This window comes from Alligator mississippiensis, chromosome 1 (assembly GCF_030867095.1).
Source record: "Alligator mississippiensis isolate rAllMis1 chromosome 1, rAllMis1, whole genome shotgun sequence".
NCBI classification, from domain to species: domain Eukaryota; kingdom Metazoa; phylum Chordata; order Crocodylia; family Alligatoridae; genus Alligator; species Alligator mississippiensis.
Genome location: NC_081824.1, coordinates 479,946,476 through 480,086,414, shown reverse-complemented (window position 1 = coordinate 480,086,414; position 139,939 = coordinate 479,946,476). Strand labels below are relative to the sequence as shown.

At 52.6% G+C, this 139,939-nt stretch overlaps 6 protein-coding genes, 1 long non-coding RNA gene and 1 other non-coding gene across 8 annotated transcripts in view; 6 read left to right on the top strand and 2 right to left on the bottom strand.

Moving 5' to 3' along the window:
• LOC132248835 (uncharacterized) overlaps positions 1-5,669 on the top strand; it is a 6,379-nt gene extending 710 nt beyond the window's left edge. Inside the window, exons 1-4 of the long non-coding RNA XR_009460287.1 lie at positions 1-718; positions 1,039-1,241; positions 3,327-3,474; positions 4,910-5,669. The exon at positions 1-718 is cut by the window's left edge and continues 710 nt beyond it. This is a non-coding gene — a long non-coding RNA (uncharacterized LOC132248835). The remainder of the gene's footprint in view (positions 719-1,038; positions 1,242-3,326; positions 3,475-4,909) is intronic.
• Positions 5,670-11,791: 6,122 nt separating this feature from the next.
• On the top strand, positions 11,792-12,760 carry LOC132249524 (olfactory receptor 2AT4-like). The gene has a single exon (XM_059724834.1). The coding sequence runs from the start codon at positions 11,792-11,794 to the stop codon at positions 12,758-12,760; it is 969 nt and encodes a 322-aa protein (XP_059580817.1).
• Positions 12,761-21,051: 8,291 nt separating this feature from the next.
• On the top strand, positions 21,052-22,011 carry LOC132249523 (olfactory receptor 2AT4-like). The gene has a single exon (XM_059724832.1). It carries the CDS (start codon positions 21,052-21,054, stop codon positions 22,009-22,011), a length of 960 nt encoding a protein of 319 aa, XP_059580815.1.
• A 20,992-nt stretch (positions 22,012-43,003) lies between these two features.
• Positions 43,004-72,794, top strand: LOC132248843 (disintegrin and metalloproteinase domain-containing protein 9-like). Its single transcript, XM_059723257.1, has 11 exons — positions 43,004-43,108; positions 44,668-44,744; positions 45,658-45,844; positions 49,332-49,406; positions 51,639-51,710; positions 56,077-56,246; positions 60,036-60,117; positions 63,832-63,986; positions 69,437-69,605; positions 71,481-71,570; positions 72,314-72,794. Exons 5-11 carry the CDS (start codon positions 51,681-51,683, stop codon positions 72,518-72,520), a joined length of 903 nt encoding a protein of 300 aa, XP_059579240.1. The 5' UTR covers positions 43,004-43,108; positions 44,668-44,744; positions 45,658-45,844; positions 49,332-49,406; positions 51,639-51,680; the 3' UTR covers positions 72,521-72,794.
• Positions 72,795-73,729: 935 nt separating this feature from the next.
• Positions 73,730-85,118, top strand: LOC132248846 (disintegrin and metalloproteinase domain-containing protein 30-like). Its single transcript, XM_059723274.1, has 6 exons — positions 73,730-75,023; positions 76,137-76,214; positions 78,568-78,682; positions 80,720-80,819; positions 82,279-82,339; positions 84,889-85,118. The coding sequence occupies exons 2-6, from the start codon at positions 76,137-76,139 to the stop codon at positions 84,901-84,903; spliced, it is 369 nt and encodes a 122-aa protein (XP_059579257.1). The 5' UTR covers positions 73,730-75,023; the 3' UTR covers positions 84,904-85,118.
• A 5,164-nt stretch (positions 85,119-90,282) lies between these two features.
• Positions 90,283-101,494, bottom strand: LOC132248842 (E3 ubiquitin-protein ligase TRIM11-like). Its single transcript, XM_059723252.1, has 6 exons — positions 101,347-101,494; positions 99,693-99,785; positions 95,433-95,663; positions 94,642-94,664; positions 94,431-94,531; positions 90,283-91,667 (listed from the first exon to the last, which is right to left on the bottom strand). The coding sequence occupies exons 2-6, from the start codon at positions 99,747-99,749 to the stop codon at positions 91,126-91,128; spliced, it is 954 nt and encodes a 317-aa protein (XP_059579235.1). The 5' UTR covers positions 99,750-99,785; positions 101,347-101,494; the 3' UTR covers positions 90,283-91,125.
• Positions 101,495-126,442: 24,948 nt separating this feature from the next.
• On the top strand, positions 126,443-127,034 carry LOC132249522 (E3 ubiquitin-protein ligase TRIM39-like). Its single transcript, XM_059724828.1, has one exon. The coding sequence runs from the start codon at positions 126,443-126,445 to the stop codon at positions 126,998-127,000; it is 558 nt and encodes a 185-aa protein (XP_059580811.1). The 3' UTR covers positions 127,001-127,034.
• Positions 127,035-135,281: 8,247 nt separating this feature from the next.
• Positions 135,282-135,352, bottom strand: TRNAS-GCU (transfer RNA serine (anticodon GCU)). Its single transcript has one exon. It is a non-coding gene; the product is annotated as a tRNA-Ser (tRNA).
• Positions 135,353-139,939: the final 4,587 nt, after the last annotated feature.

Below are 139,939 nucleotides of genomic sequence, written 5' to 3'. Positions count from 1 at the left end.
ACGGCGCAGTGCGAGGGGCCCCGGGGCGATACGTGCTGCGCTGGGCTGTGGGGTGCACGTGCAGAGCTTGCACTGCAATCCCGGCACAGCGCGGTGCTGCACCACGCACACATCCCCTCGCAGCGCACTGCCAGTGGGGGTGGTGTTGGTCCATTGGTAGCTGCGGGGTGAGGGAGCAGGCGCAGGAGTCCCGAGGGCACAGCGGGACACGGCTGGACACAGACAAGGGGCCTGGCTCCCCGGCCGGCGTTGGCTCGGTGCCTGCAGGGGACAGCGCTGCGGGCCGCACTGACCGCACTCGTCCGACACCGGCCTATCGCTAAGCCTCTGACCGGCAGTGACAGCTGACAGCAAGCGCGCCAAATCCGCTGGCTTGGAAGTACAACGCCAGCATCCACGTCACAAGCCAAGTGTGCAACACAGGCACCGACCTGGAGGTTCTTATAGCGCCCCTGGCAGACCCCGGCGGAGTTTATAGCCAAGACTCCCGAGTGCTACTGGCCAGCCGTCACGCACACCGACCACGCGCGAGCGAGGAGCACGTCTGTGCGCGCCCCGCGCCGCCCCGCGCCGCGCTGCACCGCTCCAACACGCCGCACGAACCCCTGCGGCCGCCGCCGCTCCCCCGCGGTGCCGGCCGGGGGTGGGGGGCACCGCTCAGCGCAGCCCGCAGCCACACGGAGCCGGGCACTGCCCTGCCTCCGCCCCAGGCAGCAAGGTGGGTGCGGGGGCAGAGTTTGGTGGAGTCGCCCTTTACAGTGAGACCCCTTTGGCCCAGGGAGGTGAATCGGGGCGACCCCGTTCCCGGGAAGCTCGTGGGCGCGTGCAGCCGTGGCTGGCGCTGCTCTTGTTCCCCTCGCCCGCGCTGCCTGCCCCGCTGTGCACGGCCCAGGTGCACGAGTGAAGGCTGGTTCAACACTTCGGTTTCTGCAGGACCCTTAGCAGTGGTGCTGGGTGTGGTACGCACCACGTAGACTCACTGATCAGAGATGCGTCCGCTTTTGTAAGCATCTGGCAAAAATGCACTTTTTTTTCCAGCAACATCGCAGATAAAGAGACCTGATAAGATGGTCTGGGCACGTGGAATAAGTAAGTCTCAGCCGGGCTCCTGTGTGATATTAGCTCTGTGAGGCATGTGAACACCTGCATGCCATTCACACGGCAGACCTCGAGGTTTCAGGCAGGAAGCCGTAGCATCAGAAGCCGTCCGTGTCTGCTGTGGGCTGAGCTCTCTGCGAGAGGTAGGGGTGGGGGCCAGTCTACTATTTTTCATGATGAAAAAATGACTGAAATGAGTTTTTGAAAAGCAGGTGCCACGAAATTCAGGCAAGTTGCAGAAGGGCGCCTGGAGCCAAAAAAGGCTGAGAAACCACTCTACTAGGTACAGGAAGCCACGATGATCGCTTTCTCTACGGCACCTTCAATAGCAACTGGGTATATTTTTCATGCCTGTTAATGGGGACTGATTTCAGACATGCTCCAGTGAAGACATTGAGTAGGACTGGAATTGTCTCCTTGTTTTATTCAGCGTAGGCCTGAAGGCCTCAAGTTGCAGTTAGTTCGTTACTGAACAAACTGCCAGTTTTCAGGGAGTCTCCAGCGCTCGACGCTCCTCACCTCCCGCTCCAGCGCTCGGCGCTGTCTCCCCGGGCACTGACGCTCCTGGTTCTGCCTCTGGCTTTGCTTACACAAAAAGTGGAACCAGTTTAACTCTGGTTTACTCAATCTGGTCAATTTAAGCTAGTGCACACCAATTCACAGGTGGTTTTCTCGGTGTAGCTGGTATTGATAACTTTTTTAAACTAATTTTAATTAAGTAGGCACAATATCTGGCTAGGTGAGGCCTGAAACATCATTTCCCACACCCTTTGCATAGCCATGCATGCACATAGGAACAGAAAGGAGAAAGTGCTTGATGAAGTTATGGAACCACTTTGATTCCGGTTAAGTTACTACATATCTGCTCCCTGACACAGGAAGTTGCTTGGCTTACCTTTCTAGTAGGATCTATTCATTTAGCAATAGCAGTTATAATTATACTTTAAAAATACTTACAGTAAAATGTGATTTCACATGCTCCTGCATTTCGGGGGGAGGGGAAAATCTTGAAATTCATTTCTTGAATGAAACTTTCCATGCTTCAAAGCTCTCAAAGCTAAACAGAATTATTGAAAATTAGGGTTGGAAGGGACCTCAGGAGGTCACCTAGTCTAAAGCCCTGCTTGAAGCAGGACTACCTCCAACTATATCACCCCACCAAGGCTTTTAAAATTTCAAAGTGAACATAAGTAGTAGGTTTAGATGCCAAAAATGAGTCCAGTAATGCAGTTACTTTAGTACTGTAGTGTATATGAATCATTCTGTTCCTGTTAACTTGAACGTGTAGGAAGAATTATATTTATCAATCTTCTTTTGTTAAATAGAAACCAAAAGACTTATCTAGGCAGAATTGTGGTGGGGGGTATTTATTCTAGTTTTTGCTATAATTTTAAATCTTCCAATTTGAATGTTGTATTACTGGGATTTTTACCTTTAAATGGGTAAAGTATTGTCATGAAATACTGTATGATGCACACCCAAAGAGAAGGTGCACTGTATTTTAAGGTTGGGAAATTAGAGCAAAGAGAAGCAAAAGTGTCTAGCCAAACCAATAATTACCCTTCCATTAAGTTTCTCACCTCTCTAAACACTTTCCTCTGGTGAGATAGTATCATCTTTTTACATTAATCTTAGGATTTAGTATGGGATATTTCTCTTGTGGAGTGGGGGGTGGGGTTCCAAAGAGGAAATCATCCACTATGAATGCTTTGGGCTTGATTCAGTACTCTGTAGAGTCAGTGAAAAGACTCCCATTCATCTCAGTGTCAATTGGATTGGATCCTTAAAATGGCTTTTCTTGGGGAAACAAGAAAGATTAAAAATAGATTAAAAAATGCAAAAAACCAAGGCGGATTAAAAATAGAATGACAAGTTTTGACTTTTAAGCTGCTAGTTCAGGTCTAGTAAAGGCTGGTAGGGAATAAAAGTCGTAACTGTTTGGGAACCTTTTGGCCTTTTTGAAGATAGGCTAGTATGATTTGTGGTGGAAAAGCATCAGACCCTACTTGCCAGCTTTTCTTGTGCTGTTTTCAAGGTTGCTTTGAAGACCGTTGGCTCTGTTAATATCTTTGCAAGTGGTGATTTGTATTGAACATGGGACTTTGGTAACTCTTGGAAAGGATTTCTAAATGTATTGTCTACAGAACTAACCATGGGTATTATTAGCGCCCAAAATGTTAAATAATTCACTTACTGAGAAATTAACTTTTTTTTCCTTCTTCTTTCAGTGCTACAACTTGTTGTGAAGCATTTACAGCTGCTCCACTTGTCCATATTTTCAAACAGGCAGGATCTTTTGAAAACGATACCTAATGTTATATTATTAAAATGGCTATCCATACAAGGCAGAGAGTGTAAAAATGAAAATGCTGACAGGTATTTTTTAATCTTTTGAGATTATAACTAACATTTCATTGATATCTATGTTTTATTAATTATCTCTGTAAGCAAATATAAATTGCTGTATTATACATCTACTAGACAAGGGTTGCTCAATTTGCATCCCCTGGGCCAAATGCAGCCCCATGGAGCCATCACATCTGGCTTGTGGGGCTCCCCATGGGTCTGGGGAATTGGCAGCAAGCGAGTGGTGGCCATGAACACAGCCTCCCCCCACTTTCCCCTGCCAAATCCCCAAGCCCCAGTACCTGCGTGGCTGGTCTGAGCCAAGCTATGCCTCTTTCCCCCGTGGGCCTGGGCCACGTTCCCCCATCAGGATCAGGGTTGGACCGTGTCCCCTTCCTTTCCTGCAGGGCCGGGTTGGGCCAGGCCACGCACTCTTTCCCTCCCTACAGGGTCACTTGGCTAGCCTTCTTTCCCTCTTCACAAGGATGGGTCAAGCTCCTTTCCCCATCAGGGCTGTGTTGAAGCCGGTTTGTCCCCCACCTGGCCAGATGGTGCCCACCCACGTGCCAGAGCAGGAACACCTGGATCCAGCCCATGAATGTACTGGCCACTGGCAGCCTGGCCTGCCGTGTAAAACTGTTGGGGCTGCACTCTACTATCGGTGGTCCATTAAACCAATTTTAAATAAGTCATTAAATCGCAAATTATGCGATCATAATTTTATCACTACTTTATATTTTCCTTTCAAAGGAAAAAATAGAAGTACGCTGTGACAGGCTCACAGCCACAGGGGCTGCCATGACACCCCTAGCAGCCTTGCTGCTCCTGCCTGGCTCCAGCTCTAATGTCACTCTCTCTTCATTGTTCACCAGCCGTGCCTTGCTCTTAATATTACAGGTTGATTCAAGGGGGCTGCTAGCAGGCCTTAGAGTGAGCGCCAATCCAGTAAGTTTCCCCTGGGTCTGAGGCCCCATGGGCCGCTATCCAGACATCCAACCTTGGTAGGTTCCTCTCGGCCTGACTGCAGGTGCCCTACAGGGACCTAGCCTTAAGGGCAAACGGTGTGGTTCCTTTTCCTCCCCTACACCACGCCCTAAGCCTCAGAGGTGTTCTCCCTTTGATTTACCTTCTTACACACTCTGCCCCTTTGAGCTCTCAGACCCCTCCACCGCCCAGCCCTGGACACAGGTGGCTCTGGGCCTCTTGGACCTCGTCATCTGGGTCTCAGCCTTTTTTCAGTTCTGGGACCCCTCCCTGGGTCCCACCCTCAGTGGGAGGGCTCCTGGGATACTGGCTCTCTAAGCAAGCCTTGAGTCTGCACCCCCAGGGTTCAAGGCTAAGCATAAATCAATAAGAAACATCACCGCCGTCTGGCAGACACCTCAGTCTTTAGAGGTGTAACATAAAGACCACTTGCCTGTAAACCCAGTCTTCCTCAGTCCAAGGAACTTGCCTCTGTTTCCAGACCTGTAGAGTTGTTCAGCCAAAATCCAGTTCCCTTCAGGGACCCGGAGCCAGGAGTTGTGCACTGTGTAGTAGCTGGGGAGAAACGAACAGACTGGTGCAGACGCTGGGCTCATGTAGCTCCAGCCTGAGCCCTCTTCCAGCCTCTCAGACTGCTTGCTCTCCTAAAGGATCAGGTACATCCCAGTGCCCTGCTACATACTTATTCTGTATACTAGATAACCATGATAGTTGATTACCGTGTTAATTATTTGTATGTCCTTCGATGAGGAGAGGTGACAATCCTGACGATAGTTCTGATGTAGCTCCTTTTAACTCCATGGTCATCAGATGAAGTTCATCACATTTCTGAGTGAGCTCCAATCCCACTACCAGAAATTAGCGGGAGAGGATGGAGAAGAGACAGTCAACTCCACGTGGAAGAGAGATGCTTGGTACAGGCTGCTCCAGAGCCCAACGGGAGGGGAACTGGACAGTGAGAATGAAGAGGACAGCAACATAACCGGACCCGATGACAGCGAGGAGGTTGGCGACAGGATCAGCAGCAGTGGGAGTGACAGCGACATCAACAGCAAAAAGGACAGGGAATCAACTGAGATTTTAAACCCTAAAGAGTTTCTTTGGACCAAAGGTCTATGGCAGCAGGTGGATGTGTGGAGCCCCAGGGGAATGGGTGTGTTTTTTGTAACACGTGCGCAGTTCTTCTTGTGCGATGAAAGGTTTATGATGGAGGATGAATATATTTAACTTTATATATTAAATCAGATCAAGTGTAGTCCTTTGCTTACCTGGCAGGGGAAACATCATGACCACCGAGGCAGTTTTCCTAGTCGCACCGGGGGACAACCGCTTTCCTGGCACGGGGGTAGTACCCACAAAGGTAATGCATAATTCATCTCCAATGTAGCTGCTGGAGTGGGGAGATCTTGGCTTTATGTCACTTTATGGACATGGGAGACTCCTCCCAAGCTTGCTTCTGTGGCCATATGGCTGAGGGCAAGCAAAACTCGGGGGCATCCAAACCCCTGCATGTAGGATGCCCCTCAAAGGAGTTGGGGACATCTGAAGTCCCAGATGGGGCTGGAGGATGTTTGCTGGTAGTCAGGCCACTTATGGTTCTGCACAGACTCACGGATTTGGAGTTGATTTGGCTCATTTGGTTTGCAACATGGGGAATTTTTTTTTTAAATCTCCCCCCTCTTGCCCTGGGACCAGTGAAGGATGACTGCAAACATCAATCCAGAAAAAGTGAAAGGAACAGCCAAATGCCCAGTCTGTAGCACAGACACCACACATGCGGGCGTCTGCTATGTCCATCCAGCCTCTCTTGGGCGCCCACATTCTCGGATGATTTTAATCACTGCAGGTCAGGATCCCCCCAGCACCCAGCCCAGCAAAGGAGGGAGTTGCATGGAAAGCAGGAGCTCAAAAAGGGATTTGAGGTCCTTGTGCAAGCAAAGACAAAGAAACAAACACACCAAAGGTGGCTCAATCACTTCCCCAGGGTGACATTTCCCCTCTTTTCCAATGCAGGCTGTTTCTTTCAGTTCTGGCCAGGGCTTATTGATCAGCTTTGGGCCATGGCATTGCAGAGCTCCCAAAACCTCTGGCTTGTTTCTCCTTGGAGTGAACTGGAATGGAGGGAAGAGTCACCATCACCTTTTCTTTCCAGGGGTTTCATCAGGAGCTTTGCTACCTCAAGCATTGGTGGTTCATGGTAGATTTCCTGCTTGCCATGTAGGAGACCTGGGTTCAATTCCCAGCCAGTGCAAGTGAATACAGTGCACATACTAGTAGACTGAGCTAATCCTTGACAAGTATGGTTGTTTGTTGTAACTTTCTATTATTCTTTGAATTAAAAAAATAAAAAAAAATCCAACAGATATTTCAAAGCAAACATGGCAGAGTAAATCTGCAATTTATTTACGTTATTGATTCCTTTCTGAAACTTCTGCATTTTATTCATGATTCATATGCAGATCTAGACACAACTAGCAGCACTAATATTGTGTGGCACCATTAAAAAAAATCTGATGGCACCCCAGAGTGCCCACTCACCCTGGCTGAGATTTACTCCTCCAGATTATTTGAACAGCACGGAGAGCATGCTACAAATAGAAAACAGGAGAACAAAAGTGCACCCTTCACCCAATGCCTTGTCCAGCAGGGAAAGTGAAAGGTCTGAGAAAGAGAAACCCCACATATTTAATACCTTAATTTTATTTCAGTCTTCACAAAAAAGGTTTGCTGTCCATTGAGAAATACATTTGGCAGAAAGAGAAGGGGAGGAGAGAATGAGAGGGAAGTTCAAAGCTGGATGCAGCACCCTGGACATTAAATCCTACATTTCATTTCAAAATGGAGTGTCTCCACAGCGCAGCTCTTTCCATCCTGAATGACCTCTCCTTTGCATCACTGCCCTTTTCTATTTTCTTGCCCCCTTGCCTCCCTTTGCTTTTTTTTTTTTTTGTCTTCAGCAAAACTCTGGGGATTATTACAGAAAGGGTGTTGACTCTTACCACTCCCCATGGAGGGATTTTTCAATGGAGTCGGGCATAAAATACCACAAAAGTCCTTTTATACAGAAAGTAAAGTTACACCTTGGCAAAGGAGAAGTACTGCCTCCTCCCCTCCTCCCCACCTCAACCACAGAGCAGTCTTCATTTCCCAGGATAAATGAGAAACCCCAGGGAGACCCTGCTGTGTGGACACGGGCAGAGATCACTGCAAGGTCTCAAATTAAACCCCGCTGTGCAGCAAAGGACTTGTCAGCGCTGCCGCAGGGCTGCCGACAGGAGCAGGTCCCCTCCACCCACTCCTGTCCTGCGCTCACTTCAAATCAAGGCACCACGGTCACCGGACGGAGGAACTTGAGTCCATGCCCCCAAAGCAAAGAGACTGAAAACAGGCCACGGCCACCCCAAGGGGATGGTGGCATCTTGCCTACAGGCTTGGTGCAGAGAAGGGGTGTTGGGGACCTGAGTGGACCTAATCCACCTCCAGCTGTGTGTGCTTTGGGGACAGCGAGCTGGAGAAGTGTTGGTCTTAAAGCTGAGTGTGCTGCTGGAGGGGCTGGGCTCTGTCGCGGGGGTGGGGGGGCAGTACACAGTTCTGCCCAGGCTCACCCAAGCCAAGAGGCCTGTGTTAGAAAGGCAAGGCTCTTTGAGAAGATGCAGTATATTTTATTAGACCAACTGAGTAGTTGGAAGAAAGTTCTTGGCAAGCTTTTGGGCGCAGTCACCCTTCTTCAAGCATAGGAAGTCTCTGCTGGTCTGAGACTCCAAGGAGTGAGAGAAGCTGTAAGTGTGGCAGGATGTCAGTGAACGTGTAAATAGGAGAAATTAGAAAGACAAAAAATAAAACAAGGTAAAGGTGTTTGCAGCCTGCTCTGGGCAGCCCCGGACACCCCCCACAGCCGCCCTGGGCAGCCCCCGGACATCCCCTGCAGCCCGGTGGTGCAGCCCAGCACCAGTCGATGGGAGGGAGCATCCAGTCCCCCGGCTCAGCCCCGGGTCTGCCCCCTCCCCATCTCCCCAGCATTGGTTGGGAGCGGGCCGGAGCTAAGCCCATGGGCCCCACACTGCTGCCGGATGCCACCTAAAAGAAGACGTGGCGGGGGCTGTTCTCCAAGGGGCAGACACCGGAGCTGAAGGGCGGGCCCACCAGCAGTGGTACCTGTCCCTGTGTGACCGACTTGGGACCAAGTCCCAGCTCCAGGCCCCTCAGGGGCCGCTCGTGTAAGCAGGTCCGAGGCAGGGGGTGCGGTGCGGGCTGAGCCATGAGGTGCAGCCACATCTGGGCAAAGGCTGCAGCCAGCGGGGGCTGCTCCAGTCGGTGCCACCGCTCCGCGCCCTGCTCTGCTCCCGTGCCACTCCCACTGCTGCGGCTGCTGCCCCACGGGCAGGCACCAGATGTGGCTCCTGCCAGGTGGGACCTGCCCCCAGCCTGGCGCAGGGCGAAGTGACTGAGTTGGCAGTGCAGGATGAGTGTGGCTGCTGCCTGGATCATACACCCGGCATCAGTTCATAGGCCCAGCTCTGAAAAGTGGTTTGCATTGCAATTTGTTCCTTCTCAGGGTCAGGCCTGAGAGACTGGAGGCAGAGTGTTGTTCTGGCGAGGAGTGTGCCCCACGGGGAGTCGGGGTTTAATGTCTTTGCTAGATTCTGGTGGGCAGGTTGCGGGGTACAGGACAGAGTTGGCAGGTTTTGTGTTTTGAGCTGTAGGAAGGTGGCTTCAGTTCTGGTGATGAGGTCAGGTGCGTGTTTGACTGTACAAACCACCTTTCAGAGCTGGACCACGGACTGCACTTCATCAGCCTCCTGGGCAGTCGGTACAGAAACTCCTGGACTCAGTGCACACAGTGGAGTCTGGCACACTGCGCCCGGCCGGACACCTGACAGCCCAGGCACCTCTGCACTTTTACCGGTGCTCCTACACCCCCTTCTCCCCCTACCCCCCACCCAGCCTGTCCCTCCCCCCCGACACCTCCATTTCCATTTTCACTGACTGGCTTTCTCCCCTGCATTGTGGGCCAGGCCAGCCGCTGGCTTCTTTACTATTCCTTCCACCCACGACCCGCTGCAGGTACTTCCTCAGCCTGACGAAGGGGTTTGCAACACTAAAGCGTCCAAAGATACATTTTTTTAAGTACTCCTTTTTTTTTCATAATACATGTATAGACATAAAAACACAAGATAAGCCATCACACACCGTGAATAACATCATATGTCCAACACAACACAACACAACAGCTTTACTTCTCGCTGTCAATTCCTGTATGAAACGACAGGCTGTGTGACACTTCTGTGTGGGTACCTTTGATGCCGATGCTGATGCTACTGGCATTGAGCCAGCTGAGTTATTGTACCTGCTGTCAGGTAGAGCGGAGGAGCGGGCGTGAGGCTGTAGGGGAGGAGGAGGCCTCAGTGGGGCACAGTGCCGTGTTGTGCAGAGGCCCCAGCACCAGGAAGGGCACACCTTAACACACACACAGTGTCACCCACCCACATCACGAGTTTTGCCTGTCAGCAGCTTGGGGTGCAGGGCCCCAAACGACCGAGTCCCCCCGCGAGACACACACGGCTGGCCCAGCACGCACTCAGGCCTGGTCTAGGACACACACAGCTGCCAGGCTTTGTGGCCTCAGTACGAGCCACCACCCCTGCAGGTTTGTCCCCCCTGTGTTGTAACACACGGCCATGACATGCGTTTGGCTTTCAAGAATTTGGGGTGCAGTTCCCCCAAGCCCCTACACCAATCGTCTTAAAACATGGCACACTTAGTGCTCTCCACAGAGGTTACCATCCCTACCAATTTCATCCAAATTGAAAAAACACAACCAAGTTATAGATCTTCCATTGATTCCCCATTATACCCTGTGGCCAGATCGCCGAGGTGGCTCTGAAGCTTCGGAGCCACTTCAGCCGGATCGAGGCAGAAACCCGGTCTGGAGCTCCAGACTGGATCACTGCCATCCTAAGTGGCCGGATCCAAAGCCGGATCGGATCACTGCCGACTCGCACAGCCCTACTGCCGGAAGCAGCGCAGGGGACCCCGCGGTCGGAGGTGTGTTGGAGGGGGCATCTCCTCCCCCCGGTGCAGGGAGTGACCCCGGGTGGAGCTGAGTGCCAGGTCAGTGTCTGCCCACTGCTGCCGTCCCTCCGGCTGCTACGTCTCCTGTGTCTCGTTTCCAGTTTAACGGATCCAGGTGGAGCCTGCGCTGCCTCCGGAGGGGCCCAGGGAGGAGGAGTGGGAACAGCAAAAAACATGGAGCTCCAGCCCATTCACACCTTTCAAACACCTTCATTTCAACCTTGATTTAGCCCATAAACCTGCACTTATTTCACCCTTGCCCAGGCCTTATCTTGCCAGAGCAGAGATCCTTGCTGTGGGGTTGCAAACAGCTGGCATATGAAATGAGAGCAGCTTGGCTGCAGGCGGCCAGGGGAAGGGCTGGGATGTGGGTGCTGCTCGTTGCAGGTTGGGACCCAAGTCCTGCCCACTCTGAGCACCACAGCACTGGAAAGAGACCTCGGAGTCCTGCCTCATGCCAAAATGAACACGAGTCGCCATGTGACGAGGTCATAACCAAGGCTAACCGCACTCTTTCTTGCATGGGCAGGTGCACCACGAGCAGGTCTAGGGGTAACAGCGGACTTTAGCCGAGCCCCTGTTACCAAGGGTGCAACTAGGCAAAACGCAGTGACAGGTGAAGAAGGCCCGCGCCCCGGGAGCGGGAAGGGCTGACCGCCCCGCCGCACACAGGATCGGGGAGCGGTGGCAGAGGTTGCCCCCGGGCGCGGGAAGCGCGGAGCGCGGAGGCACGGCTGTCGGCGGCGCACCAGCGCGCAGCGACGCACGCGGCGAGTCTGTGCCGGGAGACGGGACAAGGGGGGAGACGCTCACCTCCGGGACAGGCCGCAGCGGGCGGGCTCGGGCCGGGCGGGAGCGCTGACCTGCGGGCTCCCGGCCGGGGTCGGCGCGGGACGGCTGAAGGGCGGCGCATTATTAGTACTCCGGGGGGTCATCACACTTCCCTCGGGGCAGGAGGAGTCACCGATCCGGCCGTACGGATCCGGGAGGGAAGGCAGGAGAGCTCGTGCCCGAGGAGGTGCCTGGCATGGCCAGAGGGGCAGCGTCTCCGGGCGAGGCTGCAGGGTAATACAGACAGTATTGTTAGTGGAAAATGCAGCACATAAATCACCTCTTCTTCTGCCCTATGGGCTTAACATATCATCTGAAGGGAAGGGCACTGGAAAGTAAGTGAAATTGTACCATAATCATTAGCAAAGGGCACAGTGTGAACAGCCGTGCTGATTTTCTTGTCCAGAGAAGCATTTGCTGACTGCGTGTTTTCCATTCTAGATGTTTCAGGACGCGGGCCATGGACAGCTGCAACAGCAATGCTTCTGCCAAAAGCTTTTTTCTGGTTGGGTTTCCTGCTCTTCAGGACTACCAGTTCCTGCTCTTTAGTGTGCTTCTCTTATTCTACCTGCTCATACTAGTCGGCAACATCGCCATCATCACGGTTGTGGTGGTCGACCCAAAGCTTCACAAGCCCATGTACTTTTTCCTAACGAATCTCTCCGTGTTAGATATCCTGTTCACAACCACGACCATTCCCAAAGTGCTGGCTGTGTTTCTGGTCAATGCCAAAATGATTTCTTTCCAGGCCTGTTTCCTGCAGATGTACAGTTTCCACGGGCTAGGGGTGACAGAAGCACTGATTCTGGTGGTCATGTCTTACGATCGCTATGAAGCCATTTGCAATCCTTTGCATTACGCGGTTAAAATGACCAAGAGGATGAACATCCAGCTGGCAGCAAGTGCCTGGATAACTGCCCTGATCATCCCGGCACCTGTCATGATCCAGACCTCTCAGTTAGCGTTTGGTGAAACCACCAAAGTTTATCACTGCTTCTGTGATCACCTGGCCGTGGTCCAAGCAGCCTGCCCGGATTTTGGTGCCACTTTTCAGACCTTCTTGGGGTTTTGCATTGCCATGACGGTCTCCCTTGTGCCTCTTACCCTTGTCATCCTGTCATATGTGCTGATCATAATCTCCATATTAAAGATCGATTCCAGGGAAGGTCGCAGGAAAGCCTTTTCCACATGCACTTCCCATCTGATTGTGGTTGGCAGTTATTATTTTTCCTTGGCTGTGTCTTACATGTCTTACAGAGCAGACATGCCTACTGATATCCACAACATGAGCAATGTGGTCTTTGCTATTTTGACTCCTTTGTTAAATCCCCTCATTTATACTTTACGCAACAGGGAAGTGAAAGAGGCAATAAGACAGTTTATTGTACTCAAGATCTTTCCTCCTTTTAAAAACATTTTAGTGCTTTAGGGCACATTTGCTTCAGCACTATGTAAACCTCTGCACTATTTCTGTTCTTTTGAAAGGGGATTAATTAAGACTAAAGTGGTTTGCAAAGCCTTCATTGTGGTCCTTGCAGTGGGATGAATTTCATGCAATCCGGTAGTGCTAACTATCCTCCTTGGGCTTGAAAAAGGGTAATTATATTGGGAATTTTGCTACTTGGATTGCTTTCTTCTCTGGACAACCACCTTCAATCATCATGTGATACCCTGATTATTGCAAAATCAGTTTAAGTGTGTGCAAGTGCCTTAAAATGTGTCATGGAATCATAGAAGGAGAAGGGACCTGTATGATCATCAAGTCCGGTCCTCTGCCCTGAGCAGGAAGTATTGGGCTCAAGTGAGCTCAACAAGGTGCTTGTCCAGCCTCATCTTGAACACCTCCAATGAGGGCGATGGCACCACCTGTGCTGGGACCATGTTCCAGATTGTGGTGACACCTACAGAGAAAAAGTTCTTTCTTATGACCAGCCTGAATCTACCCGCTATTAGTTTATGCCCATTGTTCCTCATCCTCCCTTGAGGTGCCCTCCTGAATAGTTGCTGTCCTGGTTCTTGATGCTTCCCCCTGAGGTACTCGTAGGCAGCTATCAAGTCACCTCTCAGCTTTCTCTTCCTCAGGCTGCACCGGCCTAGTTCCGGGAGTCTCTCCTCATAGGGTCTACCCTCCATGCCCTTAGTCAAATGAGTGACCCTTCTTTGTACCCTCTCGAGCTTATCCATGTCCTTATTGAAGTGCGGTGCCCAGAAGTGGGCACAGTACACCAGCTGAGGCCTCACCAGTGCTGAATAGAGAGGGAGGAGTACCTCCCCAGATCTATTGGTTATACAACAGCTGATGCATGCCAGAGTTTTACTGGCCCTTTGGCAGCCTCATCACACTATCAAAAGGGCCAGCAAAACTCTGGTGTGCATTAGCCACTGGTCTATAAAGGAAAAAAAGCAGCTTCATAGAAAAGGGCAGCGTGTTGCACTGCATTTATTATCCCTCTGTAAATCTGGAGCAGGGGTGTGCTATTAGTTCAGCTGGAAGGCTGCTTAATGAGCTTTGGTGAGCCATTAAGGGCTTCAAGGGTAGCCCCACCCTTGACAGGTGCTCCATCCCCAGTCACCATCTTGGGACTGGAAATCCCTCCCCTTGTCCTAGAAGTACTCTTTTGTGTGTGGTCCTTCTTGAAACCGGAAAATAAAGAAATCATATACTAAAGAAAATAAAATCAAATAAAATCAAATGTCTACTTTATTTTAATTTTATTTAAAAAAATATTTTCTCCTGTTTTACATGGGGTTACCTAATGTATGTAGAGGCAATTGCATAATAGCTCAAAATACACTCTTACTCTTGTATATTTTGTGGTGCGGAAGGGGGTGTATGTGGGGTTGGAGAGTGGGTGTGTGTAACAGAGGGCTCTGGGCTCTCTGTTACTTTAAGGTAAAGACAGCCCAGCCAGGGAGCACTGCAGGGCAGGCAGGGGGCAGCAGCTAAATGTTGCTAGGGCAACAGGGCAAAATGAGGCGGTCAGCAGACACCTGCAAGTGGTCAGCTGACTGGATGCAGGCAGGGCCCTGGGAGCATATAAGCTCGAGGTTGGGGCTGGCAGGGAAGTCCCTCCCTGGCTGCCACAGGGGAAGGAGCTCCTGCCCAGGGATGCTGGGCTGACTGCTTTGCTGCCTACAGGAGCAGGGAGGCTCAGGGAGCATGCGAGGTATCCTTGTTGGGCCCCAGCTCAAGTCTGGGTTCGTGCCTGGTATGCAAGGGCCAATAAAGATACCAGGGGTGAAAGTATAAAGAAGATTTATTGCTAGCAATAAAAGGTGCAAGCGGAATAATTTCACAGAACAAGCACACTAGATTTCAATTCTAAGCCACTTTTATACAGAAGTTTTAGACCTTCATAAGCATCCTTGTTTGCTAATTGGCTATAAAGGAGTGACGCAAGGAGTTCTTTACTGAGCATGTCTCTATACCTGTGTTTTAGCTATGTATCTCATTAACATACATATATGTTTCATTAGCATACCTTTTGCCCACCTAGGGGTGTGATTTTTAGTATTTTAATGAGCTCTTTGACCCAGTACTCTGATTCTGCTTTTGTTTTCAAGTCTCCTTTATCTAAGACTGTCTCCTCCTTATCATTGCAGATAGGCATTCCTCACATAACATTCACTATTGCTTAGGCTTTGCATAGTAGTTTCTAGGTCAAACCTCACATCCTGACAGAGAGGCATGCTATTTCAGGGTAAGGGTTTGCCCTCTTAAAGGGGAAGAGGGCTGCTACTTTGTTATGATAATGCTACAGCTCAGGGGCTTATGTCATGTTCCTGTTTTTTTACCAGTGGTTTAGGATGAGGCTGCAAGGGGAGGTAAGGAGGCCTCATTATTGCCCAGGGGGCACATTTCTGCCAGGGGTAGGCTCAAGCAGTTATTGAGCCCAGAGCAGACAGAGAGAGAGTGCAGCCGCACAGCGGCCTGGGGACCGGTGACTGGAAAGGACAAACTGAAGCTAGTGCCTCAAAGCCTGGTTCGATTCAGTGGGCCCAGGCGAGAAGGTGTAGTGACATTAAAGTGGCAAAGGCCAAGAAGGAACAACATTTCTGTAACACTCATGATGTATGGTACAGAGGAGGATTTGGAGCCGCAATTAGCCCATAAGGCTTTGGGTGACCTGCCAGGCATAGCTGACTACAGAGGCCCAGCCAGGGACCTGGCACCAGTGAGGACAACTAGGGTGTCGGGGACACTACTGGGGGTTTTGGTGGGACCAGAGCTATGCAAAGGTCTGTGGGAAGCCTCCCTATTCATTTATATTTCCATCCAGGTGTGGCAGGCGAGACAGGAGGGTGCCCCGGGGGTGGAGCAGGACATAGTTGCAGAGCCAGCAAGGGGCATCACGGCCACCCCTGAGACCCTGATGTGTTACAATGTGCATGTGTGGTGTGGTGTGCAGGGTGTACGTATGGGGTATGGGTATGTTAGGTGCGGTGTGTGAAGGAGGGTGGGGGGGTGTATGTGGAGGGTTGCAAGGGTGGAGTATGTGGCTGGGGTGGAGGTGTGGGTGTGCATGTGTGTGTGAGGGGGTGGGAGTGTGTGTGGGGGCTGTGGGAGGGTGTGGGTGCGTTTAGGAGTCTGGTGGGGGGTGAGGGGGTGTGGCAGGGTGTGGGTGTGTGGCTGGGAGAGCCATCTGCAGAGTCCCTGGCGTGTGCGAATCCCTGGAGCTGCATGTGGTGGCAGTGAGCAGGGCCAGCCCAGCCCTGCCCTACAGTGCAAAGGAGGCAGTCAGGCCCACAGGCTGCAGGAAGAGGAGCTCCTGGGAGAGAAGGGCTGCAGGAGACAGGCAGGGAGGCACCGAGGCCACCCATGAGAGCAGGGTTGGGAGAGCTGAGTGGGAAGTGTGGCTTCAGGTGACATTGAGCCAGGGTGGGGGAGATTCAGTTTGTGAAGCAGCTTGCTTGTGTTTCTGCTGCATTTACGCTTGGGACCGGAGGACCGGGTTGTGGCTGTAGGGGAGGAAGAAGACCGCGGTGGGGTGCTGGTGGGGCACTCTGTGACAGGTAGCCAGCCTGGGCTCAGCGGCCCAGAGGGCTCAGGGCTGGCCCATAGGACGAGAGTGCAGGACATGGCCAGGGGCCCGGATCATGTGAGTGTGAGACAGGTCTGGGGCCCAGGAGCCAAGGCCCGAGGCAGGAAGTCTAAGCTGAGGAGCACAGCCAGAACAGAAGCACCAAGGCGGGGAAGGCTGAGGGCCAACAGCTGCGTTGGGCCAGAGAGCCCACTCTCAATGAGGAGGGAGTAATATCGACGAGGCGTAAGTGTGACTACAAGGGAGGATGGAGCTGTGAATATAGCCCATAAGGGAACTGGCACCATGAGGCTCGGGTAGGGCCAGGAGGGCCACAACTTAGAGCCTGAGGGGCAAGACCAGAGCCAGCTGAGTACAGGACATACCAGCTAGCTAAGTGAACTGGGTCTTACTCTGGGACTGCTGGGTGGCCTCCCTAGACACCATGAAAGTTCCCTCAAGGCTTGGATGGTGAGATCAAAAAGGGAGGGGACCTGAGGAGCCAGAGCGGGGCAGGAATTGCTCGGCCGCAGGGACCCTGGGGCCGGGCTCTGCCACGGGAGCCAGTGCACAATTGCTACAGGTCAGATGTGTCCACATGTCCAGAGCTGCAGCGCTCCAGGTAGAGCAGTCTCCTTTTAGGTGTTAAACCAATATGTTTGCAGTGAAAATGGTTGGGGGGCTGGGGCACATGATTTGTGAGAAGAGACTGAGGGAAATGGGCTGACTTTGCCTGCAGAAGAGAAGACCGAGGGGGATTGAACAGCAGCCTTCAACTCCCTTAAGGGGATGCAAAGAGGATGGAGCGGGGCTGTTTCCAGTGGGGGCAGATGGCAGGACAAGGAGCAAAGGGCTCCAGCTGCAGCAAGGGGAGTTCAGGTTAGATACAAAGAAAAACTTTCCCACTAGGAGAGGTAGTAAAGCACTGGTGAAGGCTACCTGAAGAGTTGAGGAGTCTCCATCCTTGGAGGTTTTGAAGCCCCAGTTAGACAAAACCTGCCTTGGATGAACTAGTTGGGGCTGGTCGTGCTTTGAGCAGGGGGTTGGACTAGATGTGACCTCCCAAGGTCCCTTCTAACCCTCATTTTCTATGACTCTATGATCCCAGCTCTTCTGATCACCCCTCAGATGTCCTTTGCTACTGGAAGTCTCAGCACATGTGCTTTTGGGTGATTAACTGGATCTGGGGGTGCTTTGATGGCTCCATAAATTATTTAATGAGGCAAAGTTTGGAATGACATGGTTGGATGGGACAATCACCCAGTTAAGTCAATGGCCAACATCCAGTGACTTTCGATGGGAGCAGGCCGGCATTCCCCATGAATCATGACATTGAAACATTGGGTAACGTGTCATCAGATTGCACACACCTTAGTTCCAATATCTCCGTTTCATCTCCTTGACTGTCAGCATCTTCAATGTGATTTGCACCTATTGTGAACTCTGCTGTGCCACTGAGGTCCCAAACCTGCTGGGATTGCTTATCATTAAAGTAACGAAGGCCATTTCAGTCTCTTAATTGAAGACAAAGAAAAAAACCCCAATGCTGATGTCACCTTTGGGGACTGCGATGGGGAAAACAACCAAGCAGTTTGTTCAAAAGACACACAGTCCTCTTAGTCGGGCCAGTTGCAGAGGCTTTGCAGCTGGAGTCTCGCGCCCATCATTGAGAATAAGCCTAGCCACAGTGAAGATCTTTTCATCACTTGAATGTGCAAGTGAGTTACTATTCACATGGCTGTATCACATGTTCTTACCTTTCAGTCTAACTACCTACTTCCTTTGCTTTAGCTTTTTGGATGGAAACCAGGATGGAGGGAAAGTTTAATACAATGAATATAAATAGGCAACAAACCAAGGCATTTTATTTGTCTTAAAAGAGAGCAGTTTCAGGACAATGCTAGTGTGCGGGATACTACATCTTGAAAGTTTGCATTAAATACTATAAAGCCGTTTGCTTTTTATAGTAGGGCTTTTATAATGTCAACTTTGATCCAAAATCCTTTGCAGAGTTGAAAGAGCAACACAGGAGGAAGCGAGTAATGAAGTGGTGCAGGTAGGAAGTGAGGAGAGAGAGCAAAATGCCTGGAGACTGCCTGTGTGCTAGGATGTCAACGAGAGAGAAACAGTCTGCTTGTTGTGTAGGGTAACCTCGTTCTTCCAATCTTTCTACCGAAGGATGAGTTGGCTTGAAGTCAATCAGAGATTTAATGACCTCAGAAAATTCTGATTATAACGGTATTTGAGACCAGAGCGATAACATTGTCAACTCCTTGTAATTAGAGAATGGGAAAATTAAAAGGACTCAAAAGCTAAATTCACTTAGAGTTTGAATAGGCTGAATGCCCATTTGAATCTTTTTTTTCTTAGCAACCCCATACATCTGCTATTTATCAGTCTAAAAAAATTATCGGCAGGAATGGGAATATTTAGGCTGCACTGCCTGGAAGTCTTCCAGCACCACGCTCTCAGCTCCTGTGATAGAGAGGTGAAGTACATACACGTCTCCTGGGCGTCTCGTATCCCTGTTCTCAGAGCACAAGAGCAAGGGACAGCCAAACACGACTTATAAAACTCATAGAAGAAAATGCTTATCTTCAGATCACAAATGAGCATGGTGAACACTGTCACGGGGCAGTCCTTTTCAGGGGAGCCTGGGCTGCAGAGCTCCCTTATCCCATCCTGTCTAGATTAGCTAGGCTGCAGAAAAGGGGGCTGGAGTTGGAAGAGCTGCAGAGGAAGCTGGAGTCTGACGCTAGCTGGAGTAGGACGGAGAATTTGGGCTCGAAATAATGAGACTTAGATACTCCAGACTCCTGCAATGGTGGGCCTGAGCGCCCCAGGAGCAGCGTACTCTTTGGGGTGGCTAGACCTCAGACTATTACTCTCTTCTGTCAGGGAAGAGAGGAAGGTAACGGGGAATCAAGACAGGACCCAAGGTTCCCCAATCGTCCCACTCTCCATAGGAAACCCCTGGAATAAGTGACAGATGCCAGGCAGAGTTTCAAAGATGGACCCACGAAACACTTGAGAAATCAGTGCCCTCGGCTGGCGAGGCAGGAGGACAGATCCCAGTGCCAGGTGGTAATTAGGAAGCTCTGGGCTCAATAACTGCTTGAGCCTGCCCCGGGCAATCACATGCCTCCCTGGGCAGTAATGAGGCCTCCTTACCTCCCCTTCCAGCCTCCCCTTGCTGAAGACCTGGGAGCAAAGAGGAATAAAGATGGTCCTCACAACAGGCAGGGTGCGCAGCCAGAGCCCTCTGCACAGAACAGGGCACCTGAACACGGCACCTGCCACGGACCACAGCAAGGGGTGTTTGGAGAGGAGGGATGTGGGAGCCCAGGTCCCTGGTGTCCGGGATGGGACAGGCAGAGAGCGGGTTTGTGTCCCTGGCAAGAAACTACAAGCCCTTGAACAGCGCGGAGCAGAAACTCCAGCACCTGCAGTCAGTGCGGTGCTGCGTAAGGCAGGTACAGCAATCCCGTTAGAAGAGGGGTGGATGGGAATGGGGCACCCCAGCAAGTACCCCACAGTGTCACGGGCTCCAGCCCCAGCCCTGGTGAAGGAGGGAAGAGGCTGAGGTTCCTGAGCGTGTCGGCACCCAGAAGAGATGCTGCGGGGGCTGGCAGCTTCCAGCAAGGGGAGGCAGTGGGGTTTGCTCTGCCCATGGAGAGCACCGATTCCAGAACGGAGGATGCAGAGTTTATACCAGGGCAAGGGGGAAATCCCTCTCCGGGCAACTTGAGAGCCAGGAGTGGGCCATGACCCAGATGGGGAGAGCACAGAAAGGTTTCCCAGAGGCAGCAGGAGCCCAAGGAAAGACACCGCGGTGGAGGAGAAAGAGAGAGGCTCTGGGGGAGCGGGTGAGAGACAGCAGGAGCCCCAGGGAAGACGGAGGGAAATGCACAGGCACAATAAAGGCTCCCTGTTTGCAGCAGATGGGTCTGCTGTGCTGTTTGGGAGGTCTGGCCGCCCCTCTCTCACGTGAGGAGGAAGACACCCCATCTTGAGCGCTGAGCAAAGAGGGAGCTGTCTGGGGCCACGGTGCTACAGGGAGCCGGGGCAGACAAGAGCAGGGGCTCAGAGCCGGAGCTTGTCTCTTTAGAAGTCACCCCAGGGCTGGCTGCCCGGTGTCCTCACTGCCAGCAGACAAGGCTTCTTCCCGGGGAGGCTTGAGGCAGATTTTCCCCTGACAAGGGCTGATCCACGACCCTCTACAGACCCTACAGAGCACTGAGAAGTGTGGGTGCAGTAGGGAGCAAACCAGTCCAGACGGGCATCCTGCGTTGGAAAGACCAGGTATCTCGGCTGACTCCTATAGCAAGTGAAGCCCATTTTTCCAGCTGATTGGGTGCGGTGGTGGTACCAGCTGAGTCTCGTCTCAAGCAGGAGAGCCTCAGCCTGCTCTCTCACACTGCCACGGCAGTCGGGGCCGCACGTACAGCGGAGAGGCTCTGATGCCAAGATATGTGGAAGCAGACAGTGCCGTTGGTGGAAATGCAGCACAAAATCCACCTCTTCTTCCACCTTTTGCGCTTAACATATCATCTGAAGGGAAGGGCACTGGAAGGTAAGTGAAACGGCATCATAATCTTTAGCAAACGGCACAGTGTGAACGGCCCTGCTGGCTGCTTTGTGCCCAGGACGTGCTCGCTGACTGCGTGTTTTCCATTCCAGATGTTTCAGGACGCGGGCCATGGACAGCTGCAACAGCAATGCTTGTGCCAAAAGCTTTTTTCTGGTTGGGTTTCCTGCTCTTCAGGACTACCAGCTCCCGCTCTTTCTTGTCTTTCTCTTATTCTACCTGCTCATACTAGCCGGCAACCTCGCCATCATCACGGTTGTGGTGGTCGACCCAAAGCTTCACAAGCCCATGTACTTTTTCCTAACGAATCTCTCCGTGTTAGATATCCTGTTCACAACCACGACCATTCCCAAAATGCTGGCTATGTTTCTGTTCGATGCCAAAACGATTTCTTTCCAGGCCTGCTTCCTGCAGATGTACAGTTTCCACGGGCTAACGGTGACAGAAGCTCTGATTCTGGTGGTCATGTCTTACGATCGCTATGAAGCCATTTGCAATCCTTTGCATTACGCGGTTAAAATGACCAAGAGGATGAACATCCAGCTGGCAGCAAGTGCCTGGATAACTGCCCTGATCATCCCGGCACCTGTCATGATCCAGACCTCTCAGTTAGCGTTTGGTGAAACCACCAAAGTTTATCACTGCTTCTGTGATCACCTGGCCGTGGTACAAGCAGCCTGCCCGGATTTTGGTGCCACTTTTCAGACCTTCTTGGGGTTTTGCATTGCCATGACGGTCTCCCTTGTGCCTCTTATGCTTGTTGTTGTGTCATACACTCACATCATTATCTCCATATTAAAAATCAACTCCAAGGAAGGTCGCAGTAAAGCTTTTTCCACTTGCACTTCCCATTTGATTGTGGTTGGCACTTACTATTCATCCATTGCTGTGGCATATGTCTCGTACAGAGCACGTATGCCTATTGATATCCACGTCATGAGCAACGTGGTTTTTGCTATTTTAACTCCTTTGTTAAATCCCCTCATTTACACTTTACGCAACAAGGAAGTGAAACGGGCAGTAAAACAGTTCATTTTTTCCAAGATCTTTCCTCTTACTAAAAAGATGTAGTTGTAGCAACAGGGTTTATTGTTTTACCATTCATTTGTCCTCTTCTGCCGTGGACGGATCTCTGAATGGATGCACTCCTTCCACCCACTTTAGTATTAGCTCATGTCCAAGCGTACACAAGTGCCCTAAAGGAGCTGTATTTTGACAAGTGCTTTGTAAAAAAGCCCAGCTCGGTACTCTCTGTATCTTATGTCTCCATGACTCTGGATCAAGCATGTTCTGTTTCCACGTGGAAACAACCCGACCAAAGAGCTGAATGTGAACTTGTCCTTTCCTTTTCAGGTGCAGAAACCTGTGAGCCATCTCCATCTACCACATATAATGGCTGTAATCGGGATGTAATTTAAGACAGGCTTTCCTCATCAGTATGATTTTATCCTCTGTTTACTATTAAAACATTCGATTACCCCATTCATTTTTTTTCTTCTGTGACCCAGTGGAAAGAAATTAAATGATCACTCCTAAATAATAAAACGCTTGGCCATGCTTACGTGTCAACCTTTTCCTACGTATAAAGCAGTAAGGGCATGAACAGATTTAACATTTGTAGCTCTCCAAGTACCTTGGAGGTCCTTCAAAAAAATCAAGGGACAGATATCCCCACCCAATGAGATCTTTCTAACATGCCCATCCTCAGAAAGGATCTTTCTAATATACCCATCCTCCATGTAAAGCACCTCATTTTACATCTGTATCCTCCAGCAGAGTATGATAGGTCAGTCCACCAGCATCCCACAGTGCCCTGCAGCTATCATGTTCCCCATTGCCCTGCTCCCAGGTGTTGCCTCTATAGTTCACTGCAAGTCCACTGCTCTGGGGACCCAGGACCTGCCCAGCGTGTGGCCTTGCCTATATGCAGCCAAGCACAAAGACACCACTGTACCCACCCCTTGTTGGCCATCCATCCAAGAACTGTTCCTGGGGTGGGCAGCAATCTCAAGGACCCTCTGGGCAAGTCACCAATGGCCCCATGCCCATGATGTCCATGCCTCCATCCTCCGCCATGTCTGCAGAGCGGTCCACAAACCAGAGGTGGGCAGAGGTCCTGAGACTCGCTCTCAGCATGGACAGACTGTGGGGTGTAGGAGAAGATGCACGTGGGGTTGGCAGTTGAGTGAGGTGAAACGCGGGGAAGAAGGGAGCTGCATGAGGAGACTGAGGAGAAGGGGTTGAAGGGGAAACTGGGAATGCGAAGAGACCCAAGACTCCCTCTCTGTCCTGATGGCTAAACTTCTCTGCCATGGCTCCTTCATCTCCTCCTGCAGCTGGCTGCCCCTTTTCCATCACCTTTTCTTCTTCGCACCCGCAATGAGGCCAGCTTCTGGGTTCAGCGCATCTGACAAAGCCAAAGCTCGCTGCATTTCAGCAGTACGTTTTCCAGCCCCGATAGGTCCACAACTGAGATTCAGTCCACAGAAAGCACAGTGGCCAACAGAGCTGAGCGGGGTGTTTGCAACCCGTGAGACCGTCGCAGGAGCGCTGGCTGCACAAGACCCGCGTGGCCGGGCTGGTTTTGTTCAGAGCTGAGACCTGCTGAAGATTATTTTGTGCAGGGCTCGTGCGCAGAACAGCCAACAGCAGCAACAACCCGCGTGTCTCCTCTGAAGTCCCACGTCCCCTTGTTTTAGGTGCTGCCCCCAAGTTGTGGTGCAAGATGGGGCTGTGCCATGCACGGATGAGCTAGCTCCCTGCAAAGAGCAGATCTCCCAAAACACCGGCCTGGGATCACTGCACCTATTAGCCACCCACCTTGTCACCCCGTGGGCTTGTCAGTCCGCAAGCCGGACCCAGTCCGTGGGCCTAATTCAGCATCTGGTACAGACCTAGCTGGGGCCCGATCCAGCTGTGCAGGTATGACTGGGACCCAAACCCTCTGTGCAGGCCTAGCCTGGCCGGAGCTGGATCCAGCCGCACAAGGCTGGGGGCCTGATCCACTGCTCCCCACCACTGAGTTTCCAGACCCGGCGGGACCCCCCCGCCATATGACTGTAGCAGGATCCAGCCTCCGTGGCCATCCAGGGCACCCCTCGTGGCCCCATTTGTCCTGCTGGCTCCCCTCCTGCCTCTCAGGATACCACCCTGTCATCCCACCTGCCTTGCCTGGATGGTAGACTGGGGGACACTGCCGTCCAAGGCCAATGTGAGTTACCTGGGCATGGTCTCACTTCGGGGGGCTCGGAGCCCTTCTGCCATACAGCTGTGCCAGCCGACTGGCCCCGTCACCCTCGCCCTGGCCCCACTCATAGCCTCCAGGCCTTAATCACATTATGCGCTTTAATCACATTATGGGCTTTAATCATGGACTCCTCTGCCCCCAAAGCCACATCCACGCCTTGCAAATATTACTATACATCCTTCACCCGCCCTCTGAGTTGCTGGCTCTTTCTGGGCTGTCGATGAGCTGCTTGGCTTTGCCCACACAGCCTGCTGGGTCCCAGACCCATACGAGGCTCTGTCTGGGCTTCAGCCCCTTCTCTAGTCGCATTTGGGGTCCCTAGTCCTGTCTCAGCTCTAGCTCAGCCCTGGGTCCCAGCCTATCTGGGCTTCAGTCCTTTAAAACATGCAGCAACCTGCAGGCCCCCACCTGCGACTCCACACCACCCTATCAGTCCACCCAAACCTCCGGCTCCTTAGTCTCCAGGTCCCCGCAGCTCCCAGTCCTCCGCCCGATGACTCCCTCCAGCTCCCCTGGGTACCCGGGCTGACTGGGTCCCCTGCCTTTGCAGGCAGGGCTCTCAGGAGGTCTTTCTTCTCTGCAGCTCAGGACCATGCTGGCCCTCTAGCTCTGGAGCTAGGCTTGAAGTATACTGGCCTCCAGCCCTTTCCAGCCACCTGTCCTCTGACTCACCCAGGGGTTTCTGTGTAGCCCATTAATCCCCCTGCTCCTCTCACCACCTGCCCAGCTCGCCTCCATTTGCTCCTTAGCTGCCTGCTTGCCAAAGCAGAGCTCCTGTAGCTTACTGCAGAGCGTCTTTCCCCTGATCCCTCTCTGCAGCGCGTCTCATATCCGCTCATGTGCTGCTTGCTCCTCTGGCCCCTGCTGCTGCCCTCCAATCCTAGCCTCGAAGCCGCAGGGGTTAGGGGACCCTGCCACGGTGACATGGCTCTGGGCCAGATGTGGCACGCAGGCCGGGGATTGAACATGTCTAACACATGTGGTACATGAACCTCTATATATCTCCTTTCATAAGGGAGGTTGGGCAGACTTCAGCGGGCTGCTAGAGAGGGGCCTGTTGCAGAAACCACTTGATGATGAATTATTAACTACTCTTAGGAAGAAGGGCAGGATGGCTCCCTGGTGTTTTCCATCTGGTCTCTCTGTTTTCCAGTGCCCTGCTCATTTCACAATGAAATGGCTCCATTACACCCTCCCCCCCCGCCACACACACACACACTTCCTCCCCAGCACAGTGGTTCTCAATGTTTTTTGGCTGTGTACCCCTTTACCTGAAAACTGGTGCTGCCAGTACTCCCTACACCCAACACATCTCTGCCTGCTCAGCCCTTAGGACAAGGGTGGTCCCGGTCACTCACGACAGACCGGGGAGAGGAGAGACAGCGCAGTGGCAGATAGGCCAGGGAGCAGAAAGCAGAGCAGCAGATTGGGCAGGGAGTGCCAAGAAGGAAGCAGAAAGCAGAGCAGACAATCAGGCAAGGGAAGGGGATCAGAGTGACATGCAGGGAGGGGGCAGGGATGGTTTGTGACACACCTGTGAAAGGGGCCGGTCCCTTGTGCCTTAGGAAGGGTGTCGACACCGAGGTCAACACGCAGCAACACCATTGCTCACCGTGCGTTGGCCATTCAGAAACGCCACCACCATTATTAGACTCAAGGTATGCACTCATCAGCTATGTGCTGTGTACTCCCAGAGGTGCCATGGGTCACCTGCCCTAGAAAATATGGCTAGAGCTGGGGTGTGCAAAATGTGGCCCATAGGCCACACACAGCCCGCCAGGCCATTCTATCTGGCCCGCGGTACCCCTAAAAATTTTTGAAAATTAATATTTACCTGCCCCTGGCTGCCTATCATGCAGCCCTCCATGGCTTGCCAAACTCAATAAGCGGCCCTCCGCCCAAAATAATTGCCTGCCCCTGGGCTAGAGGCTGGTAGTTGCTGAAGATAGCATGGTATAACAGAGCTGCATGGAACAGAGCACTAATGGAGCAGAACAGGATACTACTGGAATACAAAGTCCCTAAGCTCACTTGCCTGGTAATGATTCAGTAGGACGAGGTTCCTGACCCCGCTCGAGGAGGTGTATGAAGCAGCTAGGAGTATATATAGCGGCAGCAACGCCCTGGGCAGGAGAGCTGAGGGGCTCCACCTGCTTGATGCGGCTTCTCTTTCCTTGCAAGTGGTGGCAAAGGTGTTTAGAAATATTCAGACTGTCAAACTAGAGAGGAAGACAGAAATGCTAATTATCTTCAAGGTGGGGTCTTTTTAAATTTCCACTGAAGTTTTCTGTTTATTTTTCCTTTTGTCCCAAAATGGGCGGGGAGGGGGAGAAAAAGGGAAAATTCAGTATTTTCAGTTGTATTTTTGTTTTGTTTTCTGGCTTTCATTCGTTGTACCAAAACCTGAAAACTTCTAACCCTTCCCTCCCAAACCTTTCCTGTCATTTGGAAGAAAAAAGATTCGTGCCATATTCATTCACATCTCACACTCACCTTTTGGCTGAAAAATGACCCACAGAAAATTGGGGGGTGCTTTAAATAAAAGAAACCAAACTGTTTCTGAATAGTTTGGATAAAAGCCAATGTTTTTTTTTCTCTTCGTTCTGCCTTCCCAGAACAAGGGGCATAACTTTTGGGGAGGGTGTGTGGCATGCGAATAAACACGGCACTGTTTTTTGGAAAGCCCCTGAGGGCTGTCCTTGCAAAGCCTCTCTCCCTGCGGCACAGAAAAGAGGCTGGTGGACAGACGGTCTGGTGATGCAGCCATGGGGCAAAGAGCCAGTAGCTCTGGGTTCAGTTGTCAGTAATGGCTGTGGGGACCTTGGGCAAGTCCTTCCCCCTCGTGCATCTCAGCTCCTGTCTGCAAAGCGGGGCCTTGCTGGCCTCTGTCTCCCAGGGGGTGGGTGAGCTGACAGAGGTGCCTCGTGCCCTGAGACAGGTGGGGGCCCTGGCATTACCTGGCCATGTAGAAGAGGGACTTGGGGGTGGGAATGACATTGAAGGGCACAGGCAGCGTCAGGCCCTCCCGGAAGTAGGACAGGTAGAGCTCGGAGCGGGCAAACTTCCACTCCGCGTCGGCATCATCCTGCAACACAAGCCGGGGGGCAGCTCAGAGCCGTGGGGTCGTGCAAGCCTTACAGGCACGTACAGGAGTTCCCCAGCTGGCCTGCGCTCACCCTTTCCCTGGGTCACTGAGCATGGCCCTGGCATTGGGCAGCCTGTCCTGCCTTGCATGCTGGTAGTATACGGGGAGTGAAGCATGGGGCTGGGTGGCAGGTGGCGGGCACTGGGACATGAGCAGGGCAGGGGGAATCCCCCCTGGAAAAGAAGGAGGCAGACACAGGGGTTCTGGCCCCACTCCCAGGGTGCAGACTTCTCGTCAGTGCAAATGCTGGATTGGCAAGGCCAGGTCTGCCACGTGCCCACCTGGCATAAACCTCCAAGGGATCCTTGTCTGAGGGTAGCCAGTGACTGTTCCCCACCGTGCCGGAGGGGTTTAACCTAGAAAAGGGACCAGCAGGGCCAAAGGCCGGGGGTCTGCCCCGGACAGGCATGGTATCTGGGCCTCCTGGGTTTCACCCTGACTGCGCTTCTGTGACAGAGAAATGCAGCTGGCTCTGGGGTGGCATAGACTGGTGGTCCGTGCTATGCACAGTATGGATTCTGTCTGGAGGGGTGAGTGGGATGAGACAGCTTCTACCAGCCTTGCCCCATCGGCTCAGGGGGGCTCGCTCCCGGCTGGTCCCCTCCCGCACCATGGGCCGGGCTCCCAACGGGGCCGACCTCGATCTTCTGGAAGGAGTTGGTGATCACAGCAATGAGCACGTTGAGGGGGACGATGACCACAACGATGGTGAAGATGCCGTAAAGCGCCCGGCCCACAAACTGGGCCACGAAGACCCGGGGCACGTCCACCACGCGGTGTTCTTCCATGCCGAACATGGTCCAGAACAGGAACGGGAACGTCTCGTTGAAGCTGCTGCAGAGTGGGTAGGGGGTTACCAGGGGGATGTGAGCTCAGCGCGGGCCTGATCCGGCTCGAAGCTACAGTAGGCACAGGACCATCGACCCCCGCGAGTCTGGGGCCCCGCAGAGCCATGCCCACACCCGCACACCTAGTCTACTGGGAAGACCCTTCCAACCCCAACCCTCCCACCTGACTCTGCGAGATCCCCCTCTCTACTGGAAGGACACCCTGCTGGGGGAAAGCCCTGGCGCTCTGGACTTTAGACCTACGTCCTCTCATTTCCTGTCTAAACCGATCCGTGACTGGGGTGTGCCCGTGTGCTCCGGGGCCAGCAGTGTGCATTGAATCGGGGACCTCTCCTCCCTTCCCTGGTGCTTGCTCCCAGGATGGGTTATAGGCAGGAGTGCTCTCCCCACCAAGCAAACCCAGCCCAGCTCTCTCACGACAGGCTCTCCCTCCCTCTCACCCCCAGCAGCACCTCCCTGCCCCTGCTGTGGCCCGAATCCAGCTTCCTTAACCACGGGTGACTAGCTCCATACATGTTACTCCAGCCATGGCCACAGAAGGACCTGGTGCAATGGCACTAACGCTGCCTTCTCTCTGCTGGACATGCCTGGGACTGTGCCAGCCTTTCCCTTTCCTTTCTGCATTTCCCAGGCCCCGTGCCCTGCCCTGTGGCTCCAATCCATGGAGAACTGTCTGCCCGTCCCCACCAGACCCTGGGTGCAGAGGCAGGGCTGGGGGTGGTCGTACTTGCCCAGCCGCTCAGACTCCTGGTGGTGCACGTAGATGTTGTTGAGCCCGCACAGGAAAGCAGTGAGGATGATCATCAGGATGAACATGAACCTGCAAGGGGAGGCCAGGGAAAGGCGTCAGAGGGCAGGGAGCCTGGGCCGGGCAGGCTGCAATGCAAAGGGCATTCATTTCTCGGTCCCCCAGCGGGAATCCAGCTGAGACTGGGCACTGGAGGCTGCATTGCTTCCCTGTGCAGGGGGCCATGCCACTGGGCAGTCGGGCTCCAGCTGGGGCTGGGCTTCGCTCTGGGACAATGCTGCCTGCGGGCAGGGAGCAGCCTGTACCATGGGTTTGTCTAGCATCTAGCACCGGGAGGGTGTCCTCTCCAGGGCCTCTGTGACCTTATTCAGCCTGCTTCCCTGCCCAGCCCTGCAGTCTGAGCCCACATGTTCAGGGGGGCAAAGCACCCACGGCAGGGGCGTGGGGGTGGCTCACTGACTTCAACGAGGCTTGGACAGGGGTAGCAATGCAGCAGCATAGCCCAGCCACGGCCTGGGCTTTGTCCCCAACTCCCTGGCCTGTCCCTTCCCCTCCTTGTGCCCTGGCTCTATAACCTTTGATCTTTATAAGGGTCTTTGGCAAGGCGAGGGTTGCCTTTCTTGGTAGTTGGGACAGGATCTGACCCTGCGGCTGCAACACCTGAGCACTGGCCGTCCCAATGCTCAGCTCTGGGCTGTTACAGGTGCTCTGGGTTTCTGCCCTGTTATTTGGGTGAGGGTGTGGGGGGAACCCGTGGGGGAGCACACACAGGGGCTGGGCGCGCTGGCCGAGGGGGCTGCTCCTGCATCCCCGTCTTGCACTCTTCCCGCAGAGCTAAGAGCTTTTATCACGACTGCTGTTACTGCAGCGCCACGGCTGCCCTCGGCTTAGCGCTGAAGCAGCTGCTGTCTCAGGCTCGTCCCCAGGATGAGGATTGCTGAGATTTGTCTCAACACGCTGCCAGCATCCCCTCCTGCTCCTGGGCACTCCTGGGCAGACCCACGGCTGGATACACGGACTTGCCCTGACGCCTCGTGGCAGGCTGGGGGAATGCTCTGGCTCAGGAGGATACGCAAGCTCTCAGCATCTTGCTGTGGTAGGATCATTGCACGTCACCGATAAATGTCCCTGCAATCCCATCACCAGCCGACACAGCCGGCAACGGGGGCTCAGGGCAGGGAACAGACTGAGCCCGGGATATCTTGGCTGATTTCCCACGTAACCTGCAGGAAGGGATGGCCGGGAGTGTTTTGGGGGGAGCATGCATCCCACTGGGGCACGAGAGGGGAGGGAGGGAGACGTGAGGTCATCTGTGCTAGACAATCTCCCTTGTGGACCTGGCGGAAGTCGAATGTGACATAGTGCAGCAAGGCCTTGGCCACTTCCTCCCCGCCCGCACGGATGGCCAGGGTGAGGGCTTCCCGCCATGCCCGGTCCTCGGTCTTGTCCAGCGGCCGCAGGATGCCATCGCCCACCTGCAGCAGCTGCTGCACCAGGGGCAGGTTCCCGTCCTGGATGGCACCGAGCAGCCCCCGCGGGAACTTCAGCTTCCTGGTGACGATCTCCCTCCAGCTGGGCTGCTGCTGGGGAAGCAGAGCTGGTCGGGTCAGGAGAGACCCTCCACTTCATGCCCCTTCCCACCCCGACCTGCTCTCAACCACCTCTGAGGAAGAGGATGACATCTCCCATCCCCCTTAGATAGCCCGTCCCAAGGCTTCGCCAGGGCTACAAAGCGTCTCCGGTCATCCTGGCCGGGGGCTGAGCCTGCCCCGGGGCCTGTGACCACTCAGCGAGCCGCACGCCCTTCTGTCCCACTGCACGCCGGCGGAGAGGACCTAGGAGTCCTGGATCCCAGCTCCTCCATCCCTCCAGGACAGAGGCTGGATTCAGTCCTGCCATGTTGCTGGCTGTCGTTCAGGGTCCAGGTGTCCTCCTCCACGGCAGCCCCTCAGGGTCTCGCTGTCCCGGTCACTGCTGAGCTGTGGCTCAGAGGCAGCCGGAGGCAACTGGCTCAGGCACACAACCGGGGCAAGCCCAACCTGAGGGCCCGTCACGCCTTCCTCCCCCTCGGGGCTCAGAAGCAGCTGCTCCCGGCTTGACAGGAGCAGCTCGGTGCCAGGGACTCGTTTCCTCCTGGCTAATTAACTCCCCTGGCATCTCCATTGGGCGCACTTGAGCTCACAGCTTGTAACACTGGCTTGCAAGGGGCTGGAGGCAGCAAGGCTGGCTACAAAGGGATAAGCAGGGGGTGCCACGCTCAGGAACCACAGTGCAGAGGGGTCCTCCGAGGGCTGCTCCACAGGGAGGATAACAACCCCCTCCTGCAGCCAGCGAGCGGAGCCCCCTCTCTGGCTCACAGGGCAGGGCTTTGCTGTGGGGACGATGCTCAGCTTGCTGGGGAGCGCTGTCCGTGACCGGGGTGGTCACACCTTACTCACAACGCCCAGGTGCGGGGGCCGGTCCCTGGTGCACAGAGCTTGGGTGGAGGGCTGTTATCCAGGGTCCCTCAGAGCCAGGAGACCCTCGTTCCTGGGTGGGAGGGGGCAGGGACCTTAAGAAATCTAAATAGAAGTGGGGCAACATTTTGAAGGTGCCCCCCTGCCCCATCCCCACCACCTGGGGCAGCCGGCCAAAGGAGGATACAGGCATGCAGCAGGGGAAAAGCTTCTGCAATGCCAGGAGGGGCCAGCGCCACCACGTCGTGGATCGAGGCAGGCCTGGCATTAGAAACGGGTCTAATGTATGGGTCTGAACCCTCTCTGAGAGAAGCTGGGGGCACAGAAACAGGGGAAGGGGGTGACAAGGCGAGAGGCCACAGGAGCAGGGTGGGGGCTGTTACCCAACCAGCCCTTCCTGCCCTGCAAGGGGGGTGAGGGAGCTGCACCGCCCTTTCCTGCGACACAAAGCCCCGGGGTCTCTGCAGCGCCCCCACTCTCGGTGCAGGCCATGAATGCTTTCCCTCCACCGTTCGCTGACAATAATCGCACGTGCAGACAAAGCAGGCTCCTGCAGCCGCCCCTGCCTGGATGGGCCGCGAGGCACTTTGCGAGGTGGACCCCAGCTAAAAGGCAGCCACTTCTGGGGTGGGGGAGGAAGCCGAGCAGAACGCAATACAAGGATGTGCATGGGGGCAAAGGCTCCAGCCCACTTCCCTGCCCCTGACAAACCAGGCTCACAGCTCCCCAAGGAAACCACCCGGGACAGCCGGCCCCGTTCATGTACGGAGAGCACAAGGCTCAGGGCAGAACGGTCCCGGCGCACACAGCGCTGCCTGGACCAGCGTCTCTGCAGCCCCTTGGTGGGGTGGAGCGCTGCGCCGCCCGGCCCAGCCGGTTTGGGCTCGGATAGTAGGCAGACAGACCAGGGAGCTACCTCAGCTCCACGGGAAGCCCTCTGCCCTTCCCGGGGCTGCCCTCACTCCTGCCCTGCCCCAGCTCAGAGCGAGCCAGTGCCCGGCTCCCTTGCTCTGCTCCGGGGGTCACTGGGGCCTCGCAGGGTGGCCGGGGGGCAGCGGGTATTTCGCCCCCAACCTGCTCCAGGGATCACAAGGAGCCTGAATTGTCCATCTGGAGATGGCCCAGGGCCAGGTCTTAGCAGGAGCCCTGCCCAGAGACCCCTTCGGAGTCGCTCCAGTTGCTCAGCACCGCTGCACCTTCCTCCAAGGAGACCGATGCTCCGAGGAAGGTGTCCGGAGGGTGGGCCGGGGGAAGCGGGTCCCCCATGCAGCCGGCATGGAGAGGATGCCCGCTACTCACCATGGCGCTCTCCTTAGCAGGCTCGCTGCCCTGCTGTGCCTGCCACGCCGTCCCTGCCAGCTGGACGCCCAAGCCCCTGGTCGCTGGTGGGGCTTCGGCTCAGCACCCACTGACTCAAGGCTGCTGGGATGGGAAGTGCCCAACTGCCCCCTCCAAATGCCCCCAGAGGCTCCATATCCTGCCCTCCCTGCTCAGTCCCCCCCGCCCCCACTGCCACAAAGCCCACCCTCTGTGGCACGGCGCTGAGCCGGAGGCTTGTTTGTGCCTGTCAGGTAGGAGCAGCCTGGCGGCTCCCCCGGGCAAGGCTGTGCAGGACCAGGACCAGGACGGGCATGCCCGCCACGCCGCCCTCCTACCTGCCCCAGGACTCTGCAGGGGTGCTAACTTCCCCTTCCATCCCTTCCTTGCACCAGCCAAACCTAGCACTGAAGCAGCATAAGGATGCTCGGCTCCAAGACACACGACCGCCCGTCAGACTTGTGCATGGCCTGCTAAGCAGCGGTGCTGACCCCATGCGCCCTAAGGAGCAGGGCTCACCCCATGCACCCTAAGGAGGCACGCCGACACCATGCATCCTAAGCAGCCATGCACCCTAAGGAGTGGCGCTGACCCCATGTGCCCTAAGGAGGCACGCCAATGCCATGCACGCTAAGCAGCCATGCACCCTAAGCAGTGGCACTGACCCCATGCACCCTAAACAGCCATGCCAACCCCGTACACCTTCAGCAGCCAAGCTGACCTCATATATCCTAAGCACCCATGCACCCTAAGGAGCAGGGCTCACCCCATGCACCCTAAGGAGGCACGCTGACGCCATGCATCCTAAGGAGCAGCGCTGACCCCATGCACACTAAGCAGCCATGCCCACCCCATGCACCCCAAGGAGCGGCACCAACCCTGTGCACCCCAAGGAGCGGCGCTGGTCCCGTGCACCCAAGGAGCCAGGACCAGGCAGCACGAGCCCGCCCCTCTCTCCCTGCCTGCGCTGCAGCAGGTACCCCGGTCAGTGCTTCCTGCCCGCTGCCCGCCTGCTAATGTCGTGCTCCCCCGGCCTCGATTTTCCCCCTGTGAAATGGGCCCGTCTGGCCCGCAAGGGGGCGGGGCCTGGAGCACGGGTGGGGGAAGGGGTGGGGCTTGCTGGGCCATGGGGATTGGGCGGGGGCAGGGCTTGGTGACCGTTGTGTGGGGGTGTTGCCCGTTGACCGTTGGGCGGGGGTGGGGTTTGGTGACCGTTGGGCGGGGGTGTTGACCGTTGGGTGGAGGCGGGGCTTGGCGACCATTGGGCATTGACCGTTGACCGTTGTGGGGGGGGCGGGGCTGGCGGCATGGGGCTGCTGCTGCTGCTGCTGTTGGTGGGGCGGGGTGAGAACGGGATAATTTTGGGGACAGGGAATGAGAGTGGCGGGAGGAGCCAGGCCGAGAAAGGGGCTCCCACAGACTGCTGAACTGAGGTCCGGACACCAGGCCTCCTGCGCCCCCGAGCTAGCTGAGGAGCCTGGGCAGGAGAGCGCTGGCAGGCGGTCGCGCCGCACAGGCTCGTGCGCTCGAGTCCTGCTCTGTCGACAGGACTCGGAGCCGAGCTGGCCCGAGAGACCAGCGGTGTATACACCTTGTCTCGGGGGCCCGGGGCTGCTGGACGCGGAGGATTCGGCCCAGTCTTGAGCACACAGGGATGCAGCTCTGTGGTGAAGTCAAGGACGGTGACTTGGGCACAAATCATTGTTAGATGTGTATAATCTGGAAGGACATTTCCCGCGACTACGAAGGCCAGATCCTCCATTGAATCCACTACTCTGTCCTTGCTCATTTTGTGTCTTTATATTACTTTCTAGGTTTTGCTGAGATGTCCAAACTCCTTTACTCTGAAGTAATAGTACCGAAAAAGCTAGAGCCCAGGGGCGGTGCAGACAGCAAGGTAACGTCTCTCTTTTGCTAAAAAGCAGCCCAATGCCCTGCGTCAGTGCAAGGTGTTAATGTACGCTCAGGAGATCCCAGGAGAGGACCATGCGCCCCCTCAACGCACACCCCACAGGGGAAGGCGAACCCCCCACCGCTCATAACAGCTTGACCGTGGGGGGAAATGTCTTCCCGACCCCAGATGTGAGTGTGTGCGTGTGCGTGGAGAGGCCAGACCCTCCAGCACCGGCACAGCCCAGACACATCTCCCGGCGTGGCTGCATCCACCGCCCAGTGCCTCTGAGGGAGGCTTACAAATACCTGACACACGGAGCAGCAAGCGTGGAGCAAATCCCTCGAGCCCCGTGCCACGACCAGCAAAGCCCAGAAGCCTGGGAAATCCCCACAGCCGAGCACGGCCTCGCTGCACCTGGATCATCCCTGACCAGGGCTGCCCAGCCTCTCGAACGCCCCAGTGACAGAGTCCCCACCTTCCCCAGGCGTCTATCCCACGGCCTCCTTGCTCTAGCGCTGAAGGAGGGTTTCTGGATAGCCAATCCAACCCTGCTTTGCTGCAACTTAAACCATGGGCCCGTGGCATCCTCTCTGCAGCAAGAGAGAAAAGGCGCTTTCCCTCTTCTGTATGGCATGGCAGCCCTTCAGATATTTGAAGCCTGATAACATGTCCACTGTTAAGCGCCTTTTCTACAAGCTGAACAGGCCTGGCTTCTTCAGCCTCACCTGACATGATCTGCTTTCCACGTTGCCTGCTTCTGAGCTCTTCTAACTCCTCTACATCCTTTTTGAAAAGTGGAGCCCCAGACTGAATACTCTAGACGGGGCCTAGCCAGTGCTGCGTACAGAGCATCTTTCACCCAGTGCTTCTCTTATTGCATCCCAAACCCGCACTTGCCTTTTGTGCATCTGCATCGTGATACAGACTCCTGCTGAGTCTCTGAGCCACCAGGACTCCCAGATCCTTCTCCATAACGCTGCCATCCAACCGGGGGTCACCCATGTTGTATCTGTGCTCCTGATTCTTCCCGAGGCGCAGCACCTCGCATTTCTCATCACCGACCTTCATCCTGATCGCTTCAGCCCAGCTTTCCAATCCGTCAAAACCTTTGTGAATTCTGCTCTCATTCTCCACTGTTACAGCCTTCCTCGTTTTGTGTCATCTGCAGATCAAGGTGATTTGGCTGGCATTTCATTTTGGGGGGTTAATCAGGGAACAAGTCCCTGCAGTGTTAAATGTCCCAAGTCAGCCTTTTTGGGATAAAAAGTTTCAGGTCTCCATTTTCAAATAACTTTTACGTTCAGACTTTCTTAAAGCTTGTTTTCTATTACTGCTACGTAGAATTTCAAGGTTAAAACTAATTATTTTAAGCATTAAAAAAAGATGCATCTTTAATTTTCAACTTTCCCTTTGCAAGAAAATCAAAATCTGGGGGTTTTATGTTGATTCTAAAAAAAGCCAAATGTTGAGTTCTGTCTCTAGTGGGTTATGGAATAGAGAAAATCCCACACAATTTACTGATTCGTTTTGGTGCACTGCCTGGGGGAGTAGTTAACTGATTGCACGATTTCACAATGATTACACACTTAATTTATACAACACAATTTTATTTTAAAACTCTTTGCTACCCATATAACACTGCTTAGCTTTAAGAAACCCCACAAACATTAAAAACACAAGAACTACATATATCAGAAACAATGCTCCAAATGCACTTCCTTCCCAAACAATGCTATAAGAATTAGTGTTACACAAACAACTACAATTACAACTAAAAGTTAAATTTAAATCAATACTATTATTTTTCATATTATACTTACAATCCTAGAATTCCGAGAAGCCAAATACCAAAATATGGTTTCATTCCTCCGTAGTACGATTCAATGGGTTGTCCTCAGTAGTACGGTTCAATGGGCTCGCCTCAGTAGTACGGTTCAATAGAATGGGCTCGCCTCAGCAATACAATTCAATAGGCTGACCTCAGCAGTGATAGGACTAAGTCCCCTTCCTTCAGTCCCTTTCAGGCGCTCCGCGGCTTCAGCGTGAACGAAGAGATTCATGTTCACAGAGAGGGTGGTTCAGGTGATCAGTCTGACCCGGGCTATACTTGCGATTCTTCCTTCGTTGTTCTACAAGTATAGTCACCTCCAAATTGGGACAGCAAGTTACAGTTTTTATTGAGTGAGCTGCCGTCAGTGGGCTCCTCCTACTCAAGCCTGTCACTGCTCCCAAATTTGGGCTCAGATCTTACTCAACAGATTCTTTTGCCTTGTTGAGCATTTTAAATTACCTTTGGGGAAACTTCCATATCACTGCAAATGCCCTTTTCTTACCAACCTGGTCAAAAGGCCTTAGGGTTTGATCTCTCGGAATTCAGGATATTTGTTCTCTTTGTAAAAGACTTCTAAAGATGAAATTTAAATTAAGACTTTAAGCAAAGTCAGGACCTTTTGCACGTAGTCCCAAAACAATTACTTAGATAAGGAGATAAATCTTATCTTCTTCCTGAAACTGGGTAATGGGCAACCTTTACAAACATTCAAACTATTTCATTCAATATGACAAGTTCTTTAAATCTTGCATAAAATGAAACTTCTGTGGGGTGCATAGCTGCACTTGAGGAGAACTGACCTCATTTTTGATGCTGAAGTCAGTGCCTAAGACTGCCTTACAATCCTACAACTACGTAGTAAGATGGTTATGTGGGGTCACATCCCTCCCAAGCACATTTCTATTCTGGACGAGTACCGTTCCACTCTTATACTTGGGACACGGGTCATGTAGCGCGTAGTAAGCATTTACTTTGTGACTGCTCAGGAGACTTTGCAACTCGTAGTACGATCAAACTAAAATGAGGCAGAAAGTTTTCCGAGCAGTCGTGCAGCAATGCTTGCTACGATCTGAATGAAACGTGTCCCAAGTGCCGGAGCCATTGAAGACTGCTGTGCTCTGTAGTGTTGTCTGTCCCAGTCCCGGCAGCGCAAACAGCTAGCCGTTGGTGCTGGCCTCCTCACCACATCAGAGTCTCCTGACTGCATTATCCCCGGGGCAGCCAGATGTTAGCTCAACGCATGTTAGAGTGCAGCATCTGGAGAACCTCCTCCGTTACTCTGTGATGGCCCTTGCACGTGTTTTACTGCTTGACATCTCAGGCACTAGTGGTGAAAGTGCAGCTCACACGCCCCAAGTACAGTGTATGACAAAGCCCACAGACTTCATGACTGACTCAACAATAACATCACTTGAACATCCCACGACTCTATACCTATGTGGTCACCATGTGTGAGGTCCTCTTTCTTCTATAACTCGAATCACACCACTGTCACATTTTAATGTTAACGCATTCTTAATCAAGCTTTTAGCTTTGTCTGTCTTGGGGTCCTTGTCAACTGTGGGGTCTTTTGTAGCCAGGGTTCAAGACAAGAGAAGAAAGATATGCTCTGAACACAGACTGACTGAATATTGGGGATTTTATTTTTGTTTGATGAAAGGTAGGAATTGCTTTGCCCGAAAGTTTTCAAAAAATATTAAATTGTATGTTTTTCTGTCTTGTCTGCTACAGGCGGAGGAGTCCTATTTAATCAAAATAGCAGGACGTCACCATATTGTTCATCTACAGCAAAAAATGCAAGTGCTTTCTTTCAGCCTTTCCTTTCTTTCTGTAGAAAGCATAAGTGTACATGGCAATTTAGAGAAACGAAAACAAGAAATCTGCTCCAAGTGACTTACAGTTTGTTACCCCAAAGCGGTGTCCTTTCAGTGTTGGGAAGACCCAGACTTCAGGCTGTCTGTGACCAGGACTTGCTTTGCAAGCTAACAGATTTAAGGTACAGCTTCAGGTCCCTCAGTGGTCACCACTCAGGTCAGAAAAGAGGCAAAAGACAGATCTACAGCCTGCCCTTTTACTGTTCACACCCCAAACTTAAAAGAATATGCACTTATTTCAGTGCCCGTCTCGCTATGTGCAATAGTGAGATATGGATTCTCACCTATAGCAGCTGGGGATATTTGGGGGCGGAAGGGGTAGCAGCTTGCCGACTTGCAGCGTTTGTCTTTATTTGTGGAAGTCTCCAATTTTCCTCCCAGCTCACATCCTATACTTACAGGGAGCTTATTTTAATGTTTTAATCAACATTAAAGCATTCATTCAGATTTCTTTGTTTCACTGAGACTTTAGCACCTGGAATGAAACCCGTCCTCTTGCGGATGGAGAAGATGTCAGGTAGCTGGGATCGATGTCCTTGTGAACGTTACAGCTCCACAGCGGAGGATTTCTTATCTCCTTCCTTTGCTATCATGGGATACTGTTTGCAAACCTCCTGTTTTCTCGTTGCCTTTGTTCATGGTCTTCACTGACCAGGCTGCTTTGTTTCTAAAGTTTATCTGAGACATTTAAAATAAATACCTCTATTATAGCAAAGCCGCTGGTATATTGAGGTTCTCCACCTCGGGAAGAAAAACCCGCAGCATCCTTATAGGCTCGGCAGTGCTATGTTGGCTAGCACTATGGAAGAAAGAGACTTGGGGGTCATCACTGACCACAAGATGAACGTGAGCCTGCAATGCGATGCTGCGGCTAGTAAAGCGACAAAAACGCTGGCTTGCATCCACAGATGCTTCTCAAGCAAATCCCGGGACGTCATTCTCCCCTTGTACTCAGCCTTAGTGAGGCCGCAGCTGGAGTACTGCGTCCAGTTTTGGGCTCCACAATTCAAAAAGGATGTGGAGAAGCTTGAGAGAGTCCAGAGAAGAGCCACGCGCATGATCAGAGGTCAGGGAAGCAGACCCTACGATGACAGGCTGAGAGCCCTGGGGTTCATTATCCTGGAAAAGCGCAGGCTCAGGGGTGATCTGATGGCCACCTACAAGTTTATCAGGGGTGACCACCAGTATCTGGGGGAACTTTTGTTCACCAGAGCGCCCCAAGGGATGACGACTAGGTCGAATGGTCACAAACTACTACAAGATCGTTTCAGGCTGGACATAAGGAAGAACCTCTTTACTGTCCGAGCCCCCAAGGTCTGGAACAGCCTGCCACCGGAGGTGGTTCAAGCGCCTACATTGAACACCTTCAAGAGCAAACTGGATGCTTATCTTGCTGGGATCCTGTGACCTCAGCTGACTTCCTGCCCTTTGGGCAGGGGGCTGGACTCGATGATCTTCCGAGGTCCCTTCCAGCCCTAATGTCTATGAAGTCTATGAAGTCATTCCTACTAACATTATCAAAGTAAAGGTATGATATATCGCTTTTCAATTATCCGTTGTACGGCTTCCTTACTATCATGTCATCTTTGTGACTCTTTGCTCTAGTTTTTCTGGACGTATTAATTGCTTCCTTTCATTGAGCAGGCTAGTTGTCATGTCTGCAACAGTTCACTCCTGCTTCAGCTCCAGTTCTGTAGCTTGGTACAGGCCTCCTGAAAATGGCCCAGACTGGCAACAAGTGAGTATACATCTCCACTGAGCATGCTGTGTTCATTTAACAAGAACGCATTATTCTTTTACTAGGATCCTACCAGGGGTCAGTAGGCTGGACCTGGCCTGTGGAGCAAGTGGATCTGGATCCGGATCTGGATCTGGCCCACAGACCCCCAGGGCTTTGTTTGTGCCACGCCTGTGCCTGCACTGGGGCCAGGCACCTTCCAGCTACCCCCTCGCCACTGCTACTTTTTCACCGCCCCCCCCAGCCTCCGCCCAGCTGTGGCCTGGGTGCAGCTTTCAACCAGTGGGGACCTGTGCCAGGGCCAGGCAGCTGGGAGCCGCAGCCACACTGCTGGTGCTTTCTCCTCCCTCCCCTCCCCTGCCCTGGTCCCCCAGCTCTGGTGCAGAGGCAGCAGCAGCTTAGACACAGGCCCAGGAGGAAGCAGCAGCAGCACAAGTGCAGCCGCCAGCTGTCTGACACGGGTCCCACGCCCGCCCCACCACTGATGCCGCGTGGAAGCCGTGCTGCCTGTTGCAGACTACTGCCAGGTTTTTCCAGGCCACCGTTTGAATTGAACTGCGTAACTCTGCGGCCAGCGACGTTTTCTTCCCAACAAAATATAAAACGTTAAGTTACTGCAGCTGCCACCCTTAGCTACTGCTTTCAGAGCAGTCACAGTTGTGGGAAGACTGTCTAGCTAGACTAGAGCTGAAGTAACTTTTCCCCGCGAGGTCTGTGTTTTCACACCATTAAGTGTCACAGGAGTAGTCAAAGAACACGCTCATCCATACGAATCCTCATCCGGGGGAGCACATTTCAGACAATGTTTTAGAAGAATTCACAAACCCACTTCAGAGAGATGAGAATACAAGACAAACCTGCAAGGTGGCTTCTTCAGAGTCCACCTCCGGGGTGTAGGGGTCATTTGGTGTGCAGCTGCGATGTATCAGGAGCTAAGGTTTCTGAGACCACATTGGTCTTTTCTTTTCTTATCTTTTGCTCCAGGCATTGCTCATTTATTCATTTATTTTTCTTAGAGCAAAATTCTCTAAAAAGAAATCTCTTGTCCGTTGTGTTCTGGCTACATCCAGGAGAACCAGGATTTTCACACTGGGCTGGTTTGCAACCTGCTTTCTTTCCCGTGGGTCGCCAGCTTAAGAATGAAGCCAGAGGACTGGTGTTGCCGACCTCGGCCACGGTGACGGGGCCTGGCACAAAGTGCAGAAATGTGGCCGCGACACGAGGCTGGGAAGACGAGCGACCGCCGAGTGAGCTAGTGCAGGTTTCAGGACTGGCACGGTCAGCAAAGAAATTCAACGTTTCTAGCAAAAAGCTAAAATGGGCTCAAATTCAAAAGAGGAGAAAGCCTGAGAGGAGGCATTACACAAGGTAGTCCTACAACATATAAACGTGTTAGAGCTGAAGAATGGTGTTAGGAACAGGGGTTGCTGCAGCCTGTGTCTGTGTCCAAATATAATAACATGTAGTTGATATAGTTTTGCTATGGTGTCTTTTTTTAAAGTGCTTTAGGTAAAGTTTTAAAAGCAAAAGTAATCTTGTCACTGAAGCCTGTAAAACAGGGTGAGAAGAAACCAGGACAGTAGCAAGCAGCAATCCAGACTGGTGAAGGGAAGAGGTAAAAACTCCTTTCTACCATAAACTGGAAGTTTCCCCGTGACATCGATTCTGTCTAACTTGACGCTTTCCCAGACCACAGAAAGGAACATTTTCAGTCTAGTTTTTGAATCTCAGTGAAACAAAAAACTTGAGACTGGCGTGTGCAGTGAAATATGAGAGTTTGCATATGGTACGAAATTATTCCGGGTGGTCGGTTCCCAAGTGGACGGCGAGCTGATGTCTGTGGTGTCTCGGCTCCAGCTCTCGCTGGTCCGGTCCTGTGCCCCAGGGCTCACGCTGAAGTCCCCATGGGGCGCATCTACCCACGCCACTTACTGCACATTAGCCTAATGACACTGCGCAGTAGCGCATCACAGCACAAGCCGTGCTAATCACCTACTGCACCTGCTGCTGCATTGTTAGGCTAATGTGCAGTAAGCGTCACTAAATAACCGTGCGCTGGCACTGCTGCGCAGTAACACTAGGTACCACGCATTCAGTCAGTACTTTATTAAGCAAGTACTACAAGAAACACACGGGATCTAAGATGTGTGCATGACCATATAGACATGCCTGCTGAGGACCAGGCACTTGTGAGGACTCGGGGTGCTGAGGCAGTCGAGTTCATGCTGATCAACTCATATCACGTCAGTGCTGAGTGGGGGTGCCGAGTGTCACCAGGTTCAGGATAGCCCCTGTGTTTGGCCCCAGAGATGGAGCAGGCAGCCAGCACCGCCTCAGCCATTTGCAGGATTTCCATCTGCAGCCCTGGCGAGAACAGGGCTGCCCCATCCCGGCTCTGGGAGGTGGCTGAAGTAGACCCTGTCCCCCGACTCCAGCTGCCCCCGGCTTCGGTTGTGGGGTCGTGTCCGTTTTCTGCAGGAATAGTACAGAGTGCACCCCTGTCCAAATGGACCTGAGGAGGCCTGTCCTGCAGCCGTGGGTGCTGAGCGGTGGTGGTGAGGGTGCTCAGGGCTGAGGGTTGCTGCGAGACTCAGTGGGGGCCTCGGGAGGGGCAGTGCCCGTCGCAGGGCCTGCAGCAACGGCACTCTTCTTCTGCAGACGAGACGGTGTTGTGAAAGCGGTGGGCCTGCTGGAAATCCCTGGCCATCTGCCTCCTGGGCCCCTTGCCCTCCCTCACCACAGCCTTCCCGGCACAGGGATCTGGTGCTGATCCCCAGGGCGATCCCGGTGAGCTGCGCCTGGTTTTCAGCAGGCAGCGGGGTCTGCAGACTTGTTCCGGAAATGCCACTGTTTCATCCTGGATGCTGCCAGTTTGCTTCCTTTTCCTTTCTGTTTTCCCTCCTGTGCATGTATGGAGAATTCAAGTAAGCGTCCTGTCTTTCATAATGTGCATTCACATTTCTAATCCGTCAAATGCTATCTTTGTTTTAGAGAGTTCATAGCCAAGGATTTACCAGTGTTTACTTACGACGAGAAGGGAGACCTGATTACTGATTATCCATATATTCAAGTAAGTTTTGGGCTGCGTACCTTGTAGGGCATGACACTGAATAGAATTAAGCCATCACTTTTCAAACAGGCAATGTCAAAACGCTGGATTTTTGTTGCAAATTTTTGCGTGTTTTGTGGCACAGTTTTGAGCAAACCAAGTCCTGGGCTGAGGGCTGCACAGTCTAGCCCTAGGTACGGTAAGTAATCCCGGGAGAGCAACCCTGAGGTGTAAAATACTGAATCGTAATTATAGGAATAGTCAGATTATGAATGGAGGAAGAACAAAGGTGGCCCAGTGTTACGGGTGCTAACCAGGGGTTGAGAGCCTGTGGGTCGTGTTTCATTTCCACCACAGGTTTCCCCCGTAATCTTGGCAAAAGCACGTAATCCTTTTTCAGACCTGGACCGGAGATGCTGCTCTGCTGAGCTGCAGAGTGCCTCCCTGCGGGCGCCCGGCCCGTGGAGGGGAAACCAGAACAGCGATCCATCTAGGCACCTAGGGCCAGAGTTTGCTTCCCCTGCTAGGTATCTATGTCCGTAACACACGGTTGTCTTTGCCTTAGGGCTAGTCAGGAAAAACAGAAACAGTGGGAAATGCTCAGCGACAAGTGGTATAGGGTGTAGGACAAACCACCTTCCTCTCCTGCCCCCGCTCCAAACCCCCATCCCCATGTCCGAGCCAGCCATTCATTGGGGCGGGGGTGGGGGGTTACAAAAAAAGGCTGAGATGATGGGTAGGCACAAAGGTACTTTTTAACTGTTTGGAAAGGATAAAGGCAGCAGCTGCTGAGGAGTGGGCACAGCCTGCAGTGGTGCGCAGTGGCTGAACTGCCCTGACTCACACTGAACAATGCTGGGTTAGCGCTGTAGTGGTTCTGGTGTGTTTGTGCAGAGGATCAGGCAGATGTAACAGTTTAGTTATTAATACATAAAGTTGCATTGCAAAAGTTTATACTGGGACCCTATACAATTGGTGCAGTTGTGCGTGGAATTCCCTCCCCAAGTCAGTGCAGAATTAAATTATAGCGTGCTTACATACAATATACCTGCTTAGGTAGAAATGAAGCCTGGGTAATTTCAAGCCAGAAGACTTAGATTTCAGTAAGTGATCCAAAAAAAAAAAAAAAGAAAGAAAAATGCATAGGCAATCTAACCTGATTAGTTCCCCAACTAAGGCTATTGATATTGGAGCCACTTCTCTCTTCCTGTAGTTCTTGCCTATCCTCTTTTCCCTTTGCATCAGTTTTGCGTTCATGTTTTTCTAAACTTGTATAAAACTACCAATCCTCTCCTCTTTGCCATCATCCTTCCATACAGAAAATCACCCCTAGTCTCTTCCTGTATTATTGTTTTTTCCTTTTATCGTCAAACAAGAGCGTAGTTCAAAAGAGTCCCTCACGCTATCAAATGAGTACAAGGAAGCTCTGAAAGCTGGGAGTCGCTGTCTCTCTCTCCAGGCAATTTTTGGCATTGTGTTGGGGTGAAGGCTCGTGTGGTGGAGTTTTCTCCACATGTTATGTGAGAGTCCACTGTATGAGACGTAATAACAGAAAAGAAAATCATTTCTGGCTCTTGCAGACGGATTGTTACTACGAAGGGTTTGTGGAAGACGTCCCAGGATCTGTAGTTTCTCTCAGCACCTGCTCTGGACTCAGGTAAAGCAGACTGCTCTGTGCAGTGGGTAGTGTGCAGTTCGAACCACTTAGCTCTGACAAGATAGAATAAATGGTGAGTGGCTCTTTTTTCTTTCTTCACGGAGATTTTATTCCAGTTATTTTATTAGGTGTCCTTCTGTGTTGTATCTCAGTGACATATCACAAATGTATGAATGTAATCCAACGCACAAAATAAGCCATGATATTATAACGTTATAGCTCTTATCGAGGGCTGTGATACGCATGTGAGGGACATAACTCCCAGTAGATTAGATTACAGCCTTGGTCAACATTTAGCATTTATATGGTCAAATGGTGTTTCTGTTACTTTTTGTATTGTGCTAAGGGAAAGGCAAATCTTGCTGGACAACAGGAAAGAATATAAGTGCCGTTCCTTGGAGCAATGGCAGAGGCTCATAAGGGCTGGAGCAAGAACAGTGTCACAGCGGTTTAGCAGAAATCACACTGTCCTGAGTCAAGATCCTGTGCCCAAAACCACGTTGATTTTAACTACTGCATAAGTACAAATGACTGGTTTTCTTGGTGTCCACATAGGCAACAAGAAGTACCGTTGTGACTGCAGAGTTTTCCTGATGTCAGATTTCTTCAGAACACCAAAGTTCATAACGCTGCTTAAAAATGGTCATTGCCCACACTTCTGTCTTTATTTTGTCTCTTCCTCCTTCTACCTTCTGTCTATAGTCTTTGAAAGGTTGAGAGAGGCCATAGATTTGTCCTAATGGGCTTGTGGATACACACAATTTTACTGTGCTAGTGCAATGAAAAGATTGGTAAATTGTAGGAATTTTAACTGCTTTTTTTTCCCCAGTCACTCTTATTCTCCTCTTTAAAAAAAGACTGCAGTTTAATTTATGTTCACATTACGTTTTCACTTCTATTTGACCCTTTGTAGTGGACTCCTGAAAGTTGAAGATAGAAACTATGATATTCAACCTATTGAGGACTCGTCATCCTTTCAACACCTCATTTTTCAAGTCGCAGCTGATGAGGACTCACCCGATCGCTGTGGAGTAACTGGTGATTTCCTGGAAAATCAAGCAGCTGAAGAGAGAGAACTTCCTACAAACGAGAGCCGGAAGGTACATACTATATCAATAAGAGTTACCTGAATTCATGCATGTGTTTAGTAGGGAACTTGTGTATGGAAAGGCCATGTTTAGGCCGAGAGTGTCCTCGCTGCTGCTGGGCGTTTGTTTTGTATTCTGGGGACAGAGATCATGCTGTTTCCCTGCCACCCCGTGGTTTCCCCACGGTCTGGAGGCTAAGGACATTGTTCTCTGTTCAGACACCCTTTGTCTGTACCACGGACTCTCTGCTCCACGTCCGCGCTGTGGCAGAGCACAGGCTGCGCCTCCCCTGTAAGGGCTTGAGCAGGCTGCAGCCAGTCTGCAGACCCAACCAGGCGGTCATAGGGTGATCAGGAGGAGCCTGGGGATAAGGATAGGCCCTGAGAGCAGAGTGGGCAGCTGCTGCAGGAAGCTGAAGAAGCCACATTGCCCAGCAGGAGATCTGCTGGTCCCAGAGCAGCCAGGAGGTCCAGGGTAGGAGCTATGGGATGGAGACGAGTTCTGGCCCTGGGGCATGACCTGAAACTACTACCTGCTGGGGAGGATGGTGTGAGGCTGCCTGTGGCAGGACAGTCCCCAGGACATGCCACACCAGTGCCTGTCCAGTGCAAGGCGAGCATGGGACACTGGAAAGCCTCAGCCCCTACTGCCTTGTGGATGCTCCTATGGAGAGGAAAGGCTCGGGGAGCACACCCCGACAGAAAAGCACAGGTCCCAGGCCCACTGAGTGGGGCTGAGCCAGGGTCCAGGCTGACAGAAGGGGGCCTGAGGCCAGGCCAAAGCACGTTGAGCAAGGCCTGAGGCCCAAAGGGCATAAGGCCCAAGAGCCCAGGGAGGGGCAGGGCAGAAGCCCCAGCGAGGGGCCTGGGCAGAGGTCCCAGTGAAGGGGGCATGTGGCCTAGGTTCCTGAGGCCTCATTTGGGCCAGAGGTTGAGTGTGGGCCAACAATGGGGCCAGGGGAGTTGGAAGTAATTTTGGATGCCATCTGCGAGGCATGGGACATAAGGCGAGGTTTGAAGCTGTGTTCTCCACCCTTAGCATCAGGGCAATTAAATGGGCAGCTTCCCGCCTAGGGACAACTTCAGTTACAACAAAGGCATGGCAGGAGAGTCAGGTAGGCAGACTTCCCTAGACAGGTGGGTGAGCCAACGCTTGGACTGGCCTCAGGACAGTGCCCTGTTACACATGCCCCAACTCTCTCTGGTCTGCCTCTGCTGGAGACAGAATACCACCACTTTCCTTTTGGGCGCTGCTTTGGGTTGTTGTTCTTCTTCTTGATATGTTTCTAGAGGATGTCCAGCCCTTGCTTCCCTTTCATTTGGGGTCAGATAAAGAACCAACTTTCATTAACATGCCCAGATTTCTTTCCCACTCTCTTCCCCCCACATTCATAGGACATTTATCATTCTGGAGGAGTCTGCTAGGTAAGGTGTGCCCAGTGCCCTCAGAAATACCTCACTGCTGAGCAGCTTTGACACCCAGTTGCTGCCTATGCAAAGAAAGCCTGTAACCGGGGTCTAGTAATGTACCTCCACTTATGATAAGCAGCTCTTCTTTCTCTGACTGTTACATCTGGAGAAGACTTGATAATCCTTCACGTGGTCTTTTCTACCTTTCTCTCTTCTCTTCCTGACAAGTCCTGGTCCGTAGTCTTTGGAGAAGTGAGTGGGCTAGGAGCAGGCAGGTTCAGGTAGGCCCTTTATTTGCTCGTTTGACCTCAAGTTACTGCAGACCAGCATTGAACCTTGGGATTGTCCCGTTCTATCCGCGTGCAGCTAGGATGAAGTTTGACACACTCAGAAAGTGATGTAATTTTGCTGGAGATGGGGATGCCTAGACCCTTGAAAAGCTGAAGAGTATGACAGAGTTGTAGACCAGGACCTCAGATTCTCTTCTCCGGGCTTTTCCTTTGAGGTATCAGATGATGTCATCCCATCCCTGACATCTACCGTCATCGGTTTAGAGATGCCAGAGGATATGGTATATCCCTGACTGCTTTGTTTAATATTTACTAATTAAAGATAGCACAAAAATATTATCACTTCTTGGACGTTTCCTAGACCATCGTGACTACAACAACACTGCAGCCTTATTGCTTTATCAGTCTATCATCCATTAATTCGTCTAGTCCCTTTTTGACCCTGATTATGCTAGCTGCCTCTACAGCCTCCTGTGGCAATGAGTTCCACAGGTTAACTAACTACCTGCTGCACAAAAAAGTACTTTCTCTCGGTGTTAAACCTGTCTCCTGTCAAGGTCAGTGGGTGCCCTGAGTTCTCCTGTCCTGAGATCTGATGCAGAACAGTCCCCTGTTACTGTCAGCAGCTCTCACATTCCCTTTCTTCGTGACATCCCTGCCCTTTCTCTTCTACATGGAATCTGTTCTTTCTGTCTTATCCATAGCATCTGGGGAAGCTGGTTGCTGCTTATGAAAGCTCATGCTTCTCTGAGCCAGTGAGACTCCAACGTGCCATCCTGCCCTACCTTCTGCCTGACGTCGGGGGCAGTTAGTCTCAACGCAGATACTGGTCTTTGTTATAATACAATGTCTCTGTCATTTGTCTTCGGTGGGTGGCAAATGAAGGGAGTGTCTACATCTTGAATCTTTTCCCCAAGTCTGCGTACTACTCCTTTATTTGTTCCAGTGGGATTCTTGCAGTGGTAATGTTTTCCAGGAAAACAGCACCCCTGTCTCCTCCTCCCAACTGAGTTTAACATATAGGCCCCCTCAATGACTTACTCAGTATTTCTCTCTCTCTTGGACCCGCCTCTCCCCGCTCCCCAAAAAAAAGGTAGCTAGGGGGGCATGCACACAGTTTCAGCATAGGCAGGGAAGGGAAAAGCACACGAAATGGGGCCAGGTAGCAGGGGGTTGTGAATCCCTGGTGTCGATGCACACAGAAGGAGGGGAGCTGGCGCAGCAGTTAGGGGTGGAGGAGTCATTGTGCCACTGCCATGGTATGGATGATGTGGGGAGCCTTGAATGGGAGGAAGAGAAGAGGCAGCACACAGAGCCCTGACAGAGCAGTGACAGTGGGGGGAACCGGGGGGCCTTGAAATAATGTGGGATGGGAGTGTGATGCCGAGGGAGCTCTTGAGGAGGAATGGAGGAATGCATTCCCTGAAAGCACTAAGATGCCTTTTCAACTCTCTGCTATTCATGCTCTGTGCAATTACAGTCAGACTTTCCCTCTTCTGTGTAAAGGCACTAAACCAAGTCATTTGCAGGGAAACGGGCTAGAGTCATGTAAAGGAGAACTCTGGGTGTAAACTGCCCGTTCAGTAACCCATGGTAGCGTCTATGTTAAAATTAACAGTTGATTCTCTCCTTTCACGTTGCATGACTCTCCAGATCGGTAACCATGGCATACATAGGACTGGCTGCACTGGAGTACACAGGATGGCAGCGTAGGACTGTACTATCGTGCTGCTGTCTTTGCATGCCATGTCATTTCCTGGATTTGCTGTACATAATGCTAGTATGCTCCTTAATTTCCAGTATGATCCTCGTTACCACACCTTGTATGGACACACCAGATACCTAGAGTTCTTCCTTACTTCAGACAAACTGGTGGTAAGTCTCAGCACATTTTACTTACAGTACTTTTTGTTCTGACTGTATTCTGATGCATTGAACATATTTTAGTGATGCTCTGTTTAAAACACTTGTACAAATGGAGTAAACACTGAAACCCGTTATAGATTAAAATGGAAATTATCCCCCTTAGTCATTCATTGGAGAAATTAGGGAAGTTAGTGTCCTTCCTTTCCTAAGAGCTCACCTTACATCTGCCTCATCTGCCTCAGCTCCTGTGTCAAGGCAATGTGTTACCTGGTTGTAAAAGGCTATAAGGTTTGTCAGGCAAGATCTACCTGTGATGAACCCATGCTGGTTTCCCTTCGGCATCATCTCCCCTGCTGGGCCTTCACAAATGCACTCTATAATGATTTTTTCCAGTGTTTTTCCAAGGATAGAGGTGAGACTGACTGACCTAATGTTACCCGGCTCATCCCTTGACCCCTTCCTAGAGATGAGCACCACGTTGGCCCTTTTCCAGTCCCCAGGGACCTGGCCGGAGCACCATGAGTGTTCAAAGAGCCATGCCAGCACCTCAGCTATGACACTGGCCAATTCCTTCAGCACCCGTGGATGGAGGTCGTCCAGGCCTGCTGACTTGTACCCACCCAGCCCCTCCAAGTGCTCCTTAACTAAGTCAGCACTAGCCATTGGCGGTCTAGTGCCTTCCGGACATCTATGTATGTTCAAGCTGGGCAAATTGTCTTCATCAGTCCTGAGGAATACTGAAGCGAAGAACTCATTGAAGAGCTCTGCCTGTTCCCTGTGTCAGCCCCCAACTGTCCTGACTTGTCCTGCGGGGGCCCTGTGTTACTCTGCGCCTCCCTTTTGCTCGCCAGGTCTCTGTAGAAGGGCTTTTTTATTGTCCTTTATTGTCGTAGCCCTCCTAAGCCCCAGTCCTGCCTTGGTGGGCCTGATTCCCTGCAATAGTGCGCCAGAGGGGTATATTCCTCCTTGGGGGCTGCCCCCTGCTTCCACTGCCTATACATCTCTTTCTTTGCCCTGAGTCTTTTCTGGGGTTCCCTGTTCAACCAAGGGGGCTTTTTAGTCCCCTTTCCCCCTTTCCAGCATAGCGGAATAGTCTCCTTTTGTGCCCCAAGGATCACTCCCTCGAGAAACTGCCAAGTCTCCTGGACCCATATGCTCGATGCTCTTGAGTTCAGCCACCTCGCCTGGGCCCTAATTGTCCCTTCTGAAGTCTAACACTTCAGCCTTGCTGCTGATTTTTCCCACCCTTGGTTGGATTGTAAATTCGACCAAATGATGGTCGCTGTCTCCCAGGCTACTGTGCACTCTCAGGTTACCCACAAGATCATCCCCTGTTGCAAAGACCAAGCGTAGCAAGGTGTTATCCCTGGTGGGACTGGACACCTCCGGGTTAGGTGGAGGTCCTGCATGCAGGTTAAGAACCTACGTGAGTGGTTTGTTTTGGCCGGCTGCTCCTCCCAGCAGATGTCCGGGTCATTTCGGTCCCCCATGACCACTGCCTCTCTCGCCTGAACCTGCCATTTCGGTGTGGCGTCACCAGTGCTTAGTCTTTCTTTCTTCAAGGGTCACATTCAACTAGTTCTTCCCCACATAGGGCCCCACGTAGGGTTGACTAATGGCCACTGAAAAGAGGTGTGTCAGAGGATGAAGTAGCAGATGACGCTTCCCTTTCTGTCATTTCTCAGCATAACTGTGCAGATGTCACCTCCAAATGCAGACGGCCTATGAGAGCATGGAGGCAAGGGCACTGAATCGGTCAGTATAGTCTCTGCAAGCCCAGATCAACCAGGGAGAGTTGCCGGGCATTAGCCTTCTTGAGCATCAGTAGGGGAACACAGGTGATATCTTTGGAAAAAAAAGTAATCGCCATCTCCTTTTAAGCACATCTTTTTTTCAATATTTCTGGAAGTGTTGTGTGTTTTCTCTCCCTGGACAGGCGTGGTGTCCCCTAGGAGCCACTGCATAGACACAAGTCCTCCTTCCCTATGTGGCTGTGACCCATGTATCCAGATAAGGGCCAGCGTGGGCCTGGGCTCTGCACATGTTTTGTGATGTGAAACACTGGATTTTGTGTGGAAAATCACAGAGGCAGGTTCTGAAGAGTTTTTTCCTGCATAATAGAGATACAGAATAGATGCATAATAACACTATTACAAGAGGTAGTACTAAGAAGAAAATTGGTTCTTTGTCAGTCCTGTGTTTCCAGAGGTGTTTTGTGGGTTTTTTTTCTTCTTTTTGCAGTATAAAAGGCTTGAGGAAAACGAAACCAAGGTGCTAAACTCAATGCTCCTTTTGACCAGCATACTGAACACGGTAAGTTATTTCCTAAATATATGCTGTAAGTGAAAAATCTTCTACTATTCTTTTCAACTGAATTACTAGTTTGACAAATATTAGCACCAGAAGAGTTGCTGTTCTGTGCTAATCCAGTGGTCTGTCTAATCTGGTATGCTGGCTACGACCGGTCACAGTTATTGGGGAATAATTGACTGAAGGGTAACGTTGAGACGGGTGTCCAGTCTAGATATGAAAAGAGAAAGGGATCAAGACCCTACCACTTCTCCTTGTAATTAGGTTTACTGGTTACTCCACCTTGGTTTTTGGGGTTGTTTTAAAGCCCAGTTTTAACCTGCAAAATATTAATTCTTGTTTTACCTGTCTCCCCTATATTTAAAAAATAAACAAAATACTTAGCAAAAACTAAAAATCCTTTAGTCCCCTTTTTTCCATTATTTTGTTTGAGATTGCTTTTATATTAAATGACCTATAATTTTTTTTCCTTGTTCTGACTGCCCTTCTTAAAAAACAGACTAATACAAGCTTTCTTTCCATCTTATTTTAGTCGCATTTAAAATATTACTAATCAACAGCAGCAACAGGATGCAAATCTTTGTAGTCAGCTCTAATGCCACAGGGTTCAGGGTATCCAGCCCTGCGCCTTTCAAAAGGGGTTTCTCCAGTAAGAGCTGTTTTGTGCTTTACTAGCCAATCTCCCGTTGTGAATGATGGAGCATGTCCAGGAGAGCCGACATGCCCCCACCCCCCGCCACACACTCTTTGGGGCCGGTCATGTAAACCAGGGGTAATTATTTTGAGCGAAGGATGATGTCCTGAGTTTTGGAAAGCTGTTGAAAGCCGCATGGGTAGCTCCACCCCTTGGCAGGTGCCTCCCCCCCCCCCGGTCAACATCTTGTGACCGGAAGTCCAGCCCCCTGACCTTTGACACCAGAAGTCTGTTCCCTTGCCCCCAAAGTACTCCTTCCAGAAAGCGGTTGTGCCGTCTTGGAACCAGCACAATACCAAACTCTATTTGAAAAAGGAAACATCTACAGCATTCATGAATTTGATTTCCAACAGTTTTTGTCCCAATTTAAACAAGTTTGTGTCGTGCACACACAGGGGATTACACAATGGCTTAAAATACAGTTTTGTGCTTGTATATTGTATGGGGGGGTGGGTATGCGGGGTGAGGGAGCATGTGGGTGTGTGCGTGTGGATATGTGGGGTGTGGGTGGGTATGCAGTCTGTGGGGGGCTGTGTGTGGGGGGAGTGTGCCTGGGCTGTGTGATGGGGTGTGGAAGTGGAGGTTAGCATGTATGGCAGTACGAGGGGAATGTGGGTGCATGCGTATGGTGGGGAGTGCACGTGGGCCTTCTCCTATGAGCACACACACAACCCCACACACTCTGCCCTGGCTACACATGCACGCGCGTGCGCGCACACACACACACTCTGCTCTTGGCTGCACACTCACCTACCCACCCACTCTGCCCCTGGCTACACACACCCACCCACCCACCCTGCCCCTGGCTGCACGCCCACACCCACCCACTCAGCCCCTGGCTGCACACGCACACCAACCCATACACTCTGTCCTTGGGTCCACAACCAAACCCACTCACCAACTCTGCCCCTGCCTGCACACCTACACCCACCCATGCTGCCCCTAGCTACACACCCATACATACCCACCCACTCTGTCCCTGGTTGCACACCCACACCACCCATTCTGCCCATGGCTTCACAACCACACCCACCCTTGCCTTGGCTGTACAGCCACTTTCCCACTATGTCCCCAGCCGCACACCCACCCACCCACTCTGCCCATGGCTCCCTCCACTTCCAGCTACCTGCCTGAGGGGGCAGGGCCTGTGCAGACATTGCTGCCCGCCCTCTCCGGGGTGCATGCGGAGCTGGCCCCCAGCATTAGGAATAGACAGGCGGAAGTACTAAGCCTTTTATTATACTAGAATACTTGTGTGGTATGAACGCATCCAGTTGCTTTGGTCCATATACAAAACAGAAATATTCATGGTTACTATTTGTGTAAAATTATTAACATTCATATAACGGGATGTCATTGTTCCTCTCTTTCCTTTTCCTTTGCGCATTAAAATCTCCTTATTGTTCCTTTGCCCTGCCACCTGTATCATCCCTTTCTCCTCTTAACCAAACCGAACTTTTAAGGAAAGTAATGGGGAAATGAGATTTTAGGACTTTATAGTAACCCTTTTTGAAAAAATCCCACCATTTTCCCACTTTTTCCTAACATAATTTTACTTCTTTCAGCATTGGGAATTGTTTGGATGCATTTTCCATTTCTCCAAAATGATGGTGTTCAGGTCATGGTGTGTAGCCAGCATGTTTCCAACAACCTCTTTCCAGCCATCATCACAATGTGGTCTAAAACCATGTTACTCTGTAATGGATGAGCTATCTTTTGTTTTAGAAAGTTATCTCCAATTCTCAGAACTAGTTTCCTTACTTGTCTCTGTATAGCCCGAGGGTAATGCATAGTTATTCCTTTTCTTCACTTTGCAGATAGGCACTTCAGGAACCACTCCTTCGGTTCTCTCCTTTGATCTGGGGGATCGTAACAGGTTCCTGCCAGTGTCCCGTCCTGTGTGACACACGTTCAAGGTCCTGCTGTTGGGAGCCATCACTTCTTGTAAACCGAGGCACTGTGCTCAGTGCCTCCCTTCCACTCTGGTACCCACTTTGTCCTTCAACCAACTGGTCATTTTAAAAGTTTGGTCCAATGACGCGCCCCATAAATTTCAATAATACCACCCCTTAATCTCCTTTTCTACAACCTAACCACACTCAGTTTTTTAACCTTTTCCCAGTGGCTTGCATTTCAACTTTTACAGTAGGTTGGGGCAGATGGTTGTCTGGCTCCATTGTGTCTCATTGCTTGAGACCTCCAAGCAAACTTCAGGATCCCATCCCATCTGGAAGTTACTACTGATGAGAGTATGCGAGGAATCAGCCTCTTCCAGGGGAAGCTCTTCCTTGGCACTCCCCGGAAAGTTTTGTTTGGTCTCTGTCCTGAAGGACCCCTACGGCCAACCCTGGTATGGGTTCCAAGGGGCGTTGAGACCCTGCCTCCCTGTTGGCCTTGTTGTGTTAGATGGCCTGTCTACTCCCACGGCTGTGACTGTGACCCAGACTCCTAGAGACCAGGTATCACCTGCTGCCCTTTCTGAACCATTCTCATGCATACACAGATACCTGTAAGCCAGCTCCCAAAAAGCAAACCTTTAAATGCCATTTTCTAAGCCAACAGGGAAGAGGTAGGAGTGCCATGTCCCAGCCAGCACAGCAGACTGCTTCACTTCAGTTTTTCTTGTGCCATTGCCATTCCCCTGTCCTCCCTGGGACTCGTGCTTTCCTCCTCCAGCTCCCTCCATGCCTCTTCAGTGACCTTCAGGTGCAGTGTGCCACATTGGCAACAAAACTATTACAAGACTGTCGTATCAACCCTGGGGACTCCCCCTGCTCTCCTAGGACTCCCCCTGCTCTCCTAAGTATCCCACTTATGAACCTATCTATAGCAAAGGGTGCTCACACTAAGCCCCTCAAGATCTCCCCCCCAGGATGCTAGATCCTTTCGAGGGAGCCTGGGGGTACCACACCTATCAGCACTGTTAGGTGGGCAAATATGATTCACAAGATGCACCCAGAGATTTCCAACAGAAATCCAGAGCTGTGGTCTTTTTGAGTCCTTCGCAACAGAAAACTGCCGTGTTGTTTTTCAGTAGTTAAAAAAGAGTGAAAATGAAGAGCTGGTGTTTTCTGAGGGGTTCCTCCAAGCGATCCAGGCTGAGAACCACTGCACTAGATATATCCGGTTTAATTTGCCACCTCTATAGTGACCATTTCTGCCACTGCTGGAGCAGGGTCTGGGCTAGGTGGACCATGGGTCTGACCCAGTATGGCACATCTTTTGTTCTTATGCCCCTTTCAAGTGCCTGATTTGGGAGCTACTTAATTGCTTCCAGCATGATTATTTCTTGGTTGCTGATGGCAAGCCCCTTCCCCATTTTACATGCACACCTCAGCTTCCTCTTCTTGCCTCCCAAACTTCCTCCCCTCTCAAGTACCGCATGCGTGTGATGTCAATGTGTTCATGCATGAGGGAGTGTAATCATGAACTACCAGGGCAGAGGAAGATCTTAGGTGAGCAGGAATGGTATTAAAAAAAAAAGTGAACAAATGAAAATACATATTCTGCAGTCAATATTGTTCTTATAACTAACAATATAAATGAACAAACTGCAGAAAAATATTGGGTCAAGCAGAAGGTCTCTGAAACATCCATGTGAGCACATGGAAATCATGTACTGTAAAACCCGGCAAGTAGATGACACCTTGTTTTCAACGCTTGGTCTCTTTGCAGATGTACACGTCACTTAATCTGCGCATTGTTCTGGTTGGAACTGAGATATGGACAGACGTGGACCAAATCACAGTCACTCATTTACTGGACCACGCTTTTCACTTTTTCGCTCCATGGGCTAGACGGTTCCTTAAACCCCGCATATACTTTGACCATGCGCAATTACTCCTGTAAGATACTCTTTCATTTTTGTATGACTATGTAGATACTGTTTCTGACGTGTCAGTATTAAATGCACGTTCCTCAGCTTTTATGAAAGATTTAACATGCATTTTCGTTTATGTAACCAAATTTGCTATTTCCAATATTGGGATGTTGTGGGGTTTTTGCATCTGAAACAAGAGGAGAGTTCAGACCTTCTGTGCCCACAGAGCTGGCTTTGTTTCTAGGAAAGAATATAAGAACTGCCCCACCACACTGTACAAGCCGTCTCTCTAATCCCGGGGTGTCAAAAACACAGCAGCATGGGTCCAGCCTGCGGAGCCGGGTCATCTGGCCTGCGGGTCTGGGTCCTGGGTGGTGGGGTGAGCAGTGGCAGCATTAATATCCACAGCTTCGGGAGTTGTGGCAATTCACACTGCTGCCGCTCGTCCCGCTGCCAGATTTCCAGCCTCGTGGGCTGGATCCAGAGCGCAGCGCTGTGTCGTCAGCCTGCAGGGCTGCTCGTGGGCCAAGAGTGTGACTTCAGGACAAGCAGCGGCCAACGTGGCTCTAGGAACCACAGCAGTTAGTGCTGCTTGACCCACCACCACGCTTCTGGCCCTGCGAGCAGCCCCACAGGGCAGATGAGGTGTCTCCACACTGGATCCAACCTACTCCGGCACCCCTGGGGCAAGGTGAATACGATACCCCTGCTCTAATCCAGCAGTGATGATCACTAGACATTTCAGAGGGAAGGGCAGGACCTGTGCAGTTATGAGTGGCTTCTTCCTAAGGAAATGGTTACTTTTTAATCCCCACTTAGATGAGCTTGGGTTATACCCTAAAGTTTGATGGTTTTAAGAGCCTTTCCTGGTGTTTTTTAAACATTTATATTGGCACTTGCGATATTCTGAATAGCTGTATCTTGTACACACTATCCATAGTTTAATGATGCAGGGTGTGTCTACAGGTTCATTAATGTGCCCGAATTACTGTGCATTTAGTTTAGTATGTGTTCAATGAAGTACTAACTAACTGCGCAGTAACTACAGTTCCTGTGCAGTAGTGCTGGCACACGGGTATTTTGCAATGCTTTCTGCGCATTAGCCTAATAACACTGCACAGCAGGCTGTTAGCATGGTTTTTAACAGCCACGCTACTGCACAGTGTTTTAGGCTAATGCGCCGTAAGCATCTTATGTAGATGTGCCTGCATTGTGCTAAAGTAGTACTTATAATTGATGCCAGAACATATAATGTCTTTCCATATTGAGTATCCTCTTATTCTTTCCGTCCACACACTGTTAAAAGCACATTCATGCTCAGAAGATAAATGTTAAAACAATTCAGAAACGGAAGAATTACCAATGCGGCTGCAAACATGATTTGGTAGCCTTGTGCGCTGTATTTACAGATTCATTTCAATGGCTACTTGACCCTGCTTGCAGCTGGAGCCTGAACTAGACCTGCCAGTTAAATGGCAGAAGAGATATGGCTTATTAAAATGAAAGGCAGGCTGCTTCGCCTTCTCTGCTGAAGAGCTTTGTTTGAGGAAATTGCCAAGCCCCTTTTTTCAAATAAGAAATTTAGAATAACATTTTGGAAGTCGGAGTCCCCACCATATCCTAGGGATGTGTTGAGCTTTTTGATGAGACTGCCCTTTGGCTTTGCATCCTATGCAGGCTCAGGGCTAGTGCCAGGCCAAGAAAATCCTGATACAAAACGTCTCCTGCTTAACGTCCTTGTTGCATGGTCGCTGGAATACAGAGCCTCTCTTCGGGCAGCATGCAGTTCCCCCATCGCATCCAGTCTGCGTACGGTTTTTTCCTTCCTTCCCCTGCACTTCCAGTGTAGGCAAGGAGGAAGGCAAGTGTTGTAGAAGTTGGCTGCAAGACCCAGCGACTCCCCCAGCTCTGCGCCTGACTGCGCACGTTCTGCTTCCTGTGGGAGTGCAGATGGAGGACACTAAATTATATAGATACTGCTTATCCCAGATTGTGAGAAGAGGCTTCCTGGCGATCCTTACAGCCACGGAAAGCTTTGCAGGTTAACACTTGGGGATCTCGGTCTGAGCCCCTCCAGTGTGCAATTATCATACCTTAAAGTTTCAGCCCTTCTAAGTATGCCACAGGCTACCTCAAACTCTCTGTCCTCCTGTTTGCCCTTTATGACTTCTTCTGCGCCAGGAGTCACGATGTCCACTGAGACCTCCTCTCAGTTCCCTAAAGCCACCTGCAGTCTCCCATACCAAGGACTCTGCACGTGTTTCGTGAGCAAGCCATATGCCCAGTGCTCGGACCCTGGGGAAGGTTTGCTTCCTCAACTCTGGGCAAGCTCTGGGAGGTGAAACCTTTCAGATATTTCACTAACCATTTCACATTTTCTCAGGTCTTCCCTTTGAGTTACAAAGGATTAATAGATAAAATCCAGAGATTTGAGGACATTTGTTGAACACTGACACATCTTTTTTTTTACCCATGAATCTGTATTTTGTGACTTGAGCCACTCATGTGTAGCAAGCATTAAAAGGCATAGCCTTGCTTGTGCATAGACTCTTCTTGCCTGTGCTCATCAGTCATTATAATCATGTTCTCTGCCTCGTCTCATATGGTATGACATCCTATATTTCTATTTATTCTTCATTTTATTCCTTGTCTATAACCATTTAAGTTTAAAACAAATCAGCTGTGCATGCAGAAAGGTTACTGGAAGTCTTTACCCTTCCACCTTGCATTAAATGGCTTTCAGATGATGGGAAATGTTCAGCAAGAACTAGAAGGCTGAGGCTAGAGCTTGAATAAATAAACTGGCAAAGAAAATGAAAGTTTTCTTGCTTTTTTAGTAAAATTCTTTTAGATTTCAATGTGATTCCACATTGAGGGCTTAAAGATGTCCGGGGTGATGTTGAAGTGTTGCTGAATTTCATCCCGGTGAATGTCAATGTTGCACCTTGATACATGGACTCATGAATTTCTCTACACTGTCAGATTTAATTTACATGGCTTCCTCCATTATTTGTACAGCTACAGGCCACTTCTCCTCAACGGTGGGCAGCTTGCATGAGAAAATGGAACAATTTTATTCTGACCTGTACAGCTTATCTTTACATAATGTAAATGCCTAATTTGAAGAACTTCTCACTTTTAAAATGGTTTCAAAGTAATTTTAAAATATGAGGACCAGTCAGAAAGTGATGTCTCCTATTTTTCTTTCTCAGCAAATATTATTGGAAAAAAACCTTGCCTGTTAGTGCTAAACATGCAGCTATGGACTGAGGATGGGGCAGCGCAGTCCATTCAAATGATGCCGTTGTCTCTGCGGTGTGCAAACTGCAGAGTGGGTGAGCACTGCCACGCAGAAGCAGCGCCTCGGGCCTGTCTCCCTTGGGACACATTACAACGGGCTCGCGTGCAGTTTTCAGCATCAAGTGGAGACTCCTGTTCTTGGACAGAATTTTTTCTCCCTGGCTGCTACTGGTTTGCTTTGAAGGGAAAAATTAGGAAGCAATACTTTCTAACTGAACCTAATTTTTACCATTTAAAACATCCTTTGTTGACTTCTGCGGCCTTGCAGCTTCCAGTACTGTTACTGCACCCCTGAAGAAGTATGATTGCCCCTGATGGGGGGATCTTTAACCAATAGGGACTCTAGATTTGAAGACCTTGGGTATGAGAAGACAAATTTTCAGGGAAGAAGAACAAGAAAAAGTTCTTTTTGTAGATAAAACAACTATTTTTCTTTACTGAGTTATGCTGTGAAATCCATGCCAACTGCAGATTGTAGTAGCATTCAATATTTTGTAATGCGTTTTCTCGACAGAGGCAGACACTATCGAGGCACGCTAGGACTGGCGACACAGGGAACCGTATGCAACACAGATGCCTCAACATCTATTATTAGGGTAAGAAAAGAGTATCTTGCAATACGTCGTGTAATACCAGATAGTTTCAAAACCTTTCTGCAGTAAGGCTGCACCGGTGTGGTGCAATGTGGTGGGGCACTTGGGTTTTACTTTTTTTTGAGTTGTATCAAATGCATGGCCAGTTGAGATGCTTTAACCTTATTCCTGATCTTGGGAACTTAACAGTTTTGGTTCCTCAGCTTTTTATTTAATCCACTGAGACAAGCCATAGGAGGAAAGGAAGGAAAATGGCAATGAAACCCTGCTTGCTGATGACGTGACACCGGAGGGGATCAGGCCATGGGTCAGATGCCCAGCTGGAAACACTGAAAAGGGCTAGCTGAATGAGGTCAGGGAGGCAGAGGGAACTTGATGAGGCTGGAGAGCCTTGGTAGCCTGGAGGAAGGCACCGTCTGTGTTACAGCCTGGAGGGAGAAAGGCGAGTACTGTTTATTAGCCTGGAGAGGGAAGAGGGACGTTTTTCTGTTTGACTTCCTTTGCTGAGAAGGCGTCAGATAAAGGACCTGGCTTGCAAGTGAAAAAGAAGTGTGGCTGCTCAAGTGAGATGAGCTGGTAGAAAGCACTACAGCTCCCAGCGCTGAGTGTCTTCATAACAGACTCAGTTGTGCAGGGAAAAACCCGGTTCTGGTTTCGGAGGTATTGTAGAGGAAGTAGTAACACGTGAGTACGTCTCGGCCGTGTGGGACAAGGACATGAACGGTGGATGATGCCTCCGATTCCTGGCCTGGCTGTGAGGAAGACGATGGTGTTGTTGGCTCTGACAAATTAAGTTGAGGAGAGACTGAGGGAAAAAAAAGAAGTTCAGTTTTGGCCTCATTAACTGAGTTAAATAAAGTAGTCAAACTTATTATAAGTTGGCCCAAGTTGGGAGACTAGATTTGAAGGGTTGTTGACTGTAACCATGCTGATCTAAGGCCACAGGCAGACAAAGTTGTTTGGGTGGATGTCATATCTTTTATTAGACCAACTCAATTGATAGCTTAAGAGATCACATCTATCCAAAGAAACTTGTCTGTCTAGATTTGAAGGCCCATTCTGTTATAAGGGTAAAAACCTATCCCAGATTGTATGCTTCGTGTGTCCACAGCTGGCACTTGTAAGGCTATTGTTTTGAGTCCACGCCATGCAGTTCTCATGCTGGTGAGTCTACCTGACACGTACACCTCCTCCCGAATTTTCCTACAGTATACTAGTGTTCTCCATTGCAGATGTCAGATGATTGGAAATTTTCTGAGCCAAGAGTGTTCTCAAAAATGGTTGTTCATTAAACCCAAAGTTTCATTTTAAAACGTCAAGGATTTCTGTGATATCTTTTGTTGGACCACTGCATAGTTGACAGACCTGTTGGACAAGCCTTTGGTCATCGAGGCTAGGGACAGAAGTTACACATAAACTGGTATAAGTGATTGGAAACCAGTTCAAATCTTTAACATAACAGAAGTTCAGTGCACTTAAACTGCTTTCAAAATGGCCAAAACCAGTTTAAGATCAACCTGGATGGCTGTAATATCAGACTTAATTTATTTACATTCAATTGGTTTATTGAACTTCTCTCCCAGTTCCCCCCAAAATTCAAGTTAACTTACATCCCCACCCCTGCACCCCCTACCCCCCAGGGTGAGGGGGCTAGCCTTGTGCAGGCTGTCTGCTCTAGCCAGGCAGGGAAACATGCCCTAGCTTCCCCCAGTTTCTGGCCTGAGCCACTGCAGACATACGGCTGCATTTCCAGAATCAAAAGTGAACGTCTGTTCACTTGCTTATTGGTTCAGTCCAGTCTGCGAAGGTTGAATTGATTCTGTCTTGGGGTTTTTGACAGTCTTCTCTTAGCCCAAGTGCCCGTCCTCAGGTCGCATTTTAAACCTGTCCAGTTTGGCACAGTCTGGATGAATGCATAGCAACCCTGTCTGGATTTCGCAGATGAGGCCTGACCAGCTCTGAGGAGAGAGGCACGAGCACCTCCAGGGTCTTGCACCTAATTCTTCTATTGATGCATCCCTAAAATGCAGGTGCCCTAAAATGCTTGTGCCTTTTGTGCAGCTACATCACACTGCAGACACATTTGAGTCTGGGATCTACCAAGACTCCCAGATCCTTCTCTGCAGTGCTGCCATCCAGCAGGTGTCACCCATTTTGCATTTGTGTTTTTGATTCTTGTTCCCAAGTTGCAGTATCTTGCACTTGTCTGCCCTGAATTTCATTCGGTTAGCTCCAGCACAGATTTCCAATCTTTCAAGAGCCTTCTGAATTGCATTCCCTCACATCCTCCAATTTGTCCACAGTCCTTCCCAGTGTAGTGTCGCCTGCAAACTTGCTCAGGAAGCTTCCTGTGCCAGCGTCCCAACCATTAGCAAACATGTTGAACAGCACCGGGCCCAGGACAGACCCCGTTGGACTCCCCGTGAAACCTCCTGCCATTCTGACAGGGATCTGTTGATAATTTCCCTTTGCTTTTGGCTGCTGAGCTAGCTGTCTATTCACTTACTAGTAGCTCTGTGCAGCCCACGTTTCTCCAATTTATTTATGGTCCTGCAGGACCTTGTCGAAAACCTTGCTGAAGTCCAGGTGCACTATATCCACAGCATTTTCTTCATCTACCCAAGTTGGTACTTTGTCAGAGGAGTTCAAGTTTGTTTGCCTTGACACTAGGTCCCTGAGCAGGTGTGAAGTTCCCAACCATGGAAAGATGCACTTGATGGCTTTTGCCTGGAAATGCAAGCTCTGGATACTGCCTGGTCCCAGGTCGAGAAGCAGATGCATTTGTTGGGTGTTCCTGAAAACGAAGCGCTCTGACCCCTTCCGTGCAGGGGCTGCCCATAGTAGTGAAGCTCACAGAGTGCTCAATATTACTGAGTGTCTGCTGCATGCAGGGAGTGTGTGTGGCGTATATGGAGGTGATGGCATAAGAGCTCAAACAAGTCTTACTCTTGTATATTGTGGGTAGAGGGGCACGGGGTCTGGGGTTTGTGGGGATTGTGTGTGTGTGTGTGCGTGGATGTGGGTGGGTGGGTATGGGGGTTTTGTGGGGAGGGTGTGTTGCTGCTGAGTCTGGGCACGATGTGTCAGGACTGTGCAGTGCAGGTCCCCGCTGGTACCACAGGGCTGGGGCCAGTGGCAGCGACAGCTGGAAGGAGCTGCCGCCACAAGCTGGGCTGCCTAGAAAGACAGTGCAGCTGCGGAGCTGCCCAGCCGTGCTGCATGCCCAGGGGTGGCAGGACGTGCCATAGCTGGACTGTGCCTGAGCCAGGCAGGACGGAGGGACCTGCCACAGGCCAGACAAAGACCTGCTGTGGGCCCCAACAGGCCGTATTTCACCCACCCCTGCTCTAATGTCTCTCCTGACTGTACAGTTGGTCCAATAAAAGATATCACCAGAAAAAGGCCCTCTTTTCACCAGCGACAGATACAGGACTGTGGAAAGAGGAGGTTTGGTGTCGTCTGCAAACTTGCTCAGGAGGCTTCCCATGCCAAGAGACGTCCTAGGACACCACTAAAGAATTAATCCTTCTCTGTGCAAGTTCTCCCGTGGGATTCTGTAATTACTCAAACTGGCCACTTGCACATGCAGCCCTCATGTTTGCTGTGGAAATCATACTTACATATTTTTAGAGCTGAGCTCTCCCAGAGACTTTCTGAGTCAATGTGCAATTATTTCCAAGTGCTTTTCATCTTTGTGTTTTGTCTCCCTGTGTACAGTTCAGCAATAATGAGAACGTATATAATGCAGCTGGTTCTGCTCATGAGCTTGGCCACGCTCTCATTTTTGGACATGATGATGAAGCCGGCAATGTAGCCAGATTCTGCCGATGCCCTGGCTGCAAAGAAAGATGCATTATGAGATCAAAACTCTCGTGAGTAACGCTAAGTTTGAATGTACCCCTTTTTTTCATTCTCTTTTGATACAATAATGCTGGAGAATCCTGGTTGAGAATCGCTGCCCTAATCATTTGGCAGGCTGTATTCCTTGCAGCACTCAGCCACTCACCCCCCTTGCACACTGCCTCTCCTCTTTTGTCAGTAGCAGTGATCACCAATACCTGTACAGTTGGTGAAAGGACAGCGGAGTTGGCATTAATACAAATATTAATCAAGACCAGTTCCTCAACTGATGTTTGGGAACTCTAGCAGTAATCTGCTTCCAGCCCGATATTTCTCCTTTCAATGCTGCACCTTAACATTGCCTCTTTTTCTGTGCCCTGCTCCTGCCAAGGTTGTTCAGATATGCTACAGAGATCCCAGGCAGCGGGCCACAGTCCCTGCTACAAAGGGAGGCAAAACCCTGCAGTCCATACCAGCCTGACAAGGGGGAAATTCCTGACCCCAAATGTGGCAATGGGTCTGATCCTGAAAGGACGGGCAAAAGCCTCTAGTCAGAAACCTCCAGGTTTAAGACCCAGTCAAAATCCCCAGCTTGGGCTGCAGCCAACAGCCAGTGCTTCAGAGGAAGCTGAAGAAAATCCTCCTGACACATGTAGCAGCAGGAGGGGGGAAACTTCCTTCCTGGCCCTATGTGGCAACCAGGAAAGCCCAGCAGCTTGGGAAATACCCATAGCAGAACATGGGAATAGCTATGCTTAGATCCTCCCTGACCAATACTTACCTGGCCTCCCCTCGAGCACCTCCAGGGATGGAGAGTCCCAAACTTGTCTCGGGGTCTGGTCCACTGCCTCATTGGAAAGAAGCTTTTCCTGAGATCCAGTCTAAACCTTTGCACCAATTCAAGCCACTGGTCCACGTCCCATCATGCCCCCTCTTGAAGTGCCTTTTCGGCAAGATGAAAATGCTTAGCTCCTTAATCCTCTTCCCGTATGATTTGCTTTCCAAGCCCTTTGATCTTCTTTGTCGCCTGCCTCTGGGCCCTCTCTAACTTCTCCACCTCCTTTTAACACTGCGGAGCCCAGAACAGCACGTGCTATTCCAACTAAGGCCTAACCAGTGCCGAGTAGAGAAGCCTAACTATCGCTATCAGTCCCCATGTCTTGCACCTACTGCTTCCCTTGATGCGTCCAAAAAACACATTGGTCTTTTGTGCAGCTGCATCCCACCGCAGACTCGTATTGAGTCTCTGATCTACCAGGACTCCCCAGTCCTTCTCCTGAGTGCTGCCATCCAGCTAGGTGTCAACTTCTGATTGGTATTTTGGATTCTTCTCCCCGAGGTGCAGCACCTTGCATTTGTCTGCACTGAACTTCATCCTGCCCGTTCCAGCTCCGCTTTCCAATCTGGTGAGATCCTCCTGAATTGGGCTTCCCTCCTCCAATACTTCATAGTCCTTCCCGGTGTTGCGTTGTCTGCAGGTTTGGTCAAGACGCTGTCTATGCTATTATTCACATGATCACCGAACACATTGGACAGCACCAGAGCCAGCACAGATGCCAGTGGGACTTCACTCAAAACCCTCTGCCCCTCTGACATGGATCTGTTGATGACTGCCCGTTGGTTGTGGCTGTTGAGCCGGTTGTCTAGCAGTCCTGTCCAGCCTGCGGTTCTCCAGTGTGTTTGTGGGAAGGTCACGCGGGACTTGGTTAAAAGCCTTACTGAAGTCCAGCTTCACACTATCCACTACATCCCCTTCATCCACCCAAGTAGTTACTATATTTACCTGAGTCCAAGACAAATATGAATTTAAGACAAGCCCCAGTTCAATTCTAGACATGGGACATTTCTAAATTGGTTATAATTTTCCATGTACGGCACCTGACTATTGGAGCTTTATCTTAAATTTCTTCCTCCGCTCCCCATTGCTGGTGTGAGGAAAGTCAGGCATGCGGGGGGAGTGGGGCAGGCAGCAGGAGAGTCAAGTGGCTTGACCCTTGCTCCCTGCTACTTGTTCCCCCCAACTTGCCCCCACCCGCCACCTGCCCCCACCTGCCACCCATGCCTGCATACCCTGCCCCTGCCCCCTTCAGTGCCCGTCTTCCTTAGCACTTGCTCCCCGCATGCCCCCCACATCGTCTTTAATCCCTCCCCCCAGCGCCTGAGGCTCCAGCTTCAGGGCACATCATCACTTCAGCCCAGCTCCTCAGCGGCAGCTCTGGGGCCAGGGCCAGGGCCAGAGCCAGAGCTACCACTGCTGGGTGGCTGGGCTGGGGCTGAAGTGCCACCGTGCTCTTTCCCCTGGGGCCAGACCAGACCTGGAGCTGCAAAGTGGAGTGGTGGCAGGTGGGGGTGCAGCGGCTGCAAGGAGCAGGGAGGGGGCTGCTGTGGCTCCGACTCTGCCCCCCACCCCCAGCTAGTGCTCAACTCCAAGATGAGGGGCTTTCCCCCGTGTTAAATGAGGTAAAAAAGACCTGATCTTGGATTTGAGTAAGCACAGTACTTTGTCAAAGAAAGAACTCAAGTTTGTTTTTACTGAAGTCCAGATCGATGAGAGACCCGCTTCATTTCCTTTGTCTACAAGTGAGCGAAATCTTTGTCCCAGTTTTCATTTATCACCATGCTTTGAATTATTTCTTGCTTTCAAAATGTGTTCTGTAGTCATACTGTTAAACTGATGCAAACACGCCTGTTGTTGCTCCGAGAGCGTTTCCCCTATATTAAATACAGGGTGAACATGTGCTGTTCTCCAGTCATCTTGGGCCGCTCCGGACTAGGTCTGTGAAGAGTCTTACTTCCAGACCTGTGATGCCACACTCCAGGTCTTTGAAAACTGTGGGATGGGAGTTATCTGGTTTCCCCCAAAAGAGACTGCTCCCTTTGTACCCATCCTGGCTGCACCGATTCCCACGTCCACAACCTCAGTCTCTTTAGTGCTAATTGCCATATCTTGATGACTGAAGCAAAGTACTCATTGAGCTTTTGGCTCAGCCCCAGAGTTCTTCAATCTCGGCTCTATCCTCAGTGCCCCCCAGTAGCCACAGTACTTCTTTCCTTTCTCTCGTGTTTACATGACTAGAGGACCTTTCGTTCTTTAGCTTCATTACCCGCTATAAGGTCTAACTCAGCTTGACTTTTGGAAGTTTTCATTTGGTCTATACATCCTCGCTTGAAGACATAGCTTCCTTTTTGATCCCTTTTTTTCCATTCCTTTGAGGATCTGCTTACATTCAGTACCCTTCTTGAGATGATCGTTCACCCAAGATTGGAGCAGCTTTTGCACCTTTCATTTAAGGAAATTCTAGCCCCTTGCACACTCAACTCTCTGAGGTACACAGTCCTCGTGTCTCTATTGACTTGTTCCCCTTAATCTATTTATATTTTCCCTTATGAAATGTAGACCCTCACTTATTTATTGACAAGCTGTGCTATCTTGAATATACAATCCTGTCACACTGTCTTTACCTTCCTGCTTCTATCTTTCCTGAACAGGGTACGTCCTTCAAGCCCAGTTTTACAGTCAGGACCGCTATCGCATATTGTTTCCATATTCCCTATGTGCCCAGTTTTATGTCCTCTACTAATACTTTGGTTTCCTTCTTTTTGTTTTCTAGGCTGTTTGCATGAGGATATTAAATAAATGAGAGGGCAGACACACAAAATAATTGAACCATTCAAAAATGCCACTGACAGGGATGAGAACTGCACGCAGTATTTAAAATGTGGGCACAGTATGACTTTGTATAATGGCACGATGATGTTCTCTGTTTCATTTTCAATTTCCTCCTTAATGATGCCCAACATTTTATTGGCTTGTTTGGTCATCATTGCAAGCTGAACTATATACAATCTCACCGAGGTGTCTTTCTTGAGTCGTCATAAGCTAGTCTCTTTCCAAGGTCTCTCTCCTGAGTCATGAGCTAGTTCAGAATCCAGCTTTGTGCACGTAGGCTATGGACAGACGTTCAAAAAGCCTGAGCCTGAATTGATTCAATCTTTGCAGGTTAGTTCATCCTGGCTATGCCAAACCGGTTTGTAACCATACAGACACCCCCTCTAGACTGAAGAAAGGCAGGCATATGCCTACAGTGGCTCAGGCTAGAAGCTGGGGGGCACTAAAGCAGCCCTCCCTTCCCTTCCAGAGTGCTGAACTGAGTGGGGTGTGGTCAGGAGTGTCTGAAAGCTCCAATGAGGGAGGGGCTCCCCCCCACAGGGAGGGGTTCCCTCCCTCCTCCAGCTGCTCCTGATGAGCGAGGGTGTCAGCAGGGAGTTGCACCGCATTTAGTTACACAACAGGGAGTTACACAGGGAGTTGATAGCATTTAGCATCCCATCAAGAAAACAAAAACCTCTCTTTAGTTCAAGCTCTTATTAGACAACTTTTTCCAAGCAAGGAATGGAGGGCTGTTACCAGCTACCTGTTGATTAGCTCCAAAAAGCCCTAAGGGGACACAGTCTTGTCTGCCTTTGTCCTGTCTTTCTAACACAGACACCTTTCAGCATTAGCTAGCATACCACATGCTGGCTACCGTCCGTGCTGTGGGAGAGGGGAGTGGGGAATCCCTGCTGGAGCAGGGAGCGGGGAGCAGGGGCACAGGGAAGCCAGGCAGACACTGCTAAGCCTGCAGTCCCTGTCAGAGCGAGCGCCAGTGAGGTAGCAGGGGGGCGGGGCCAGCCCTGCTTTCTGGGGCAGAGAGCCCCGCCCAGGACTGCAAAGCATCTGGGATGCTGGGGGACTCTGGTTTAACTTAAACCAGGACGGAGTCCAGAACAGACATTGTATAAACTGGTTTGAGCCAAATCAGCTAAGTCTGAGACTACATTCAACCAGGTTTATCACAAGCCAGTTTCAGCCATTTTCAAACTGGTTTATGTGCACTGAACATCTGTTCTGTTACAGGTTGAAACAGTTTTTGATCGCTTATACTGGTTTATGTGTAATGTCTGCCCCTAGCCCCTAGATGAAGTTATTTTGCCCCAGGTGCATTACCTTGCACATATCAACATTAAAGTTCATCTGCCATTTCTTTGCCCACTCCGTTAGCCTGGTGAGATTTTTCTGCAGCTCCTCTCCATCAGCTTGAGTCTCAATTACCCAGAATAATTTGGTATCCTCTGCAAACTTGGGGAGCTTTCACTGCACACCCTCATTTCCAGGTCATCAATTAAAATGTTGAACAAATTGGGCCCAGCACAGATCCCTGCAGGCCAGTGCAGCAACTGTTTTCCTTAACTCTAATTGTCTTCTACCAGCTTGTCTTTTGCTCTGCCTCGTCCTTACTGTGACCTGCTTCCCTGGTTCTCCATCCCTGTTTAAGGAGGTCTGCCCTCCATATCCTTCTGTTCAGTAGGGATTTACATTTCTTGAGTTGTCCGATTACAGTCTTCATGGGAAGTAATGTGTTTGTTGCTTATTGCTCGCTGGCTCACTTGGTTGTTTTATGTACTTTATGTCATTGATCCTAATGAATATACTTTATTACAGAGAGTGCACAGAGTTCAGTAACTGCTCTGCTGCTGACTTCTATGACAGGTTGATGATGGGAAAATTAAATTGTCTACTTAACATGCCACCTGTAGCTACACTCACATATAATCAGTGTGGGAATGGTCTCTTGGAAGAAGACGAAGAATGCGATTGTGGTAGAGATAAGGTTAGTACATTAGGACTTTGCTTTGCCAGCTTTGTTGCAGTAACATTATTAAGCCCTTGGTTTTCTTTCAAGTTCAGAAATATTGTCTAAGAGATAGAGCGTGCTCACTTAAGGAATACACAGAGTCCTAAATCTGCCAGCTCCACAGCTCTCCTTTGAAATGAATAGAAGTCAGACACCTAAAATATCCCTTTCTTTTTATTTCCAATATATAAACTTGAATACACAGAGGATTATGGGGGCACAAAATCAATCCCGTCTTTCAGAGCTCTACAGGAACCTTTCGTAGCAGAATCTGTTCAGTTATACCAGAAGCAGATTGCATTTGAGCTGGATGTAGTAAACTTATATCTTGTCTGCGTACTGTATGGAAATACCTGAGACCTCAGGGCCATTTTTAACTGCTGAGTGGCAGCTCCATATGTTTTAGACCGAATTGTCCAGCAAACTGAAATGACTGTAGTTTGCATTAACAAAAGTGTGTGATTGGAACAAGGGGAATGGTCTCCTGTGAGGGGCACTACAAACCAGATGCGACGGCATCAGACTGAAAGAAATCACCTGCGTCTGGTCTTGACTCGGTTCCTGCTCTGCTGAGTCCCTGATCTCATCGCAAATGTGAGTTAGCAGTGTGATGCTATTCGCAAAGAAAGCACAGGCAGTTGGGCCAGCCTTCAAATAAGTATTATTGGCAAGATACAGGAGATGCTAGCAGCACCCTGCACAGCTCTGCTTAGGCATCAACCTCTGAGAGGGCTAAGAGAAAGGAAGGGAAGCCGCAGAGATGATGAGGAGCTGGAACACAAGCTTTACAAGGAAAGTTTGAGAGAAAGAGGTGCATGTGGGCAGGAGGAAAGAGGACACGACAGCAGTTTCAAGTATTTGAATGGCTCCTTAAAGAAAAGTTTGAACTACTGTTCTTTGTTGGCAGGCAGGGTTTAGCCGGCAGCCAGGTTTAGATTACATCTCAGGAAAAAAACCCACCCTTCCAAACTATAAGAAGCGTGGACAATGGACTGAGCTACCTAGAGAAGGCATGAGGTATAAAAATCTAAAAAGGTACCTCTCCAGGAAGGTTTAGCAGTAGTTTGTCTCGTGTCTGTGTTGGACTAGCTGACCCTCGCACTTTCCACGTGTAAAATTCATCCTTTGGCAGTTCCTTTCCACAGTAGCTTACGGTCTGTGAATGAGAGGGGCTCTTTAGCACTGCATATCTAGTGTAAGTAGCAAAATGGTGATATTTCTGAAGAGTGTCTAATGCTTTCTATGAGAAATTTCTGTTTACAAGTGCTTTAAATTTTGGACAAACTAAGATCTGTGCTGCGATTCCCCAAGTTATTTATCAGCCGTAACTTGAAATCTCACGTGATATCGACTGAGAGGATTCTTCTTCTGTTAAATTTTTGAAAAAGAAGTAGTTTTGCTAATGTAAGAGACTTTTCAGACTATCAGCTTTCCTGTATTGTGGGATTGAGGGGTTCGGGAAGTCAACAAGTGGGACAGCTCTGCAGAAAGAGAAGAGTCGTTCAGTGGCCAGTGAATATCCACGTAGATCTGATGAACTTCTACGTGGCAGAAAGTCAGCAGGTGTTGCTAATGTCCTTTCTGGTCTTGAACCGCTGAGCCCTTGCCGAGCTGTCCTGTGTGTGCGCTCAGCCCTGACTGAGTCTCACGTGGTTTCCAAGTGACTCCAGCCGTCTTGCAGGGCTCGCAATTACAACCCAAGCTCTTCCTCAATGGACTGAAGAAATGATATTAGGACACGGCATTACTTCAGTGACTATTAAATGAAATAAAGCCTGGCAATGCCACCTTCTCTGAAGGACAGCCCACATGATGTAGTTAATGAGACGGTATCGTGTTGTGTGCTTACAGGTATGCCGTGACAATGGCTGTTGCCAGTCCAATTGTACGCTTGCGCCAGGGGTCACTTGTGTGTCAGGACATTGCTGCACAAAATGCCAGGTAATACATTGCATAAAATATTTCTAGTAGGCTGCATATTTTAAGCTCAATTAAATATTAAATCGTTTTTGTTTGGTTGGTTAGTTGGTTGCTTTAGCATAGTGCTATGAAATGTATTTTCTGTCTTGGGAAAATAAAGTTGTAGGCCTACTAATCCTGTGTAGAGATGTCTGGCACGTTTCTCATGGTTAGCTAAAAAAGCTGTAGCCCTGCAACAAACCACTGGTAAAATGTTACTGCTCCCAATGGAAGCAAAGAAAGGAGTGAAGAAATGTGGTGGAGCATACAGAGAATAAGCATACGATCATGAACCAGATGCCCAGACTCATGAATCTGGCGTTAAAATCATACTATTTTCAAAGATGACTTATCTGCCTTGTGATTGTGAGACACTGGGGAGAAAACAGTTGCCTGTTAGTGCCCAGGGCACAAATAGGCATGGGCACACATGACCATTAGACCTGAAATGCATGAATTCAAACATGAACTGTGCTAATGGCTGCTCTGAACCCACTTTCCCCTTCTGAATGCTGGGCTGGCGAGATGCCGTCCATCACTTCGGTTCCCTCTGCAGTTAGTGGGCTGCCTGCTTGTGAATGCAGGCTGACTTTTTCCTTTACCTCGAGTGTTTCTGGGTACCCCCAAAATAAATCCATTTTACAACAATAGATTTCTTCGTGTGAGAAGCTTGCTGAAAGTAATCTTATTCATCCTTGTGCTTGGTTTGCCTGTTTCCCCCCCAGTTTGATCTTGCAGGAAAGTTGTGTAGAGATATCGGTGATGAGTGTGATCTGCCAGAATATTGCAGCGGCGCGTCACATCTGTGCCCAGAGGACGTGTTTAGACAAGACGGAAGTGCGTGTGGGAAAAGTGACATCTGCTTCCAAGGGAAATGCAATAACCATGACAGACAGTGCAAAGCTATATTTGGTGAAGGCAAGATATCTTAATCTTTTCCTTCAACCACTTTTTTTCACAATTCATACGCTTTCTTGTGTGGAATTAGTAACCTCCCATTGCCAGGGTGCATGGCGCTCATGCATGAGCCCACTCCTGCTGGAAGCCAGGTCCAGAAATGATGGGCAGAAGCTTTCTAATTTCCAGTCAAAGTATATTCCTGGTTCATTGATACCTGTGTGCTCTTCTGCCAACATGATATTTTGGCTTAAAAACCTCCGATTCCTTGCTGTTTATCCCCCTCCGTCTTTGTAGCATAAGCCAACGTGTTTTCCCGTTAAGACAGTTCTGGACAAACCTGTCACGCAGGTGATGTACGGGGCGGTTATCTTCCACCTTGCAGTGAACTCTCTGCTCCGTCTTGACCTGTACAGGCGCCCGCCGCGCTCCAGAGAGTTGCTTCAGAGAAGTGAATCTGCGAGGTGACCGGTGCGGTAACTGTGGTTGGGATGGACTGGCGTACAAGAAATGTGCTGAAAAGTAGGTGGGACAGCTGTTACGAAAGTATCTGAGAGTGCAGCCCCGGTCATGACTGAGACCCCGTCATTTTGGGGGTTCTAGTGGCATAAAAATAGGAATCTAAATACAGATAGGATGGGCGAGGACGTGATAGAGGGGAAAGGAAAGAAAAGAGGTGGGTGACAGGAGAGGGAAGTCTGGGTTGTACACCAGCTGAGGGGGCAATCTGGAAGCTGCACATTGTGGTTTATTTTTCAGTAGACAATATTTCTGCAGCATGAACAGACAGCACTGCTTTATGGGAAGCGTAGCCCTGCTGACTTCCCAGAAAGGCCTCCCAGTCCTCTCATCCATCACCTCTGAATGCCTTGCAATCTCTCTCTCCACAAACCTCATTCTGAAAAAAAGCTGGCGTGCCCCTTGAGCAGCTCTCTCCCTGCACGTCCAGACTTGTGGGTGCAGTTCACGTCCTGGGCCTTTGACTGAAGACTTTTGCCATAGCAGCACCTAGAGCCGAGAGAGCGCGCCCCAGCTAAGCCTTCCCTCCTGGTCTGTCTTCTTCAGCCGTCCCTCGCAGTGGATGATGATTGTCTTCCGTGATCAAGCTGTTTTCATGGAAGATGCCCATGCAAGATTTCTGTTATCGTGGAGAAGCTGCTGCACACCAGCGTCAATACGACTCTTCACGTAGTGGGACCTTGTTCCAATGGCAAGGAGACCAAGACAACCGGGGATCTCGTTCCGTGGCAGTCTTCCTCCGCCTTCAAGCCATTGAGAGCCTTACGTCTTCTTCCGCCTGCTCCGCTGTTGAAGACTTGTAGACCCATGGCTCTGGGCTTGGCAGGATTATTACAGTGGCGACCTGTTCCTGCCTTGTCACAGCACCGTCAAAAGATACAGGTGGCTTTTCAGGAGGAAAAGCATTGTCATGTGGTATCCTCACCACATCCTGGCAGTGCTGCTGCTGCTCGGTCCATGACTGCTCGTTCCTCAGAGTTACCCCTGCTTATTCCTCAGCGAACCTCCCTGGAGCTCAGTCCATTATCTGCCCCCTGGGGCCATGCTGGGCAGCAGCACAGCTCTGTGCCCTACTCCCAAGGAGTACAGTGCTTTTGACTGAGACCCCCTCTTCACTGGATCTCCAGTTGTACCCAACTGTGTTACAAGGATGGACACGCTACCTTTCATCCCATTGATGCAGGACCACAAGCGGAGGGGAGGCCAGGTTGCGCTGTACGAGTGCTGCTATGGCAAAAAAAAGAAAATCCCTGGTGCCAAGCGCAGGGAGTGAGATGCACCCGTCAGTCAGCAATGTGAATGTGGGCAATACATCTTGTAGAGCTCCAGTTCCTAGTAATTCATTCCCTGTTCCCACAAGAATGGTTTGATCTCCCCAGGTTCGATACAGGATGACCATGAATAGAAGGAGTGAAAACTAATGCAAGAATGACCATTTGCTTGCTGTGGCTTACCAGTATCATGTCGGTTTACAGAGACGGGGAATAGAATTGGCAATAGCAGAGCAGGTGTCTTGTGCTGAGTCCAAATTCAGGATTCTTGCACACTTGTTTTCTCCACAGCCTTGAGCATTGTGCAGTCCCCCCTGCCCCATCCTGCAGCCAAGTCTCTACAGAACTGCAGCAATATTGAACAATTTCGGTAAAAAAACCTGCCCATAACGCTCCATGATAGAAAGATAAGAAGCTTCGCGCTGGGCTGCTAAAGGGTTAGCAAGGCACACAGAAAACGGGCCTGGGAGAGGAGTTGTGGGAGTGACTTGGCAGCTGTTCATGATAGGATATACTATAGATCCCACACAGCTCTTCAGATGATCTGTGAACTTTTTCTTTCAGGGATATTTTGTGAGGAAGAGTGCAGTGTGTTAATGTTAAAAGCATACCAGTAAAGGCAGATGAGGAGACTACAGTCCAGACTCCCATTAATAATACCATTTGTTGGGGTATAGACTTCCATGTCGGGCCAGATGTTCCTGATGTGGGATCGGTGAAAGACGGCACCCTGTGTGATAAAGACCAGGTAGTATCATACAACACCGATAGATACCTGGACAGCATGAAAATGAGATTCAGTCGAGAAGGCATGGAACTGGTGTTTCCAAGTCTAACTTGCCCCATCTCTGTTACATGATACACTCCCCAAAACAGCCTGCTCTGACCCATGTATGTAGGAAGAACCCCAAAAGCAGGCCCTCTTACCCCTTCTCCAGGACCGACTGCAGCTGGCAAGAGATGCCACGCTTCTTCTGTAGAGTGAGAGGAGATGGCATGAGGATGGGTCCTCTCCTCCTGAAACTGCTACCCTGCCTACATCAAAGTTCATTCCTGGGTATGGGACACTATGAATGACATGGCGCCGTGCATTGTTCTTCCAAGGACATGAAATAAGGCAAATCCCATCCCCACAATGGTACCGCGGCAAAAGCTCTACCATGCTGATACATGCAGTGGTAGGATCCTTAGACAAGTGCGTGGGGCTGGAACGCAGATGTGCACCAGGAAATAGCAGTGCACTTCCAGGCACTTTTTCCCCTTACAGGAAGCAAGTGTGCTGGGCAGGATGTATTGTGATTGCAACTGCCCAGTCCCAGGGAGATGGAGACAATTAGGGTTGTTAATCTTTATGCTCCCCAGAGGATGTGCTCCTGTTTTATGGTTTTGTCACTTAATTGGGGAACGGTTTCAAAGAGTGCAATCCCCCGACTCTCCATGTTGAAAAATCATCCTGCTAGCATACCTTCCCCTTCTGACTAGTAGCTGTTTGTTGCCTTTATTCTGGGAAGATTTAAAAAAAAATAGTGATTCTTACAACATATTCTGAAAATGCTTAGTTTTGGAGGCTTTTGAGCTTTTGAGCTCAGTCAAATACTTCATTTCTGTAGCTTCCCAGCTGCCAATGCCTGACGGCTCTGCTTCTGTCCGCTGCAGCAAGAGGTTTCCAGCAGGGACTCTGTGTACCATTTTTCTTGAAAACAGGATGTTTTCAGACAAGCTTAGATACATTTTCTGTTTATCACTACCCATTGCTCCCCAACACACAGTGGTATTCCCAAATGTCTCTGTCTACTCTGGAGTCAGAATACAGGCTTCATTCCTGTCTTCTTATCTAATATACACCTCTGTATTTTTCTAGATGTGTATAAACAGAACCTGTGTCAGCACAAATATTCTGGAGTATTACTGCCGTGATGAGAAATGCAACGGCCAAGGGGTAAGTAGCAAAGATCCCGTGAATGCTAGAGTACATTCAGTTCAACTTTGGATTAAATGCAAAGGTGACGTTCCAACTTGCAGGTGCTCATTTATTTAGCAGTATCTAGGTTATTTGGGACTGAAAAGTTTCTCTTTAACAGTTGTCATTCAAGTGATTGTCCACAGATTTCACTCTTGGTGCTTGGATTTTTTTTTAAATAACATTATTCAGTGTGGCCAGGCCTTCTCAGAAGGAAAACGAGGGCAACAAAAATGGTCTGGGGACTGTGGGACAGGACTGGTGAAGAGAGACTGAGGGAACTGGGCTTATTTAGTCTAGAGAAATGAAGACTTGGGGTGGGGATGGGGTGTTAAATCAGAGCCTTCAGCTCCCTGCAGGGGGGTGCAAAGAGGATGGGGCTGGACTGTCCTCAGTGGGGGCAGATGACCGAACAAGGAGCAATGGGCTCCAGTTGCAGCAAGGGAAGTTGAGGTTGGATATGAGGAAGAATTGTCTCTCTAGGAGGGCAGTAAAACACTGGAACAAGTTGCCCAGACAGGTGGGAACGTCTCTATGCTTGGAGGTTTTGAAGACCCAGGTAGACAAAGCTCCGGCTGGGATGATGCAGTTGTGGCTGGTCCTGCTTGGAGCAGGGGTTGGACTAGATGTGACTCCTGAGGTCCCATCCAACCCCCATTTCTATGATTCTATGTTTCTAATGGGCCTGATATGCAGGCAGCCATAATTTGTGCTTAATTCTTTCTTCCTGCCTGGGACTAAAAGATAGCAACGTGGAGTGTGTGTCTCTTGCTTTTTTCTGTGTCCTTTTTGGCTTTTCCACAACTACATCCCTCTTGAAGTGAAAATATGCTTTACTGTATGACTGTTGCGAGGGCATTGCCTCTTGGTTTGGTCTCTGACTAGGGTGACACCTTTTCAAAAGGGGGAGGCGGGACACACGCCTGCCCTTTCCCTCCCCCATTCCCACTGCTGCCGCTGCCATGGCCGGATGAGAGCCCAGTGCAGCTTGGGGCTCTCTGCCCTGCTGCCCTTCCCTTGGGATCCCTTCACCAGCTGTGTGCCCCCTGCCTTCCCCGTGGCAACAGGGGGCACAACTCCAAGCTGTCGCAGCCCTTGCTGCTACCAGGCGGGCAGGGTTTGCCTCGCTATGGCAGTGTGGCCAGTGTGGGGCCCTCAGGAGCAGGGTGGGGAACCCCAAGCCCACAGTGGGCAGCCCTTATGCACCCCTGCCCCATGCAGAAATCTGGAAGAGGACATGCCCCTCCCATGCCCCTCCCTCCCTCCCTCTCCTTTCCCACCCCCGTGAACAGGGGAGAGGAGGGAAAGTAGAATGAAGAGTATGGACCTGTGGCGCCATCCTGCTCCCTTCTCTGGACCCGTGCACTGCCTGTCTGGGCAGCACCCCCAGCCCCTGCCCCACTCCCTCACCTTGAGGGGCCTCAATCTGCCCCCACTCCCACTTTCCCCCTCCTGCCAATAGACTTACCTGCCGGGAGCTGCTCTCCGTGCTTCTTGACTGTATTTCCTGGCCAAGGGCATGTATGTGGGCGTGCATGTGCACGTAGGACCCCCTGAGCCCCTCTCCCGGCAGCCCCTTGCACGCTGGAATGCTGCCAGCCTGCAAGGGGAAACCCACTGTTTCCCGATCCCAGCAGGCACTGCAAACCAAGGAGAAACACTGCCCCAGAATCCTGCACCCTGAGACAAGGACTTGAGGTTCCCACAGTGGGACCATCCTGCCTTAGGGACGGGTGGTCTCCTAACCTCTGGCACTTCGTGCCATTTTTGAAAAAGCATAATGAATGCCAGCCTACAAGCTAAGTGGGTCTCACGCTGCGTTGAAACTATATGACTGGTGGGGAAAAACAATCAAGAAATATGATTTTGTTGAAATTAACTAGAGTTAATGAAACACAGGTCTTCAATTTTTGTCACAGAGGTAAGAGAGAAAGAAGAAAACTGCTCTGATGAGATATTCAGCTTTTGGGTTCTCACTTCATGTTTTTCCCCCTGGGTCTTTACGTGACTTCAGTTCTGGGTTTAGAGGCTGTGGTAGTGATGCCTTGACATCTTATCATTCAGACTCTCCAATTTCAACTGAGATGAGTACTCCTAAATCAAAACTAGTGCGTTAACTTTCTAGCCCAGAGATGCAGAGGCTGTTATCATTATTCTGCCCTGTTACGTAGAGGGATTTAGAGGGACCAAATTACCAGGCCAGTTTGCTCCCCCACTGCGCTTTAAGGGATACCAAGCCTGCGGGCCAAAGAGGAGGCACTCATCACACACCAAAATAGAAGATGGATTAGATTATTTGTTTCCTGCAGTTTACGCACTTGCTGTATTTCAGATTTGCAACAGCAACGGAAACTGCCACTGCGACTTTGGATGGGCCCCCCCATACTGTACAGAGAAAGGATCTGGAGGAAGCCTTGACAGTGGCCCTCCTCCGTCTACCTCTACTAGTAAGTGCTGTGACAATCTTACCAATCTGCATATTGCCCTGCCTTTTTTGGTTGATGTGTCTCTTGGGTTTGTCCCTTGGTTCAAATAAGCTTGTGTACCTGGTCATTTATTTGCTGAGAGTCTTTTCTGCCTAATCTGCCTTCCTTTTTAAATCCTTCAAGAGATTTATGTAATGCATGATCCTGGATGAGGGTATGTTTATGGGACATACCCAGATTATGGAATATATTAGACCTCCAATTTTCTTACATTTAGTAGCCAAAAATGAAGCGCACAGACTGCACAAGCCCTAGTGCTGCTGAGTGCTCTTCGACCGCTTCTCACTCTAGAAATAAAGTGGATTTCAACCTGTTTTCCTTTGTGGACCCCAAAAAGTTTCCAGCGGAGGTGTGTGGATCCCTTTGACTTGTAAGTGTGGGTATTCACATACTTTTGATTGATCAGAGTCATCTCTTGCAGACCCCTAGACATAGTCTGCAGACCCCCAGAGGTCCACCGACCGCAGGTTGCAAACCACTGCTCTCGATCTCTGACCCCAGTGACTTCTGCAGCAGAGTTTCCATCCTATAAAGGGACACAGCACACGTGGACACAGCCTTTTATAACAGCTCTCCTCTCCTCTGAGAAATGTAATGTCATCCAGCCCCTCAATTAAGACAAATACCACATTCATTGCTTCTGTTTGACTCATTGATTTCCAAACATTTTGGCCCTGCTCCGTAGATATTATTTTCATTTATAGCAGGGCCTCACTACCTTTGCAGACAATTTGCCAGTTAGCAAATATTCCCGCCAGTGGCTCTGCAATGACGTCGGCCAGTGCCTTCAGCACCCTCGGATGGAGCCCATCCGGGCCTGCCAACTTAAAGGCATCCAGTTCTTCCAAGTGACTCTGCACCATCTCAGGGTCTACGCATGGCAGTCTGGCGCCTTGCTGCTGCCTCTCTACAACCCCAGTGAGAGGCCTTTACTTGGGATGCCATCGTCAGCTCCATGGCAGCTTTGGCCCGTCTAACTGCCTCCCTACAAGCACGAGCAGAGGAGGTATACTCCTCTTTGGTGATCTCTCCCTGTTTCTACTTTTTATGTGCTCCCCTTTGGCCCGTAGGCTTCCCTGGATTTCTCTGGTCAGCCAGGGAAGCCTCCTGGCCCCTTTCCCTCTTTTTCCTCACATCGGGACTGTCTCTCTTTGTGCCCGAAGGATCATTTCCTTAAGGCACAGCCACCCTTCTTGGGCTCCCATCACTTCAAAACTCCTACTCTGCAGTGCGTCCTTGACTAGTCGCCTGAGTTCACTGAAATCAGCTTTCCTAACATCTAGTACTTTCACCCTACTAGTTACAGGCACAAACATTTTGGCCCTGCTCCGTAGCTACTATTTTCATTTATAGCAGTGCCTGGCTACCTTTGCAGACAATTTGCCAGTTGGCTCCAGGAAAGCCTTCCTGGCCCTTAGCTCAGAGGTGCAAGCAATAGCCAAAACACCTCTGCTTTAGATGTGGCAGCGCTGCCTCACAAGCCGTGGGCATGGCACGGTCACGAAACATTGCTCCTGGCTCCAGGGGTCCTGATTCCTGAGGGATGTGATTAGCACTGAGGAGAGCCGTCCTTTCAAGAGAGCAGAGCTCTTTAATTGCACAAGACATTTTGCGCTATATACCTGGAAGCAGTTGAATGCATCCTTCCTTTGTTCGGTGTGTGCACACCTGCTCCTAAGTGAAAGCATAGGCACCAGGTCTTTTCCAGTGAGAGAGACCTGCACCGATTCTCTACTCCTACTCTATTTATTGGCAGTCCGCAAAGCTAATATGAATCCTGGCACCTGATGTACAGAGAAAACCAGTTACAGGGTTTGTACTGTTAGTTAACTGGTGGGAGAGGGAAGGGGAGAAGGAGAGCCGGAGAGAGCGAGCATGTGCACAGGCATGCAGTCCTAAAAGTACCTGGGTCAAATCACACTAAAACACGTGTTACAGTTGTACCAGGAACGGCTGAATTAAAGAAAGTATAACCTTGTGTCTCTTTGTGTTTCCAAGCATCCTCCAATACCTTTTTAATAGGGATAATCGTAGGAAGCGTGATTCTCCTGCTGCTTATCACCATTGCAGTGTGTAGTATTGCCTGTCGCTTTCGAAGGTAAGTCAAATCTGCTAATATCTAAACCTGATTCCTTATCCCAGTTCCCCATGGCACATGCTGGGTGGGACGATAAAAGAGGGCGCTGTGTTGTCACCATCCGTTGCCTCCACCGTTGTGCTGGGTCTAACCTGAAGGTCGGACTCATCTGCAGAAGGGCAGGTGGGCAGGGCACGGCTGGGTGAGTAACTGAGGTTACTGCCTCCTACTGTGACTCTGCTTCCTGCCACGTGAAGCAGGGCTTCAGCCGCAGGGCTTGCAGGATCTGGATGGCTCCCCGGTGGGGGCAGCCCTGCTTCTCTCCCCATGAAAGGAAACCGTGCCTTTCCCTGTCTGGAGGAGGCAAGGGCCCAGATGCCATTTGAAGAGAATTAGGGCCTAGAGCCATAGTTGACCCCAGTTACCACTCTGGTAGCAGGGAGGGGACACAGGGCTTGGCCCTGCCAGAGACTTCAGGATGGCTTTGACCAGCCTGAGCGGGTAGTGAGAGGGCGGCAGGTCAAGATGCACAGCCGTGGTCTTAGGCCAAGGCCCTCGGTTTGAAGTTGCAGCCTGACAGCCTCGTCCACGATGAAAGTGTCAGAGCACCTGCGGGAAAGCGAGCGGGAGAGCCATCATGTCGTGCTGTGTGCGGAGCAGCAGCAGCTTCCCCTGCCCTGTGCCTGGCGGTCTCTTCCCCAGCACTGTCTCTGCTCTGCCTTGGCTGCTGTGTGCATCCGCAAAGGCCTGCCGTGCACCCGCATGGCTGCTTTTACTTTCCCATCCCTGGCAGGATGGAGCAGCGTGTCCGGTGCTGGGGTCTGTGCAGTTCCCCTGTCTGCCGTGTGCTATGCGGAGAGGGCTGAGGTCCCCCGCATGGGGAGGGTCCTTGAACGACCTACTAGGCAGTGCTGCAAGTGAGTTATTCGTGGGGATCCGGATTTCCTCTCATTTAAAAAAACTCCCCAAATCCACATTTTAATTGGGGCTTGTTAAATCAGAGAAAACCAGGATCCCTGGTTCTTAGTTATAGTATCAAAGGAAAGGCAGTAGTGTAGCTGGCGGGGGGGGGCAGGGGGAATAAGCCCCAGGGCTCAAGGCGAGGTAGATAGAGGCTCTTAACACTCTTTCCTGCCTGCCTGCTATCGGGTGCTGAATTAAGGTACACCTGTGTACAGCTATCAGTGAGCCTGCGTGGAGCTCTGGCGTTGCAGCTGGATTACTTCCCAGCACCTCGCAGACTCTTCCAGCAGTACAGGGGGAGAAGCAAACAGGGCACGTTTGATCTTCAATATAGGGCCATGAACTGTGGGGCCTTCATGGCTTTCACATCCTGCCATTTGACAATCCAGTTACACAGAAGTGTTTTGTTAAGCATGACCTCAGGACAGATAGTCACGATGCCCTGTTAAATGGTTTGTTCAGGAAATGCAGCATTCAAAATGCATGGGGACTAAACATTTTTTACTTTTCATCACAGGTCTGGTCAGAAATCACAGACAAGCAAGAAAAAAAACGATTCTTCTGCTAGTGTAGGCAAGGTAAGCGTCTGTTTTCCAGGCTACTTCCCTCCATTACTCCTAGTTAAGAGCGGAGCACGGGTGCCTGTTCTAGCCTGGGAGATTCAACTTTACTTGCTTTTTTTCACTTTTTCAATTTCAAAAAGTTGAGCTGTAAAGACAATCCAGAAAATCATGACTGGACCCCTTTGTCTAAAAATGCTGCATGCGGTAATACTCACTAAAAAACCAAAGACAAGGTTAGAACCAGTTCTGACCAGAGAAAGAAATGGTTAATTTTTCTGGAAATTTAGAATTGTTGTTGCACATTGGGAAGAAGTGAGACTTTCCAAGTTTTCTATGAATCGCCTCAGAGCGGGATGCTCCGACAGTCACGGCAGGAACGAGCCATATCGCGGCCTCAAGTTCAAGTTCCTGGTTGTGGCCTTGGGGCGCTCTGTGGTCTTTCTGTCATTGATTAGAAATTATTGATCAAGAGAGGCATTGCTGAGAAACTTGCTGTGATGGAAGTTGTCATAGATTGTAAGAAAATTAGGCAGGGCAGGATATGACTTGGAATGTAGATAGCAAGGGCCATAGAAAGCAGTTAAAAAGGGACTTCAGTAGTATGTCAAGAGGAAAAGGAAGATCAAAGAAACGATCAGACCTTTCTGGATTGCAGGAGGCAATCTAGTTACAAACTAAGCAGAGAAAGCCGAAGTATTCAGTGCCTTTCTTCCAGTAGTCTTCCCAAGTCAAGGCAGCCTGCCGGGTGATGAGCACAGCTGGCAGCAAAGAGAGAGGAGACAAAAGGCCTAGAACATGGATGCTCAGCCCCTGCCCCCTGGGTCAGATCTGCCCTGCAGCAGTGTCATCCAGCCCACAATATTCCCCACGGGTCTGGAAATGTGGAGGTGGGGGAGCGGTGCCAATTTTGGAGTTTTGGAGCCGGGCTCGCAGGGAAACAGAAACTAAGAAGGGGGGGCGGGGGAAGAGGAGGGGAAGGGCTGCTCTCATATTGACATCTGGAGCTGGGCGGTGTCTGCGATCTGTCCCTGAGGTCCCTTCCAGTCCCAGTGCTCTGGGGGAGGGACGGCAGCCTGCTGTCCTCCCGTGCACAGATCCAGGGGCCCACACCCCGCCCAAGGAGTCTGGCACGGCCCCGCTGCCCTCCCGTGGGGTTTGGGCCTCCGGATCTGCATGCGGGATGGCAGCAGGCTGCCGGCGCCAGCAAGTGATACCAGTTTTTCTTTGAAGAGTTTGAGGTGTTGTTTCACAGAACCCCTGCACCTATGTCCTTGAAACCTGGCTGGGTTCATGCCCTCAGAAGGGGCTACCATCTCTGCAAGTTTCTTCAAAATCAGGCCAGAAATGACAAAGTTATAGGTATTTTAGTATTTCCCATTATAGCCTACGGCCGAATCACCAAAACAGTGTCGAAACTCCCAGACAGATTCGGCTGAATCAAAACGGAACAGTAATCCAAAACACCCACACGAATCACTGTCCCTCCGAAATGGCTGAATCCGAATCCGAATCGAGACAGCCGCTTCGCACAGCCCTAGTGAGGACCTGAGTATCAGGGAGCTCAACTGCTGAGCCTGGTCCCCGTTTCAGTGGTGGCCTGGGGGTTGTTGGAGCCCTCGGCAAGAGTCATTTGGGGCGATTAGAAGCTTATTATTGATGACCTATCAGCAAGTTGGACATTTTCAATTTCAATTTCGTGTTGCCCTATCATGAAACTGCAATGAAAGTATCTTAATACAACGCTGACAATACAGATAGTCAGGGTAACTCATTTTTAAGGAACCGGAGTGGAGAATATTACATAATGCATTTAAGTAATACAGCACTCTGAACATGAGTGTTAACAAACCTATTTTATTGAGAGACATATTATCAATATAGAATGGCAGATTTTCGCAACAAATTAAATTTAGAGTCAGTGGTCAATCCGTTGCTCCGACACCTATTTTGATAATCAGTATTCATAAGTTGAAGAAAGAACAATGTTTTTAATAAGTTACGGAAAGAAAGAGTTTTTTTTACCACTGAGCTACATTCTAGATTTGTTTTAGGTTCAAAATTTTGGGGACCCTGAAAGTGTGGGACCCCGGGTGGTCGCCTGGTTTACCTCCCCTAAGGCCGCTACTGCTCATCCTGCTCCCAGCGGGTCACGTGCAGAGATACTTTTGCTGGAGCCGGGCAGAAGCGTAAGCAGCAGAAACTGCTGTTACCGCGTTTCTTGTCTATAATGCACCTGTAGCCTGTTCTAGCAGTTCCAGCGACGGACAAGTGCCATTTTGTCATGGAAAATGAAATAGGCTGTTGCTCTCCAGATGAATGCTAGGGAGGTGCCCAAGTCTCCAGTCCTTTAACCATGCTCCAACTCACACCAGCTGCAGTGAGTCCTGTTCCAAACCGTGGCTGGAGGAGGGGGCGGCCACCTTTTGAACAGCTTTGTAGTGGTCGGAGCACGCTCTTGGGAAGGGGGAGCCCTCGGTTCTGGGCCCTCGTCTCCTGGAAGACCATTCAAAGCATCCGAAAGGGTACGAGCCACGGGAACTGATCTTATTCTGCTATCTTTTTAGGGCAGTCAAAAGTAATCAGGAGCAATTACGTCTTTGTGCACCAAAAAGGTCAGACCAGCATTTTGCCAACTGCTGATGTAGCGTTTCATAAGTTCCAGCTCGTGGGATTCATCAAAAGCCTTCTTATATCCTCAACCCTATCAGCGTCTGTCTATTTTTGTTCACCGGTTAAAATCTTGATTTTGCTTAAATAAATGTGTTTTCTCCTTGTTTCTGTGTTTCTTTTTGTATTCCCCAAAGTACCTCTTCAGCACATTCCAAAAAGCAAATTTTAAATAATCTATATCTACTGAAAACTTCAACAGAAAATTAGGGAAAAGGACTGTAACTTCCACATTTTGAATTAGTTGGGATGAGTATGAGGGTCTCGGATCCTAAATTTGTGTGTAAAAACCACTTCTCTGGGAAGCCTGTTGCAGTGCTTCACCCCCTTCCTAGTGACAAAGTTCTTCCTCATATCTAACCTCAACTTCCCCTGCTGCAGCTTGAGCCCATTGCTCCTTGTCCTGAGAACAGCCCAGCTCCATCCTCCTCGCACCCCCTGCAGGGAGTCGAAGGCTGCTATTCAATCCTCCCCGCACAGTTTTCTCTTCTCCAGACTCAATTAGCCCAGTGCCTTCAGCCTCTGCTCACAAGCCAGGTGCCCCGGCCCCCAACCATCTTTGTTGCCCTCGGCTGGACTCTTCTTGCCCTTCCCTCCCTAGAGCTGCAAATTCTCACTGGCATTTGTAGGCTTGGATTCAAGTTATATTTCGACCAGTTTTACTTAACTATTGATTTTCTTCTGCAGCTTCAGTATATCAGACGCAGCTGATACGAGAGCTCCTTTTTGGGAGGAAAATGTGTTGCATACACTGGAGCAGATGGTAACAGTTGTGGCTATAGTAGGTTAGTCTGCACTAGGGATCTCGGCTGGTAATACTAGAGGTGCACCAACATATCGGTTGCGTGTCGGATCAGCACTGATAAAAGGAAAATTAACGCTATTAGCTCTTGGCTTGTTCTACCCTGTGTAGCAGATACTTTTCATTACTAAACATATATGCCTTCTAGCCGTGCCCCGAGACACTGCGTCTATGTGCTCCCCGCCAGTGCGCCCACCCCCAGAAGAGGCGTGGAGGCACCAAGTTAAAAATGTCCCTGCACTTAAAAATGGTGGCGGCAGCACTCGAACTCACGTTCATTCAACAACCTTTATGTCAAGCGCCCCCACTGCAATTATTAAGCACCGGGACACTGATCCCCTGGACAAACCACCTGCAGCTGTATCCTGCTCCCTGCACTGGCCCTGGGTCCCATTCACCACCCTGGCTGGGCAGAGACCCCAGCCCCTGCCCCTGCTCCTGCCCCACTCCTTCCTGACTGTGGGGGCCTCAGTCTGCCCCCACCCCCCCATGCCTCTTCTCTCCCCCATGCCCCTTCCCCTCCACAGGCTTACCTGCAGGGAGCTGCTCCCCACGCTGCCCACCTGTGCTCCTGTAAATCGGTTATCGAATCGATATCAGCCGATATGGCGGGTTAATAGTGGGCTATGTGTATCGACCAAGAAGATCTTCACTGGTGCGCCCCTCGCTAACACTGATCCCGTGGTGGCAGTGTTAGGAAAACCTGCCTTGAAAACTTCCTTATTGGGATCTGATGAATGGAGTGAATTTAAACCTGCTCTATGTGCAGCTGTAGAGATGGGTCATATCGACTTCTTGTAAGAGTGAATGTAGGACGTGGTTGATTAAAATATTCTTGACTACTGTTAAATATGTCTTAATGCTTTAGGAGGCAGATGCATGACGAATAGATCCAAAGAGGTGATACTTCCCCTCTATCGGGCGCTGGTCAGACCGCAGTTGGAGTACTGCGTGCAATTCTGGGCACCGCACTTCAAGAGGGATGTGGATAACCTGGAGAGGGTCCAGAGAAGGGCCACTCGTATGGTTAAGGGCTTGCAGGCCAAGCCTTATGAGAAGAGACTAGAAAATCTGGACCTTTTCAGCCTCCGCAGGAGAAGGTTGAGAGGCGACCTTGTGGCTGCCTATAAGTTCATCATGGGGGCACAGAAGGGAATTGGTGAGGTTTTATTCACCAAGGCGCCCCCGGGGGTTACAAGAAACAATGGCCACAAGCTAGCAGAGAGCAGATTTAGCCTGGACATTAGGAAGAACTTCTTCACAGTTCGAGTGGCCAAGGTCTGGAACGGGCTCCCAAGGGAGGTGGTGCTCTCCCCTACCCTGGGGGTCTTCAAGAGGAGGTTGGATGTGCATCTAGCTGGGGTCATCTAGACCCAGCACTCTTTCCTACCTATGCAGGGGGTCGGACTCGATGATCTATTGAGGTCCCTTGCGACCCGAACATCTATGAATCTATGAATAGTTTACTGTTTTCTGCCCCACTCGGAGGCTTGGGGGGCATGTCTTTACCCTGTGATCTGTTTTCTGGACTGCTGTAAAGGCCCAGAGAAACAAACACCTGAGCATAAAATAGCAGATCCCCTCGGCTCTGAGCCTTTATAACAACAGGCAGTAGGCGCGCGTCCCTTGGACTAGGTCTCTTGTTAGCAGGAGGCTCCTGTGCGAGGACCGAGTGGATCTCCGGCTGGTTGGAAACGTTTACCCAAGCAGCAGGTTTTGGTGGCGATGGTAGGTGGAGGACTGCCCACCTCTGCAGCTAGTCTGGCATGACAGACCAGTCCAGTGCCAAGCACGTCACGTCTGCCTGTTGAAAGGCAGAAAGTAGCCCGTGCAGGTGGAGGGGTGCCTTCAGTGCTGGAGCCTGGGCCGCAAGTAAGATACGTCTTACCAGTGTCACATATCCCTCACACCCAGGAGTTTCAGCCACACGCCACCCTCCTCTCTTCCTGCGTCTCCGGCCCTGGCAGATGTGCAGTTGAAGGCACGAGGGGGTCGGACACATGATCCCCACCACTGCGCTTCCTGGCAGGACGTGTGATCCTGGGACTGAACAGCAGACCCCGCCATACTATACTGCCAGCGCGAGGGGAGCCCACGCTCGATCTGATCCCAGGCTCCTCCTGCTCCGGCCAGCAGCAGGCTCCCAGGACGGGGAGCCTCAGCAGCCGACGGGGCTCCCAGCTGCCGGGCACAGCGGGGCCCTTGACTCCAGCGGGCCCGGCACGGGGAGCAGCAGGCAGCTGATCGGGCTCTCGGCCAGGGGGGACGGGAGAGTCAAGGACTCCCAAGGGCTCTGGAAGCTGGGAGCCCCGGTCAGCCTGGCCACACATTCAGTTAATGGTGTGCTGGAGACAGCTCTAGAACTACTACACATCCCTTGTGTAATGACTTTGTGGCCTATTCCTGCTTTCATCACGCCATTCGCTGCATGAACGGATCGGGCAAGTCTTTACAAGACATCATTAACTGGTTATTCATGTCTGAAGTGTAAAGCATGCCCGGCACCTCTTAGGGGAAGTTGCGTACAACTGTAACCGCTGCTGCTGGATTTGAGCAGGGCTCAGGATCCCTGCAGAGGCAGAGTGCACAGGTTTGCAGAAAGTTGTTGCTTGCAAGAGCACACGCATGTTTTTGCTCGGGTCCTGAGGCAGGACAGGGCAGGGAGCTCCGGCAGAGGGACTCAGCCAGGCTCCAAGAAGGGAAGGCGCCAGGACCACGGCGTGCGGGGAGGATCCACCCTGCAGCCTGCCTGTGAGATCTCACCCATGTGGAGCAGAGGAGAGCTGCTCTCACCCAGGAGGCGCTGGCAGAGAGCAGGAATTTCTGCAGCAGCACCAGCCATGGCTCCTGTGTTGGCAGTGTGACGGAGAGCGGATGTCTTGTTCCCCCGCGTGCTCCTGCTGAACGTCACTGCAGTGCAAGGTTGACACTGGGGAGTTGTACTGAGGGTGCCTGTGATTCAACTGGGACGGCGTGTTTCAGTGCATTGATACCTGCCTTCGACAATTCGATTGCCGATATCCAGTAGTGGGGCAGAGGAAAACCGAGGCTGTGGCTGCCCCAGTCCCGCTGTGTGCCCAGGGCTGGTGGGACTGGCTGCATGTGCCACGGCTCGGACTGCCCCCGTCCGCGGGCTGGAAGAATCGCACTGTGTGCCAGATCCAGGCCAGAGGCTGCATTTTGCCCAGCTGTGAAAACACAGGGAAGAGCAAGGGAGAGGGAAGTGCAAGGACACAGCAGAGCCAAGCCACGCCGGGACTGGCAAAAGAGCTGGCGCTGCAAGAAGCACGAGCTGGAGCTTCTGCCAAGACTCAGGCCAGGATTGCTGGATTCAGAGTCCACAGTGCTGGGCATTGCACCACGCTCCCTGCATCGGGGGCTCCCCCAGCCTCTGTGCAGGACCTTGCCAGCCAGATGCCACCTGCCCAGGGCAGCCTGGCCCCAAGCTACCCTGAGTGTCTGTGGGGAAGAGCTCCCGAGGCTGGCGGGGCAGTCGGACTCCCATCCACTGCTCCAGCGGGGCACGGCTTCAGGAAGAGGTCCTCTGCCCATCCACCGACGGGGAGGAAAGGGGCAAGTGAGGAGCTGCTTCCCCTCCCCTCGAGCGGGGGGCTGGAGCAGCAGCAGCCGTCTCCACAAGCCCCGGCTTTCCTTGGTGGTTCAGGGAGGAGCAAACCCGTGTTTCAAGCACTTGTCCTGGGTCTGGTCCCTGCCCCATGCTGGTCCTCTCCCTCTGCCTGGTCTCTGGTGCCATTGCTTCCCTTCCCTAGCCACGAAGGTCATGAATGCCCAGGAAAGCACCCGGGAAGAATGAGATCTACAAGCCAGCGCCCAGGACGAGTGAGGAGCCCTCCAAGGATTTGCAGACTGCTCTCATAGTCTCTAGCTCCCACAGCCTCTCCTCCGAGGACTTGCTCTCCGAGGCCTTCCCTCCCCACCTCTGGCCTGTCTCGAACTCCCCCGTGTCTGTTTAAAACACGGAGCCCAGACTGCTCCCAGGAGTCCAGACCAGGCCAAGCTGGGGCTGAGCAGCGGTGCAGGATCTCCTCCGGCACGGCGGCTCTCTTGCTTGATGTCTTGTTCCTTTTGCTCCCACGTCCCACACGGAAGACCTCTCGTCCCTGTAGTGATCTACCAAGACAGCCCATCGTTTCCCCTCGTGCAGGCACACCACCCACTCGACCACTTCATACCTGTGTGCTCCATTGCTTTTCTCCGAGTGAAGCCCCTTGCTGACCCGCTTTTCTATTGCCCTAGCGCAGCAGTGGGGGACGTCCGGCCCACGGGCTGGGTCCGGTCAGCCGGGGACTCCCTTTCTCTGCCCCCGTGCCTGCACAGATTGTGCCGCTCTCCAAGGAGACCCCGCCTCAGCCACGCCGCCAGCACGCGGCAGAGCAGCGCAGGGGCTGCTCCAGAGGTGCTGGGCACGAGGGGCGGGCGGCTTGCTCCGGAGCCAGCGCAGAGCCATGGTCTGTAGCCTGCACGCTCCGGGCAGGGCACGTGATTAGTTGTGAGTTCAGCAACGACACTGTTCACTCCGGTGTTGAACTAACAGTTATTTATTATGTCCAGTCCTGGTGCGTGAGAGGAACCAAATGCCCACCGGCTCCTCGTGGCAGTGAAAATGGAGTCACCAGTGCCACAAAACTGCCACAAGCAACTAAACCCTGCAATGCTGACCACGGGGGCCTTGGCCTGGAAGGGGCAGTGCAAGCAAACACAATAAGACACAACAGCACGCACGCAGGGGATCGTGGCTCTGCCCCGGCTCCAGCAGGCTGTCCCTGCTAGGGATGCTGCCCCCACACCCTGCCACCCAAGCACCCCTGTCCCCGGGGCACTGAGCCGTCATGTACGTGCACGGGGTCCGGGTCTGCCTGTGCAGTCCAACTGCACGTGTGGCCCTAGATGTGGTGCGGGGCCCTGGACTCGCGCACCAGAAAGCTTGAGCACTGCTGGGCTCAGACTCGGAGACGCATCAGCTTTCACGAGCACGCGCTCACCTCCTCACACGCTATGGCAGGAGGCGCAGAGAGCAAAGGACAGGGCGTGGAGGGAGGGGAGGAGAGGAGAGGCGGGAGGACAGTGCTGAGAGAGGAAAGCAAAGTCCCAAGTGACAAACCACGGGGACAGCAGGGATCTGTACATGAAGGACGAGAGCTTGGAGCCGGTCCCTCCCAGGCTGTGCGCGTGGGGATTGGGACATGAAGCAGGTGCTGTGATGGAGACCCCAGCCCTGTCCCCACCCCGGGGGCACCGAGGGGTGGCAGTCGGGGCGCGGGGAGGGGACAGTCTGTGCCCCCCGCGGGTCATGGCAGGGACAGGGATTCCCTCAGGGCTGGGCTGGGACCGGGCACAGGGTCAGGGGAGCCGCGTTGGTGCCCCCAGCATTGACACCAGGACTGAAGTAAGGGCGCAGGGTCCCGGAGAAGGTGTCAGTGAAAGTGAAGAGATGGGACCTGTCGGTCACGTTGTAAAATGAGACCTCGCCCCCCTCGTAGTCCAGGAAAACCCCCACCCGCCTGGGCCGCTCGCGCACGGGGAGGGGGGTCATGGGGGAGGTGAGAGCCTTGTATCCCCCGTCCTGTAGCCACACGACCCAGTATCCATCGCCAGGCGATCGTTTGACCTTCCCCTTCCTGCGCACAGACTCCCTGCACACGCCCAGGGTCCAGCGCGTCTTGTCTCCCACCTCCACCTCCCAGTAGCGCCTCCCGCCCGTGATCCCCTCCAAGCCCAGGACACAGACACAAGGGTCAAATCTCTCGGGGGTGTCAGGCAGATCCTGTCGGGTGTCTCCGTGTCTCACACATTTCCGATCCTCAGACAGGACGAGTTTGGGATGAGCCGTCCCTGGGTCCAGAGTCATGTCCACTGGGGAGAGAGTCACGGGTCAGGGCCGGGGAAGGGGGCGAGGGGGGCGGCAGGGAGGCTGCAGGGAGGGGGCCGGGCTGGGAGACAGCAGGGAGCAGAGGGGCCCAGCAGAGCAGCTTGCCCGGGGGAAGGGGTGGCAGGGGGGCAGGGGGCAGGGCCCGGGGGTCTCTGTGCTCTGGGCCGGGGTCACTGGGTGTGCTGCCGACAGCAGGTGGGCACTGCCCCTGCCACCCCAGGCTGGGCTGCTGTGCCCCAGCGGGGACCCCCATGCCCCAGCCCTGTGGGCACAGGACTGCAGCCAGGGCACCCCACAGCCAGCGCCTCCCCAGAGCCCAGCCCAGGGCAGGGCCGTGCATGGGGCTGGGCGCACGGGGTGGGGAGGGGAGGGAAGGACAGGGGGAGCACTGACAGGGGCACTAAGCACCGCAGAACAGGGCCCATTGCTGGTGAGTCTGGGGCAGTCGAGCGGGGGAAGGGGCATTTCCCCATTAACTGCCCCAAACCTCTGGGCTCAGCTGCACAAGAGACATGTCCCAGCCCCCCCGCCGTGTGTCTGCTCTGGGGGTCTCCACCGGAGGAACTGCACTGGGACAAGGACACCCCGTGTACACAGGACCTGGGACACTGCTGGGACCGGGGCCGTCTGCCCCCAGAGCACTGCACAATCCCAGTCCCGTGGGCCCAGGTGCCGCACTGGCCAGCCTCCATTGTGCCAGAAGCTGCACATCCCGATGCAGTTTCCAAACACATCGCAGTGACCCAGGAGCAGAAATCCTAATGGCTCCCAACAGGACCTGGGCTCCGGGGCCACTTGGGTCCTGCGGAAATGCAGCCCTGGGAAACCACAGGAGACTCGTGCAGCACTTGTGCAAGGGCAGGCTGGGGAGGACGAGCAGTCTGGGATGGGGTCTGTTCAGAGCACCAGTGTGAATGCACCTTCCCCCTGCTCTGTCCCCTGTTGTGAGCTGCACAACTCCCCTACAGCCATGCCCAGGCACCCCCAGCATATACAGTGCTGGCAGGGAGTGGCTCACATCCCCAGGGAGCGTGTGTGCTTTCCACCCCCCCCACCCCGCAGCCCCTGCTCACTCTCAACAACCAGGCAGGATCAGGGCAGGCTGGAGGATCCCTGCAGGGTGAGAGATCTCGCACCCTGATCTGGGTGCAGACTGGCCCAGTGCGGGCACTCCCCATGGTCAGTCTGGTCCAGGCTCATCTGACCCACAAGGGATGGGGACAGGCTGGGATTGTTCATGCAAGTCACCCGTTGGGAGGACAAGGTCCAATGGGGACAAGGTAGTTGAGAAAAAATTAGGGTAGACATCAGGAAAAACTTTGATTCCGTAAAAGTAAGTACAATGTGGAGCACACTTCCAGCAGAGGCAGTACACTTGCCATCCCTGGAGGCGTTCAAGAGGAGGCTGGACAAGGACATCTTGGAGCTCATTTGAGCCCAGTTGCCTCCTGCCCATGACAGGGGACTGGACTTGGTGATCTTATTGGTCCCTTCCGGTCCTTCTTTCTATGACTGTGACTGTGTGCGTGTAAGGGGTGGGACATGCTGAGTTTCATTGCAGAGCCTCTTCCATTCATGAAGGGCAGCCCAGCTGAGCTCAGCTGCACCTGGGGCCAGTCCCAGCTCCCCTCTAAGCAGCGCCTGCTCTAGGGTCTGGACAGCTCCAGCCTGACCTCCCCTCCCCAGTGTCCCCCAGGGGCTGTGATCTGTGCACACCTGCTCCTACCGCACAGTGCCCCCAGAGCTTGGCCCAGGCCCCAAGGACTGCCTCCAGTGTCCCCTGTCCTCACTCTTGGTAATCATTCATCCAGGGGCAGGTCCAGGCAGGGTGTCCCCGCAGGGCTGGAGATCTTACACCCCACTCTGGATGCAGACTGGCCAAGGCCAGGCTCTCCCCACACTCAGCCTGACTCCAGCCTCATCTGACCCACGTGGGGAAGGTGACAGCTCTGGGCAAGATAAGTGGGATACCTCAGATGTCCCTGCCAAGCCCGCACCATTCAGGAAAGCCTCAGGGCTGATCCACACCACAGACTGAGCTGGGGCATCAAAGCCCCTTTAAGAACGGATGCCTTGACTCTCCCAAACCCAGTCCCGCGTGGAACCAGGTGCTGGGCTGCAGCTCTGTGTGGGCAGGACTGCACTGGCTGCTGCTTTGCACCATCACGGGCAGGAAACAGCTGCAGAGACCAGGCTGGGACCTGCCAGTTGGCTCCCTGTTCGTTGCTGCCTGGAGGGGGCTGGGGGCTGTGGGCACCTGTCTGCACTCCCAGGGCAAGGCCAGGCCTGGCTGAGGCTGACGTCTGGGCCACCTGCCCTTCCTGCTGCCTCAGGGACGGGACCGTTCTGCCCCGTTCTGCCCCTCAAATGATCAACCAGGTGGATCCCTGTTCCTGCTGTGGGAGGGAGCAGGTAGTGACAGGATCAGGGCTGGACAGCAAAGTGCTGGTGGTCTGAGATTATCCTCTTGCATGTGCCCCAGGCCCAGTTCCTGCCACTCGATCTCCTGTTTCCAACTTCCCCTGTCCCCACTGGAGTGACCCAGCCGTGCCCTGCATGGAAACTACAACGGGACTTTTCCCCTTGCCGATCCAGGGACTCTCAGACCTGGGCTGAGCAGACCGCTGCAGGACTGCAGAGGCTCTCTGCCGACACATCAGTCGCATCCCCCTGTGCTGTGTGCGCTACACCCCCCAGTGCACTCAGCACCGCTCTTGCCAATGACCCTGCCATGTGCTGCCACGTACCTGTGAATTTCCTTAGCATTTCCACCATCCCTGGGATGCTGCACGGGGTCTTCAGCTCTGTTGAAACAGCTTTTGTTTCCTGAAGCTTCACATCCTTGCTCCTAAGAGGAACATATCCCCCAGCATCGCTCAGCCCAGCTCTTCCACATGGATATGCCTGCCACAGCCCAAGCAGGAATGTACTGGGAGGGGGAAGGGGAAGATACAGCACCTGTCCAAGGTCCTTTTCACATCCTAGAAAGGGAAAAAGGTGGGTAAAAGTGAATATTCCCTTGCTGGGTGAAACCATCTGTGCCAACATTTAGGGAGTTTATGACTTGTCTGTTCTATGGGCATCATTTTTTTCAGTGTGAAAATCCTTATGTCTGCCTCTGCCTGGTGCACTTGAATGCAGCCAAGGGGGATGAGCCATTTCTCTGCTATCACCTCTGTCTCAGCATTACTTTGCTCTGAACATTTTCTCAGCTACCTCCAGATTTCCTGATTTCCTTTGCAGCTGCTGACAGACATGAGAAAACCAAATAAACTGTGCTTTCCTGGAAGAGGCCGAACGTTAGTTGGACCCGGCTCCACAGCATCTCTCTAGATCACACGGTTCATTAAGGCTTTTTGTGGCTTTAATCTAAAGTTGATTCAACCAGCTATCAGATAAAAGCTCCAAAAAATCCCTGTGGAAGTGCCCAATCTATACAGATATTGGGCAAGCCATGTCCAACTATTGTGCTACCATTTCTGGACATGTGCTGGGCTTGGCGGAGGGGCACACTGACCTTAAAGTCAATCCCTTTATTTTCATTTCTGTAGGCAGCTTTTATGTTCAATAACTTGGGGCTTCTCCCAAATCAGGATTTCCTCCCAGTACAGACTGGTAGATCTCTAGGATGATGGAAACTCTTGTCTGAGTCTTGGCTCGGTTTCCCCCAGTTCTGGGGTCCAGGCCGAGGGCTGCTTTGTGCCAGACGGCAGCATCATTGAGGGGCCGGATCAGCAGCACACGCTCACCTTCAGCAGCTCAGCAGGTGTCTGCCGGCTCTTTTCCTTTATCTCCGAGATCAGCGTGTGCAGAGAGGAGCTTTGCCGGGAGAGTTGGGCTACGTTCGCCTTCAGGCTCCGCAGAGTCTCGCTCTCCTCCTCCTTCAGTCTCTGCAGAAGCCGCTGCTCCTCCTCGCTCACAAAGCGACGCAGCTTCTTGCACTCAGCCTTGATTCTCTCTCTCCGTCGCTTTACCTTGTTCTTCCAGAACAAGCAGCAAAAACAAGTGTGAGCTGTGATCTCCACTTTCAACTTTGCATTGGCAGAGGGAAGGCGTGAATTCAGTGTGTGCAGCCCTTTGTCACTAGCTATACTGTCACCAGATATATAATACACACATTAGATATAGTGATGCACTATCTAGAGAAAGGATCACACAATGTCACTCGATGTCAAAGAGCACCTCACATCATGAAGTATTCGCTTTGGGTTAGAGAAGGGGGCAGAGATACTATGGGTCAAACTACAATGGGGCATGTTGAAAGGGACCTTATGGTAGGTGTCTACTACAGACCACCCGACCAGGGGGAAGAGCTGGACCAAGACTTCTCCAGTCAGCTTATGGAGGCAGTTAGGACAACGGATGTTATTGTCATTGGTGACCTAAACTACCCAGACATTTGCTGGGAGGAGCAGACAGCCAGGTCTGACCGCTCGCGTAGGTCCCTGGCTGTATTACAGGACCTTCACCTTATCCAGGAAGTGCACAGCCCCACTAGGGTAACGCCTTGCTGGACCTGGTCCTGGTCACGGGGGATGACCTGGTGAGGGGACTGCAGGTCTTTGACCACCTGGGCAATAGCGATCATCACCTGCTGCATTGCACTATCCAACGCAGGGTGTCAAGGGCTCACACCAAGGCTAAAGCCCTTGACTTCAGATGAGTTTAGGGGACTTCAATGAGCTTAGGAGACTAGCGGGGGAGGCACTGAGGGCCCAGAAGGTAGAGGAGATGGGAGCCCCCGAGGGATGGTCATACCTTAAGGGGCGATCCTCCAGGCCCAAAGGGTAACAGTCCCTGAGAAAAGCCAGGGGGTAAGAGTGCTCAGAAACCCCCTTGGCCCAGCAATGGCATCCAGCAATGCCTGAGGACTAAAAGGGGGGCGCACAACCAGTGGAAGGGAGGAGCTATCACCAAGGAGGAGTACTCCTCCGTGGCCCGGGAGTGTAGGAGGGCTATGAGGAAGGCCAAGGCAGAGATGGAGCTCAGGCTAGTGTTCAGGATTAAAGACAACAAAAAGTCCTTTTTCAAGTACGTTGTGAGCAAGAAGAGGGCACCAGGCAATGTAGGGCCCCTGCGAGATGCAAATGGTAATCTTGTGGCCATGTCAGACAAGAAAGCTGATATTTTTAACAGTTTCTTTGCCTCTGTTTTCTTGAACAGGGACCGGGACATCCCACCTACTAGAGGTAGGGACAATCTCAGGGATAGCTCTATCAAGCCTTCAGTCAGCAGAGATGTAGTTAGGGATCTTCTGGAAGGGCTGGACATCTTTAAATCTGCAGGTCCAGATGCCCTCCACCCAAGGGTGTTGAGGGAGCTGGCAGGGGTCATCACAGAGCGCTTGGCCCAGCTGTATGAGCATTCGTGGTCATCTAGCCAGGTGCCGGGGGATTGGAAACTAGCTAATGTGGTCCCAATTTTCAAGAAGGGGAGGAAGGAGGACCCAAGTAACTAGAGGCCCGTAAGCCTCACCTCGGTGCTCGGGAAGCTCTTGGAGAGCATCATCAAGGAGCACATCTGTGGGGGGCTGCAGGGGAGATCATGCTCAGGGGCAATCAGCATGGGTTCGGCAAAGGCAGGTCCTGCCAGACCAACCTGATTGCCTTTTACGACCAAGTAACTAAATCCTTGGGTGATGGTGTCACTGGGGATGTAGTCTTTCTAGACTTTAAGAAGGCCTTTGACACTGTTTCTCACCCCATCCTCATCAATAAATTAAGCAACTTTGGCATTGATGCCTACACAGTTGAATGGGTAAAAAAATGGCTGATGCGGTGCACCCAGAGAGCAGTGGTGGACAGGTTGTACTCAACCTGACGAGATGTGAGTAGCGGGGTGCCCCAGGGCTCGGTCCTCAGGCCAGCACTGTTTAATATCTTCATCAGCGACTTGGATGAGGGGGTGGAAAGCACGCTGTCCAAGTTTGCTGATGACACTAAGATGTGGGGCAAGGTGGACACACTTGAAGGGAGAGAGAGGCTGCAACTAGATTTAGACAGACTACAAAAGTGGGCAGACGAGAGTAGGATGGGCTTCAACGTAGACTAATGCAGGGTGCAGCACCTTGGGAGAAGGCATCCACAGCACACATACAGGCTGGGGAGTTCCCTGCTTGAAAGCACAGGAGCAGAAAGGGATCTCAGAGTCATTATTGACTCCAAGATGAACATGAGCTGCCAATGCCAGACCGCAGCCAGCAAGGCCAGCCAGACCTTGTCATGCATCCAAAGGTGCATCTCAAGCCGGTCCAGAGAGGTGATCCTCCCCCTCTATGCGACTGTGGTCAGGCCGCACTTGGAGTACTGCGTCCAGTACTGGGCGCCGCACTTCAAAAGGGATGTGGCCAGCCTGGAGAGGGTTCAGAGGAGGCCACCCGCTTGGTGAGAGGGCAGCAGGACGGGCCCTACGAGGAGAGATGGAGGGACCTGAACCTGTTCAGCATCAGCAAGCGGAGGCTGAGGGGGGACCTGGTGGCTGCCTACAAGCTCATCAGGGGGGATCAACAGCAAATAGGCAGAGCCCTTTTCTCCCCAGCACCACCTGGGGTGACGAGGAACAATGGCAATAAGCTGATGGAGAACAGGTTTAGGTTAGAGATCAGAAGGCAATATTTTATAGTTAGGGTGGCCAAAATCTGGAACCAACTTGCCAGGGAAGTGGTCCTCACCCCTACCTTGGGCAAATTCAAGAGAGGTTGGACGCTCACCTATCTGGGGTCTTGTGAACCCAGCATTCATTCCTGCCTGTGGCAGGGGCTGAGGCTAGGTGATCTGTTCAGGTCCCTCCTGATCCTAGCTACTATGAAACTATGAAACAATACTTTCACTCCACACCGAAAGGGCTGAAACCCAAACTGGGCATTCAGGATCTGGTGCTTCTGCAAAGACCCTGGGGCTTGGAGCAAAACCCAGTGGGCCACGGATCATCTCTGATAGATCTGTTGATGTTGGTGCTTTTGTGCCAGGCCTGGGGCTGTCCCTGGGTCGAGGATGCAGGAGGTGCTCCATGCAAAGAACTTCAAGCCTGTGTTGGCCAAGGGAGATGGATGGGAAGGACCCCAAGAGAGCCCCCTTCACCAACAGGAACTCTCTCCGTAGGAGACAGGCTCCTCTGCCAGTGGCTTGTTCCCTTCCAGGGTGGGGAAAGTGCAATATCCTAAAGTGACAGCCCAAGAACCAGGAAAAGCACAGGACATAACAAGAGACACGTGAGGAAGGGACTGCAGGGATGAAGAACGAGCCCGCACCAGTCCCACAAACCATTACCTCTGCCCCTGTGAGAGCTGCCCCAGGCTGGGGAGCCTTGAAGCCCCTGTCCATGGGCCCAGGGCGGGGCAACAAGAACCGCCTCCCCCTTGGCCCTGGGATGGGGAACAGCAAACTCCAGAGCCCCTTTCCCTTCATGCGGGGGCACCGCGGGTGAAAGAGCACAGGGCTCCCGTTCCCCGCAGGGCAGGGTAATGCAGAGTGCCCAGCCTGCCCTGCCCCAGGGCACCGCAGGAAGGGCTCTGTACCAGTTCTCTTCTGGCTCAGTGATGCCCATCATGATAGGAGGCATTTAGGTTTCAGAGAACTGCTAGAAAAACCTCACAGAAACCAAAACCCTGATGTGATGGAAATCCTGCTGGGGTGCCCAGAGCCCTGGGACAGCTGGGAAAGACAGAGACATGGGCTTCAGGGTGTGCAGAAAGTGAAGCAGCTCTGGGAGCAAACATGGCTCCAGCTTGCAGAGTGTGGCCCATTTTATGGGAGGTAAAGTATGTCATCCAGGCCAGGAGCAGTGGCTCTGTACTCCCCTGGAAATGTGGCAAGGAAGGGGCTAAGCTGCCAGCACCTCAGCCCAGTCTGGTCCCAGCTCTCCCCCAGACCGCAGCATCCCCCTGATGTCTAGGAAGAGCTCCCTCCATGGCACACCGCCCCTGAGGGGGCAGATCTTACAGCTGCCCCCACCCCTCACTGCCAGCTCTGCATGGGGATGAGCTCTTGAGGACACAGACTAGCACCTGCCTTCCACGCCGCGGTGCTGTCCTTCTCCTTGGACTCCATCGCCAGGGCTCTCTTCATCTTCCTCAGAGGATCCAGGACTCGCTGGAGCTTCACCTGGCAGGAGAACCGTCAGATCCTTATTCCTGACCCTGACACACGCTGGGACAAGGAGGGCTTCATACGAGATCAGTAAATGTGCAGGGAAAGCAAGCAGCAGAAGCAGCCGTGTGTGGGGCTCTGGGCCCCCGGGACCAAAGACCCAGCAGAGTCACTGGCCAGGACCGTGCCCAGGGCAGCGCCCATCCCCGCTCCTCTCGAACCCTCTTTGCAGGCTCTGGCTCAGGGGCTCTGGCACCGGGTACAAGACGCAGCTGAAACTCTGCTGTGAGGGAGAAGTCACCTCCGTGCTGCTCTGCAGACACACGTAATGAGCAGGCAAAAACCTTCTGTTATTTAGCAGCAAAAAAAAATGGTGCAACATCTCCCTCCAGCACCAGCAAATTCCAGCTGCTGCCCCTCGACAGAAGTGCATTTCCCAGAATGCCCTGCACCCACGTGCCCTGCTCCCCCACTCATCTTGACACTAATCCATTCAACAGGCTGGGCCAAGACTGCCATTCAGAAACGTCCCCGAGGTTTCTGACCCTGGGGGTTCGTGCCCGTCCCTGGGATGCACAGCTTCTCACCTAGCTTGGGCCAGTTTGGGAAACAGGCTTGGTTACCGCTGGGGCAGGAGGGGTGGGTGGCTGGAAGGGGGCAGGTCTGCAGCACACAGGCTTTGCCCTGGACCAAGGCCCTGTTGCATTTCCTACACCTGGTCCATCTCCACATCCCCTCTGGTCTCCTCCAGACACTTGTCCCACACCAGGGCCCGGCCCCTGTGACAGAGCCAGCTCCCATCCCTGTGCCAGGCAAGAAACATTGGCAGGGCAGGGTCCGAGGGCAGACCTACTCGGAAAAGCCCAGTGGGGCTGCGTGGCCACCGGAGCACCCAGAAAAAGGGTCCATGTGCTGGGACTGTGGGAATTCATCTAGAATTAAATGACGAATTCATAGATAATTAATTTATTGTTGGGGGGAATCAGTGGAGGCTGGTGACTAATCATGAAGTAACCTCCTGTAGATTAAGTGAAGCAGGGGGATTCAGTGAGAACCACTTGATCTTGTTATAGGAAAGGGGGAGTGTTGAATTCACTGATAAGGAAGTGCGATGCCGTGCACCATGGGAGACAGGGAACTCCACTGATGTTTGACTGAACTTCCATGGCTTTGGGGAATAAAGCAGCCAGTGAGCAGACAATGAATAGACTGAGGACTGACTGAGGTACCCTACGAAAGGCTTGGGGCAGCAGAGCGAGTGGCAATTGCTGACTGAGGGGTTCAGGATCCCAGGGGTAAGGAAAGGCTACACATTTCAACACCAGGTTGGGCGTAGAAAGGAACAGGCTGCAGGAGTGGAAAGAGCCTGTGAAGAGGCCGGTTCTCATCCAGGCAGATCTTAGCCCTCCTCTTATCACCTGACCTCTCTTCAATCTTCTTAACAACAAGGCGTGGGAGGTGAGACCGAAGGGAACTGGAGGCGGAGACCTGGACAGGAGAGGCGGTGGCTGCCGCATGCTCCTAGCAGAGGGTGCTCTGTCCCCCCTTACCCCCACAGCCCTTCACGTGCTCTGACCTCCAGCACCCCGCACCAGCTTCCACCTCTGCTCGGAGCCTAGGGGCGGAGCTGCCGCACGCACTTCCGGGGAGACCGGGGCGCCTGATTGGCTGCCCGAGCGGGGCGGGTAATTTCATTCCGCGGGCTTTAAAGCCGCAGGTGACGTAGTTCCCAGCACTCGGGAACCGGGAGCGGGAAGGAGAGGAGTCAGCGCACGTGTGTCCCTTTTCCCGCTGACGGACCGGCGGCGGCGGCGGCGGCGGCAGAGGAGGAGTCGGCAGCGGGGCAGCAGCAGCTGCCCCCCGAAGGTAAGTGTGGCGGAGGGACCCGGCGCAGCTGAGCCGGATCCGGAGGGGAAGCCCCCGGGTCCCATGTAGCTGAGCCGGTAGGAGCCCGCGGCGCAAACAGACGCGCTCTGTAAGAGCGTGCAGGCGTTCGCGCCGGCGGGCGGGCGGGCGGGAAGGGCCAGGAGAGAGACTGGTGTAGGGTAGGGCGTAGATACCGCGCAGGTCTACAACCAGCAGCTCGGAGCGGTGTCTGCGAGGAGTGCTGCTAGGGCCTCTGCCCGGGGGGACAAGGCTACCCGGGGCTGGTCTGAGGCCTCCACCCAGACCGAGCCCATGGGGGAGCGGATGTCCCCCTACCTCCTGGCCTGTGGGGGATCCCCGGCAGGGCCGGGGGGGCAGAGATTGGGGGCCCCCACACCTGTCCGGCAGGAGCCCGTCTTAGGGGTCTGGAGGCGCAGGCGAGGGAGCTCCGGGAGGAGGTTCGCAGGCTGAGGGGGAGCAGGGAGGCGGAGGATGTAATTGCAGTTATTTCCGTTCCCTGCAGGCCCAGGCACCGAAGGAAGAAGCAGCCCGGGGAGTGCCCTCCACAGCAGAGTGGCAGACGGTCACGGCCAGGACCGGAGCAGCTCGCAGCGAACCGGTACCAGCTTCTCCAGTCCGACTGGTGAACAGGTACGAGGCCCTGGCGACCCTGCAGGAGATGGGAGGGGAGGAGGAAACCCTTGGGCAAGAAGAAACGCCACGTTCTTCACACGCCGAACAGATCAAGAGATCCACGAGGACCCAGAGGAGGAGGCGACGAGTGCTCGTCATAGGCGACTCCATCCTGAGAGGTACGGAAGGGCCCGTCTGTCACCAGGACCCCTCGGCACGAGAGGTATGCTGCCTGCCTGGAGCGAGGATTCGGGATGTGACGGAGGTAATCCAGGCCAGGATCAAGCCCACCGCTTACTACCCCATGGTCCTAGTCCATGTGGGTGCTAATGATGCGGCCAGGAGAACCCCCGATCACCTGATGGCGGACTACTGTGCTCTGGGCGGCGTGCTGAAGGAGTTCGGTGCCCAGGTGGTTTTCTCTTCCATCCTACTAGTGACCGGACGAGGAAGACGGCAGGAGAACTGCATCCGAGAGACCAACTGGCGGCTTCGGCAGTGGTGTCTCGAGGCAGGCTTCGGCTTCCTGGACAACGACCCGCACATCACGACGAGGGACATGCTCAGCCGGGATGGGCTTCACCTGTCCCCCAAAGGTAAGTGTGTGTTTTCTTCTAGGTTGGCGGATCTCCTCCGGCGGGCTTTAAACTAGGCTCGTCGGGGGGAGGGGAGTACGAGGGCAGGGGAAGCTGTGGACCACCAAACCATGTGGTACCCACAAGGACAGCCCAGCCTGAAGAAAGAGAGCATTGGGAACCTGCAAGCCATGGGGAGACCAGCACTACAGCACAGGTAAGAAACGAGAAGGTAAGAAACAAGGGGCCCCTTGGGACTCGGAGCGGGGGGGCAGCAAAGGCACCAGTCGCAGGGCTCAAGTGCCTATATACTAATGCTAGGAGCATGGGGAACAAGCAGGATGAACTAGCGCTCCTGCTTGCACTAAACACCTATAACTTAGTGGGGCTAACAGAGACCTGGTGGGATTCATCCCACGAATGGGCGGTACATATTGAGGGCTATAGATTGTACAGAAAGGACAGGTCGGGGAAGAAAGGGGGGGGGGTTGCGCTCTGTCAGTGAGCAATATACATCAACCCTCATCAAGACAGAATCCAAGGTTGAGGAAGTAGAAAGATTCACAGCTGGGCAAAACGCAGCCTCTGGCCTGGATCTGGCCCACAGCACGATTCTTCCAGCCTGCGAACGGGGGCAGTCCGAGCCGTGGCACATGCAGCCAGTCCCACCAGGCCTGGGCACACAGCGGGACTGGGGCAGCCACAACCTCAGTTTTTCTCTGCCCAACTACTGGCAACTGTGCGGGCCGGGCCCTCGTCGCCATGCGCAGCGGTGATTCTGATCCCATTCTGGCCACCATGGGCAAGCCGGGGGCAAACCGGGGTCGTACCACTCCCGTCTCCCGTACACGCGGTCTGTGGCCGGCAGCCCGGGCATGCGGGGTGGGAGAGAACCGCGGGGCGGTTTTGCGCACGCGAGTTAGAATTAGTTACGGAGGCGTAATGGTTGATTGAAAAGATTGTTTACTTACACCCATTGATGGTATTGGTGTAGGCTGGATAAGTTTCCAGGCACAGTTCCCGCTTGAACCCTCGTTGGAAGACTCTGACAAATCGATTACTCCCACGGAGTTTGCTAGGCTCCGCGGGTCCGGTTAAGTTGGGTTCGAAAAGTTTCCCCGGGGTTATTCAGGCTCCGCGGGTCCGATAGGTTTTCCCCAGAGTTTGCTAGGCTCCGCAGGGTCCGAAGTTACAGGAAAGGGATACGTCTAGGATTGCGCTCGGCGACGGGGAGAGGCGAGTGTCATATTGAATGAAATAGTTTGAATGTTTGTGAAGGTTGCCCATTAGCCAGTTTCAGGAAGAAGATAAGATTTATCTCCTTATCTAGTTCATTGTTTTGGGACTACGTGCAAAAGGTCCTGACTTTGCTTAAAGTCTTAATTTCAATTTCATCTTTAGAAATCTTTTACAAAGAGAGCAAATATCCTGAATTCCAAGAGATCAAACCCTGGGGCCTTTTGACCAGGTTGGTAAGAAAAGGGCATTTGCAGTGATATGGAAGTTTCCCAAAGGTAATTTAAAATGCTCAACAAAGGCAAAAGAATCTGTTGAGTAAGATCCGAGCCCAAATTTGGGAACAGTGATATATTGAGTAGGAGGAGCCCGCTGACGGCAGCTCACTCAATAAAAACTGTAACTTGCTGTCCCAATTTGGAGGTGACTATACTTGTAGAACAACGAAGGAAAAATTGCAAGTATAGCCCGGGTCAGACTGATCACCTGAACCACCCTCTCCGTGAACACGAATCTCTTAGTTCAGGCTGAAGCCGCGGAGCGCCTGAAAGGGACTGAAGGAAGGGGACTTAGTCCTATCACTGCTGAAGCCAGCCTATTGAATCGTATTGCTGAGGCAAGCCCATTTCATTGAACCGTACTACTGAGGCCAACCCATTAAATCGTATTACTGAGGAATGAAACCATATTTTGGTATTTGGCTTCTCGGACTTCTAGGATTGTAAGTATATTATGAAAATAATAGTACTGATTCAAATTTAACTTTTAGTTGTCATTGTAGTTGTTTTTGTAACTAATTCTTATAGTATTGTTTGGGAAGGAAGTGCATTTGGAGCATTGTTTCTGATATATGTAATTATTATGTTTTTAATGTTTGTGGCGTTTCTTAAAGCTAAGCAGTGTTATATACGTAGCAAAGAGTTTTAAAATAAAATTGTGTTGTATAAATTAAGTGTGTAATCATTGTGAAATCGTGCAATCAGTTAACTACTCCCCCGTCCAGTGCATCAAAACGAATCAGTAAATTGTGTGGGATTTTCTCTATTCCATAACCCACTAGAGACAGCTTACAACAAGCAGATCTTTTCTTTCTCTAATGGTCCGCGATTAGGTCTTTCCCTGGCACAGACCCTGTAGAAGAGTCAACACGGACTAAAGTAATCACCTGTACTTCAGAAAACACATATGAAATGATAAAAAAAACACATAAAAGTTGGGCAGACTTCCCCATTCGGTGCGCAGAGCGGGGAAGGCATCGTCTTTGAACACAGAGGCTCTATCCGTGAATCCTGACATGGCCAAATCCAGGGTCTGGAGCAAAGCTGCCAAGAATGGCTTCAAATGTGAACATGGCAACAAAAAAGTGTGTTTTGCAGTTGTTCTTCTGTGTGCTGCATGGTCAATGTTTGCAGCAGACGGCTGGGATTTCTTCCATGGATTGAAGAAGGGGTAAGATGCTTCAGAGTTCATACTCAGTTAGGATAAATGTAAAAAAATGCTGAAAGGGATTCCTGAATTAAATATGGCAATGAATTATACAGCATCCATTGTGTGGGTTAATTTGACAGATAAAAGGTCATTGTACAGTGCCCCATAATGAGTGATTTAGAAATAGCTGCCAACTTCTGCACGGAGGACACAGCTGCATTGCAGACATGCCTGGGAGAGCGCTGGAGTGAAACACCTGGGATGCCTGGAAAAGACAACTCGGGACTGTGGGAGAAGCTGCCTGGCTTGCCATGGATGCTAGTAAGATCCAGGATCCACCAGTTAACCACGTTGATATGAGCCGTCCTCGTTAGGTTTCAGTCAACACACCAATGTATGCACAGGGCAGCTATGAACTTGGAGCTATTCACAGAATTGTAGAAAAAAGAGGGTAAAAGGGACTCGGGAGGTCAGTTAGTCCAACTCCTGCAGGCCCAGGCCAGTGTGCACCATGCCAGACAAATGTCTGTCTGACCTCCGCATCGACCCCTCCCCAGACAGACTTCACAACCTCTCTGTGTCCGTGTTTAATCCCCCTCGTTGCTAGAAAGCCCTTCCAGCGGTTCAGGTCTGTAAGGTGTCGGCACCAGGGAATTTTGGCAGTAACAACCGGCGCAGCCAACGTGATGGCAAACAATTTAGCTGCTAGCATAAATCCAGATTGCTCCGAACAGAAGGATCTACCCGGCTCCCCTCTGCGGTGTGCAAGTCCCGCCGCAGTGATCCGCCCCGCCCCGCCCCGCCCGCGGCTCCCGGGACCGGCCGGGCTCTGCTCCGAGCGAGCAGTGCGTGCGGGTGTCTGTCTGTCCTCGTGTGCCTGCATGTGCGTGCATGCGTGTGATTGTGCATGCACGTGTCTGCACTCATGTGCGTGTCTGTGTGCATGCGTGTGCATGCATGTGTCTGTGTGCGTACACGTGCGTGTCTGCAGGCTGTGTGTGCATGTGTTTGTGCATGCACATGTCCATGTATGCATGCGCATCTATGTTCTTGCATGTGTCAGTGTGCGCGCGCATGTCTGTGCATGTCCGTGTGAGTGTGTGTGCATGTGTCTGTATGTGTATGCATGTGTGTGTGTATCCGCATGTGTGTGCATGTCTGAGTGTGTGTCTACCTGCGTGTGCCTGCATGTGTCTGCATGATTGTGTGTGCACGTGTCTTTGCATGTATGGATGCATGCATGTGTGCCTGCGTGTGTTTCTGCATGCATGTGTCTATGTGCATGCACATGTGTGAGTGTATGTGTCTGGGCATGAATGTGTGTGCGTGCATCTGTGTGCATGTGTGTGCATGTGTGTGTGCATGCGTGTGCATGTGTTTGTGTGTGCATGCACAAGCATGTGCTTGCATGTGTGTATCCATGTGCATGTCTGTGCGTGTCTGTGCTTGTCTTTGGGCATGCATGGGTGTGCATGCACGTGTGTGCATGCATGTGTCTGCGTGTGTGTGTATGCATGTGTGTGCGCATGTGCTCACATGTCTGTATGCATTGCTGTGCTTGTGTGCATGTGTGTGCTTGTGTGCTAGTGTGGGCTTGTATGTGTGTGCATGTGTCTGTGTGTGCCTGCATGTGCGAGTGCACATGCTTGTCTGTGTGCATGTGTGTGCATGCATGTCTGTGTGCTTTCATGCGTACGTGTGTCTTTGTGTGTCTGTGTGCCTGTGCCTGCATGTGTGGATGTGTGTGCATGTGTCTGTGTGCATATGTGTATGTGCCTGTGTGTGTAGTGTGTGTGTGTGCTTGCATGGCTGTGTGTGTGCTTGCATGCATGTGTGTGCACGTGGGTGTTTGTGCATGTGCATCTCTCTGCATGTGCACATGCCTGTCTGTGCATGTGTCTGTGTTCATGGCAGTGAGAGAGTATATGTGTCTGTGTGTCCATGTTCAGAGAGTGAGTTTGTAGAGTGCGTGCCCATCTGCATGACTGTGTGTGTCGGTCCATATGTGCATGCATGCATACATCTGAGTTCATGGCATGGGAAGCGTGTTTATATATCCACATGCAGAGTGAGTAGGGTGCACAGCAAGCTCTGTGCCTGGGTGCATGTGTCTCTGCATGCGTGCACACACATGCATGTGTGCATCTGTGTTCATGGCAGGGAGAATATGTTTGTGTCTGAGTGCCCATGTGCAGAGAGATGGTGAGTCATGAAGGACACGTGTGCACGGCGGTGGCAAGAGCGCAGCGGTGTAGGCAGGAGAGTGGTGGTGGTAAGCGGGAGCTCCCGCAGGCGTTGCTGGCTAGACCAACGAAGGAAGAATCGCAAGTATAGCCCAGGTCAGACTGATCACCTGAACCACCATCTCCGTGAACACGAATCTCTTAGTTCACGCTGAAGCCGCGGAGCGCCTGAAAGGGACTGAAGGAAGGGGACTTAGTCCTATCACTGCTGAGGCCAGCTTATTGAGTTGTATTGCTGAGCCCATTTCATTGAACCGTACTACTAAGGCCAACCCATTGAACTGTACTACTGAGGAATGAAACCATATTTTGGTATTTGGCTTCTCGGAATTGTAGGATTGTAAGTATATTATGAAAATAATAGTATTGATTCAAATTTAACTTTTAGTTGTCATTGTAGTTGTTTTTGTAACACTAATTCTTATAGTATTGTTTGGGAAGGAAGTGCATTCAGAGCATTGCTTCTGATATATGTAATTATTGTGTTTTTAATGTTTGTGGTGTTTCTTAAAGCTAAGCAGTGTTATATATGTAGCAAAGAGTTTTAAAATAAAATTGTGTTGTATAAATTAAGTGTGTAATCATTGTGAAATCGTGCAATCAGTTAACTACTCCCCCAGCCAGTGCATCAAAACGAATCAGTAAATTGTGTGGGATTTTCTCTATTCCATAACCCACTAGAGACAGCGAGAAGCGAAAGCTCCGTAGGCTCAGTGCCATTGCCTCTCTTGCCTGCTTAGGGGAGGCGCGCCGGGTCCGCGAGGGTCCGCAGTGCTTGGGGATCTTCACACAGAATCTCTCTCTCTTCCTCCCTCCTCCGGCTTGGGCGGAAACTACCCAAGCCTTATGTACGGCTAGCAAGCCAATCGCTAGCCGCCACGTGTGCCTAAATTCGGAATCGGCCAATAACATGGCGTGGATCCTAATACAAATGGCGGGAACTTCTTTACAACGTGTATCACTACGATGCAAGAAAAAGATGCACGCTGCAAAGAAGCTACAATTCTGTGGGAAATCCCCCGTTGCACCAGAGCTCTCTCTTGCAGCAGAGAGCTCTACCGTGCAAAGAAAGCGACAAATTGGCGGGGAATAATTTAGCGGTGCCGAAGCACACACACAAACAAAAAATCACAACTTTGGGTTGTGACAGCAACATGGAGCAGCAGCAGCCAGATGCTGCCCCCCACCTGTCATGGCCCCATCACGTCCATTTAACTGAGTCTTCCCTGCCCTGCCTGCCGGGGTCCCCAGCTAGGCCCCATGGAGATCCCACCAGTCTGCCCACTCTGGCATCCCCAGCAGTGGGTTTGGAATGGACTGGTCTGGGCCAGATGGGATTAATTGCCCTCTCCCACCCCTCCAAGCTGGGTCAGCACCACATCCTGCCCTGCCGCACTGGGCTGTGCCAGCTGGACAATACCTGGGTTCTGCCCAGATATCACAGCAACCTACCCGGTGCCTTACAGTTCAGGTGCTAAGGTGCTCAACTCAAGTAATCAAGTCCTACTGCAATGAAATCAAGTAGTATACCTCCAGTTTAGGGTGTTGGCTCAAGCAACCATGTCATAACATAGTTCAGCAGATGAGAAACCTCCAAAGTGGTGGAGGGTTTTTGTGTGTGTCGGGTTCACCCACAACAGCCAGAGATGGATCCAAAAAACTAACATTTACAACCAACCAAGGGACAATGACTTCCACTCTCAGCTTTGTCTGCACCCTGCTCTTCAGCCCTTCAAGAAAACTATGCGTTGAGGAATGAGTATAAGAGAAGGACGCAGCTGCCAGCAAGGCGCGCTCATCTGAGAAGGGAAACCCCACACCGCCCCATGCTAACCTGTGCCCAGATGACCACCCGCAGGGACGGATTCACGCCTGGTGGGAGGGAGGCAGCAAAGATCAGAACCGCTTACTCGCCTGTGTTGGTAAGAAAACCACTATTGTGGCTAGAAATACTGGACTGGATTATAGCTTGTTTTATTTGCAATGTAACCCTAGGTGCGGTGCTACCCACGGCCACGGCGGGATTCAGGGTCCTGCAGTGTCAAATAGCCTCGGTCAACATCCTGGCCCTAGGGCTGGGGCCACCTCTCCGTGGTGTGCTTTCTGGGGGTTTCCCCACACACTGGATTAAGTCAGTCCAGCTACTTACAGTTTATTATTTACAAAACCGGAGGTGGTTCATGCACCTACTTTGAACGGCTTCAAGAGCAATTTGGATGCTTATCTTGCTGGGATCCTATGACCCCAGCTGACTTCCTGCCCTGGGGCAGGGGGCTGGACTCAATGATCTGCCGAGGTCTCTTCCAGCCCTAATGTCTATGAAATCTATGAAAATCTATGAAAACAGTCAACATCTGAATGAGGTTAAAGCAGAAGAGGATATTGGTAATTGAATTGTTGAAGGCAGGTATCAATGCACTGAAACACGCCGTCCCAGTTGAATCACAGGCACCCTCAGTACAACTCCCCAGCGTCAACCTTGCACTGCAGTGACGTTCAGCAGGAGCACGCGGGGGAACAAGACATCCGCTCTCCGTCACACTGCCAACACAGGAGCCATGGCTGGTGCTGCTGCAGAAAGTCCTGCTCTCTGCCAGCGCCTCCTGGGCAAGAGCAGCTCTCCTCTGCTCCACGTTGGTGGTATCTCACAGGCAGGATGCAGGGTGGATCCTCACCAAGTGCCGTGGTCCTGGCGACTTCCCTTCTTGGAGCCTGGCTGAGTCCCTGGGCCGAAGCTCCCTGCCCTCTCCTGCCTCAGGACCTGAGTACAAACACGCGTGTGCTCTTGCAAGCAACAACTTTCTGCAAACCTGTGCACTCTGCCTCTGCAGGGATCCTGAGCCCTGCTCAAATCCAGCAGCAGCTGTTACAGTTGTATGCAACTTCCCCTTATAGGGGCCGGGCACGCTTTACACTTCAGACGTGAATAACCAGTTAGTGACGTCTTGTAAAGACTTGCCCGATCCGTTCATGCAGCGAATGGCGTGATAAAAGCAGGAATAGGCCACAAAGTCATTACACAAGGGATGTGTAGTTATTCTAGAGGTGTCTGAGGCTCCCCGTCCTGGGAGCTTGCTGCTGGCCGGAGCAGGAGGAGCCTGGGATCAGATCGAGCGTGGGCTCCCCTCGCGCTGGCAGTATAGTATGGCGGGGTCTGCTGTTCAGTCCCAGGATCACACGTCCTGCCAGGAAGCGCAGTAGTGGGGATCATACGTCCGATCCCCTCGTGCCTTCAACTGCACATCTGCCAGGGCCGGAGACGCAGGAAGAGAGGAGGGTGGCGTGTGGCTGAAACTCCTGGGTGTGAGGGATATGTGACACTGGTAAGACGTATCTTACTTGGGGCCCAGGCTCCAGCGCTGAAGGCACCCCTCCACCTGCACGGGCTACTTTCTGCCTTTCAACAGGCAGACGTGAAGAGCTTGGCACTGGACTGGTCTGTCATGCCAGACTAGCTGGAGAGGTGGGAAGTCCTCCACCTACCATCGCCACCAAAACCTGCTGCTTGGGGAAACGTTTCCAACCAGCTGGAGATCCACTCGGTCCTCGCACAGGAACCTCCTGCTAACAAGAGACCTAGTCCAAGGGCCATGCACCTACTGCCTGTTGTTATAAAGGCTCGGAGCCGAGGGGATCTGCTATTTTATGCTCAGATGTGTCTTTCTCTGGGCCTTTACAGCAGTCCAGAAAACAGATCACAGGGTAAAGACATGCCCCCCAAGCCTCCGAGTGGGGCAGAAAACAGTAAACTATTCCTACTCCTATTTCTGTTCCTAAAAGCACCACCAGGAAAGCCCGTATCCCACAAGGGCTAACATGCAGGGATCGCCCCAAAAAGCAGTTCTCATCTCTCTGAAATATCTTTTCTAGCCTCTCCAACTCTTTCTTTGGCATAAAATCAAACGAGGGGACATTCACGAGGCTTGAAAAGCTAAAAAATATGTTTAAAAAACATTTATAATGGAAATATAGTTTTACCTTGAAAGATGCTTGTGCCTCCATAACTACTATGGCCAAAATAAAGCCATTTTCCTTGCAATCCATTCCTCCTCCTTTTTCACCTTCTGTAGTAGCTCCTTATCTAGACTGACACTACTTTGGGGCAGGTCTTTTTCTGCACACATGCGTGTAAAACCCCACGTAAGCTATTTTGCTCTAAAAAGTGCAAAAGGAAGCTTGGAAAGAAAGCACTTACTTCTTTTGTAGTAGATGAACACCATACTAATGTCCTTCTATATTAGTGACATAAGAAACAGCCTCCTAATGCATTAAGAAGTATTTAACAGTAGTCAAGAATATTTTAATCAACCACGTCCTACATTCACTCTTACAAGAAGTCGATTTGACCCATCTCTACAGCTGCATGTAGAGCAGGTTTAAATTCACTCCATTCATCAGACCCCAACAAGGAAGTTTTCAAGAGGGGTTTTCCTAACACTGCCACCACGGGATCAGTGTTAGCGAGGGGCACACCGATGAAGATTTTCTTGGTTGATAAACATAGCCCACTATTAACCAACCATATCAGCTGCTACCGATCCGATAACCGATTTACAGGAGCACAGGTGGGCAGTGTGGGGAGCAGCTCCCTGCCGGTAAGTCTGTGGAGGGGAAGGGGCATGGGGGAGAGAAGAGGCAAGTGGGGGGCAGACTGAAGCCCCCACAGTGAGGGAGGGAGTGGGGCAGGAGCAGGGGCAGGGGCTGGGGTTTCTGCCCGGCCAGGGTGGTGAATGGGACCCAGGGCCAGTGCAGGGAGCAGGACAGAGCTGCAGGTGGTTTGTCCAGGGGATCATTGTCCCGGTGCTTAATAATTGCAGTGGGGGCGCTTGACATAAAGGTCATTGAATGAACTTGAGTTCAAGCGCTGACGCCACCATTTTAAGTGCAGGGACATTTTTAACTTGCCGCCTCCACGCCTCTCCTGGGGGTGGGTGCAGTGGCGGGGAGCACATAGACGTGGTGTCTCGGGGCACGGCTAGAAGGCATATATGTTTAGCGACGAAAATGATCGGCTACACTGGGCACAACAAGCCAAGGGCTAATAGCGTTAATTTTCCTTTTATCAGTGCTGATCCAACACGCAACCATTATGTTGGTGCACCTCTAGTATTACCAGCCAAGATCCCTAGTGCAAACTTACCTACTGTAGGCACAACTGTTACCATCTGCTCCAGTGTACGCAACACATTTTCCTCCCAAAAAGGAGCTCTCGTATCAGCTGCATCTGATATACTGAAGCTGCAGAAGAAAAGCAATAGTTAAGTAAAACTGGTCGAAATATAACTTGAATCCAAGCCTCCAAATGTCAGTGAGAATTTGCAGCCCTAGGGAGAGAAGGGCAAGAAGAGTCCAGCAAAGGGCAACAAAGATGGTTGGGGGCCAGGACACATGGCTTGTGAGAAGAGGCTGAGGGCACTGGGCTAATTGAGTCTGGAGAAGAGAAAACTGTGCAGGGAGGATTGAATACTCTCTGCAGGGGGTGCGAAGAAGATATAGCTGGGCTGTTCTCAGGACAAGGAGCAATGGGCTCAAGCTGCAGCAAGGGAAGTTGAGGTTAGAGATGAGGAAGAACTTTGTCACTAGGAAGGGGGTGAAGCACTGCAACAGGCTTCCCCGAGAGGTGGTTTTTACACACAAATTTAGGATCCGAGACCCTCACATTCATCCCAACTAATTCAAAATGTGGAACTTACAGTCCATGTCCCTAATTTTCTCTTGAAGTTTTCAGTAGATATAGATTATTTAATATTTGTTTTATGGAAGGTGCTGAAGAGATACTTTGGGGAATACAAAAAGAAACACAGAAACAAGGAGAAAACACATTTATTTAAGCAAAATCAAGATTTTAACTGGTGAATAAAAATAGACAGACACTGATAGGGTTGAGGATATAAGAAGGCTTTTGATGAATCCTACGGAGCTGGAAATTATGAAACGCTATCTCAGCAGTTGGCAAAATGCTCTTCTGACCTTTTTGGTGCACAAAGACATAATTGCTCTTGATTACTTTTGACTGCCCTAAAAAGATAGCAGAATAAGATCAGTTCCCATGGCTCGTACCCTTTTGGATGCTTTGAATGGTCTTCCAGGAGACGAGGGTCCAGAACTGGGGGCTCCCCATTCCCAAGAGCGTGCTCCGACCACTACAAAGCTGTTCAAAAGGTGGCCGCCCCCTCCTCCAGCTACGGTTTGGAACAGGACTCATTGCAGCTGGTGTGAGTTGGAGTATGGTTAAAGGACTGGAGACTTGGGCACCTCCCTATCATTCATCTGGAGAGCAGCAGCCTATTTCATTTTTCATGACAAAATGGCACTTGTCCGTCGCTGTAACTGCTAGAACAGGCTACAGATGCATTATAGACAAGAAACGCCGTAACAGCAGTTTCTGCTGCTTACGCTTCTGCCCGGCTCCAGCAAAAGCATCTCTGCATGTGACCCGCTGGGAGCAGGATGAGCAGTAGTGGCCTTAGGGGAGGGTAAACCGGGCGACCACCCGGGGTCCCACACTTTCGGGGTCCCCAAAATTTTGAACCTAAAACAAACCTAGAATGTAGCTCAGTGGTAAAAAAAAAATCTTTCTTTCCGTAACTTATTAAAAACGTTGTTCTTTCTTCAACTTATGAATACTGATTATTGAAATAGGTGTCAGAGCAATGGATTGACCATTGACTCTAAATTTATTTTGATGTGAAAATCTGCCATTCTATATTGATAATATGTCTCTCAATAAAATGGATTTGTTAACACTTGTGTTCAGAGTGTTGTATTACTTAAAACTACTTTTATTATTATTATTATTGTATTACTTAAAAATAAAAACTAATTACTCTTAATATCTGTATTATCAATGTTGTATTAAGATACTTTCATTGCAGTTTCATGATAGGGCAACATGAAATTGAAATTGAAAATGTCCAACATGCTTACAGGTCATCAAAATTAAGCTTCTAATGGTCCCAATGACTCTCTTGCCCAGGGATCCAATAACCCCCAGGCCACCACTGAAACGGGGACCAGGCTCAGCAGTTGTGCTACCTGTTACTCAGTTCCTCACTAGGGCTCTGTGAAGCGGCTGTCTCAATTTGGTTTTGGATTTAGCCATTTCGGAGGGACAGTGATTTGTGTGGGTGTTTTGGATTATTGTTCTGTTTTGATTCAGTCGAATCTGTTTTGTAGTTTCGACGTTGTTTCAGTGATTCGGCCGTAGGCTGTGTGGCGGGCCAGTAGGGGGTGCTCCTGTCTTGAGCCGCCCACCTCCCTGCGCCCTCCCACCTTCCAGGCTCCGAGTGCCTCCCTGGGGTGCCTCCTGTCCTGCCGACCCCTTCCCTGGAGCACACCCGCTAGCCTGGGGTTCCCGCTGCCACCATCCACGGCTCTGGACTCAATTCTGGCTCTGCGCACCTTGAAAAATGCAGGCCTGATTGTCCAGTGAGTACTAGACCCAATACAGGCACTTGGGGCACTTCCCAAGTCAGGGGCTTATTACAAAAGTCTCCCTTAGTCCACAGACCTAAGGAGCCTCCTCGACATAATTTAGACCCCCCCCCCCCCCGCCCAATAAGTCTCCCACACGGGTCACAAGGAGAACTTTATTGATTACAGCGGGTAGGGTGAACACAGGGTAAAAGGTAGAGCAATATCAGAGGAATATCAGAGGAATCCCATAGAGCAAACCAGTGTGGCTGAGGTAGCCTTTTGATCTCGCATCTGAGTTACTGTAAGCTAAATATCTAGTCTGATCTCGAGTAGCTTACTCACTCGCATCATCCAGAGGTGGTTGGAGTTTCCCTCTGGAGGCAGGGCACTCTTGGAGCATGCGGTGATGAGGAGGGAGCCAGTTTCAGATTCACCTGGATGACCGCATGGCTAATGGCTACCTTCTTCCTGGCCCGGGCCTTTAAATAACCTCTCTGACCTCAGCAGCCCGGTCCAATCGAAGCTGCCAGTGCTGGCCACAAGTGAACCAATTAAAAAAGCATCACTGGCTACCTGGGCTGGTGAGCGGGGCTTTTCCCTCCCCCTGCCCAGGTGACCAGAGCATCCTTCTCCCAGGCACCAGGCTTTTGTCATGTAGGCTTTGTTTGTCAAACTGAAACCTCAGTCATGTAGTCCTAACCTTGAGGTTTAACTCCCCTTTTCGCATGCAATGTCTGGATTGGTACTGGCGGGTGTTTGCTGGGGCCCGGGAAGGAAGAATGAAACCTTTTGTGTGCTGAAAAAAGGTGTCATTCTGCCATGCTGGTCCCCAGAAAACACCCGCCAGTACCAATCTGTACTTGCCACCTTCACCTTTCCGTTGGTAAACCAAATCATTGAAATCATAAGGCACCATGGCCTAAATCCAGCTCACCTTTACATGGGGTGCCAGTGCTTCCATGACTAATTCTAGCCACATAAATATCATTTGGGGCCCCTTCTGCAGATTTCAGATCATGTCCTTCAGCGAAGAAGAAATACAAAGTGCTGCAACTAGGGAGGAAAAATGTCCAGCATACCTACTGCCTAGGAAATGACCTGCTTGGTGGCACAGAAGCAGAAAGGGATCTTGGAGTCCTAGTGGACTCCAAGATGAACATCAGCCGGCAGTGTGACGAAGCCATCAGAAAAGCCAATGGCACTTTATTGTGCATCAGCAGATGCATGATGAATAGAGCCAAGAAGGTGATAGTTCCTCTCTATCGGGCGCTGGTCAGACCGCAGTTGGAGTACTGCGTGCAGTTCTGGGCACCGCACTTAAAGAGGGATGTGGATAAAATGGAGGTGGTGCAGCACAGGGTGCTGGCGGAGGGGGATGGCTGAGCAAGCTTCCCCCCCACTTCTGGGAGGCAGCGGCAGAACAGGGTGGTGGGTGGCAGAGGGTCCAGAGAAGGGCCACTTGTATGGTTAGGGGCCTGCAGACCAAGCCCTACGAGGAGAGACTAGAGAAACTGGACCTTTTCAGCCTCCACAAGAGAAGGTTGAGAGGCGACCTTGTGGCTGCCTTTAAGTTCATCACGGGGGCACAGAAGGGAATTGGTGAGGTTTTATTCACCAAGGCGCCCCCAGGAGTTACAAGAAATAATGGCCACAAGCTAGCAGAGAGCAGATTTAGACTGACATTAGGAAGAACTTTTTCACAGTTCGAGTGGCCAAGGTCTGGAACGGGCTCCCAAGGGAGGTGGTGCTCTCCCCTACCCTGGGGGTCTTCAAGGGGAGGTTGGATAGGCATCTAGCTGGGGTCATCTAGACCCAGCACTTTCCTGCCTATGCAGGGGGTCGGACTCGATGATCTATTGAGGTCCCTTCCGACCCTAACATCTGTGAATCTATGAATCAATGAAAACCCCATAAGTCTTGGTTCCTGAGCTCTGAGTGCCTCACTCCATCGAGGCACAGGGCCGTGGAAGGAGAGAGGAGATGCAAGCCCAGAGGCAGGACCAGGCTAATAGGGTGACAGGGGAGGGGCTGCAGTTTGGGGCTTCCCACCAGCCTGTGCTGTGAAAGCTTCACCCCAGGGCAGGACTCCCAGAGTTGCCCCCTGCCCCCTACATAGAGCAGTGCCCCCCAGGCATGGCACAGTGTGAGGGGGCCAGGATGTTCCTGGGTCTGGGGCTACACGTGCAGAGTCTGTACAGCAATCCCAGCATGGGGCCGTGCTGCACCACGCAGACATCCCCTGAGAGACCTCACTGCTCCTTGGGATTCGTCCCCATAACCCTGCACCTGGGGCTGCACTGCCCACGCTACGCCTCACTCCCAGCCTGCTCCTGGTGCCTGCACACACTCTCCTGGGACGCCTTTGGTGCAAGGTCTGACTGAGTCCAGGTCTACTGCAGGCAGGAGATATAAGAGGTTCAAAGGCCTTGGGAGAACGGTGAGGAAAGATTTGCTCATGGTCCATTGGTAGCTGCTGGGGTGAGAGAGCAGGCGCAGGAGTCCCCTGAGGGCCACGGCTGGACACGGCCGGCAGAGCCCTGGGGACAAGCTGCTGGGACAGACAAGGGGCCTGGCTCCCCGGCCGGCATTCGCTCTGTGCCTGCAGTGCTGCAGGGGACAGCGTCTGCGGGCTGCATTGACGGCACTCGAGCACCTCAGTCCTGACTGCGCCCCTGGGGTCGGCCTGCGCCGCCTGGCACGAGGGGTCACACTGAGATTCAGGACACCCTCACACTGGCACAGAGCGCAGCTTTCAGCCTCTGACTGAAGCAGGACTAGCACATTTCCAGTTTCAAAAAAGAGGGCACCTGACAGGAAGGAGGGGGTATAATATGATTGCCGGGGGGGGGCAGAGATATGTCTGTGCCCTGCCCCTGCCCCTCACTCCCAAGCCACAGCCACCTCAGCCCTGCAGCTGCCTATCACTCCCAACCCACAGTCCTCTGGCACTGCCTGTGCCCTGAGCTCCTGACCCACCGTCCCCTGCCTCCCCGCCCCGGTGCCCCTCACTCCCGTCCTGCAGCCCCCTGCTCCCCGCAGCCCTGCAAGTGTCTCCTGGAGGGCACGCAGCTCCCCCTGCCCCTCCCCAGCTCCCTCCCTGCCGGAGAAGCCGGTGCCTCCCCTGCCCTGCTGCAGCCCAGTGCCGGCGGGGGGGAAACTGCGGTGCTGAGCAGAGCAAAATCCCAAATCCCAGACACTTAGTGATATTAAAAACAAAACACCCAGACAGAGATGGGAGGACCCCAAAAGAGGACGTGTCTGGGAAAACCCAGATGTATTGTAACCCTGGACTGAAGGGACATGGTTTGTCTTTGCTGACCTGCTGCATGAGGAGCTACTTCCCATGAGGGTCCCATGATGCCCTGAGGAAGGGGAGGTCACTATGTCTCTTCCCTTGGGCTGGCAGAGGTTTCTGCATGCAGGGGTTGTGCTGCTGGCTCTGGTTTATTCCTGCAGTGACCACTCTGCTGCCTCCGGGCAGGGGCAGGGCAGTGGGTGCGTTAGCTGGTCTTTAGCTTGGGCTCCCAGTGTGCTAAGCATCAAGCATGGGGGAGGCCTGTTGGCCTGAAATCCATGAGGAGGATCCCAGGGAAAGCCACTGCTGCCCCCAGCCCTTGCATTTGCTCACACAGGGCTGCCACGTGAATGCCACTTTCTCCTGCAGGTCCCTATTTCCCATGGGCGGTGGCTCTGGCCGTGATTCTGCCCCTTGTCGTTCTCCTGGGCAGTTTCTGCCTCTGGCGGCAGCACCGTGTGAAAGGTAAGTAAGAAAGGGGGGAGACTGTGTGGAGAGGTGAGCTCCTCGGAGATGGGACAGGACAGGATGGACGGGGCTCCATCCACTGCTCTGAGAGGAGCTCCAAGCACCGGGATGGACTGAAGCTGTGGGAGGTCTCTGAGCAGGCCAGACCCCACATCTGAGCCAGGAAAGGGGCCACGTGGATTCACAGCCCTGGAACTCGGTGAAGAGCGCACACCGAATACCGCAAGTGCAAAGTGCTGCACCTGGGGAGAAGGCATCACCAACACACCTGGAGGCTGAGGGATGACCTTCTCGGCAGCACAGCAGCAGAAAGGGATCTCGGAGTCATAGCTGACTCCAAGATGAACATGAGCCGTCGATGTGATGAAGTGATTGGTAGAGCTAACCACACTTTATCATGCATTAGCAGGCGCGTGATGAACAGGTCCAGGGAGGTGATGCTCCCCCTCTACGTGGCACTGGCCAGGCTGCGGCTGGAGTACTGCATCCAGTTCTGGGCGCCGCTCTTCAAGAGGGGTGTGGATAACCTTGAGAGGGTCCAGAGCAGAGCCACTCGTATGGTTAGGCGCCTGCAGGTAAGGTCTTAAAGGAGAGATTGAGGGACCTGGATCTCTTCAGCCTATGCAAGGGAAGGCTGAGAGGTGATCTTGTGGCCATTTACAAATTCATCGGCTGGGAGGGGGGCAGCAAGAAATAGGAGATGCTCTGTTTGCCACGGCACCCCTTGGAGTAACCAGGAACAGCAGCCACAAATACACAGAGCGGGTTTAGGTTGGACATCTGGAAGAAGTTCTTCACGGTTAGGGTAGCCAGAATCTGGAACGGGCTCCCAAGGGAGGTGGTGCTCTCCCCTACCTTGGGGGTCTTTAAGAGGAGACTGGACAAACACCTAGCTCTTTCCTACATGGGTCAGGGGGTCGGACTCGATGATCTATCGAGGTCCCTTCGGACACTACCAACTATGAAACTATGACACTGCAGCGAGCTGTCCCACCAGATCTGTGCTGCTCAGCTGGAAACATGGATGAGGAGGGAGGATTTCTGTGCTGGGAGCCTATTAATGTGCTTTTCCTGTTGCAGGGAAACACCATTATTATGGAAGTGGTTTTCCTAGTTGCAGGAGAAAACCACTTTCTTGGCAGGAGGTAGTACCCTGATGGATGTAATGCATAGTTAGTCTGCCACTTTGTCTTCCAGTGGGAAGATCTCAGCTATACAAGGACTTTATGGAAATGGGAGACTCCTCCCTTGCTTTCTCCTGTGGCCATACAGCTGAGGGCAAGCAAAACTCAGGGACATCTGAACCCCGATCCTCTTGGTGTGGGCCTGCACGGAGGATGCCCGTCAAAGGATTTGGAAGTATCTGATGCCCCAGGCAGGGGTGGAGGAAGCTTGCTGGTAGCAAGGCTTCATGTGGTTCTTGGATGACTCATGGATTTGGAATTGATTTGGCTGATTTGATTTGGGACATGAACATTTTTCATTTAAAAAAAAAAAAGTGTTTGTCCCAAATTCAATTCTCTCCTCAAAGCTAGGGCTGCTCGGCCGGAGATCGCCCCACAAGAACGGGCTGCACGGCATGCTGGTGTGCTGGTGTGTCTCGTGCACTGCGGGTGCTTCCTGCTGGTTTGCTCCCTGGTCTCCAGGGAGCCCGTGGGTGAGAGCAGGGTCTTAGGGTTGCCAATGGCTGTGACCTGACCCGGTGTCTCCAATTGCGGAAACACAGAAATCGCACTCGGGACGTGCAAGGCCATTCTCACACAGGGCTGGTGCTTGGGCCCAGCTGCTCTCGCTCCAGCTGTGCTGAGCAGTGACTGTCGGGCATGACGATGCCTCCGTGTCCTGCTGGACTGTATCCCAGGGCAGGCCCCCAGGTCCATCCGCACCTCCTTCACTAAGCCCAGGCTGACATGAGCATGTGCCCGACAAAGGCCCCTCTGCCCCATCCCCTCATGGACATGTCTCTTCTACCCTGGTCCCAGGGGCAGCTACTCTCCATTGTCCTCACAATTAGGGGCAGGGACTAGCTGCAAGGCCAGGGGTTGGCCTAGGATGGACCCCACCTGGTATCCAGCCCGGGCCCATGCCTCCCGCTGCTGACCCACTTCACCTTCCTCAGTCCCATCCCAGAAGCTCGAGGCCAGCTCAGAGGATGGACACAGAAAAGAGCAGGAAAGGGATGAGGACAAAGGGACACAAGAGTGGAAGGGCCCACGTGGGCCCCTGACTGCAGGGCCTTGTGGCCACAGGCCGTCACACACCTGATGTTTAGCCAGAAGGGTGCACAACAAAAGCCATCCAGGCCCTGCTCCCCTGCATGCACAAAGACCTCTGACCCCGGGGACAGGTTCCCTTAGTGGGAAAACCCACCAAGCTAGAGAGCATACAGTCTGGCCCAGAGCAGGAGAGACAACGGCCCACCCAACACCTTGGGCACCTGCAGGGGCAAGAATGTATTGGGTAAAAGATGCCCGATGATCCCAGTAAGTGGAACCAACCAGCCCACAGTCTTGGCCAAGCTGACCTGGGAGATAATTCCCTACTTCAGTACGAGCAGGGAACCAGCCCCCCTGGGCCAGTCTCTCTCCAGTACAGCATCACCTTCAACTATACCTGCCATAAGGGCAGGAGTCAGAGGGGACCGGGCAGGGGGATGGCTCCTTTGGAAGAGACCTTTACAGCAGGTCTTGGAGGGGATAGGAAAGAGTGGGGCAGTTTGCACCATGCCCTGGAGCAGGTCAGTCCGAGGCAGCAGGGACGTGGTGTGCAGGGAAGCTGATGCACACCTGTCTGTGTCGGCCCATCACGTGCGTGTGACAGTAGGCGCGTGTGCACAAGACACTACGTCACTGAAGCAATGAGCTAGGGGGACGTAGCTTGTCAGTACGACATAGCATCAGTGGGCACAAACCATGATGCCAACACTGTATCACCATAGTGATGAACTACATTGCCATAGCTTGTCAAAAAAAATAACCGTGCATCTCTGGGACTGCACAGCCCTGGCAGCACTTGATTTAGTACTACATGACTCCACGGTCCCAAAAGGATGACAGGAATTAGGTTGCAGCTGAAGCAACCAAGAGCTCTGTCCTGAGCTGAAGGGAGGCCACGGCATCCCTCACAGCACAGGGAGCCCCTCGCTCGCCCCAGGGCCACGGCTGCCCCTGCCCGTCCCAGGGGAACATGTGCTGAACTCTTGTCCAAACACAGAAGAAATATGCTTTCCTCAGTGGTCCCCCACATCCTGATGCAAACCCCTCGTGTACTTATAAGCTGCCACCACGTCCCCCCGAGCCTGCACTTCTCCAGGCTGAAGAGTCCCCCGGCTCTCAGCCTCTCTTCATAAGGCCTGTTCTGCTGCCCTCTGATCATGTGCACGGCTCTCCTCTGGACTCTCTCAAGCGTCTCAACGTCCTTCTTGAACTGTGGAGCCCAGAACTGGATGCAGTACTCCAGCTGCAGCCTCACCAAGGCCCCCCCCACCCCCCCATGTTTCATTTCTCACTGAGCTGGGACCTGGGCTGCAGACATGCCTGACCCAGGAGGACCTGCTCTCTTTGTCTCAAGTGTCCCTGCCACTGCAGGCCATGTGACTGGCCATCTCACCTGGCAAGGGCTGATGTCATTGGGAAGCACCGGGCCACAGCCAATGGGGCTGCTGATGGTGAGATTTTAGTGATGAGGTCACAACAGGTGTATACAAGGGGCCGCATGAGGAAGGGGAAGGGGACATTTTGGGAACATGGAGCAGGCACGCGGGTTGTGCAGCTCTTTCAGACTCCAGATCCATGTGCGAGCAGCTTACCAGAAACGTGCCCAGGAACGGTGTTCTTGGAGCGTGGCACAAGGCTACCAGGCTGCTTCTGTTTGCTCAGACGTGCTCTTTGGATACTTCGCTGGCTTGTCCCCCTCCCTGAGCCTCCCCTCCCCACCCAATAAAGCTATCCGCTATAGAAAGCTTTGTGGTACATGGTTGAGATGGAAGGGACCTGCTAAGGTGGGCTTGGCTTTTTACTCCCCCCCTGCCCAGGAGGTGACAGGGGAGTGCTTCAGGCCTATAGAAGCGCCCCAGATCCCCAAGGACTACAGGGCCTGTGTATCCCGGGTGGCACAGGGCCCAGACAGAGACCTGAGTCCAGGTGGTGGCAGCATTCCCCCAGGCTTGTGGGTGTGCTGCGGAAAGGGGACGGCCAGGCATAGGCACCCCAGGGACACACCTGGAGCTTGGTAGCTGGTCAGGTGCAGTGAGGCAGGTGGCTCAGCACAGGAACACCCCCACTGGCCCGCCACACCATCCATGGGCCTCACCACTCCCCCCTCTCTGCTGCTGCAGTGGCAGGTAGTGGGCAGAGGGCCAGGACAGCTGCTTATTGTTAGGGTCACTGGGGTGAGGAACCAGGCTCCAAACCTCGTCCACCAGAAGTGTGAGATCTCCGCCAAGGGAGAGAGGAGCTGCACCCCATCCGGGCCTTTAGTGCCCAGGCAGCAGGGGAGATGGACACGAAGGGAGTGTGGAAGTCAGTGGGATTGGAGAGCTGCAGGGTGAGGGGTGAGGAAGGGGCAAGAGCAGAGCATGCAGGGTGGGGGAAGGGAACTTGGCCTGGATGATGAGATAGAAAACGACTGATCTGTGGTGCTGGGGTCAGGAGAGAGAAGCCCGGTAGGAGAGTCATGTTGCTTTGGGGGCTATAGGGCTGAGAGGATGGAGCCACAGTCTGCAGGTGCTGGGCAAGCTCTGGCCCCGGGGCTTGGCTGCAGGCTGGGGAAGGAGGGAGGGAAGGAGGAGATGCTGCAGTCAGGGGCCCTGACAGGCAGGAGCATCAGCTCAGCCCTGCTCCCCTCCTTCCTGGCTGCCTGGGAGGGGCAGCAGAGCCCCCCGAGCCCCCATGGGCCCTGCTCTGCAGGCTGCTCAGTGGACTGGTCTCAGGGGGTCCTGGCTGCAAGGTGCTGTTCCCAACCATGGCTCCCAGCACAGCCTGAGCACCCACATCCCAGTGCTGCAACAGCGACAGGGCAGGAGCCAGCCTGTGCGGCAGGGAGGGCGGCAGTGGGCTGTCCGGCTGAGGGGTTGCTGGCTGAGGGCTTCTTCTCCCAGCCACGCAGCCAGCACGTCCCTCCCTCCCTGCTGCTTCCTCCTGGTGTCCTTCGCTCTCTTTCCCTGACACCCACGTCCTCTCCCAGTTGCAGCCCAGTCTGTGCCCAGCTGCTCCTTCTGCCTTTAGTGCCCAGGGAAACCCCTCTCCTTCTCCCGCGGCAGCTCTTGCTCAGGCCGTGTGTGTTTCCTGGGCTTTGGACGGTGTCTTCTGTTACTCCAGGTTCCTCCCTCCAGGAAGGGGCTTCACTACTTCTTCCCTGAGGCAGCAGGGAGGGCAGAAAGCAGCCTTCGGCCAAGCCTGGGGTTGCCCAGAGAGCTCAGACACACCAGTGCAAGCACCAGCCCCTCCAGGCAGCAAGAGATGCCAACCCAGATGCCTGGGTCCCTGCAGCTGTTCTCCGCCCAGGGGGGTGCAAACCAGCAGTCAGTGCAGGCCTCACCCGCACAGAGCTGAAGCCAAGCAGCCACTTTCACTTGGGCCTGGTACACACGTGCCTGGGTCTGGGAGGGTCAGTCCCATAGATCTTAAATGGCTTTGATAGCCCAGGTCAACTGTGTTGTGTGGGTGACCCCTGGGGCTGTCATGAGTGGAAGAGACTCTCCAGGGAAACCTAGCATGCCTCCCTCCTTACACGGATGCACACGCCCAGCCATGCAGAGCTGTCACCATCCCTTGTGGGTCAGATGAGCCCGGAGCCAGAGTGACCGTGGGGAGGGACTGCGCTGGGCCACTCTGTGCCCAGATCGGGGAGTGAGAGCTCGAGCCCGAGCTCTGCGTGGATCCCTCAGCCCCGCTCTGGTCCTGGCTCTGGCAGGTTGTTGAGTGAGCAGGGGATGGAGAGCACACACGTTCCCTGGGGTTGTGGGCCAGTCCCTGCAAGAACTGTATATGTGGGGTGGGGTGGGGGGTCTGCCCATGCATGCAGGGGGCTGTGCATTTGGGGACAGACAAATCACTTTGGGAAGAGAGGTTCAGCTGGAGCCACCTTTGTTTTTTTGCCTGGTTTTGGGTGGGAGCAGGGGCTGATTTCCTCCTGCTGTGACATTTCCAATGCAAATGTCACAGCAGATTCAGGGAACAGAGCAGAGGGGATATTTTTTTGAAGTGCTCTGAACAGATCCCCGCTCCCAAGCTGCTCATCCTCCCCATCCTGCCCTTCCATAAGTGCTGGGGGTCCCCTGTTGTTGCCTTGGCCTATCCATGTCCTATCAGAAGCCTTTGGAGTTTGTGCTCCTACGTGTTTCCAAGTGTTTCCCCAGAGCAAGTGTAACTCAGATGTGTTTCAAAACTGCCATCTCTGTGCAGCATCTGGCACAATGGAGGCTGGCCTACAGCAGCTGGGCCCCACGGGCATGGGGTTATCCAGTACGCCGGGGACAGAAGGCCCCAGACCCAGCAGTGCCCCAGGGCTGGTCTGCACAGGGCGTCCTTGGCCCAGTGCAGGATCTGCAGCGCGGACCCCTAGAGCAGATGCACAACAGGGGTGAGCTGGGACTTGTGCCTGGTGCAGCTGAGCCCACAGGGAGGGGCAGTCCCTGGGGAAATGCCTCTCCTCACTCAATGGCCCCAGACTCATGAGCAATGGGCCCTGTTCTGCGGTGCTTAGTGCCCCTGTCAGTGCTCCCCCTGCCCTTCCCTCCCCTCCCCACCCCGTGCGCCCAGCCCCATGCACGGCCCTGCCCTGGGCTGGGCTCTGGGGCGGCGCTGGCTGTGGGGTGCCCTGGCTGCAGTCCTGTGCCCACAGGGCTGGGGCATGGGGGTCCCCGCTGGGGCAGAGCAGCCCAGCCTGGGGTGGCAGGGGCAGCACCCACCTGCTGTCAGCAGCAAACAAAGTGACCCCGGCCCAGAGCACAGAGACCCCCGGGCCCTGCCCTCTGCTCCCCTGCCACCCCTTCCCCCGGGCAGGCTGCTCTGGGCCCCTCTGCTCCCTGCTGTCTCCCAGCCCGTCTCCCCTGTCCCTCCAGTCTACCTGCCTGCCCCCCTCGCCCCCTTCCCAACAGCGCCTCTGACACCAGCTCATGGGGAAGGCGCTGCCCCTCTTGCCCCATCACCCCCGAGCTGTGCTAGTGGGGCCAGGCAGCCAAGCCTGCGGTGGGGGAGGGGCAGGACAGGGACCTGCTGGTATGACATAATCTCATGCCCCTCCCCCACCTGGGGCCTGCCCTGCACCCACCCCATGGCCCCCGCCCCTCTCTCCTCCCCCCTGTGGGTGCACCACCCGGCCCCCTAGCCCCACTCTGCCCCAGGGATGAAGAGGTCTGGTGGGAACATCCCTCTCTGCCCCGGGGCCATTTCCTGTTCCCCCATTTCCCCTTGGGGCGATGGTGATTTCCCAGCAGGGACTGACCCACGATTCCTGGGATGCGGTGAATTCTCTGTGATTCTGGGGACCCGCCTGCCTTGGCCCTGACCCATGACTCTCTCCCCAGTGGACGTGACTCTGGACCCAGACACGGCTCATCCCAACCTCGTCCTGTCTGAGGATCGGAAATGTGTACAACACAGAGACACCCAACAGCATGTGCCCGACACCCCGGAGAGATTTGATCCTTGTCCCTGTGTCCTGGGCTCGGAGGGGTTCACGGGCGGGAGGCGCTACTGGGAGGTGGGGGTGGGAGACAAGACAGAGTGGTACGTGGGCGTGTGCAGGGAGTCTGTGCGCAGGAAGGGGGATGTCACACTGTCACCTGGCCGTGGACACTGGGTCGTGTGGCTGGAAGATGGAGGACACAAGCCCTGCACCTCCCCCTGGACCCCCCTCCGCGTGCACGTGCGGCCCAGGCGGGTGGGGGTTTTCCTGGACTACGAGGGGGGCGAGGTCTCATTTTACAACGTGACCGACAGGTCCCATCTCTTCACTTTCACTGACACCTTCTCCGGGACCCTGCGCCCTTTCTTCAGTCCTGGTCTCAATGCTGGGGGCACCAACGCGGCTCCCCTGACCCTGTGCTCAGTCCCAGCCCAGCCCTGAGGGAATCTCGGTCCCTGCCATGACCCGCGGGGGGCACAGACTGTCCCCTCCCCGTGCCCCAACTGCCACCCCTTGTTGTCCCCAGGGTGGGGGGCAGGCTGACAGGTCAGGGCTGGGGTCTCCAACACAGGAGCTGCTCCAGCCTGGACCCTGGTGCTGCCCAGGCCCAGGTGTCATCTCCCAATCCCCAAATGCAGGGGCGATGCTTAGGGGCTGCACACAGGTGCACGTGCACTCCCTGAGCATTGCAGTGCACTCCCTGCAAAAAGGTGCCGCCGACACTGTTAGCAGTAATTGCAGGCAGTCCATGATCAGCCCTGGCCGCCACCGGTGCTGCTGGCGGGGCCTGTGGGTCTTCACTGATCCCTGGTCAGCACTCACCACCACCACCCCAACCCCTGCCACCAACAGTGCCGACAGCATCTTTGGGAGCTCCCCACTGACCACCACTGGGGTGCAGCAGCCGCCGTGGAGCCGTGCTCTCCCCAGCCACTGGGGGCAGGTGCCATTCATGCCCACACGCATAGCACCCCCCTGGGAGGGAGTGTCTCCAAACTCTCATCCTTCACTAACATCACTACAGTCACTCTGGGGTTTTTATTTTGTTAATTTGTTTGCCTCTCTCAACAGTGTTTCCCTTCCCCCCCATCCCCATCCTCTCCCCTCCTTCTATTCCCTTTTATATTTAAAATAAATACCTTTGCATTGTACACCTGCTGTCTGCACATCATTTCTTACCCTCTGATGAGTGAGCACTTGCTCCCGAAAGCTGATGCATCTGGGATTCAGTAAGTCTGGTGGTGCTCAAGCTTTCTGGTTCTGGTGTGTGAGTCCAGAGTCACACACCACGGGCCTCATGTGGGTTGATTGGCACAAGTGTCCCAGCACACGTCACATTGTGCCTGAGTGCCCGGGGTACAGGGTGCCTGGGGGTGGGGAGCAGCAGGGAGGGGAGATCAGCATCCCTAGCGCTGCTCCTGGCAGTGTAGCCACTAGTATTTTTTCACCTCCTGCCCCTGGGTTTGGTGCCCAGGGCACGTGTCCCAGTCTCCTACTGCACTCTGTTACTGTATACGGCTCCCAACATCTCCAAAATAACCGCCATCACCGAATCACTGGACCTGTGGGGTTGCATGACTTGGCTCTGCAGGCAAGATCTGGCCCATGGGCCAGGAATTGAGGCCTCCTGAGTCTATAAGGTGCATCTCTATCCTGCTTCTGTCGGACTTCACGCTAACAGAGCTAGCTGCCTCTCTCACTACACATCAATAGTTCTCCAATATTTTTAGAGTCAAGATCCCCACTCATTAGACTCAAGGCACCCTCAGAAAATGCCTGCTCTTCCTTTTCACTTGCTTTGCTACTGAAAAATAATATAGCAGTTCTTCTGGTGCAAAGAACTCAGAAAGGCCACAATGGATCAGAAATGGTTTTGACGCTGGATTCTTATTGCAAAGCTTTGTGTTGCTTTTGTGAATCGCGTATAGATGTTTGCACATCTACCAGAGCTAAGGAGCTCACCACACCTGGATGGGAAGCACTGATCCAGATCAAACTGATGTCAAAGTCCCTTTTCACCCCAACATCTCCACTGTACTGGGCCAGATACTGCCTGTGTGCCTCTATCACAGTCTGTGCTGGTGCCCATCGCTGCTGGCCCGTGGGAACTTCTGATGGGCAGTCAGGAGGATCCTGATCCACAGCCAGTTGCTGCCCCAGGGATTGAGGGGGAGAAAGAAACAGCTCCACATCCTCTTCCCTGTGAAGCACCATGGCCAGAGGGACCCAGACACGTGCCTGTGTCAGCAGGGCCCTATTCAGTGTCACCCCGTCCTCAAAGAGGGGATCAAGGGTTGTGTCTGCTCTTGCTCTGTTTCTCATTTGAGAATCACTGGGGGATACTGGGAGGCATGGGGGTAATGGGGGACCCTAGGCAGGTACTGTGACCCACTGGGTGATAATGGTAGGCACTGGGAGAGCACTGAAGCTAATGGGAGATCCTGGGAGGGTCTTGAGACAACTGGGTTCTCTGGGCATCGGGTTGTCCAGGTGCCCAGTTCCTCTGTGACAGCCCTTCTCCCCCAGGATGCAGCTGTCCCACTGTGCACTGCTGGCCATGGTGGTAGCTGGCCCAGTGCCCCCCAGCCCCTTGGCCCTGACAATGGACCCCATGGCAATGCTGGTGCCGGGGACTGAGCTGGGTCTGCGGTTGTCCCAGAGCCACGAGAGCTGTGACCCCCGAAACATGGTCCTGTTCCCCTGTGCCAGGGCCCTGCCTTGGGCCCTGCAGCCTGTGGCCCACAAGCACAGTCCTGCCCCAGTCCTGGGTTTGGCCCCTGTGGGAGGTGCCTCCAGGACCCGGGATGGCAGGTGGAGGCAGCATAGGGCAGGGCACAGCCTGGGTCTGCAGCAGGGATGCACATGGCCAGGAGCGAGGCACGGCCCAGACCTGCTCCTGCCTGGCCCAGCCCTGGGGGTGCGGAGGGGCACCTGGGTGCGCATCCTGTGGGGAAGGGGAGGGTGTGTGTCTCCCAGTATCCCCAGTGCCTCCCAGTATTCTGGCAGACCACTCTAAAGCTGCAATGTGTAGAGACAGAGGCCTGCAGGGTGCTCAGCACGGGACTCACCGAGGGCAGGAGCCGAGGTCTGGGCCCCACACGTGGAAGTGCAGTGGAAATGAGCTACAGCAGAGCGGTGCAGCGACACCCTGGTGACAGCCGGCCCAGCACGAGACTTGGACGCTGCGCAGGCTGCTCGGAGGCACTGCGGGATGCTTCGAGACATGGGGTGGGGGGCAATGGTGATAGGGGAACCTAGCAGGACACTGGGACATACTGGGAGTGTGGCAGAAATGCCACCGTCTGTGTCTCTCTCCAGAAACCTGTCCTGGTCAGCTTGGGACCCTGGGGTCGAATCTCTAAGGGAGGGGGATTTTCCTCCCTGCCTACGTGACAAAAGCCTGGTGCCGAGGGTGCGGTCCCTCTGGTCACCTGCGCGGGGGAGGGAAAAGCCCCTGCTCCTCTGACCAGGTGACCAGTGATGCTTTCTATATTGGTTTGCTAGTTGCCAGCACTGCTGGCGTCTACTGGACTGGGCTGCTGCGGTCAGACAGGCGATACAAGGGCCTGGGCCCAGAAGAAGGAGGAGAAGCTGTTTTTCCAGCATGGCCCAAGCATCAGGACACCGGGAGAGAGTCTGATCCATCTGAAACGCTCTCTCTGGAAATCTCCGAGCCGGATCTCTACCGTCTTCTGGATGATACGTGTGAGTGTTTGTAGGAGCGAGTCTGCCGTCCGCCCGTCTTGCTCAGCGCTCCCCTGCCTCGAGTGAGAAGGAGGGAAATGAAAGGATGCTCTTCCCTGAGGAGTGGGGTAAGATAAGGCAGACCACCCAGTTAGTTGTCTCCAACGGTGGAAGTCTTTATTTTACTCAGAGACAAATGTATCTCCTTGCTAATCGTCTCATTAGCTGGCGGCGGCGGGTCGGCCGGCGAGGCAATGACTGGTTAAACTGGCGGCGGCGGACTGGCCACGTGCATCAGGTCTGGGTTGCCCCTGCCCTGCAGCCTGGCCCGGAGACGCTGCCCCTCTGGCCATGCCAGGCACCTCCTCGGGCACGAGCTCTCCTGCCTTCCCTCCCGGATCCGTACGGCCGGATCGGTGACTCCTCCTGCCCCGAGGGAAGTGTGATGGCTCCCGGAGTACTAATAATGCGCCGCCCTTCAGCCGTCCCGCGCCGATCCCGGCCGGGAGCCCGCAGGTCAGCGCTCCCGCCCGGCCCGAGCCCGCCCGCTGCGGCCTGTCCCGGAGGTGAGCGTCTCTCCTGCCTGCACCCGTGACTGCGTTTTGCCTAGTTTCACCCTTGGTAACAGGGGCTCGGCTAAAGTCCGCTGTTACCCCTAGACCTGCTCGTGGTGCACCTGCCCATGCAAGAAAGAGTGCGGTTAGCCTTGGTTATGACCTCGTCACATGGCGACTCGTGTTCATTTTGGCATGAGGCAGGACTCCGAGGTCTCTTTCCAGTGCTGTGGTGCTCGAGCGGGCAGGACTTGGGTCCAAACCTGCAACGAGCAGCACCCACATCCCAGCCCTTCCCCTGGCCGCCTGCAGCCAAGCTGCTCTCATTTCATATGCCAGCTGTTTGCAACCCCACAGCAAGGATCTCTGCTCTGGCAAGATAAGGCCTGTGCAAGGGTGAAATAAGTGCAGGTTTATGGGCTAAATCAAGGCTGAAATGAAGGTGTTTGAAAGGTGTGAATGGGCTGGAGCTCCATGTTTTTTGCTGTTCCCGCTCCTCCTCCCTGGGCCCCTCCGGAGGCAGCGCAGGCTCCACCTGGATCCGTTAAACTGGAAACGAGACACAGGAGACGTAGCAGCCGGAGGGACGGCAGCAGTGGGCAGACACTGACCTGGCACTCAGCTCCACCCGGGGTCACTCCCTGCACCGGGGGGAGGAGATGCCCCCTCCAACACACCGCTCACTGCGGGGTCCCCTGCGCTGCTTCCGGCAGTAGGGCTGTGCGAGTCGGCAGTGATCCGGTCCGGCTTTGGATCCGGCCACTTAGGATGGCAGTGATCCAGTCTGGAGCTCCAGACCGGGTTTCCACCTCGATCCGGCTGAAGTGGCTCCGAAGCTTCAGAGCCAGGTCGGCGATCTGGCCACAGGGTATAATGGGGAATCAATGGAAGATCTATAACTTGGTTGTGTTTTTTCAATTTGGATGAAATTGGTAGGGATGGTAGCCTCTGTGGAGAGCACTAAGTGTGCCATGTTTTAAGACGATTGGTGTAGGGGCTTGGGGGAACTGCACCCCAAATTCTTGAAAGCCAAACGCATGTCACGGCTGTGTGTTACAACACAGGGGGTCAAACCTGCAGGGGTGGTGGCTCGTACTGAGGCCACAAAGCCTGCCAGCTGTGTGTGTCCTAGACCAGGCCTGAGTGCGTGCTGGGCCAGCCGTGTGTGTCTCGCAGGGGGACTCGGTCGTTTGGGGCCCTGCACCCCAAGCTGCTGACAGGCAAAACTCGTGATGTGGGTGGGTGACACTGTGTGTGTGTTAAGGTGTGCCCTTCCTGGTGCTGGGGCCTCTGCACAACACGGCAGTGTGCCCCACTGAGGCCTCCTCCTCCCCTACAGCCTCACGCCCGGTCCTCCGCTCTACCTGACAGCAGGTACAATAACTCAGCTGGCTCAACGCCAGTAGCATCAGCATCGGCATCAAAGGTACCCACACAGAAGTGTCACAGAGCCTGTCGTTTCATACAGGAATTGACAGCGAGAAGTAAAGATGTTGTGTTGTGTTGTGTTGTGTTGTGTTGGACATATGATGTTATTCACGGTGTGTGATGGCTTATCTTGTGTTTTTATGTCTATACATGTATTATGAAAAAAAAGGAGTACTTAAAAAAATGTATCTTTGGACGCTTTAGTGTTGCAAACCCCTTTGTCAGGCTGAGGAAGTACCTGCAGCTGGTCGTGGGTGGACAGAATAGTAAAGAAGCCAGCGGCTGGCCTGGCCCACAATGCAGGGGAGAAAGCCAGTCAGTGAAAATGGAAATGGAGGTGTCGGGGGGGAGGGACAGGCTGGGGGGGGTAGGGGGAGAAGGGGGTGTAGGAGCACCGGTAAAAGTGCAGAGGTGCCTGGGCTGTCAGGTGTCCGGCCGGGCGCAGTGTGCCAGACTCCACTGTGTGCACTGAGTCCAGGAGTTTCTGTACCGACTGCCCAGGAGGCTGATGAAGTGCAGTCCGTGGTCCAGCTCTGAAAGGTGGTTTGTACAGTCAAACACGCACCTGACCTCATCACCAGAACTGAAGCCACCTTCCTACAGCTCAAAACACAAAACCTGCCAACTCTGTCCTGTACCCCGCAACCTGCCCACCAGAATCTAGCAAAGACATTAAACCCCGACTCCCCGTGGGGCACACTCCTCGCCAGAACAACACTCTGCCTCCAGTCTCTCAGGCCTGACCCTGAGAGGGAACAAATTGCAATGCAAACCACTTTTCAGAGCTGGGCCTATGAACTGATGCCGGGTGTATGATCCAGGCAGCAGCCACACTCATCCTGCGCTGCCAACTCAGTCACTTCGCCCTGCGCCAGGGTGGGGGAGGTCCCACCTGGCAGGAGCCACATCTGGTGCCTGCCCGTGGGGCAGCAGCCGCAGCAGTGGGAGTGGCACGGGAGCAGAGCAGGGCGCGCAGCGGTGGCACCGACTGGAGCAGCCCCCGCTGGCTGCAGCCTTTGCCCAGATGTGGCTGCACCTCATGGCTCAGCCCGCACCGCACCCCCTGCCTCGGACCTGCTTACACGAGCGGGCCCTGAGGGGCCTGGAGCTGGGACTTGGTCCCAAGTCGGTCACACAGGGACAGGTACCACTGCTGGTGGAACTGCCCTTCAGCTCCTGCGTCTGCACCTTGGAGAACAGCCCCCGCCACGTCTTCTTTTAGGTGGCGTCCAGCAGCAGTGTGGGGCCCATGGGCTCAGCTCCGGCCCGCTCCCGACCAATGCTGGGGAGTTGGGGAGGGGGCAGACCCGGGGCTGAGCCGGGGGACTGGATGCTCCCTCCCATCGGCTGGTGCTGGGCTGCACCACCGGGCTGCAGGGGATGTCCAGGGGGCTGCCCAGGGCGGCTGTGGGGGGTGTCCGGGGCTGCCCAGAGCAGGCTGCAAACACCTTTACCTTGTTTTACCTTTTGTCTTTCTAATTTCTCCTATTTACACTTTCACTGACATCCTGCCACACTTACAGCTTCTCTCACTCCTTGGAGTCTCAGACCAGCAGAGACTTCCTATGCTTGAAGGAGGGTGACTGCGCCCGAAAGCTTGCCAAGAACTTTCTTCCAACTACTCAGTTGGTCTAATAAAATATACTGCATCTTCTCAAAGAGCCTTGCCTTTCTAACACAGGCCTCTTGGCTTGGGTGAGCCCGGGCAGAACTGTGTACTGCCCCCCACCCCCACGACAGAGCCCAGCCCCTCCAGCAGCACACTCAGCTTTAAGACCAACACTTCCCCAGCCCGCTGTCCCCAAAGCACACACAGCTGGAGGTGGATTAGGTCCACACAGGTCCCCAACACCCCTTCTCTCCACGAGGCCTTTACACAAGATGCCACCATCCCCTTGGGGTGGCCCTGGCCTGTTTTCAGCCTCTTTTCTTTGGGGGCATGGACTCAAGTTCCTCTGTCCGGTGACCGCGGTGCCTTGATTTGAAGTGAGCACAGGACAGGAGTGGGTGGAGGGGACCTGCTCCTGTCGGCAGCCCCGCGGCAGTGCTGACAAGTCCTTTGCTGCACGGCGGGGTTTAATTTGAGACCTTGCAGTGATCTCTGCCCGTGTCCACACAACAGGGTCTCCCCGGGGTTTCTCATTTATCCTGGGAAATGAAGACTGCTCTGTGGTTGAGGTGGGGAGGAGGGGAGGAGGCAGTACTTCTCCTTTGCCGAGGTGTAACGTTATTTTCTGTATAAAAGGACTTTTGTGGTATTTTATGCCTGACTCCAGTGAAAAATCCCTCCATGGGGAGTGGTACAGAGTCAACACCCTTTCTGTAATAATCCCCAGAGTTTTGCCAAAGACAAAAACATAAAAAGAAAGAAAGCAAAGGGAGGCAAGGGGGCTAGAAAATAGAAAAGGGCAGTGATGCAAAGGAGAGGTCATTCAGGATGGAAAAAGCTGCGCTGTGGAGACACTCCATTTTGAAATGAAATGTAGATTTAATGTCCAGGGTGCTGCATCCAGCTTTGAACTTCCCTCTCATTCTCTCCTCCCCTTCTCTTTCTGCCAAATGTATTTCTCAACGGACAGCAAACCTTTTTTGTGAAGACTGAAATAAAATTAAGGTATTAAATATGTGGGGTTTCTCTTTCTTAGACCTTTCATTTTCCCTGCTGGACAAGGCATGGGGTGAAGGGTGCACTTTTGTTCTGCTGTTTTTCATTTGTAGCATGCTCTCCGTGCTGTTGAAATAACCTAGAGGAGTAAATCTCAGCCAGGGTGACTGGGCACTCTGGAGTGCCATCAGATTTTTTTTAATGGAGTCACACAATATTAGTGCTGCTAGTTGTGTCTAGATCTGCATATGAATCATGAAGAAAATGCAGAAGTTTCAGAAAGGAATCAATAACGTAAATAAATTGCAGATTTACTCTGCCATGTTTGCTTTGAAATATCTGTTGGATTTTTTTTTTAGTTTTTTAGTTCAAAGAATAATAGAAAGTTGCAACAAATGACCATACTTGTCAAGGATTAGCTCAGTTTGCTAACATACACATTGTATTCACCTGCATTGGCTGGGAATTGAACCCAGGTCTCCTACATAGCAAGCAGGAATTCTACCATTGAACCACCAATGCTTGAGGTAGCAAAGCTCCTGATGAAACCCCAGGAAATAAAATATGATGGTGACTCTTCCCTCCACTCCAGTTCACTCCAAGGAGAAACAAGCCAGAGGTTTTGGGAGCTCTTCAATGCCATGGCCCAAAGCTGATCAATAAGCCCTGGCCAGAACTGAAAGAAACAGCCTGCATTGGAAAAGAGGGGAAATGTCACCCTGGGGAAGTGATTGAGCCACCTTTGGTGTGTTTGTTTCTTTGTCTTGCTTGCACAAGGACTCCAAATCCCTTTTCGAGCTCCTGCTTTCCATGCAACTCCCTCCTTTGCTGGGCTGGGTGCTGGGGGGATCCTGACCTGCAGTGATTAAAATCATCCGAGAATGTGGGAGCCCAAGGGGGGCTGGATGGACATAGCAGACGCCCGCATGTGTGGTGTCTGTGCTACAGACTGGGCATTTGGCTGTTCCTTTCCCTTTTTCTGGATTGATTTTTGCAGTCCTCCTTCACTGGCTCCAGGGCAAGAGGGGGGAGATTAAAAAAAAAAAAAAATTCCCCATGTTGCAAACCAAACCAGTCAAATCAACTCCAAATCTGTGAGTCTTTGCAGAACCATAAGTGGCCTGACTACTGGCAAACATCCTCCAGCCCCATCTGGGACTTCAGATGTCCCCAACTCCTTTGAGGGGCATCCTACATGCAGGGGTTTGGATGCCCCAAAGTTTTGCTTGCCCTCAGCCATATGGCCACAGGAGCAAGCTTGGGAGGAATCTCCCATGTCCATAAAGTGACATAAAGCTAAGATCTCCCCACTCCAGCAGCTACATTGGAGATGAATTAGGCACTACCTTTCTGGGTACTACCCCCATGCCAGGAAAGCGGTTGTCCCCCAGTGCGACTAGGAAAACTGCCTGCACGGTCATGGTGTTTCCCCTGCCAGGTAAGCAAAGGACTACACTTGATCTGATTTAATATATAAAGTTAAATATATTCATCCTCCATCACAAACCTTTCATCCTCCATCATAAACCTTTCATCACACAAGAAGAAGTGTGCACGTGTTACAAAAAACACACCCATTCCCCCGGGGCTCCACACACCCACCCGCTGCCATAGTCCTTTGATCCAAAGAAACCCTTTAGGGTTTAAAATCTCAGTTCATTCCCTGTCCTTTTTGCTGTCGATGTCTCTGTCACTCCCGCTGCTGCTGATCCTGTCGCCGACCTCCTCGCTGTCATCGGGTCCGGTTATGTCGCTGTCCTTTTCATTCTCACTGTCCAGTTCCCCTCCCGTTGGGCTCTGGAGCAGCCTGTGCCAAGCATCTCTCTTCCACGTGGAGTTGACTGTCTCTTCTCCGTCCTCTCCTGCTGATTTCTGGTAGTGGGATTGGAGATCACTCAGAAATGTGTTTGCACTTCATCTGATGATCGTGGAGTTTAAAGGAGAGAGAGCCCAGAGCAGAACAGCTTTCATGGGGAGTTTGCCTCCTCTCGGCATCTCCCCTCAGTCAGGAAGAGGAGAGCATGAGTCCCCAGCTCCACGGGCCCAGGGCTTTGTTCTGCATTTGCTAGGACACACTTGTCACACAATCAGTGCTACATGCTCATGCACACATGGCATACCAATGTCACAAAAATACATGTACAACACCTGTGGACCAGATCCAGGCCATAGGCTGTATTTTCCCCACCCATGCAACATGTGGGAGGGCAAAGGAGAGGGAAGTTCAAGGAGAGAGCCAGGCCAAACACCTGCGGACTGGCAGAAGCATTGGAGGTGCAAGAAGCACAAGCTGGAGGCTGTGCTGAGATCTGAACTCAGATCACTGGATTCAGAGCCGGGAGGGTTGGCCATTACTGCAGAGGGGGCTCCCCCAGGCCTGCGTGGAAAAGGCTTGGCAGCCAGAGGCCCAGGATCCTGAGTGTCTGTGGGGAAGAGCTCCTCAAGCTGGTGGGGCAGCCTGACTCAAATCCACTTCTCCAACTCGGCAAGGCTTCGGAAAGAGGTCCTCTAGCCAGCCATGTGTAGCACCCCAAAACCTACAAGTCATTTGGTGCGATAAAGTGTGTTTCATGTTACAGAGCATCTCTCTTGGTTGTAAAGCATGATCATGTTTTCTGTGCGATTGTTGTATATCATGACTCCTACAGGACTGGAGCGGACCACCTCCCATCCCCCTCCGACCATTGCCTCCAGATTCCTCCACACAACCTGTCACACCAGTTTACGGACTCTCCCCACATCCTGGACCCCCTGGGAATGGATGGGTCTGCATTAGCAGCCTTCAGTGAGGCTGCGTCTTGACTGGGGCCCTGTGATGTCAGAAAAATGATTTAAGGCTCAGGCCAGGTGGGCTGGGGGGCTCTCTCTGGATCTCCCTAGGGTCCCTGGGGCAAAGTGGGCCTCCCCAACTAGCCACAGTGCTAGCTGCCCTACTTGCCTTTGGGCACGCCACCCACCTGACTCGTCTGCCATGTCTTGTTCTTAATTAATATGCTAATCAGGCAGGAGACTGCCCCTTCTTGCCCCGATGCAGGGGGCGCTATCTGCATCTCTGACCCTCCCCTACACTGCAGCCTGAGGCCGTGGCCCTGGTCGAGGGGTCTCAGCTGGGGCGGGCAGAGGAGAGAAGCTCCAGGGGAAAGCGATTAACCTGATCAATCATCAGTGGTGTGCTGCTGTCCTCATCTCCATGTGTCTGGGGGATGTGCCCTCCCCCCCAGGTCCCAGCTCCCTGTAACATGCTTGTCTTGCCCCAGGGCACCGTGCATGTGAAGCTTGAGGAGGTGGCCCTGGAGAAGCTGGCACCTGCTGGGGTTTTGGGAACCTCTTGACTCCTGGCTGGAGCAGCCACAGCCCCATCCTGAAGCTGTGTCCCTGGAGGAGGCAGGGCAAGGTGAAACCCCAGACCTTCAGGACGCGTCATCGCCTGTGCCCAAAAGGAGCCCTGCCACAGCAGGAGTCAGGTAATGTGCACATGCAGGGGAGGGCCTGGGTCTGGGTGCCTGAGCGGCGGTCCTGCGTTTGTGGTAAGAGGCTTAAATCTCTGTCCCTTCCCATCTCTAGCATGGGAGGAACCAAGTCTGTGGAGCTGCAGGGATGGGGTGGGAGAGGGCTCTGCGCTGGCAGCAGTCAGGGGAGAGCCCTGCATGCTTCTCGTTGCACGTGTACAGCACCCGGCACAAAGATCCTGTGTCTCGGCTGGGCCTTGTCGCGCTGACAGGTAACAGTCAGTGATCCTGTTCCAGCCACTCCTCTCTCGTGTGCTCGTGGCCCTCTCTGCTCAGGATCGCACCAGTACAGGCGCTGGGGAAATGGGCTTCCCCGGGGGTGTTTTCAGCTGTTCTCACTCAGTGAACTCCAGGCCTCTGCCCTGCTGACGCTTCCCTTGACACAGAGGAGACCTGGGTCTGCTCCATGATAACTCCTTGGGCTTGTGCGCCAGACAAGGCCCTTGTCCAGGAGCAGGAGCGTGGCGGTGGGTCTGCCCTTCCAGCAGCACGAGGCCCTGTGCGGCAGTGGAAGACTTTCTTGGGCCAGAGTGTTTTGGTGGGACCAGTGCCCCAACAGAGCAGCTTCTCCTCTTGTCCCGGCATCCCGCTGGAAGCCACTCACACGCCTGGAAGCAGACTGGCCCCGTATTTCCCACACCCTGCCTTAAATCACAGCTTCTGGCACGGCATCAGCTTCCCTTGTCTGCTTTCCACTGCGGTTGTGGCCTGTTCATCAGTGGGAAACTCTCTTTTGCCAGAGCAGTGATGCAGGAGTCAGTGCTGCAGCACATCCACTCTTCCTCTTCTCCCCACATCACCCTGGAGACCCTTCTTTTGTTTCCCTCCCCCTTTAAACTGTGGGTGCTGACTCTGGAGTCCTGTGCGCGTCCCCCAAGGACCTACTCTGCACTTGCTCTGTGGTGCGTGGTTCAGTGCTCAGCCCTCGGAGCAGAGAGGAGTCACGGGCTCATCTCCACCTTCATGGCCGGGGAGGCCTAGTAGGAAGTGGTGAGAGACTTTGCCTCTTCCTTCTCCCTCCTCTCTCATGTGCTGAGGCCTGTGGCTGCCTCAAGCACATATGTGCCTGGCAGAAGAGCAGGGGTTTCCTGTGCCAGCAGCACTGGGTCCAGCTGTGGCCCCTCTACCCCAAGCAGCAGGTGCAGGGCCCTGAGCAAGGCTGAGCTGCAGCCTCCCGAAGAAAGGCCTGTGAACCTGGAGCTGCAGAGCACCTCCCCAGGGAGACTGGGGGAGAGGGGTCCCTGCCACCTGGGCCAAGTGCAGAAGGTGCAGAGCAGGTCTCCAAAGCAGGAGAGCATGGGGGGAGCAGGGCACCAGCTGCAGATGGGCGTGGGAGGGCAGCTGGGGAGAGTCCAGACCTGCAGGGAAGAGCTGGGCGACCTGAGAGACCTGAAGAGCTACAAGGGGAAGCTTCACTGGCAGCAGAGGCACATTCACACTCAGCAGGAGAGGAGGGACTCTGGGGAAAGCAGGAGCTGGCTTCCTCGTGCAAGTAGCCAGGAGTGCCAGCACTGGAAGGTCTGGTCAGAGTTGGTGGAGCCAGAGCTCCCGGCCTCTGGAAGCGCTGCCTTGGCTGCCTCTAGGGGCTGACCAGGCAGAA

Coding starts and splice junctions, on each gene's coding strand:
- LOC132249524 (XM_059724834.1), top strand. CDS start 11,792: ATGGACAGCTGCAACAGCAATGCTTCTGCCAAAAGCTTTTTTCTGGTT.
- LOC132249523 (XM_059724832.1), top strand. CDS start 21,052: ATGGACAGCTGCAACAGCAATGCTTGTGCCAAAAGCTTTTTTCTGGTT.
- LOC132248843 (XM_059723257.1), top strand. CDS start 51,681: ATGCTCCTTTTGACCAGCATACTGAACACG. Junction 60,118..63,831: donor CCTCAACATCTATTATTAGG/GTAAGAAAAGAG, acceptor CCCTGTGTACAG/TTCAGCAATAATGAGAACGT. Junction 69,606..71,480: donor GCGATTGTGGTAGAGATAAG/GTTAGTACATTA, acceptor GTGTGCTTACAG/GTATGCCGTGACAATGGCTG.
- LOC132248846 (XM_059723274.1), top strand. CDS start 76,137: ATGTGTATAAACAGAACCTGTGTCAGCACAAATATTCTGGAGTATTAC. Junction 76,215..78,567: donor AGAAATGCAACGGCCAAGGG/GTAAGTAGCAAA, acceptor GCTGTATTTCAG/ATTTGCAACAGCAACGGAAA. Junction 80,820..82,278: donor ATTGCCTGTCGCTTTCGAAG/GTAAGTCAAATC, acceptor TTTTCATCACAG/GTCTGGTCAGAAATCACAGA.
- LOC132248842 (XM_059723252.1), bottom strand. CDS start 99,749: ATGAAGAGAGCCCTGGCGATGGAGTCCAAGGAGAAGGACAGCACCGCG. Junction 94,665..95,432: donor CACCTGCTGAGCTGCTGAAG/GTGAGCGTGTGC, acceptor TTCCCTTTCTAG/GATGTGAAAAGGACCTTGGA. Junction 94,532..94,641: donor GTGAAAAGGACCTTGGACAG/GTGCTGTATCTT, acceptor TGTTCCTCTTAG/GAGCAAGGATGTGAAGCTTC.
- LOC132249522 (XM_059724828.1), top strand. CDS start 126,443: ATGACTCTCTCCCCAGTGGACGTGACTCTGGACCCAGACACGGCTCAT.